General features: G+C 35.2%; 5 protein-coding genes across 7 annotated transcripts; 3 read left to right on the top strand and 2 right to left on the bottom strand.

Moving 5' to 3' along the window:
- Positions 1–11406: 11406 nt before the first annotated feature.
- On the top strand, positions 11407–20309 carry LOC133181903 (uncharacterized). Of its 2 annotated transcripts, none has more exons than XM_061316556.1 (3): positions 11407–11681; positions 19289–19435; positions 19786–20309. In XM_061316556.1, exons 1-3 carry the CDS (start codon positions 11432–11434, stop codon positions 19929–19931), a joined length of 543 nt encoding a protein of 180 aa, XP_061172540.1. In that variant the 5' UTR covers positions 11407–11431; the 3' UTR covers positions 19932–20309. The 2 variants fall into 2 exon arrangements, with proteins under 2 accessions (XP_061172540.1, XP_061172542.1); XM_061316558.1 differs by lacking the exon at positions 11407–11681 and adding an exon at positions 15726–16491.
- LOC133181898 (serine/threonine-protein kinase Nek9-like) lies at positions 20307–37774 on the bottom strand. 2 transcript variants are annotated; one of them, XM_061316549.1, is made up of 24 exons: positions 37628–37774; positions 34947–35124; positions 33517–33578; positions 33321–33391; positions 31541–31646; positions 31364–31413; positions 30519–30600; positions 30132–30416; positions 29240–29314; positions 28931–28993; positions 28685–28823; positions 28346–28540; positions 28129–28175; positions 27639–27800; positions 27442–27547; positions 27123–27281; positions 26772–26945; positions 25999–26049; positions 24600–24623; positions 22548–22690; positions 22339–22458; positions 22070–22252; positions 21174–21245; positions 20307–20733 (listed from the first exon to the last, which is right to left on the bottom strand). In XM_061316549.1, exons 1-24 carry the CDS (start codon positions 37766–37768, stop codon positions 20650–20652), a joined length of 2772 nt encoding a protein of 923 aa, XP_061172533.1. In that variant the 5' UTR covers positions 37769–37774; the 3' UTR covers positions 20307–20649. The 2 variants fall into 2 exon arrangements, with proteins under 2 accessions (XP_061172533.1, XP_061172534.1); XM_061316550.1 differs by lacking the exon at positions 24600–24623.
- A 12606-nt stretch (positions 37775–50380) lies between these two features.
- LOC133181888 (DNA polymerase eta-like) lies at positions 50381–65183 on the top strand. Its single transcript, XM_061316539.1, has 10 exons — positions 50381–50533; positions 51035–51169; positions 51286–51485; positions 52242–52411; positions 54499–54602; positions 55753–55872; positions 59832–59955; positions 60278–60343; positions 63196–63368; positions 64118–65183. Exons 1-10 carry the CDS (start codon positions 50409–50411, stop codon positions 65163–65165), a joined length of 2265 nt encoding a protein of 754 aa, XP_061172523.1. The 5' UTR covers positions 50381–50408; the 3' UTR covers positions 65166–65183.
- Positions 65184–72762: 7579 nt separating this feature from the next.
- On the top strand, positions 72763–89478 carry LOC133182470 (zonadhesin-like). Its single transcript, XM_061317317.1, has 34 exons — positions 72763–73152; positions 73286–73568; positions 73682–73711; positions 73833–74273; positions 74423–74473; positions 74600–74733; positions 74829–74961; positions 75172–75276; positions 75381–75625; positions 76399–76709; positions 76847–77139; positions 77418–77623; positions 78967–79162; positions 79253–79369; positions 79462–79706; positions 80100–80410; positions 80606–80898; positions 82384–82589; positions 82829–83024; positions 83163–83267; positions 83459–83703; positions 83860–84170; positions 84267–84565; positions 84782–84984; positions 85490–85682; positions 85780–85884; positions 86319–86560; positions 86656–86966; positions 87109–87401; positions 87740–87939; positions 88277–88469; positions 88554–88613; positions 88906–89214; positions 89471–89478. The coding sequence occupies exons 1-34, from the start codon at positions 72763–72765 to the stop codon at positions 89476–89478; spliced, it is 7263 nt and encodes a 2420-aa protein (XP_061173301.1).
- A 187-nt stretch (positions 89479–89665) lies between these two features.
- LOC133183385 (mitochondrial amidoxime-reducing component 1-like) lies at positions 89666–105584 on the bottom strand. Its single transcript, XM_061318347.1, has 7 exons — positions 105360–105584; positions 103065–103241; positions 102765–102939; positions 100621–100761; positions 100431–100492; positions 92030–92104; positions 89666–89991 (listed from the first exon to the last, which is right to left on the bottom strand). The coding sequence occupies exons 1-7, from the start codon at positions 105572–105574 to the stop codon at positions 89877–89879; spliced, it is 960 nt and encodes a 319-aa protein (XP_061174331.1). The 5' UTR covers positions 105575–105584; the 3' UTR covers positions 89666–89876.
- Between the last annotated feature and the right edge of the window lie 230 nt (positions 105585–105814).

Genomic DNA, 105814 nt, shown 5'->3' with positions numbered 1-105814 from the left:
AAATAAGGTACTTGATAAAAATTTTAAGTGTTTTGAAATTCTCATATTTTCTTTCTTCTTTTTATTTTCTTTTTAAAGAATGCATTCAAACGTGTAAAGTACATTAGACACATTTATCTTGTTACTACATTTAATGAATTAAACACTAGAGTAATGGGCTATATAGTAGTTATCAATTATTGGACTATTATGAATGGGAAATTAAAATTTATTTCTTACAACATATATTATTATTGCGGTAGTGCAAGGAATATTTTTTCCGAATATTCCATTTTTATAGTGAGTGGTAAGGCTTGTAGAATATTTTAGCATTGCACTATTGTTATGCAGAATTTTTTCAAAGCACTATATATAGATTTTAATTTTGCCCAAAATTTTCGTTTGCAAAACACAAAATTAGCCCCGTTTTAAAAAAAACATGAATTCTTCTCTTCTTTTCGCGAATATATATATATATATTCACAGTGAGAAAGAATATCAGTCATATTTTGTCACAGTGTGAAAGACTAGCAAAACTCGATTTTCCTTCCCTTCGCGAAGAGTGTTGTAAAAGATACTCCCTGGCCTGTCATAAGGTAGAAAGAGTAAATAATCCACCCTGACAGAGACTAGAATTGCCAATGTTTCTCCAAGAATTTTGTTGAAATCATGTTTTCAATGTTTTCAATCTCACAATCGTATGGAACGCCAAATTAACATAATGTATTCAAATAATTGCACCTACCCAGTATCATCAAATATTTATACCTATCTTCAAAAGAATTGAAGATAGATACAATTGAATTAAAGATAGGTCTAAATTAATTAATGACAGGTGTAAACAATTTACATCTATTTTAAAATTATTGGACCTAGCTTCAAATGAATTAAACCTATCTTTAATTTCATTATAGAGTAATGGGTAGCGTATTTGGCTATGCCTATCATCACTGAATCTGAGGGGATATTGGAAAATGGACTCTTCCAATAAGCTGAACACCCCTATGGTTGGTAGAATAAGCCAAGTGTATAAAAAGGAGACGCTGGCAGCTTCCTAGCTTGTGAGGACTGAGTTAGTAGAAGTGTTGACTGAGAGAAGAAAGCAGCTGCAGAAGACGAGAGGTAAAGAAAAAGCCCTCTTAAAGAAATATACATAAGAGAGCAAAGGTTGGAATTAAAGCACTAGTGGAAAGAGAGCAGTCTAGAGGAATTGTGTGAGGTACCGGGGCGAAGTAATTCTGAATGAGGGTGAAAGAACCTGGTACTTCACAAAACAATAGGAACTCTGGCTGTTCCAGAAACACAGTGCAGGTTACCTTGCTCTGGAACCACGGCCTACCATTCTAAATTATTTGTACATAGATCCAATCAATTACAATTCAGAAGAGTAAGAGAAACAAGATATGTTTGTGAAACACTGATGCCCCCGTATGGCAACCTATAGCAAAGGTTAAACTTTCTCAATTTCAAATCAAATATGTTGGTACCCAAAGTAAGGTCTTGTCTCGAGGAATATACCTATTAAATATGAGAGCCCTAGCAGCAACCATTGAATAGATATGGAAAAGGTTAAAGTTTTTCAAAGTAAGTCAAACATCAAGGTCAAGGTCAAATGGTAAAAAATAATGGTGCCTAAGGAAAGGCCTTCTCACAAGAAATATACTGGTGAAATATGAAAGCTGAAGCACCAATCGTTCAAAAGTTATCACCAAGGTTTAAGTTTTCCAAAAGTAGGTCAAACTCCAAGGTCAAGGTCAATGGATTACAGTTGTTGGTATCCAAAGGAAGAGATTAAATATGTGAAGTATGAAATCCCTAGCACCAACGGTTCACAAGTTATGGCCAAGATTAAAGTTTTTCAAAAGTAGGTCAAACTCCAAGGTCAAGGTCAAAGGGTCAAAGTTGTTGGTATCCAAAGGAAGGTCATGTCACAAAGATTACATATGTGAAGTATGAAAGCCCTAGCACCAACTGTTCACAAGTAATGGCCAAGGTTAAAGTTGGGTAAAATTTTGTAAAACTAGGTCAAACTCCAAGGTCAAGGTCAAAAGGTCAAATATGGTAGTACCCAAAGAAAGGTTTTGGCACAAGGAATACACATGTGAAATATGAAAGCCATAGCTCCAACCAATCAAAAGTTATGGGCAATGTTAAAGTTTTTGCGGACAAACAGACAGACAGACGGACGGACAGGGCAAAAACTATATACCCCCGAATCTTCGATACGGGGCATAAAAATATACAGAGAACCCTTGTCCCTTGTAGAACCCAGTAGTTTTACACGTTACAGTAGGTACATGTAGGTTCGATTCAATTACAGATAGGCTTATTTGAATTCTACCAGTCTTTAAGTCATTTTAAGATAGGTATACACTTGATTAAAAGATAGATACAGTTAAAAACCTATACAAATGATCAAATGATTTGAAGATAGGTGCAAATCAATTATACCTAGGTTCAATTCAATTGCATTTATCTTCAAATTAATTACACTTATTTTTAATTCTTGGTACTTGTACCTTTTTTTTCAATTTAACAATATCCATCTTCAAATCCATTGTACATATCTCTAGTTGATAGATACAATCGAGGTAGCTGTAGAACTGTAGTCGTTATAGTTAAATGTTTGTCGCCCGCATGGCGCAGTGGCTAGAGTTCGCTCTAGAGTCGAGGAGTAAGGAGTTGATCCTTACGTCGCGGGTTCGAATCCCACTGTGGGAGGTGGAGACCGGTCCTTCGGATGAGACCGTATAAACCGAGGTCCCGTGTCGCAATTCGTGCTGGCATGAAGAGCCCTCACTTCTCAATGGCCCTGAGTGCCAAGTAAAGGTCAAAACTTGCAGCTCTCCACCGGCAAGTGGTGGCGTCTCCATATGAGTGAAAAATTCTCGAGAGGGACGTTAAACAGTACACAAACAAACAAATATATTAGTCTTTGACCATATGGCCAAAGACTAAAATGTAAAACCATAACGCTAAAGTTCCACAACTACAATCAGGGACCTATGTAGTAAATAGGTCTCTGATATAATTGAATTAAACCTATTTTCAATTTATTTGGAGATAGGTAAAATTGATGTGAAGACAGGTACAAATATTTAAAAAATAGGTACAAATGTTTGAATATATAATTATTAATTTGGCGTTCCATACAATCGCTTAGCTACATGTACGGTTTATTCCCCGAACGTCTACTCGCTAAAACAACTATTTAATTATCACACTCAATTAAGAGACCCTCTAAGGGGTCCAGGTAGAGTTTACCTGTGTTACCTTGATTTAACAAAGTAGTAAAAATCACAGGTACTTGTGGACAGGACCCCCCCCCCCCCCGCCCCCGAATATACCCCACAGGTCAAAAAATATTTTTATGTATTTTTTCATAAATTACTCTTCTAGTACACATTTACAATGTATTCCATAAGAAAAATCCAAAAAATAACTCAGTATTAACGTTTTACTAAAAAATCATACTCGCGGTATTATAAAATACCGCGGGGGGAGGTCCTGTCCACAAGTATCCGTGGAAATTATCAAAGAAATCTGTCCCACTTCCACTCTTGAAATAAATTCCATATCCAACTACAAAACATTGAATATCCTTATTTATTTATTAATGTCTGTATTTAATTATTTGATTCTGGCGCAGTGGTTAATTAGAGCGTCTGCTCTAGAGTCGCGGAGTAAGGAGTTGATCCTTACTTCGCGGGTTTAAATCCCACTGTGGGACGTGGAGGCCGGTCCTTCGGATGAGACCGTATAAACCGAGGTCCCATGTTGCAGTAGATGCTGGCACGAAAAAGATCCCTCACTGCTCAATGGCCCTGAGTGCCGAGTATAGGTCAAAATTTGTAGCCCTCCGCCGGCAGGTGGTGGCGTCTCCATATGAGTGAAAAATTCTCGAGAGGGACGTTAAACAACAAACAAACAAACAAAAATTATTTGATTCTACTGAATAAATGTATAATATGATGATCTATTGATAAAGCCTATGTGGTAGTATGTACAATGTATAACTTTGAAATGATGTCTCCGTATTTTTTTCTTCTGTCCAATATATTGTAATGGTTTGGACCATGGATATCGGCCTGGGTAGCTCAGTCGGTATAGTAAACTGACTCTGACTAGTGATCCATGGGTTCCGGGTTCGATTCCCGGTCCAGCCAAACATTTTCTCCTTTTCTGTTACATAATTTGGTGCCGTTGACTACCCCTGGACTAGCAGGTGAAAGTCCTTCCAGGGGCAATAAGAACTTGGGTTGTGTCTTCGGGGGCGAAGAGAATTTAAGGAGGGAGGAATGTAATGGTTTGGGCCGTGGATATTGGCCTTGGTAGCTCGGTGGGTAGAGCACCTGACTAGTGAGGCAGGGGTCCCGGGTTCGATTCCCGGTCCATCCATACATTTTCTCATTTCCTGATACATATCATTCACAGCTGTAAATATAACATAAAAAATAATTCGTCGTTCACAGAATCAGTTTGTGCGTTAACACTTCATCACTGACTGCAGTGTTACTGTTTGTTGTTTGGTTTTTTTTTTTATAAAAACATTAATTGAAATCATGTGTCTTAAGCATGTACAGCAATAGCAAATATTCCAAAAAAAAAAACGCTAGTGGTCTGAATAGATGTGCAAAAAACCGTTGACAGGAAACGATTTGGGAATGTGTTAATGTCATTTCTCTCTAACAGTGGCTTTTGTACATGTATACATGTAATGGAGATAGCCAAAGTATGCCTGGGTTAGGCAGCATTGTTTTAAAGAAAAAAAGACATGCGTACTTAACATCCCATGTTTGTAGCAGATGTTGAAACCTCGATAGATCACACCAACCAAACAAATCAATTTCTGCCCTGGAATCCCTATTTATTATAATCTCAGCCACTTTGAAGTCTGGCTGTGTCATCACGGGGTATTGTCAGCCTCTATACATCTCTCTTCCTCTCTCTAATGTGAGGAACCATGCTGTACCACTGGCGCACGGCCTCCACGAATCTAAAGCTTGCTTTGGTCTCTCTGACCCTCGCCATATTTTTGTTCATTATCGGATTTAGTTCCATTTACTGGTTGCAGATAGATATTCCCGAGAAGAATTACCTGGATAGCTATGGACTATGGATACATTACAGGTGTGAGTACCCCAGGGGCTGTCATGAGGATCCACTGAACTCTGTTTACCTGGCTAATAGTGGCTGGACAGGTGAGATGCTTTAAGAAACTAGGTATACTAAAATAGGAATATCCTTAGTTGCACAGAATGCGCAATAAAAGTACACTTTATAACATTTCATTATTTAATGCATGATTATACTGGGTTACAATTTATCGCATCTGTTTTACAATTATTAGAAAATTGTTTGTATTTAATGATTCTGCTAAACTTTATATGCAAATGGAAAGGAACAGAAATACATTTTATCTGAAGAACTGAATTCATGCTGGCTTCATCCTATGATTCTGATACATTTCTTCTCTCAATGATATCTTGACCGGCCGATGTCTGATACATTATATCTTGACCGGCCGATGTCTGATACAGTTCTTCTCTCAATGATATCTTGACCAGCCGATGTCTGATACATTTCTTCTCTCAATGATATCTTGACCAGCCGATCTCTGATACATTTCTTCTCTCAATGATATCTTGACCAGCCGAAGTCTGCATGATACATTTCTTCTCTTATTGATATCTTGACCAGTCGATGTCTGATATATTTCTTCTCTCATTGATATCTTGACCAGCCGATGTCTGATACATTTCTTCTCTCAATGATATCTTGACCAGCCGATGTCTGATATATTTCTTCTCTCAATGATATCTTGACCAGCCGATGTCTAATACATTTCTTTTCTCAATGATATCTTGACCAGCCGATGTCTGATACATTTCTTTTCTCAATGATATCTTGACCAGCTGATGTCTGATACATTTCTTCTCTCAATGATATCTTGACCAGCCGATGTCTGATACATTTCTTCTCTCATTGATATCTTGACCAGCCGATGTCTGCATGATACATTTCTTCTCTCATTGATATCTTGACCAGCCGATGTCTGATAAATTTCTTCTCTCATTGATATCTTGACCAGCCGATGTTTGATACATTTCTTCTCTCAATGATATCTTGACCAGTCGATGTCTGTTACTTTTTTCTCTTAATGATATTTTGGACAATCGAAGTCTGATCCATCTCTTCTCTTACCGATATCTTGACCAGTCGGTGTTTAATACATTTCTTAACTCTTTGATATCTTGACTAGTCGATGTCTGATATATTTCTTCTCTCATTGATATCTTGACCAGCCGATGTCTGATACATTTCTTCTCTCAATGATATCTTGACCAGCCGATGTCTGATATATTTCTTCTCTCAATGATATCTTGACCAGCCGATGTCTAATACATTTCTTTTCTCAATGATATCTTGACCAGCCGATGTCTGATACATTTCTTTTCTCAATGATATCTTGACCAGCTGATGTCTGATACATTTCTTCTCTCAATGATATCTTGACCAGCCGATGTCTGATACATTTCTTCTCTCATTGATATCTTGACCAGCCGATGTCTGCATGATACATTTCTTCTCTCATTGATATCTTGACCAGCCGATGTCTGATAAATTTCTTCTCTCATTGATATCTTGACCAGCCGATGTTTGATACATTTCTTCTCTCAATGATATCTTGACCAGTCGATGTCTGTTACTTTTTTCTCTTAATGATATTTTGGACAATCGAAGTCTGATCCATCTCTTCTCTTACCGATATCTTGACCAGTCGGTGTTTAATACATTTCTTAACTCTTTGATATCTTGACTAGTCGATGTCTGATGAATTTCTTCTTTCATTGATAACGTGGCCATTCGATGTCTGATACATTTTACAACAGATCACTCAAATAGAGCCATTAATCTTAGATAATTTGTCTGAATTCCATATGCCCCATTTTCAGTAATTTCATATTAAGTCCGACAAAACAAATCAAGTAACCTTTGAAGATACTTCTTAAAAAAGAAATAAGCAAATTGTTTTGAAAAGCATCTGCTAATTTCACTTACTCAGATATATCAAACAAAACTTGAATTGTAGATCAAAAAATGCCTGTCTGTTGTGATTATAATGTTAATTTCTTTAAATTAGAGGTTAACACTACCCGCTGTGTTTTATAACTGTGCTTCAGTGCAGCGCAGCTTGGTGGTTTTATACCCAGGCAATGACTATTCCGCGTCAGATTTATCCCTAATAATTTACTGTGTACATACAAGTGTGTCAAAGCAGGATTTCATTAGTTTATAGGTTAGAGGGAAAATCATTTATTTACAATCTCACCGCACGGTGACAGCGGACCGTGTAATTTATAAAGAATTCTTTTTAAATTAATTTCTGGTATTGTGTGAGCATAGAGTTTACATCCATTCTCCTGTTTCGATTACAGCTATAGGTTGCTGAGGGGGGTGGGGGTGGGGCAATATAAAATAAACAGCCAAACTTATTAGAAATACTAATACATTAATTATACCTTTATTAATGAAAACTGTGGACCTCATTCAACACAAGAAGTATTCTTGTGTTGAATTAATATGGTTTTGATACGACGATGGATGTAAATAAACTCAAATAATTGAAAAAAAAAAACGGTAGTGAACGTCCAGCACTATTAAATCCTGTCATTATTGATTTTCCCATGATTTTCCCTCATTGTTGATAACACTGTAATTGAACCTTGAAATTCATAATTCAGTAGCGTGTACAACGCAGTTAACATGGGCGGATACAGGATTTGTGATTAGGGGGGGCGTGGATAACTTCGTTCAGGCAGGGGGTCTGGGGGGCCACCTTAAGGCCCCCAGTGGGTCCAGGGCGAAGCCCTGGTGGGAGCACAGGGGGCGAAGCCCCCGGAAGCTCCTGGGTTTTCGTGTATTTTAAGAGTAAAACCAGGCACAATAATAGTGGTATTGGTTAGTTTATATGTACCAAAGTTTGGCATTATTAATACTAGTCATATCATACTTTGAATAGAGGGGGGCCCAGGGGACGAAGCCCCCGGAAGCTCCTGGGTTTTCGTGTATTTTAAGAGTAAAACCAGGCACAAAAATAGTGGTATTGGTTAGTTATATACTTAAGTATGGCATTATTAATATTAGTCTTATCATAGTTTGAAAATTTTAGGGGGGGGGGGCGTGCGCCCCCCACGCCCCCCCTGAAATCCGCCAGTGGTTAATGACAACAGTTAATTGAATGTAGAATTTCAGGAAATGGCTTGTGACAGATAGTCATGTTTGTCGTAAAACTTAATCCTAAATTCCCTTTCTTTCTTTTTAATCCTCATAAAAGTTGCTTGACCACGATCATTCATTTCTATAACTTTGAAGTTGAAAGGTATTTTTTTTTTGAAAAAGTGTATTTTTGACATTGGTATTTCTTATAATCAAGACTACCTGTATACACCCCTGCAATACAAAAAAAGATCAATAAATTGTAAGGATTTATGGTAGAACATTTATAAATAAAAATGACTGAAGCGACGAAAATAGTACCAAGTCAATGATCACAAAGGAGCCAATTCATTCAATGCTTCAAACAACTAAAAAGTCATAATGTGCATACATGTATAACAAGAGGCCCATGGGCCACATCGCTCACCTGAGTAACTTTGGCCATGCTGTTCTTTACCAAATTCCCCCCCCCCCCTTGTAATACCTATTGTGGCCCCGCCCTACCCCCAGGGGGTCCTGTTTGAACAATTTAGAATCTACACTAACCAAGGATGCTTCCACATAAGTTTCAGCTTTTCTGGCCCAGAGGTTCTTGAGAAGAAGATTTTTTAAGATTTTTCCTATATATTTCAATGTAAAACTTGGATTCCCTATTGTGGCCCCGCCTATCCCCCGGGGTCATGATTTTAACAATTTAGAATCTACACTACCCAAGGATGCTTCCAAATAAGTTTCAGCTTTTCTGGCCCAGTGGTTCTTGAGAAAGAGATTTTTTAAAATTTTTCCTATATATTTCAATGTAAAACTTGGATTCCCTATTGTGGCCCCGTCCTACCCCCGGGGGTCATGATTTTAACAATTTAGATTCTACACTACCCAAGGATGCTTCCACATAAGTTTCAGCTTTTCTGGCCAAGTGGTTCTTGAGAAGAAGATTTTTTAAGATTTTTCCTATATATTTCAATGTAAAACTTGGATTCCCTATTGTGGCCCCGCCTATCCCCCGGGGTCATGATTTTAACAATTTAGAATCTACACTACCCAAGGATGCTTCCACATAAGTTTCAGCTTTTCTGGCCCAGTGGTTCTTGAGAAAGAGATTTTTTAAAGTTTTTCCTATATATTTCAATGTAAAACTTGGATTCCCTATTGTGGCTCCGCCCTACCCCCGGGGGTCATGATTTTAACAATTTAGATTCTACACTACCCAAGGATGCTTCCACATAAGTTTCAGCTTTTCTGGCCCAGTGGTTCTTGAGAAGATTTTTTAAAATTTTTCCTATATATTTCAATGTAAAACTTGGATTCCCTATTGTGGCCCCGTCCTACCCCCGGGGGTCATGATTTTAACAATTTAGATTCTACACTACCCAAGGATGCTTCCACATAAGTTTCAGCTTTTCTGGCCAAGTGGTTCTTGAGAAGAAGATTTTTTAAGATTTTTCCTATATATTTCAATGTAAAACTTGGATTCCCTATTGTGGCCCCGCCTATCCCCCGGGGTCATGATTTTAACAATTTAGAATCTACACTACCCAAGGATGCTTCCACATAAGTTTCAGCTTTTCTGGCCCAGTGGTTCTTGAGAAAGAGATTTTTTAAAGTTTTTCCTATATATTTCAATGTAAAACTTGGATTCCCTATTGTGGCTCCGCCCTACCCCCGGGGGTCATGATTTTAACAATTTAGATTCTACACTACCCAAGGATGCTTCCACATAAGTTTCAGCTTTTCTGGCCAAGTGGTTCTTGAGAAAGAGATTTTTTAAAATTTTTCCTATATATTTCAATGTAAAACTTGGATTCCCTAATGTGGCCCCGCCCTACCCCCGGGGGTCATGATTTTAACAATTTAGAATCTACACTACCCAAGGATGCTTCCACTTAAGTTTCAGCTTTTGTGGCCCAGTGGTTCTTGAGAAGAAGATTTTTAAAGAATTTTCCTATATATTTCAATGTAAAACTTGAATTCCCTATTGTGGCCCTGCCCTACCCCCGGGGGTCATGATTTTAACAATTTAGATTCTACACTACCCAAGGATGCTTCCAAATAAGTTTCAGCTTTTCTGGCCCAGTGGTTCTTCAGAAGAAGATTTTTAAAGAATTTTCCTATATATTGCAGTGTAAAACTTGGATTCCCTATTGTGGCTCCGCCCTACCCCCAGGGGTCATGATTTTAACAATTTAGAATCTACATTATCCCAGGATGCTTCCATGTAAGTTTCAGCTTTTCTGGCCCAGTGGTTCTTCAGAAGAAGATTTTTAAAGATTTATTCCTCTATATGTCAATGTAAAACTTGGATTCCCTATTGTGGCCCCGCCCTACACCCGGGGGTCATGATTTTAACAATTTAGAATCTACACTATCCCAGGATGCTTCCATATAAGTTTCAGCTTTTCTGGCCCAGTGGTTCTTGAGAAGAAGTTTTTTAAGATTTTTCCTATATATTTCAATGTAAAACTTGGATTCCCTATTGTGGCCCCGCCCTACCCCCGGGGGTCATGATTTTAACAATTTAGAATCTACACTACCCAAGGATGCTTCCACATAAGTTTCAGCTTTTCTGGCCCAGTGGTTCTTGAGAAGAAGATTTTTAAAGATTTTTCCTATAAATTTCAATGTAAAACTTGGATTCCCTATTGTGGCCCCGCCCTACCCCCGGGGGTCATGATTTTAACAATTTAGAATCTACACTACCCAAGGATGCTTCCACATAAGTTTCAGCTTTTCTGGCCCAGTGGTTCTTGAGAAGAAGATTTTTTAATGACCCCACCCTATTTTTGTCTTTTCTTGATTATCTCCCCTTGTAAGGGGACTTGGCCCTTTATTTTTACAATTTAAACTCCCCTTCACCTAGGGATACTTTGTACCAAGTTTGGTTAAAATTGGCCCAGTGGTTCTTGAGAAGAAGTTGAAAATGTGAAAAGTTTACAGACGGACGGACGGACGGACGGACGACGGACAACGGGTGATCAGAAAAGCTCACTTGAGCTTTCAGCTCAGGTGAGCTAAAAATACCAAGCTGTCTAGAACTACCAAGGTAATTTGAGGGGCTAAATAACGTCTGTCGTGCAATTCTTGTCGCTCGGCCTGCTCAAAAGAAATCAGAATACGTACGTAAACGGAATACGCATGTTTAAGCTTATTTAATAACGTCATGTTTATGATGATTTGATATATACACAATTTAGTTGCTACCATCCTGCTGCTTTAAAAAAATCTGGCATTCTCAATGTGCACTGCTCACTCAAATAGACTTCTTGTTGTGGGATGTACGCTCCTTGCCATCAGTTTCACTTCCGCCCTAGTCGGCATTATGACTTCCGTTTGGGCAGTACACAAGTACTCAGATGGACACGGTTTCTCCAGATCTGTCTCCTACGGGCTATGGTATTTTCGGCGGTGCGGGGGATTCCGGATTAACGAGGAGTGCACCAAAGGCAAACTTTTGCAGAAGGATATCGAATATTTTGGTCCTGAAGGTGGTATATTTTATTTTCATGCAGTAGTCAAGTAATTTTGAGCATGAGTGATTACGTCTTGACATTTTCTGTATTTGCTTCTATTTCTGGAACTGTTTTCGACACGTGAATGACTCATGCAATCAATAACAATAAGCTCTGTACTCACTTGTAATCCGCCTCTATTATTACGCGACAGGATTGCACCAATTCTGTCTGATAATGTGACAATAATGAAGGCTCGAAATTTAATACAGTTTAATGTGAAAGATTTCGTCATCAGTTAAAGATCTCTGACATTCCTTTACAGCGAGATACTTACTTAGTCATCACAGCATATCCATAGAGCTAAAAATAATCCAACAATCTGCAGTCTTAAATTTTATCGCTTCTCATGAGCTTTTCTGGTATTTCGATTTATTATATTTACTATACACCAAAGTTTATTTGTAACTTAATAACACCATTAACTTACCTGGTAAAATAAACGTAATCTGAATTTGAACTAGGGCCATTCCAAGTTTTTTCTATGTTAAGCGCCCGCGTGCGCCTTGGTTTTTGATACCCCATATCAGAAAAAAAAAACAAATTCAGGAGTCCTGAAATTGTTTATTCTGGTCGAAATCACTGAATTCTGTCAATTTCTCTAAGTATTTGTCTACAATATGTCCTATTTGGAATATTGTAAGCATTCAATACCTTGATTTTGCTGAAAAATAGATATTTCTACAAGAAAAATAGATTAATGGAATCAAATCCTTTTAATGACATCATTTTTATGACTATAAAGACTTGTGTTTTACTTTTTGGGTTGTGTGTTTTTTGCGAATAGGTAGGTAGGTATTTGAAAGATGGGTGGACGCTAAACATAGAAAAAACTTGTAATGGCCCAGTACAGTTTCAAAACAAAGCATTTAAACATTTATCGTAAACTTTTAAGTCGTGATTGAATGTGAGGAAAACAGACCGGGTATATAAATTTATAAATTCTTTACATGAAATTGACCTTTATAGTGATTCAAATCAAATAGATGATTTCACCTCCTCGAATATGTGATATCACCAATTCAACATCTGAATAGGTGATATAACCTATTCAACATCTGAATAGGTAATATCACCAATTCGAAAAGGTGATATCAACTATATACATATATAAAAGAATGTAAAAGAATGCAATAATGTATATAAAAAGAAATTAGATTTAAACCCCAATATAGACGTCGGAAAGCGATTTTTTAAAACTGACATTCAAAAGCCATACTTTTTTGAAAAAAAAATATTTTATTTCAAAAGGTAAGTATACAGCTTTCAGAACTGAATCACTCGAGTATGTCTCCTTCACCATAACCGGACATTTGAAGCTCTGAATCAATATATCGAATTGGTAATATCACCTATTTGATTTGAAATGGTGATGTCACCTATTCGAATAAGTGATATCACCTATTCATTTTGAATATGTGATATCACTTATTCGAATATGGATATCACCTATTCAAATTATGAAATAACAAATGCTCCCAAGACTAGATCTCTCTCTCTCTCTCTCTCTCTCTCTCTCTCTCTCTCTCTCTCTCTCTCTCTCTATATATATATATATATATATATGTACTGTATACATTTACTCTATACAAGAAGTAAACATTTCATGCAGTCTCTTCATAATAATAATGAAAAGAATGTAACCAAAAATATAGCAAAAATGTCTGCAATTGAAATATTTATAACTTTATAGAAATCGATAAAAAATGGTATACTAAATTGTCTCAGTCTATGACACGGGGGAAAGGGCAGTCCGAAACTACTAGGGTTGATCAAAATCTATTATTTTAATATGTAGAATTGAGTTGTCCTGTGTACTCTTTTTGTATATACATATAATATATCAATAGCCCCCTCCCTGATTGTTAAAAAGGAGACTTACAGTGAATTTTAGATTATCTGATCAATGCAATGCCAAAATAGAAGAGAAAGTGGTTCAAATTAAGTTCGACAAGTCAAGAGAATCTTTTCTGATCTTTTTTAAAATAATGTTTAAGAGAAACGAAATCAAAATAATCAATTTTGAATCATTGCTAAGAAAATAAAATTGTTCTTCGAAACACTTTTAAAATTTTATCACTTACTTTGCAATGAAGCTAGATTGTCTTGAAGAAGCGACCATTCATTATTAAATGTTGTATGAAAAGCAAATAGGAGATATCAGTCGTTCGAATAAGTGATATCACCAATTCAAAACGAATTAATCAATGCAAATTATTCACATCGAATAAGTAATATCACAGTTAAAAAAGGTTATATCACCTTTTCGAATAAGTGAGTTTCCAATTCGAAACAAATTCATTATGCAAATTATTTGAATAGGTTATATCACCAATTTCACCAATTTAAAAAGGCGATTTCACCTATTCGAACAAGTGATATCATTCATTCGAATAAAGTGATATCACCTATTCAATTTGAATGAGTGATATAACCTTTTCCAATTATTCAGATTCTACTGTATTGATATTCTGTACAGGGGGTTAGGTTATTCAGATTCTACTGTATTGATATTCTGTACAGGGGGTTTGGTTATTCAGATTCTACTGTATTGATATTCTGTACAGGGGGTAAGTTATTCAGATTCTACTGTATTGATATTCTGTACAGGGGGTTAGGTTATTCAGATTCTACTGTATTGATATTCTGTACAGGGGGTTCGGTTATTCAGATTATTCTGTATTGATATTCTATACAGGGTTTTAAGTTATTCAAATTCTATAGTATTGATATTTTGTACAGGGAGTTTAGTTACTCAGTTCTACAGTATTGATGTGGGTTAAGTTATTAAAATTCTACGATATTGATATTCTGTTCAGGGGTTAAGTTATTTAGATTCTGCTGTATTGATATTCTGTAAAAGGGGTAAAATAGTCAGATTCTACTGTATTGATATTCAGTACAGGGGGTTTGGTTATTCAATTATTCTGTATTGATATTCTGTACAGGGGTCTAAGTTATTCAAATTCTATAGTATTGATATTTTGTACAGGAAGTTTAGGTACTTGTTCTACAGTATTGATGTACTATACAGGGGGTTAAGTTATTAAGATTCTACTGTATTTTTTGATATTCTGTACAGGGGGTTATGTTATTCGGATTTTATATTATTTAAATTCTGTACAGGGGCTAAGTTAGTCAGATTCTGATATTCTGAACTTCTTTGAAGAGGAGACAAGCTAATTATTTGTATGCTTATAAAAATTTGATAATAAGCTCCCTAACACAATTGAAATAGAGGACGCATATAGTGAAAATACAGTATATATTGAAACAAGAAAACTTTGATGTTGCCATCAATTGTCGCTCGGGAAATAAATGAAGTAAAATCTTGATCATAAAACCGCTTCGATTTGTATGATAAAGGCATGCGTCTGAATGATCGAGACTGTTTTAAAAAAGTAACTGTTGGCTTCATAAAATATTAATCAGAATCAGACACATGTATCACCTATCATCAAAAATATATTTGACTTAATGAATACAAAACACAAACTGTGTAACGTACGTTTTTATGCGATAAGTAAAATTTAATGTTCTAAAAAAAAAAGGACCTGTTGCTTTGCCGATAGTAGATGATAAGCAACTTTGTATATTACATATGAAAAACATATATATTTTTCAGATATACTTCATGGAAGTAAATATATTGAGGGCTTTTTCTTGTATGACCTACAGTTGGCTTGTCATAATAACCAGGTGAGCGTCGAGGATTAAGGGCCTCATGGTTTTGGATAACCACTGATTCTGTAGTGAGCTAGATTTAAACACAGTCGACTACCTCTTAGGCAATAGCAAGAGACAGAGAAAGTTGGCAAAGATAAAGTGTATACAGATCAAAAATAAATTACGCTACTGGCAAAAGCTTTTACACAAAAGTTAATGCTTTCTGGGGTGCTCTCTTCTGAAAGAATGGGAAATAACAACAGGAGATTCCCCACTGCAGGGCCTCCTTGAAGAAGATAATTGACGTGTGCATATGGAAGGGAAAGAGAAGGTAGATGTAATTAATGCCTCTGTGAGAAATCAGGAATAGGGAGGATAATCCGAGAACACGAAGCTGAAAATTTTCTCTTCTCAAATATTTAATTGAAATTGCTTCCGATGTGAGAGCGTGGCGAACCGAATGAGAATGAAGCGCTAAATTAACTTCACACCTGCCCCTAGTTTGCCGATTGTTTATGTTCTTAGTTTATAATCCAGAAGATGCACACCTTTATACAGAAATCAAACCTGATGATATATGATGTGGATTCCTAGCTCGGGAATGGAAAACATTTGTTTCCGAAGATAAAAATACTATCGAAGTATAGTTCTTTAAATTTGTAGAATTCAGACTGTCGGAGTTTGAAAAAAAAATCCTCTTGCTGAAATGTGAATTTTTTTTTCTTCATTCGCTGTTGACTGTCATTTTTAAAAACATTTCTTTTTATTTTTACACAAATTGCGTTTTGGTTTTGTAAGGTAGCCGGTTAGACTGGCGAAGTTTCAGATTTGTTTTTATTGGAGCTAAGTGATTTTGTACTATTTCTAGACGCGATGTTTTCCAGGTGGAGAGAGGCTACAATCTATATGAGACTAGCTTTCATCAGTTTTGTTCTGGGTTTTATTTTGTATGTTATTGGATTTTCTACCATATACTGGGAGTATTTCCAAACCACAGAAACTTCAACCAAAGTCATAGGGCTATGGAAATACTTGCTGGAGTATAAATACACCAATAACGTCCAGGAAGCCAGAGATTATCTCAGTAGTGCACAAATACCCAAATATTTCTTTAACTCTGGTAAGTTAAGTTTCGATTTGCAAGGAATTAAAAATGATACGAAAAAAGCTTTCTCTTAAGTTTCGACATTTATTGTACATATGGATTTCATTTCATATTTGCTGGAGATTTCAGAAACAACAAAAAAATATTGTTGAAAACTAAAAATTAACATTGACAGGTATATTTGAATACCGCGATATCTCCAGCGTTTGAAAGTTACTGCTTTTTATGCTCTAAGCATGCACATGGCAACGGAAAGAACAGACTCCAAGCAGAGCTTATATAAATTCTTTGATTTTATCAAACTTGATAAAGTTTTATTAAAGAGGAAAAAGTATTCTTAATTCAGAGATAAGAAAATGACCCTGTAGCGAAGTACAGTGTTTTCGCGTAACCAAAGATTGCTTCAAAGTGGTAAATATAGAAATGAATCGAGAGGGAACAGAATGCTTTTGCATGGAGAATTGTAATTGACGTTTATTTATGTCAGTGACTAAGAGAAATAGCTCCTTCTGTTAATCCAAGTATCACGGCACTGTTGTTCTATACAACAGTTTGTATGTTAGAACGTTGTTGGCGCTATAAGTTGAGTGAAGTGGTTGTCAGTGAAATTTTGCAGGAAGTGCAAAATCAGAGGTGTTCATTCTTGAAATTGTTTTCCTTCTATGAAAAATTTCAAATTTTATTATTTTTAAAAAGAATTACGATGATGATGATAATTATCATTATGTTGATTAATAAAATCGAAGGAAATACACACTTACATGATATCCATACAAGTATAATGACGCTTTTCTGGTTATTCACTATTTTAGGCATTCATTGCGGTCATCACTGATTCGACAGCTAATATGGAGGATATTCCGTATTAGATCGTTCAATGATTGGTTAATCAGAGAACCGATTACAGGAAAAGAGAAAAATGGAACAGGATAACCAACAATACTATCGTCTCTTTCCATACAAGAAAGAAACTCTTAGTCAGAACTTGTACTGTCCTAACAATTAAATCGATGAAGATTCCGGGGAAAGTTACAAAGAAATTCTTGCAAACGACGTTACAAAATCGTTTTGTCGTTTATCAACAGAAGCCGATTCGAATTTTATTTGTATCTCGGAAATTGCTTTTTTGGCGAGCATCGCTTTCCACTTGAGAAAATCCAAAAATACGCCTTGTTAGCACGCGCTGATGAGTTCTCCATAGGCTTCACAGTAGGGGTTGTCTTCGGGCTTTACCGATTCCTTAGTTTTTCATTCAAGAAAAAGACGTTTGAAAGCTCAGTATAGTAAAGACTGCAAAATGTAGAATTGTGTACTTTGACTTTGAAATATTTATTTCTGATTTTCCTTCCAAAGAAACTCTAATGAATGATACTTCCCCTAATTTATGTGCAGTGGGAAATAGTTACAATTGTGCTCACTGATTCATCTGGCACTGTCAAATTCTAGAGGAAGCTATAACCCCACATATGAGTTGCATCACATCGTGATAAACACAGCAGTGTTCTCCTGGGCATTTGTTTAGGGATCAAAACCTGTCAGCGGAATTATTAACACTGGCCCTGCTTACAGGTAGTTGCTTGCAGTGACGTAAGCTTTGGAATTCATGGAACGTAGAAAGCTTTGGTTAACTTTTACATTCTGAGCAAATTAAAGAAAACATCTAATAATAGTGTAAACAAATACATGCGTAATGACGAAGATTTTTTGTCCGATTAATGCTATGTTTGCTTGTCGATTTATGATCAAAAATTCCATCATTATATACTGTAAGACCTCTCTTTACATTTAGCATGTTTAGGGTCAGTGCTTTCCGTAGTTTTATACTACGTGTATTGACAGTGGACACTGTGCATACCTATTCAACTCGATTTTTTATTCATAATCATAAAATTTCTTCCAAACTAATATAAAAAAATTTCCTGTTTCGGTAATCTTGGAAGAATCCGCCTCACAATGTCTAAAGGCATCTCGATCTTATCTCAGGATAAAACTTAGAGCCGAGTATTTCATTAGTATCTGCTCTTTCTGGTAATTTAACCTCACTTTACAACTTATGAGAATACTTGATGGTTTGATGATCGAACCATTTTCTTTTATACTGATATTCATGTTGGTTCCGTTTGACACAAGCTGTGGAATGCCTCGGTCTGATATGTAATGGTTATATTTCACAGGATGGTTCCGTTTGACACACTGTAAAATGCCTCGGTCTGATATGTAATGGTTATATTTTACAGGCTGGTTCCGTTTGGCACACTGTGGAGTGCCTCGGTCTGATATGTAATGGTTATATTTTACAGGCTGGTTCCGTTTGACACACGCTGTGGAGTGCCTCGGTCTGATATGTATGGTTTTATTTTACAGGCTGGTTCCGTTTGACACAAGCTGTGGAATGCCTCGGTCTGATATGTATGGTTTTATTTTACAGGCTGATTCCGTTTGACACAAGCTGTGGAATGCCTCGGTCTGATATGTATGGTTTCATTTTACAGGCTGGTTCCGTTTGACACAAGCTGTGGAATGCCTCGGTCCGATATGTATGGTTTCATTTTACAGGCTGGTTCCGTTTGACACAAGCTGTGGAATGCCTTAGTCTGATATGTATGGTTTCATTTTACAGGCTGGTTCCGTTTGACACAAGCTGTTGAATGCCTCGGTCTGATATGTATGGTTTTATTTTACAGGCTGGTTCCGTTTGACACAAGCTGTTGAATGCCTCGGTCCGATATGTATGGTTTTATTTTACAGGCTGGTTCCGTTTGACACAAGCTGTGGAATGCCTCGGTCTGATATGTATGGTTTTATTTTGCAGGCTGGTTCCGTTTGACACAAGCTGTGGAATGCCTCGGTCTGATATGTATGGTTGTAGCCCTTTTGATACTACTGTTGTACTTCTTTGTGTCCTCGTGTAAACAGAGGAAAGCTCTCTACGCCATTATCTTATTCACATTTCTGTCAGGTGAGAAACATCATTAGCATCTTAGAAATGCATGTCTCTTAGTGCATTTAAACTTTACGGTTATTCAATAAGTCGTTCCAATTTATTTTCCGGAGTGAACTTGAAAATATTTCAATATTCGAATTGATCTCACTATCATTACAACATGTACATATCTACACGCGTATTTAGGCCAGAATTTTATTTGTATACATTTGATGCGATTGCAATGAGAAAAAATATTGCGTGCACCAATTTGAAGATTAATATATCTACACCAATTTGAAGATTAATATATCTCAACAAGTGCATGGAAGTTTTTGTTTAAATATTTTTGAATTTATACAGAATTACGTTTATTTTTTTTTCAGTTTTATTTATCGTTATTGGCATCGCTGTTTTTGGTGGGAAGATGGATCAGATGGGCTACTCTGTCGGATGGTCAATGGGACTCGCCATTGCTGGCGCCTTGTTGGCATTTTTTGCAGGGATAATGGAGGTTCTAGAACTTCGATAGCTTTTTTTCTTTCAACGATTTTTGTGCCAAACTATGGAGAAGGGAGGACAAAAGGCTCTTTATGAGAAATCGGATCCATAGCATCCATTAAAGATTTTGCAGACGTCTGTCGAGTCTATCATTACCAGCGAAACTTATTTGAATAATTATTTTCTTTAAAACTTCATTTTGCATTTGAATATAAGTATGTGTATTGTGCATGTATGTGTTTTGTATGTTGTAAAACTCGAGTTTTGCGATAATTTATTAATTATATGTATATAAAATATATTAAAGCAATATATTTACAACAACAAAAAATCATGTACCCAATTCTTCGCATTTTCTTTTAGCCAATGGCCAAAACAGTAGCGTTGGAATAAAACAAACAACATCGTAGATTTATTTTTTATTTTCATCACACATAATTTACCTGTGGACTCAACATGAGTGAACAAATGAACTGGAGTCAATAAACTGGGTCCTTAATTTCAATGAACCATTTATTAGTGGAAAAAATGAAAACTATATCATGCTTTGAATATTTAGTCTTTAATTTCACAACCATGTATGGTATCTCAGTCATTTACTGCATATGAAGACTAGGGTGGTTGTAGATGACGCTTGATTGATGACTTGTTGGAAACTTGAAAAGCTTCTACTTGTTAAATAATCAGACTTCAGTTGTGTATGTCAGGAGGTCAGCTGTTCAGCAGCTGATCATGACATCAGCTGTTTGTCAGCTGCCTTTCTTTTCGTCCAAAGCTCGTCTCATCTCTAAGGACTTGATCTTCAGATCCTGGAGCTGCACAACTTCTTTCAGCTACAAAAGACGACATAAGTTTAAGTTATAAAATGTTAGCAGCCTGCCATTGCCTCCATGAATTAATATCATTATTTAATGAAATGAAGACTTCAAAAGTTAAACTGTGGAATAATACCGCAACAGAAAATACTTAAACCAATAATATATCATATTACGCTTTAAAAAGTCACTGGCATTAACGTCAAATCGGCATTCAGCGTTAAGAATTCCATAAACCAATGAGAAAAGAATCATTTGATGAAATTTTCAAGGCTTTTTTAAGTACAAGTTAATGGAAACAAAATACAACTGTGATATCATCTTCCTCAGTCACATCCATTACACATGCATCCATCACCACGTGGCATCTGGTGTCACGCCAGTAGGCATACAAGCAATGTATTAGGTCTTCTGTTTTTATTAATCAGATTGCTATGAATAGTATTGACTTTTATTACCATTTTGTTCTCTGCCTCCAGGAGATGAATTCTTTCATTCAGGTTCTTGATTATGCTATCTTGACTTCCGTTCTACAATAGGAAACAAACATCACTTTAAATCCGACAATATTTGACATACATCATCCCTTTGAGCCATAAAGAAGATTAAACTGTCACAGAAATCGTCAAATTCGGATTGAACCTTGTTTATTATTGAACAATAAATGGTAAATCAATCTGATTGAACCTTGTTTATTATGGACTTTGCTGCATAGTTTAACAAATGGTAAATCAAAAAGCGGCAATGAAAACAGGTGCTTGAAATCTCATTGAATTGTGGCATCGGTGCTATCTGTTGTTGATAGCTTACGGATTCCACAGGAGATTGGCTATAACTTGGGATATCTCTATGCCACTTAATGGTAATAAATAATTACATTTCAAGTTCTTATGTTCATAATTTAAAAGTTTTTATGAGAAACTGTTGGTACCTTATAAAGTGTGACTTGCAGTGAGTTTTAATCGAGAGAAGGGGATTCCGTTCTTCTTAAATCACGATAAATCACGATATTTTTCTGATTACTCATTACCTTTATTCAATGATAATTAACACAATAACCCAATACCTTTCTTCCATGATAATTAACACGATAACTCATTACCTTTCTTCCATGATAATTAACACAATAACTCATTACCTTTTTTTCAATGATGATTAACACGATAACTCATTACCTTCCTTCAATGATAATTAACACACAACTCATTATCTTTCTTCAATGATTATTTTTAAACACGATAACTCATTACATTGCTTAGATAATTTTAAAATAGTAATACTATAATTCATTACCTTTCTTCAGTTATAATTACTACAATAACTAATTATTACTAGTAATACGATAACTCATTACCTTTCTCAGATGAGCGTTTGGTGTATTGGACGGAGACCTGGACACCTCTTCCCCTGGTATTGGACGGGCTATACTCGGTACAGGAGGGGACAGTAAAGGTCCAACCAAGGGGGTAGGACTAAGCAGAGCCGGGGCATTGGGTTGACTACTCCCCGGCATTGGGATAAAATCGTCATCGAGCTCCTGAAACATGAATCAAATATGGAGATAATAAAACAAATCTAAAAGGTGTATGCTTATTCCATCTGATGAAAAAACATGATGCTCACCGCTCTAAGCCAGTCCGGGACTTGTGTATCTTCTTCAGGAATTGTCGCACTTCTACCACCTGATCTTGGTCTGTCACCAGAACGCGGCCTATCGGAAGATTCAGCAGAACTTGGTCGATCCTGACAAAATTTAACCCCCCAAAAATTAATAATTCAAATTTTATAATGTAATATTGGAAACTAATGAAATTAGAAAAACTAAGTCTCACCGCTGTATCTGGAGTTTGTGGATTTCCGGAATCACTCATTCCGTCCGACTCCGACACCGGTTCACTAGAAGAGATATCCTCACTTCCGATTCCGTCCGAGACAAACGCACTGTCCTCTTCCTGGACCGGTTGTGGAATCACCACTGAATAGAAGAGGTCAAAGAAACGTCCATATCAGCAACAGAAAAAATTAAACCAAACTACAACCATTGTTCATATTCATCAAAACAATTATTGTTTTCAACTCTAGTGTCACTCGTTCAAGACATAAATTCCGTGTCAACAGTTAGAGTCCATTTCATATCAACATCAAAAATACTTTCTGTGCGGATAGAATCTTTATTTGGAGGATTTAATTTGATTCTCTTCTTTAAATACAAACAACAGATCACCGGTTGCCACCTTACACAAACACGAGGATACATTATCATGTAAATATCAGTTTCTGATTAATTGTTGATTGGTTTTGGTACCGTTTCATAAATTAATAAAAAAAAATTGATGGGAGAAACAAGGGTAACAAATTTACATTATTTGGTTCGTATGACAGGCCGATTAGTTGAATGATCAAAGAATTACATGTTTTCAACAGATAAAAAGGCTAGTACAAACTTCTTGGCATTTTAAGATTGCAAATTACATGTATTTTAGATCTAATAATTCGTAAAAATGTGCATTCTGATATTAGTTTAATGCACAGTACAGCAAAACTGATATAATTTTCGCTCAATTAATCTGGCATACTAAAGGATATTGGATGTGTCTAGTGACCATAGAAAACGATAACGATCAGCCACGATTTGATTATATTATTTCCATCACTGTAAAAACTGGCTAATGCTTATATTCTTTACTTTTTTTAATTCAACTTTAACTTTGAAAATCTGTAATTCTGTTCCGTATAAATTTCTACAAGATGAATACGGAGAAAATGTCCCCTTCGTTTTCAAAATTTAAAAAGACGGTATTGTTGGAAAACTCAAAATAAAAGATGCAAAACAAAGGATAACATTTCGTATCTTTGTTTCTAAGGGAGAAAAAAAGTTTTCCCGCTTAAAATTTGATATTCACAAAGGTCCAAGGTTTTGAAGTTAAAATCAACATACAGTATTTAAAACGACATTTTTTCAATCGAACACATAAATGTCTCAAGAAGTTCGTGATCCGGGGTCTTGGACTCGTTAATGTTGAGCTTGATCACCATCAACCAGTAATGGTTATGCTATTTTTTTAAGGGGGGGGGGGGGGAGGGGCACAACAGATAAGGTTTTCAATAACTTGAAAGATCCCGTGACAATCGGTGAAATTGACGCTGTCTACCGGTGCATTTTACCTCTTTTGCACATTGCTTTCACTTTTCTAAGCTCGCCGCTTGCAGAAAGTGCGCACTCTCAGTAAAATCGTTCTCTATAGAATGCAAGCGTTTAGTTTCTATTTAATATAATTATGTGAATATATACACTTGTAATATATTAAATTAACATGTATGTATCTTCAACCTTTTTCATGGATTAAATTTTACCCACTGTGTCACTTTTATTCTCTGTATAATAAGCATCAAATGGCTTTTTTGTATATGCTATCATTCATTTTGACGTTTTCTTTTTCACGTGTTTAGTGCATGATTCTGTTCGTACGTAAACTGTAAATTTTATATGATCATAAAAAAAAATCATACATGCTTTTATAGATAGATAGATAGATAGATATAATCAGTTTAGACCTGCTTTTCGTCCACATATATTAGACACGGGTTTCAGGAAGAGGATTTAATTGATAATTTTTTTCAGTTTCATGAAGATGTTCAAAATAAAATGAAAACTTTTCAAAGATTTATTCCCCGTACCCCTGATGATACTAATGACAATAAAAATGTGCACATTAAAGGTCATAGGTGACAACAAACAAATAATATAGTAAAAAGTCATTAGATGAACTTATATCACCTAACAGATTATGGATGGGTCTCACTACTATGTGAAATGGTGAATACATGTATTGATATAAACAACAACACAATACTTGAATTAAATAACAGAGCAAGATACAGACCTTTAAGTGGAGGATTTTCTCTAGCTGTTAGAATGAGAAAGTGAAAGTTAAAATGACTACAAGTAGAGAAAGGTGTACACTAGCTATAGACTGCTAATTAGTCTAACACTAACGGATTGTTACTGTCTAGTCTATAGAGAGTATAATATAATATAATTTGGAATCAACTACAAAAAATGAATGAAGATTTTTATACACAACAAAGCTTTCAGTTTAAAAGAGTCAAAATGCATTAGAATTGAAAATCCAACCATAAGATGTAGTCATTAAACTTGGAATATGTCCATAGGTCCCATCCAATCATTCCTATATAATAAAGCTTGGGGGAAATACTTGGGAATATAACATATAATGATCATGATATGTGTATTAATTTAGTAGACATCGGTCTTCTTATGTTTGACTCCAGTTCAGATATGTTTTACTCATCAACTAGTGACAACTCTTCTCTCAGATTTTAAATTATCCAGGTTAAGTAAATAAGTCTTTTTTACCTTGGGGCAATTTCATCAAATACTGGCTTAATTTGAAAAAAAAAATCTTCTTTTACAATATTCCAGACAAAAAGTTACACAGAAAATCTGAAATTGTCAGTTCAAGGTCAAGGAAAAGTCAAGGTCATCAGCAAAATGTCAGTGTTAAAAGGAAGATGGAAGTAACCAACACACTTATGTTTAAAATTTAACAAAGAAAAGTAGAAATTTTAGATCAACATTTCAACTTCAATGAATACTCTAATCTACAACAATATCAAAGAAGATAAATTAAAATCAAAGGCAGCTGACTTTATAAAAATTTTCATTCCATGACCAAATTTCATCCAACCTTATAAAATTGTTTATCATGTGATTAATTTTTTTTAATATCAAGTGCCTGTGATTAAAATATAGTGAAACTTGCTTATCCAGAATCTAAGAGACCCATGTATTTAGTTCCTGAAGCTGAGATTCCCTATATCCACATAAGAGAGGTCTGTTAACAATAATAAGTTTGAATATACAAATATATAATGTATTATTACAAAATATTACAGAGTGCTTTTTTTAGAGCAGGTATTGATGATGTTAAGCACTTTAGAGAAAACCAGATACTTAAGACATACAAAAATGAATTATTAATTATAGTAATCTTACCAGTTTAGTACAAGAAGAATTTATTCTACAAAACTAATAGTGGGGTAATTTTCACTTCCTTGTAACCAGAATTTACATATATTAACTTCTTTCCCTCTCATCATTTTTTTCTTCTACATAGACAAAATTATAAAGGGAATTTTAAATGACTTCTCAATTTCTAATAAGCAAGTTTCAATAAAATTACACCTAACACCTTAAAATCTACAGATCTAACAGACAGAAATACTATACTTTATAATTAACCCTCACAATATGACACTTACATTTTGGGGATGAAACTCTTGATCTTAAAGTCTTTTGATTCAAAATTTTCTCTGAAAAAAGTAAAGTTTTCTGATTATATATTAAACAGATGGGAAATCAATGATAAATATGTACTTATATGTAAATGTTTACAAAATTTGAAAGAACAGAGTTGAAAATGGTGTTATTTTAGACTTCTAAATATCTAATAAAACTTTCAAGAGAGACAAACTAAGAATACAATAATTATATACTATAAACTAAGTTATCTAATGTCATTGATGGCACTACACTTACATGCACCACCATTAACTATATCATGTACAGTGATGGTACTACACTTACCAGCTATAACTATGTTAATTTATGATTGGACTATATTTACCACTTATTTCTATGACTAGGGCAAAGGTGGAATTCAACTTACAATTTGTATACTTGAGATGGTAATACACATGTACCTGCTGATTATGAACTGGCTAGTTTTAACTCCTGTTTGCTAGTGATGGAATTTAATTGTACAGAAATAGCTAAAATACATCTATGAAGGGATAAACTCTTCAGCTATGAATTATACTTAGCAGCTTAGGCTGTAATACATCAGTGATTGGACTAAACTTACCAGCTATAACTATGTTGATCAGACTAAACTTACCAGGTATATGTTGATCAGACTAAACTTACCAGCTATAACTATGTTGATCAGACTAAACTTACCAGCTATAACTATGTTTATCAGCCTAAACTTACCAGCTATTAACTACATTGATATCAGTTGTAGGATTATAATTACCAGCTATGACTATGGTATGCCAGTGGTGAGATGATAAATTGGACACACTGTACAATGAACCAAATATAGGCCTTGGAAGACAACTGGACTTGTTGTTTGGCCCCTTTAATTTGTCAGAGAACACAGCTCCCAGTCTTCCATTGTCACCATTCCCCCAAGAAAACACCTGGTTCTCTGTACAACGTTAAATGTGAGATATTTGAAGTCCTCTAGGAAATTGGGATGGGAATATTTTGAGTGTATAGAGAGAAATGAAAATAAAATTTAAGTCAAACTGATATCTTTAAAATCTGATATCAATTCCATGCAAAAATTGATACAGCTGTTAAATATGTAAGAGGTGATTCTTACCATTAATGGCTACTGTGAATCCATCACCACAGGCAACTTTATCTACCACCTTCCCCGTCAACCCCCCACCCACCCTACAGATCCCACGGTGTCTCCTAAAATCCCCCGTCCCTAGCTGTCCATACTTGTTAGATCCAAAAGTGTACAAATGTCCATACACTGTAACAACAGCAAATTCTACATACATCACAGAACAAGAATGTAGATTTCAGTGTTGTGAATGACTTTCATGGTTAATTTATGGCTTCGTGCAAACGTTATTAAAATACATGTATATACACTTTGTTTTTGTTTTTGTTTTGTTTATAATGATCCTTACAATCAACAGCAGCAGAGTGATCCTTCCCAGCAGCCACCTGGGCAATGAGGAATCTAGTCAAAGGCTTCACGGTGCTGAATGTGTATTTACACGGAATGTCATAAACCTGTACATATAGTTAATGTCCTTGTTATACATTGCTATGAAGAGTGAAACCAGTTCCTCATATAACAGAGATATTTATTTGTAGTCCATACCTTGACTTTACTTTTTCTAAGCCCAGAAGTCTCAGAATTAAATCCCAGTTTGTTGTGTTCATTACTGCCTGCTGCTAACACTCGACCATTCATAGTGATCAAGAATGTTCCATCACAACCACAAACAACATGTTTAAACAGGTGCTTCCCTGGTGTAGCAACCTTGAATGAAAAAAAGATTTGTCTGAGAGGCCAAATGTTATTTATTAGTAACAATTTCCTGTTTATCCTGCCCAAGTAATAAAACTGTACATAAAGGTTATGTTCAAAGTAAGAAATTAAGTAAAAATCATCATAAAAGAATTGACCAAAGTAAAAATTAAGGCTGACAGATAAAAAAAACAGACACCAAAAACAAAACGTGTGAAAATCTTCAATTTTGCAGTGCAAAAACATACATTGACCTAATCCACATTTTTTATTTGTGTAAAACATTTCCATTTCCCTCTCGGAATACTGTAAGATTCTGATTAAACAAATCATTTCATACCTTCTGGGGAGCTGAAAAGTCATCTTCTGAACCAAGACCAAGTCTCCCTGAAGCAGACAATCATATAAGCAATCAGAATTCTAACTTTTATTTCCAAAATCAAAGCCTACTTGCTGGTATAGATAGAGTGTATATTCAATAGACATAATTTGGTAAATTTTGACTGGCCAGACATAGAAACCAAAAAAAAAAAGAAGGAAATTCTTTGAAATCTTACCAAACTCGCCACACCCCCAGGTGTATACATCCCCATCCTTAGTGAGAGCTGCCACGTGGTTCTCCCCACAGGAAACTTCATCCACAGGGTTAGAAGAGAAAAATGGCACTAGTAAAGGGGAGAGAACTTCATCTTCATCCTCAACCCCAAGACAGCCATAGTAATTAGACCCAAAGGCATGAACCTTACCCTCATCTGCATAAAAAAAAATTTCATAAATAGATAACATGTAACACTTTTGGAAAACCCATCACTAAAAATGTATCTTATCAAACATAGGACAATGCTAGTTTTTTTTATGCTTGTTTATCTTTATAAGGGAATTTCGAGTATCTAGACCTGAGACACAGAGGGTGAAGTCCTCTCCACATGACACTTGTATAACGTCTTCTAAACCCTCCACTTTTTTGGGAGCTTTGTATGCCGATGTGTTCCCATGACCAAGTTGTCCGACTATTTCTGTACCACCTTGTACATTCTGTGATTATAAAGAATCAATGGAAATTTACACTATGTTTAAATCTTAAGTGATTAAAACCAGAAAAGTCCATTCACGACAAGTACAGAATAACTCCATCTACTTACTGCCCATGTATAGAGTTCTTTTTCCATGGTAACCACAGCAAAATGAGAGTGACCAGCAGCCACCTGAATAAGGACAAGAGAATTATTAAAAAACAGAAAAGATCTATAAATATTTTTAGACTCTATCAAACACAAAATTGTTTTTATGGAACAAGTTGTGTGTCCTTCAGGTGTTCATTTTTGTAAAATTATGAGTCAGACAGACACATCACAAAACAACTGGAGAGACATAATTCTAGATTCTTTGCAGGATTTGCATTTTTTTCCCTTGACAAATAAGTCCTGTTCTTGTGGCTTTAATTTGATTACCTGTATTGCACTTTTTCCCTTGACAAATATGTCCTGTTTTTGTGGCGTTAATTTCCCACCTCCCCATTGATAAACCTGTAATTAGATCACAAAGAAATTACTTGTATATCTAAACAAAATATCCATGGTCAGTGAGGCCACAAGGTTATAGATCACAGGGTGCATTACATTACTGCTACGTTTTCAAAATAGTCATTACCACTTCATACTTATTACTGCTACAAAATAGTATACATTATCGCTACATTTATAAGTATACATTACCGCTACAATGCCTCTTCTGTTAGCCAGGGCCTTATGCATACATGTACAGATGTAAAGTAGTACAACATCTATATGCATAAGACCTGTTTCCCCTGCTCGCAACGACGAGGTGAATGTAAAACTTTGAGCAAGACTGGTTTTTCATTTCATTATTTAAAATCCTTAGCCATTTAATTTCTAAAATACACTGTTTTGCAGTTTTTTTTCTACACATCTCCACACTTTAAAATTTAATTTTGAAAGTCTTATTGTATTTCGATTACAGGCTGAATAAATTATATTGAATAGAACTCATATTGAATTGTACTTCGACTTCCACTACATTGTGAGTGAATTATATTGAATATATTCTGTGCCATTGCATGCAGATTTGTGTATGTAGCGGTAAGGAGTGATATTCACCGATCGTCTTATTGATAAGATGCAGTGGTAATGAGCACCCAAAATTTAGATGAAAAGTAGTGGTAATGAGCTGGAATTTTTTTGCAATATAGTGGTTATGCTAACTCCCAGATCACAATGTTGTTTTACTATTATAAAATGTTAATCAAGTAAGTAATTGCTTTATTTTAGTGACATGTGCCTTAAATTTTTTGCTATTTTATAGTAATCAATCATGATGATTTACCTCTGTGATTTTAGATTTAATGATAGGAATAGTTTCCATGGAGACAGATGAGAGCTGCCTTAGTTTCCGTGACAACGTGTTGAGTTCCCATACTCTCTTCTCCATTTCTTGGACATCAGCAATCTCTGTGAACTTTGAACTGGTCAGTAATTCCTCTGCAGAGGGTCTATCTTTGGCATTTTTCTGAAGCATCCAGCTGACCAGGTGCTGAATGTTCTCCGAGTACTGAGGATCTATATCCCCCCGTTCACCCTTAACAATCTCATAAGCCAATCGCAGCTGATTCTAAATCATATAAAATGGAAAGTAGTTTGACTGTTAGTAACTCTATACAAATTTATTGCATAATAAGCATAAAAATTGTGTGGTAAAGTAGTTAAACCTTACGGTGGCATGGAAAGTCTTCTTCAAGGTCAACAACTCATACACAACACAACCAAGGGCCCACATGTCCACCTTGTGATCATAACTAAACAAAAATAAAGTTATAACACAATATGCCAGTGTTTGTTTCAAATTTCAAAACAAGATGTGTTTATGAAACACTGATGCCCCTGTATGAAAGCTGAAGGCCAAGGTTTAAGTATTTCAAATGTAGCTCAAACTCTAAGGTCAAGGTCATGAAGTCAAAAATGTAGGTACCAAAAAAAGGTCTTGTCATAGGGAATTAACATGTGAAATAAGAAAGCCTTAGCACCAACCATTTGGAAATTATGGCTGAGGTTGAAGTTTTTCACAAGTAGGTCATACTCCAAGGTTATGAGGTCAAAATATTGGTGGCAAAGAAATTTGTCTAGTCACAAGGAATACATAAGTAAAAAATAAAAGCCACAGTGCCAACAGTTCAAAAGTTATAGGCAGGGTTAAAGTTTTTCAAATGTAGGTCAAACTCCAAGGTCAAGATCATGAGGTCAAATAAGTTGGTACTAAAGAAAGTCTTGTTACAAGGAATGCACATGTGAAATATGAAAGCCTTAGCACCAATTGTTCAAAAGTTATGGCCAAGGTTAATGTTTTTTGTGGACCAACAGACAGACAAACAAACAGGCACATGGATCAAAACCATATGCCCCCAAATCTTTGATTACAGGGGCATAATAAGAATTTATCATTCATGTTACAAAATATTCTAGCAGACATTTATTTCTTTATTCATGCATGATTTATATACAAATTCTGAAAGCATTCAAGTGACAACTTTTACACATTGAAGACCTGTCTCTTAGAATTACCTGTCTCCTTTAATGATCTCTGGGGCCATATAATATGGAGTTCCCACAACCTTCAAATATACAGACGGCCATACACAGATTTTAATATCATAATTACATACCAATAACTGATATCAGCATCACCGATTCACCTATTCTTATAAAAATGGTTAATACAATCTGATCTTAAATTCTTACCGTTTCAGCCATTTGACTCTTGCTCTCAAGAATTCTGGATATTCCAAAGTCCCCCAGTTTGATTAAGTCTGTCTTTGTGAGAAAAATGTTCATGGTTTTAATGTCCCTAAAATATAATAATATATTGTCAAATTCAAATCTAAAGTCAATACATTGAATCAAAATTATTGATTAATGTACCGTGAAACACGCTTATAGCGAACACACATATAATGAATTGACGCTTTTAGCGAAGTGATTTTCTTTCACTGTGGCTTGAAACTAAATTGTACATTAACGAATATACCAAAATACATTTATAACAAAGTAAAATCATCTGTCCCTGGCTCTTTGTTGTAAGTGTGTTTTATTGAATAACACAATTATGTTTATGTTTAAGAATTGCATATTACATGTATTTTTGAATCAACAAAACTTTGCAAACTTACTTCAATGTATAAATTAAATACCTAATATCTAGTACTTTGGGTTATGAACACCTGTAAATTGGAATGAAGGAATACATATGGTATATATACAGAGGTATGAAGCAATGCACACAGGAACATTGAAATGCACAAAATATATTATTTCTTACAATTTGCTGTCTGGTATATATAACATGAACTGCACAAATATGCCTTACCCCACCCCACCTCTTTCTGAACAATCTTCAAGTGGAGCATAATTACATAAAATATGATCTGATGAGATAAACTGTTTTCTTCAATTGCTACATTTACATATTCTCTCAAAAAAGACTCCTTAAGAGGATCAGCTTTTGTGCACCTCTACATTCAAGAAAGCAAGAAACAATGGGTTAAATAAATCTAGAATACTAGTATTTATAAAATGCCCTGTTAATTTCTCCATTTATGGTCTTCTTGACAAATGTGAAAGAAGCAAGACAAAAGAATCATTAAAATACCTAATATGTTTTAAAATATTTTTCAAAATTTTTAAAATCCTGCCAAAATAAGTACATATTATTACACATACAAGAAATTTGGACCAGACGCCAGAGGTTTGTCATATAATACTGATAGATAAGATTGTATTCAGGAGATATACCAATAAAACCTGGGGAATTATTTTTTTCAGACAAATATTCCCAAAGGTCACTTGATTTTTTTCCCCAAATACAATAAAAAATTTCTTTAACTAGAAATTTCTTATCGTCATTTTTTTTCCCAAAAATTGAGATAAATACAACAAACAAATTAGGTATTCAGTACTCAATGTTTTACCAAGATATCTTAAAGTGAAACGATGAATGGACAGAGCAGACACAAAGCGTACACATGTTATGACGGTGTTAAGGACTGAGGTTTATTTATAGATACAAAGTAAACATGCATGGTTAAAAAGATTAAAAGAGGAATCAATAAAAGAATACAAGACAGAAAATAAAACCTGAGAGACACAGTGGATGTGTTCATCGAGAAATAGCAAGAGGTGCCCTGTATGAAAATATTCTGAAGATGAAAAATATCAAAAGAATCAGTGTTTGATACCATGTGAGGTAAAATGAAATGAGAAGAAATGCATAATTGTTAAACATCCAATCACAGAGAAAATTTATGTTTAAGCAATTTAAAATTGTTACAGGAGCGATGATTTGTGACACAAACTCAACCTTCAATTCACAATATCAGTAAACAAACATTTCTAAAAAAAAAAAAAAAAATCTGAGTTTTGTTTTGCTTGATGGAATGTTTAAATTAGATCACTCTAGGCTATGGTATCAACATGTCTTATAGGTAGAACATGTGATAGAATTTAGGATCTTGTAATTACAAACCTGTGAATAATGCCAAATTGGTGGATATATTGTAATGCTGAGGCTGTCTGGTAGAGATACCACTTTACCTGCTATAAAATAACAGACAGAAGTATTGTAAAGCTTTGGACGAGTTTGAGAGACTATCAGATTTCCTTAATTTATTCTTTTTAAAATGCCCATGTTAGATAACAAAAAGATTATAATATAATTTTACCTCCTCCGCTATAAGATCATTACTCTCACAGTGTTGAGCAATTTTCATGGCCAGATTTCCTCCTAAAATGAAACAAGCACTATTCTTCTATGCTATTCTGACTGTGGATTACTCCACTCATCTGATCAGTACAAAGGACTTGCAGTGGGTCTGAATGGTCAACAGGGGATGCTTTCTCCTCCTAGGCACCTGATCACACTTCTAGTGTTTCCAGAGGTGTGTGTTTTTTGCTCTGTTTGTATCCTTTACTGGATTTATGAAAGGATGACTGCACTTAACGCCTGTTTTTGGGTCTTTTCGGTTGATTCTGTTGCTTTTATATCTAAACCTTATTTCACTTTTGTATGTTTATGAAAGAATGCTGTCAATTTGGAACCAAATTTAAATCTTAAAATGATTTTAGACTGTGATACAATAAAATGGTTCAATGTTTTTTGTCCTTACTGCTTTCCAAATATAGTGAATTTACACTTACCTGCCCTTGATTGAACATTAGATATTCATGAGAGGTGGAGCTAACATTGTAAGAATGGGTCTAAAATTAGACTTGATAAATAACAATGTCATGTTTGGAAAAAAGAATGTGATCACTCTTTCCAATCTCCCTCTCCATTCTGTATGGCACAAATATACTTCTGACAAAGGTTTCAAAACGAAATTAACAATAGGAGCACGTCAATGTAATTCAAGCAGAATTTATATCAATGCGAGATGACTTAACGTGTTCAAACACAATGTCCTAGTTAGCACAAAACATGCTACCTTACAAGTCACATGACGGAATTTAGTACTCACAAAGTTACCTGAGGTAAGAAATCATGTGGTGAATTATAATATTCAACATGTCACAATCCTTGGTTACAACACAGAGATTGAATGTAAGAAGAAGCAGTTTTTTCTCTTTTTAACCATGAGCGCATGTTTGTCCACCGGTATTAATCTGATTTAATGACCCCTGCCTTTGAAAACAGATTCAAACTTCATAAATACACACTTGTATTAAATGTAATTACATAAAGTTGTAGATTGGATGTTGACCATTCTTGCAATGAAAAGAAAAATGCTTGTTTTTGAAAGTTTATTTTGTCGCAAATTTCACATGTCCTTAAGCACAGTCATCCTTTATCAATGTTTGTTATCTTCACCTTTAACATTAGTTTAGTCTTAATGCAATTCCAAGATAAACATACTAGTATCATATTGAGATTCAAGGGGCTTAAGGATGATATTTCATGATATATTATTTTGGGCAAGCACATCTTCTCAAAAGTAATTCATGTTAATTCAAAAGTACAAGCAAAGAAGTTGTATATAGTGTCTTTGAACAAAACTTCATTCAGGTGCAAAACTCTTCATAATTATAATAAGCTTAATAAAATATCCCTTTGGTGTCATTAAGCTTACTTTTGGGATTAAGATTTACAACCTACCGTTGGCATATTCAACTTCTATCATAAGAGTCCCTTCATCCAGGAAGTGGTTGTAGTATGTGATAATGTTAGCATGGTTTAACATGGAGAGAATATCCACTTCTCCCAGGGCATCCTTCTTCTCCCTCTCTGACAATCGAGAGAGATTTATCTCCTTCCATACCACTAAACTGTTATCCTAAAAATAAGAAAAAAAATTGATTAAGCAATAGGAATTGAGTTCATTCAACCAGAAGTCTCTGATGAGACAGTGGCTCTGCTAGAATTCTTAATACCTCAATAGTCAACCTGTGTACCACGCAACACTTTTCAAAACCAAAGAACATATTAATGAAAATACATATATCTTAATGTAAATTATTTGTGTACAGGCACCTGAAGATTATCAATAATTTGCAAAATACAGCCCTGTGTCTAAAATTACCATCCTCTGTATTTACAATCAGCTTAATTTTCTTGATGAAATCCATTGGAAATCTACAACGTTCAACACTGTATGACACACATGAAAGCTTTTCACTGCACGGTAGAATATACAGTAGGAAAAATATTAATTTTCAATACTCTAGGAACACCAAAATGTATATTGCTTCTGTTCAATTTGATTAAAAACAATTACCCTTATAAAATATTGTAAAAATATAACAATTGTTCGTTTAGAATTAATTTGGGTTTTTTTCCCCTTGCAATTCTTGAGGCAATAACTTTTAACCACCAGAAAATGGGTCCCCAGTTGGGCATCAAATGTAACAGAGACAGGTTTTGTCTCCATCTGGAATTCAACCAGGGACCTCTGGTGTGCCAGTTCAGTGTTATAGATACTGAGCACAGGCACTTGTTTCTGTAATAAATTTTTGACACATAGTTTAATAATAACACAAGGTATCCAACTCCGTATTACACGGAGTACCCCCCTCCCTCAGAATCGCACGCATTTACAATTTCAGAGGACATGCACTGGCAAACTGTTCATACCTATGTCTTCTATGATAATTTATCTACACAACCATATATGGCATGCATGTCTTCATTTTCTTTTATCCCTGTAAACAGCGTCATAACTCTGCTCGCCAAGTTGAACTCAACCATGAAATGGTATGTGCTAATCCCGGGCACAGATTTTGATTGGCTGAAAATCTGTTTTTAAAATTAGATCGTAAAAATATCGTAATGCTTTAATGGAAAATGAGAGGTAAACAAATTTTATTTATTCACTGCAATATTTAAACACTGGAATTGAATTTTTAAACTCACTCATTTTTTAAATTTTGCTCAGTATCACAGGCACTTCATAATAAATAAAGACGCGCATGCCATATATGGTTGTGTAGATAAATTATCGTAGAAGACACAGGTATAAGCAGTTTGCCAGTGCATGTCCTCTGAAATTGTAAATGAGTGCAATTCTGAGGAAGGGGGTACTCTGTGTAATTTGGAGTTGGATACCTTGTGTTATTATTATCCCATGGGTCAAAAATTTATTACAGAAACAAGTGTCTGTGATACTGAGCTAAAGAGTTAACCCACTTGCTGAAGCTAGTAGGAAGCAGTGCATTACTGTGTTATACACACTATCATGCTAATACTGTACAGTAGGAAGAAAAATATTTTAAAAGAATTTCACTGATAAATTTATTTTTAGCTATCATCACCATTAATCATAAATTATAAACCAATATCATACAAAGAATTATTTTTGAATAAAAGTGTAGATTTATAGATTTGAAATATTATTTAGAAACAATAGGCATCTTTCAAATGCACAAACTCTTCTGGCTCAGATCTCTCTAAAAATTTAAATTTTGGTAGTCAGAGACATGCCACTGATACCATTGTAATGTAGTAGTGTGTGAATAGCTTAGTGGCTATTCCAACACAGCCATACTTAACCCCAATACAATCAACTACAAGAACAAGAGGGCACAGTCTTCGCTACCAAATTCCATAATCCAGAGTGCAGAATCACCAACAGTCCTTCTTCCCTTCCTCAATCTGCCTATGAAACAACCTACCAGTCATCGTTGTCCATGCTCCAACTTTGGAGGGATTTAAGGAGCAGCTGCACTAACTCAATCCATATACCATCTAGAGTAGTGCTGTGTTTTTTAACTGTACATATGGACTTTTATCTTTTAACTTGTGAATGTTTTGATTTTAACAGCACACTTCTGCTGGGCATGCGGAGCAAATAAAGTCTCTGATAATACTCCAGAGGAGGTTTGCAGTTACTTGGAAGAAGAAGAATGTATAGTACTCTGTACACAGAGGTGAGTTCATCTGGTACCATGCGTTTTACACACGTCCTGTGCCATCTGCTTCCGAAGAGAGAGAAGTGATGTGCTTGATTGACAGGTGCAGGTGTAGGTACTGCAGGAGTGATTGGACTTTAAATATTGTAAATCTTGTATGTTGATAGACTGAATACAAACACTTGACAAATATAAACGTTTCTTCTTCGTTTACCAGTGTTGTCAGTTTATACGTACAATACTTCAATTACCTCGGCTGAGATTCTGCTCTCTCGATATTTGGATTGAAACCTTTTAGTTTGAAATACGATCCAAACATTGAACTATACATAATCTCAGTCAAGATTAATTAACTAGTAGAGCTTTCACTGTTTAAAAAAATACAGATCACTGCATAATCGTCGCCAACTGCAGCAGCCTGAGATGGCTTACCTCTGTTTTCCGATAGAGAACAGCTTCCCCAAACGCTCCTCTCCCTAAAACTTTGACAAATAAGTAAGAAGCTTCGTGAACTGACTCTGTGGTAGAAAGAACATGCACTAAGTCCTCCGAACCGTCATTCTCGGTCGCCATTTGTAAACAAACTTACATAGGTAAAGGGGGTTAACTCTAAATCTGAAAAAGTGCCATTCGGATAAAAACGTAAAAAAAAAATTCTTGGCCTCCTCCGTATTATGGAATACACCGCCAGTTTTGTGTGTGGCATGATTAAAAATTAAGTGAAGTTGAAAGATGGCTTTGAAATATGCTGAGTTGACCTAATTGAGGTAGCTGAACACCTGAGGTTTTTTTCCTTTTATCCCCTGCGATATTACAAAAAAATCAAACATTTGATCATTAATTACAGTTCTACATTGATTGTATGTCCTTTGCGATTTTCAAATCATCAGAGAAAATTAAGTATGAATGATTACATCCATTCCGCTATATATCAACAATGTATTTTCTATTTTAGAATAGAACAGAAATATTCAGAAAGCAATTACTAAGGGTGGATCTAGTAATTTCATCCAGGTGAGGGGAATATGAGTCCAGGCTTTTACCTGACCCAATTCTCAAAGTTCAAATCCAAAATCACCATATTCTTTATCTTTCTTTCAACATAGTGCCATATGTGTCTGTTAAAATTGTCAAAATTCTATGAAAATCAAATTTTATCTACATGTCTTCAATATATATCTTTTAACAAGTATAATTACAAAACACTCTTTCAAGAATATTTGAAATGATTTCCACGTGCAATTCCCATAGTTTCTCTGGTTTCCTGTGGAGAACAAATACACGCTATATATTTTTTTTATTTATCTATAAGGTTTTAACTTGTTACAGAACTATTGAGTTGTCTTTTTTTTCTTGATGTTATATCGGCAGTTTTTTGCACTGGAAAATTCTAGACTCAATAATTAATGATGAATTCATTGTTTTAAAGTCGATCTTTTTTTTAAAGTATCGTTTACATCAATAATGATCCGATGGAATTGTTTTTCTTTTTTTTTTAATTGTTACACCAGATTCTGCTATGAAATATAAATGTAGTAACGGGTGGCCAAGTTCATTCAAATAATTTGAAGGCGTCTGATGAGTAAGACTCTCTGGGCAAAATACACACATCATATCCGAATACAAATTCTCGTTTTCTGCATCACCACATACTCACAAAAGCTTGTGGAATGACTGAAGCCTGAACTGGACTTATCAGCAAGTAAAACCAGCACGATAGATTTTCTCACAGGGTACACGATATGCCGTGAACGCAAAATCGAAAGCGCTTCATTATAGGCCTCTAAATGAGGAATTATAGCGTGACCAAGAAAAGAGATGGAGGACATCTTAATTAGAGTATAATAAAGGTCAATCAATGTTAGACAGGCAGACCTCTCAATCAAAGAGGACATAGACTTGAGAGAGAGAGAGGAATATTCTGCCTCTCTCCCATTATAGAGAACTTTTCAACTTATTAATCATTTTCTTTTAAACCCTCGATATAATTGTACATGTACACAAATTGCTTGTATAAATTAAATAATTTATATGGCATTTATATCATGCACGGATTAGGGATTTTTTCCGAAGGGGAAAGGGGAGTCTACACCCACTGAAAAATTTTAATAATAATCAAAAAAAAAAGAAAGGAAGAAAAAGAAAAGAAAAAAGAAAGAAAGAAAGGTAAACAACCTTCAGACTCGAAAAACCTATTTCGTGTGTGTGTTTGTGTGTGGCGGCAATCTAATTAAAATTAGATGTTCCGAATCCGCTACCGCTTCTCAAACATCGTTTGAGAAGCGGTAGCGGATTCGGAACATCTAATTTTAATTAGATTGGGGGGGGGGGGGAGGAGTAGAAGGATAAGTCGCTTATATATGATCCTCTTTACCAAGGATTCGGTTTTCTAGGGGGTTTCTTAGTCATTTTTGGTTACGTTACTACATAGATTAAGTAAAAGAATATTCACACGTAATACAATAGATATTATTCAAATTTCATGCCTTTTACTGGTATTCATTATTTTCTAATATACTTGGCCCTCAGGCGCGTAGCCAGAATTGAAATGATGTGTACGCAGAGAAGGGCAGGGGGTTGGGTGGGGGTCTTGAACCCCCCCTCCCCCCCCCAGTGTTTAAGGGCTCTGGTCAGGCACGTAATATAGTTTTTGCCAGCCAGGAAAAAATTACAACTTTAAAAATTTTGACAAGCAAGGACGAAGAAAAGGAAGATTGTCAAAATTCGAAGTCCTATTTCTTGTGTGTTTGTTTGGGAGGGGGGGGTCCAACTTTCAAAAACCAAATTTCTACAACAGACAGTGGGGGCCCACCCTTTCAATGTACATTTTCAATAGTAAAAGGTTAGGTTTTGGGAATAAGTTGGGGGGGGGGGGGCTCCCCTGATACTACGTGCCTGCTGAAGCTCCGGAGTTTTACCAAATATTTCATTCATTTTCTTGAAATATAAAAAATATGCCATTTAGTTTTTGTTTAGGAAATGAAAGACATAGTAATATTTATTGTTTTAACGAAAATTAATATTCCATGGAAACTTATTGCACATATAATTGAGGCTAAAAATTTAACCGATATATTAATTGGTATTATATAATCTTTCTTAACGTTTAAAAACACGTATACAAAATTTTAATTATGAACAAAAAAAATGTCGTATTGTAAATCAGACTAGTAGATCATAGCATTGAACGATGTGGCTGAACTTTAATTTTTCAAAGAGATTTAAAAAAGATATCAATGTATGATAGAACAATGACAAAATAATGATTGATTTATTTGGATTTTGCAGTTATTTCATAAAAGATTTCAAATTTTATCATACAGTCATGATAATATAAAATTTAAATCGACACAGTGTGACACATCTAGTTTGAAACCCGAATATTTGTTGGATGGTATTGAGATTTTTTCTCTCCGAATAATTCTCTCTTTTTTTTCTTTTCTTTTTTTTCTGAGAATGATGTGTACGCACTCGCGTATTTGCGTATAGACAGCTACGCGCCTGGCCCTTCTCACAAACACGGATATGTCAAATACTAGACTAGGAATATATTGTATCGATGGTCTCTCCGTATCATGAAATCAATTTTCATATTCGAACATTGGAATCTGTGGATATTTTTTCCTCAGTCTCGAACTATCGATAAAGAGATTTGACTGCGAGTGATTTTTTTTCAGTTTGATAATCAACATACATACGAGTATGTTGAATTTTCAAGAGGAAAAAGTAGATTAATTTCTTCGTCAATGTATTTTTGTTTGTACTCCAGCAATTTAATTGATGACGTGCAATATTGTCACACTGTAAATTTTACTGCATGGGTGATTGTTAATACAAAATGTATCTGAAATCAACTATAAATATTTAAAACATGATTAATTAATATGTGGACAAAAGGTTCATTTTAGCAGAAGTTGGTGGTAGACGCCATTGATTGCATTCTACATCGTGATCAGGGATGAATAATTAATCATGTTAAATTGTATGTTGAATCAGATAAAGGCCGTCCACTCTGAAATAGATGGAAACACTTCAATATGTTTATCAGAATCATCGCAGAACGACAAATCAATTAAACAGCTGAATTTAATTGTAAACATGTGCACGTTAATTTTTGATTTCTGACAGACAACTTTTATTGAACATCTTTATAAAGTTTCAGTGGTCAGATATATTTGAAAAAGTTTTTTTAATTGCTTTTGTCTATGGAAAGCCAAAGGGTTAGAATTCTTATGTATGCACGTAAAGCTTGATTTGGAGATTGTTAATTGCAGACTGTAAATATTCTATCACATGGCCGTAGGAACCCGGGGGGGGGGGGCACGGTGCCCCCCCCCCCAATAATTCTGCCGAATACTATACTATACTGGATTACTATAGAAAACATAGCTGCTATATGCTTTTGCTCCCCCACCCCCAATAAAAACGTCAGATGACCTTTTTTTTTCCTTCCTACTGAAATTGCTTCCTACGGGCCTGTATCACATTTTTTAAATTTTATTTCTAATTCCATTTTTTTTTAATTTGTTTTTTTCCCTGTGCAATTTAATTGTAGTCTTTTGATCGCCAGCGTGAAATGTAAATTATTCTCTGCTTTATCTTTATAGGGTATAGACTTCATAAGATTTAAGGTTAACAAAGACCCGAAAGGTATCCGCTTCTCGAATCCTCCAAAGATTATGTATACGCATATTATGGAAATTTGTATATGTCCAAATGAAAATAAGTATATGTGAGGTTTGTGATTTCTTTTCTATTGTTGATTTTACAAATAATCAGTAGTTTCCCTTATGCACTCCCTAAAAGTAAACACAAAACAAACGAAAACAATATATTCTCTCTCTCTCGAGGGCAGGGGTGTTCCAGTGATCAAACAAAATTAATACAAGAGATAAGGGAATACACATGCCTTCAAATGATACTTTACCTTAGGCAGTTTTCGTATACTTAAAAGGGGGGGGGGGGTCTTAGCTTTTTGACATTTACACTACTTTAAATAATGTAGAATAAATAAAACAGAATTATAAATGGGTCTATCCACTTAGCATCCCTAGAAATAAATACGAAAATTTGTAGTAGCAGAAATGTGTTGTTTGATTATTATTGGGTTTTTTGTTGTTGTTTTTTTTTTTAGCAATGCTTGGAAAGTATACTGACTTTGTTCTTTTCCATAAACTTGTGGATAAAAAGGTGTACACAAATTATAAGGGGGGGGGGGGGGGCGGTAGCAGGACTTGGCACACCTCGACCGATTCGTTCATCATCTAAGGTTAGGTGACGGTATCATCCGAGGTTTGCCGAACTGGGAGAGCAGTTCAATCTACGGACGCCAGCATCCATGGCACCTGGTATTTTCGTGTAATTCAGCATGTCAAGAAAAAATACGCATTAGGGTTAATACGGGAAGAAGCTGGACGGAATAATTTACAAATAACAAGCCACAAAATAAGTTTAACATACATGCGTATTTTTACAGCTAGATTTCTCTGCTTTGCCCGGCGCTATAAATTCATCATGCACCTGTTAAACTACAACTAATTAATAAAGGTGAAAATAACGAACAGATATCGATCTTCAAAAAAAAAAACTATAAACAATCTGTGAACAGAGCATAACACACGGACCCCTAGAAATTCCATAGTTTGGATCAGGTGCCTATGAGGAATAAGATATACACGTAGATATACTTCCATCAACATTATTTTCCTCAAAACTTTAATAAAATCTGGAGGTAAATCTGGGACACGTCACAACTTCTCTCTGTGGTGCATTTTTAGCACTGGTTGTTGCTAGGAAACTGATTAGCCGTTTATGAAATGACACTCACAAAAGGAAAATAAATTATAAAAATATACTTGTACAGTATTTAATTACAGACACGTGCAGAATTTACATTTTATGAATACATCTACACAATTTAGATAATTTTGAGTAAAACATAGCGTTTTATAGTGCTAGTATTTATAAAGCTGTTTGGACACCTCACGTGGTAATGGCGATGCGACTCGCGATGACGGTCGACTGGAACTCTTGCCTGTGACAATGAGCGGGGTGGTAGAGGCAGTGAGCGTTTGAGATTTCGTCTGTTGCAGCAGAGACGCCTCCAAAAGATTAGACTTCTTGTTACGATCTACACTTTTGCTATGTAGACACCCTTCAGATTTGCTGTAAGTGTTTAATAAATTTCCGGGTGTCAGAACAATGATGTCCTTACCGTCAATAGACCGACGTTCGAGAACCGGAGACGGAATTTCCAAGCTGTTAGAACTTCCTGACCGCGAATTACTCTCCAGATATGGTGGCGGAGATTGCTGGCGTTTTGTCCAAGGTGGGGGTTTCTCTTCACATTTTTGCACAGTTATGTGAGGAAACATAGGCTTAGTTTTGCCCGTTATTGTGTGAGACGAAACATCCTCAGTAGGTTCAGCGTCCACGGCATATTTCATCGGGGCGGGGGAACACAAAAGCTGACGCAGTTCTTCCCCATCGTCCTCTTTCTGTTTCTGAGCGCGTAGTTCTAATAGTTTTCCTGGATTTTTACTATATACTTTTGAATCTGTTTTGGAAGTTTTATTTAGCAGTGATATTCTTTCCACTCTTGGGCTTAAATCCAATTCCACCAGTTTTTCGGCCATATTTTAAAGCTGTACTGAAACAGTCATTCTAATACACTCATGAATGTCTTTTTAAAAAATTGCTGGCCTCTAATTAAAGTCTTCCCGGAATGGTCGATTTTTCTTTTTATAAAAATGTTACACTTTAGTTCAAACCTCTCATGAAACGAATCAAGAGCCAAAGGTTTATTTTTAACATCCTTGAATGTTTATTAACCCTTTCTTAAGTTTGAACAAGACTTTACATCAAAGGAACGTTAATTCCTCCAGTAAAAGATCTATACATTTCTATTATGCATGCAAGGTCCATGCATTTTATTTTGCAACTTTTGCGTCCTAGGCTTGGACACAGGGCCACTACTTCACTGTCCGTTTGTTTTATGCCAGAATTGCGTGTACAAACATCCCTAGTACTAGTTTATGTATCTCCCCAATAACAGGTATGATGAAGATCGATGCCTTCCACAGCTCCAAACTATTGAGGAAAAAATCGATCAAGTTCGTCTATTTACTCAAATCGCTTGCCCTGGAATATAGCTGCTGATTGCTCTAGGAGAACATGCCGGGGAAATTTATCAGAGATTTTTCCTTTCTCTTTCAAATGTTCTTGTCGTGCGCTCGACGTTTAATGGTTTTCAGATGACTGTCAATTGCATCATTTAGCCATTTGACTTATTTGAGTGTCAGTTGACGAGATTTCGCTCGTTAACCCGGGGAATAAGTTGGAAATGTTTCAACGAAAAGAATCCCAGGCCTCTGCATCTTTTTGACAGTAATTAATTTTAAAGTAAAATGATTTTCTAAGACATAGGTCGATGATCTCTTGAACAATGTTGAAGCTTTCAGAGGCTTTCAGAGAAAACCTCTAATTCATGTTTTTGTTTCCAGTTTCTGGTTTACTAATAAAACTGTAACTTGGTGGCCTTTTTCTATATTTCAAAGCTGCTATAAAAATCTTTTATTTAACTTAATCAAAATTTTAAAGCATTAATCAGTGTTAATTTTGTTACTTATTTTAATATTTAACACTGTGTGTGCGACAATATTATAGAAGGTTCAAATGCAATTTCAAGTAAGTTAATCGTTGCACAGATCTTGACGACTGGCCAGCTTGTGAAGTAATTTAGGCAGATAAAGATGCGGGCATTGAAAAGGACCACCAGGATTTTCCAAATCCGATTAGACTTTTGCAAATTTATTATAATACCATCCACTTCAAATGACATTCTCTATCCAGAGTTGTCTCTCTGTGGGAGCGTAGCGGGAACGACAACTCTGGATAGAGACCCCCTGAAATCCGTTTAATCAGCAATTAACTTTTTACTCATTTTGGAATTGTGTTCTTTTTCCGCGGCAAATTACGTAAACAAATTTTGCGAAAGAAAAATATGCACTGTACACAGTTCTGAGTACAGTTTGTACAAAATTATGAGGTAGGTTAGTTAGCAATATATGTGGAATTATTATGGTATAGATAATGGCTGTTGATATTCGCTTACTGGATCCTAAAGCTGCATAGGTACTGTGCCTTATTTAACATCGTAACAGTTTAACGGTAACATATGATGATGATGAACTGTAATTTGTGCCATGCAGTTCATGATAACGTGATGACTCTGGAAGATGTGTCTCCTTCAGCATGTTCAGCGCAATATTCCAGTTAAGGTTCTAAAAGTTTTGGGGCTATATTCAAATTAATAAATAATATGTGACCAAACAGTTACTTCTTGGATGAAATACATGCAACAAGGAAAACCAGTTCTGGTTAACATGACAATCGATTGGTAATTCAATTCATCACAATATGAACAGGTCCAGCACACTTAATTTAGTTATATAATGAAGCCCTCCATCAGTATATGGTGACTTCTCCATATGAGTGAAAAATACTCGAATCGGAATGGGATGTAAAACATACAATCAATCAATCACATGTATGGCACGCCAATTTCACAAAAATTAGCGAAACTTAGTTTCACAGTTGATAAACTAGGTTTATCGACTGTAAACTATAGTTTACAAACCGTGAACTATAGTTAACGATTCGTTAACTATAGTTTTCATCTGTAAAACTATATTTAACGGTTGTTAACTATAGTTTATGAATGCTAATCTAAGTTTATCTGTCTGTAATTAAGAGCCATTCTCTGTAACGACTTGAACTTTTATATAGGAGCTGTGGCACGCATAGTCTCAGAATTTCTCCAAACTATCTACGATAAAAGTCTTTGATACCGTAAACTCAAATCAGGCAGAAATTGGTTGCTACGTGTCATGGTTACCATGGCAACATGTCTTAAAGTTTGAAAAATGGCATTTTTCAACATGTTCAGAGTCCCCCAGTTAACGTTTGCAGTAAAGCAAACAAGTGGCAATGATTGTTTCTGAAAGTTGAAGGCCTGATGTCTTAAATGCATGATAAACATGTTTGGTAAATCAACTATTAAATACGTTACTATGGAAACAAAGTATTCAAAAGTAATAATTTTGCTCATCTAATTTTATATAATCATACACTTAAGAATAAAAAAAAAAATTAGGTTGAAATGCAAGCAAATAATAGACAAAAGATCCTTGTAACATATACCAAGGAAGAAATATGATATTTCTTATAGGTTGGCAATGGTTGCCATGGTTTTAATACCAAGAAGAGATTGTACATTTACTCTCTTAGTGTATAAATCTAATCCTATCTTTTTAAAAAGCATATTTCTATATAACTAATAATCAATTTTTAAAGATGTTCATATGACCCTAATTTTCACATTTCAAAAAATTCAAATTCAATTCTTTAAATAGAGCGTTGCTATGGAAATAAGCTGAAAAAATATGCATAAAAATCTGAAAAATATTCTGTTTCCCTGGATACGTACCCTTGTATGTAGATTCCCAAAACTTTTATGACTGATAATTATGAACAACTAACCTGACTTTCAATTTTGACTGCCACCCAATCTCTAACTGGATGCAAAAAGCTGGCACATAGGGTTTAATATTGGTATAAAATTAACAAAATCTAACATTATCCCTTCTTGGTTACCATAGCAACAGTGTTGTATTTTTCAACAAACTTGATCAATATATGATATTCAACTTTAGTTCTACCAGATAAGTACTATTTAAGGTGCGTCAAATAATATGTTTCTTGAATAAAAGGTAAGTAAATTCCTAAGGCAGCAAAAAATATCACTTTAAACAACTGGTACATTGTTTCCATGGTTACACTGCAAAGTAACAATTAATCCAAATTTTTCTTATGTTGTTGGTGTTGCAAGGTCCTAAGGATGTATATGTGCCAGTCATGAAATTTATTGTTTTTCCTGACGATAGTAGCATTAACCCAATCTTAGCAACACATTTTGCATGGTAACACTGTGTTACCATGGCAACCATGAAAATTATTTTTAGAATAATATTGCCAATACCTAATTACTTAAGGTCAAATATTTATATTGTTTTTTCTTAGGTTGTTGATTGAGTTTGATCATTTAACATCTATCATTAGTGAATATTGAGCGTTTTTCTGCATTTTTCAGCATCTAAAATGTATTCCAAATGTACCCATGGTTACCACTTACTTAGAGATAAATTCTAAATAGTTCCTTTATAGCATAAGTGGCAACAAGGTGTCAGGTTTTTGTGAGAATTGTTTGTTTGTTATTCTTAGTCTTTATTAAGGCTTAATAAAGATTCAAAGTAGCTGAAAATCTCAATTTTTCAAACTTTTCTGGCTGTTACCATGGCAACCAAGACACATAGCAACGAAATTTTATTTGATATATGTTTCTGGTGTCAAGTTGCAATAATGGGCAAAGTTTCATCAAAATCGGTGACCATGCGTGGCAAAGAAGTTTAAGTGGTTACAGAGAATCGCTATTAAACGTTAACAATAGATTTTGTTGATAAACATAGATTCACATCTGTAAACTATAATTTACAATCGTGAACTATAGTTAAGAGTTGTTAATCATAGTTTCACAAATCGTGAAACTATATTTATCAGATAGACTATGTTTTACATTTGTTAACCATAGATTTCGGTTGTAAACTATAGTTAACTGTCATTTATACTCTCAAACTATATATTTAACAGACGTAAACTATACTTATCGATCGTAAACTATAGTTTTGAGAGCTAAACTATGATTCACATTTGCCAATCATAGTTTATCGTAATAAACTATAATTCACACTCGTAAACTATAGTTAAGAGTTGTTAAATATAGTTTATGAATCTAAACACCTGTTAACGATAGTTTTCAATTCGAAATTTCGCGGCACCAATCGCGAGAAGCAATAATGGGGTATAGGTTTTATCAGTGCGGGGAATATTAAGGACACGTGTTGGACATTATCTTAAGCAAAGACCGAGTTATATATAATCAATATTACTTTCTCTATTTAAACAGGATTAATTGTATTTGTTTTAAAATGTCGTGTATATATACATTTCCTATGGGGAAATTTTTAGAAATATGATAAAATTTTAAATTTTTAAAAGACAGAATATTAAGAGATTTTTGCTCAAGCAGAGGAGGGTGAAGCGCGTTTTACAATGTGCCAAGCATTTTCCCGCCACATCTCATCACCAAAACAAAGAAACTGAAAGAGAGGAAATGCAGTGGCGGATATAGATAGGGTTGTGGGGGTTTCAACGTCCTCCTTTGAATTTAAGAGAGAGAGAATGAGAGAGAAGTCCCAAATATTTGTTGTGCTGGTTCCGTGAAAGGCCACTTTTATTTATGTATGAAGAAAATTCGGTTGTTGAAAAATAAATTCCGCGCCTGCAATGTTACATGTACTGTGTTATGTCTTTATTTACAGATGAATATAAGATATACATGTATTTTATTAATGACAGATCACGCATTTCGGTCTCTATTTTTCTCTTTTAAATCAAAAAAATAAAATTTTAATCAATAATTTTCCAGTCATTTTTCTTTTTATTTCCAACTAGATTTGCTTTAAAATAATAGAACATTTACTTATAACGCCAACAAGAAATATACATGCATATATATTTAACAACAATTGTCGTTACATAGCAAAATCTTATAATGCTGTAACTAGGATTAGCCGATCTATAATTTACAAAAAAAAACTATTGTTAACTATAGTTTTGATAGTAAACTATGGTTTAGAGTCGCGAAATCTAGTTTCACAGAAAATTGTGCATCTCCGATACAAAATAAGAGATTCTGTTCCTAAACTGTGTTTCTCAAGTGTAAAACTATGTTTATCGCATTTTTGTGAATTTGGCGCTTTGTATGTCTGTAAAGTATACTTTACAAAGCCTAAACTATAATTTACATTTGTTAAGTATAGTTTAGAGTTGTAAATCATAGTTTACAAATCGTGAAACTATATTATCAGATAAACTATATTTTGCAGTAGCAAATGATTGTTTTCCGTGTTAATTATAGTTTACGCTTGTGAAACATAGATTATCGTGTAAACTATAGTTTACATATGTGAAATGTAGATTATCATCGTTAACTATAGTTTACGTCTGTAAACTATAGTTTACAGTCGATAAACCTAGTTTATCAACTGTGAAACTATGATTAGCTCATTTTCGTGAATTTGGCGTGCCATACATATGCTATTTTGTGTGCAGTGAGGCATGGATAAGTATGTGGTGAGGCATGGATAAGTGTATGATTGCTTTTCATTGTGCTGAATTATTACCAATCAATTATCTTGCTGACCATACCTGACCTCCTTTATAATTTCATTCAAGAAGTAACTGTTTGGCCCAAATCATTTGCTTTATATAGCCCCAAAAAATTTAGAACTTTGAGTACAAAGTCAATTTGATGAGTGATTTTTATTTGCATTGTTTTCAGAAGAGTTCAATGTTTAATATTATCACTGCACCAAGGTGTGACTTTTTGTACATGCTAAAAAAATCATGCTAAAAAAATCAAATTTAAGATAAAAGTTTAATAAAATAGCTCTATCAAGATATTCTGAATAACTTAATAGATCTATATAGCTAAATCAAGCTATTTAGCTAAATCAAGAGATTGTGCTGGACATAATGAAGTAATCATGCAAATGATACCCATGCTTTACCACACGCAGTGTGGTGTACAGATATTCAAACATGGAAATACATCTTTAGCTTAAAAGTGTTCAAAACCAGTGATGTTTAAACCATCTTTGCTTTGGGCATCCTCACAATGTCAAGGATCCTGAGCCAACACTTTGTCGTTAGACCCCTGACAAAGATCATATTAAGTTTTTTTCTGGTTTGCTTCTCTCATTGAGAAGCACCAATCAAACTGAAGCTTTCATAAGTAGAAAGATATGTAAACAAAAAGGAATCAGTTGTCACCTCAAACACTTACCTGCCATTCTAGTGTACTCTAGAGATGAAGCTAAAGGGTTAACCCATTATCCCAAGCTAGTAGGAAGCCATATATCAACACTACCAAAATATCATCATATTGTTTTCAGTTTAAAAAAACCCAAATGTGATGTAACTAGAAACCCAGACTCTGCTGTTTGACTGTAATCAGCATTATGTTATGTTAATATAACTTCCTGCGTTTTGTTGTTTTATTTCAGTTGAAGTGGACTCCAGATAGGGAAAAATTATGGAGCGGGTAATTGCCTTGGTTGACATGGATTGTTTTTATGTCCAAGTGGAACAGCGACAACACCCAGAGACAAAAGGTCTTCCCTGTGCTGTTGTGCAGTACAAAAAATGGAAAGGAGGAGGGTATGTGTCTTACTGCCAACATTTCAGAATCTCAGTATGTTATTTATCCTCGTAATGTCAGGGGTCTGAGTCCACTCGTGGGACCCCAGACAAACTTTATTTGCTATTTTACAGGATGACTGTAGAGATGTCTTTTGGGGAAATTATAGATCTTGATTGTTTTTCTTGCTCAACCAATCATATTAAGCCTTTCAGTGACAAACAATCTGTCAATTGATTATTTTTTGTGAACTTTTTGACTATGAATGTTATTACAAACAGGTAAATAAAGCTAAATAAGTAACTTCAATTAATGGCACTGAAGTTGGGCAGTCCTGTCCATCATTTTTGAAGAAGTTTTAATTTCATTTTAAATCATGTTGCAAGCAGTCTTACTGGAAAAAAAAATTATGTTTCCTCAATCTTGTTATTTCAGTAAGCTGAGGTCATAGGAAAGGAAACATGTATGTCTCTCAGATTACATTTTACACAGGGCCCTTTCATTATTTCTCTCTTTTCCAGCATTATTGCTGTTGGATATGAGGCTAGAGCGAAGGGAGTTACAAGAAATATGTGGGGAGATGATGCCAAAGCAAAATGTCCAAACATTCACTTCTTCCGTGTCCCAGAGGTCAGGGGCAAGGCTGACCTTACCAAGTAAACCATTATCCTTCAGTAATAATTTGTAATATTTTATGACTGTTGTCTGATTCTAGAAGGAAAAAGCCCAGTTTTAATGTTTTATCTTATAATTGGACTGCTTATGTTTACAGATTCCGGGAGGCGGGGGCTGAGGTGATAGCTGTACTGAGTAAGTTCAGTGACTGTGTAGAGCGTGCCAGTATTGATGAGGCCTACATTGATCTGACAGAGGAAGTGAAGAAAAGAATGGCATCTACTAAAACTCAGGATGTCTCAATGGAGCAGCTTCCCAACACATTTATTGTGGGCTGGGGTGATGACAAGGACGGATGTTAGTGTACTGTATATAATAAATGCTTTTTGGTTTTGCAGAATCCATATGTTTGCAGATAAATTGTCACTAGGTTGGAAAAAATTCCTTTGTCTATGATGCTTCAGTCTCTGCCTACTTTACTAGTCAGAATTTTAAGAGCTTTGATTTTTCCATGTAAAATACTGTAAAGTTTTTCATTCATTAGTGAAAGGAACAACTGTGCACTATACTGTATTTCTTGTTAACTTTTACACCCCATCCTATCTCTCACCCCACTTGCATTGGGGGGGGGGGGGGGGTTACTGTTATAGAAGAATCACTTTTCCACTCCATCTCACATGTTTCATAATAAAAAGAACATTAAAAGTCCAAACTTGGCAGAAAGGTACAATGAAACTTCTGACAGGAGGATCTGACTTGACCTTGATTGATCTTTTGAGGGAAGTTAAGGTTACAGGATAATTAGTAAAAATAATTTTTTTTAAAAATTGTATCTGTTGTATATCTCTGTTATGGAGAGACATAAAGTTTTTAAATAAGATGTTATTGACCCAAAATGACTGATATCTATCAAGCTTGTATCGTTGCTTTGAATCAATATCAAGGCCATTGGAAGGTCTCAAAAATTGAAAGTAAAAAAAATATTTTTATGTTGAACATTTGTGTGCTATTTCTCAAATTTTCAATCTTGTTAGTATGCCATAAATAGTAGGACAGGACTAATTTGACTTGAAATAAATGTTGTTATTTTTATTTATTATCATAAAATTTTAGCTAAAAGAAAGCAAGGAGTGGATGACTGGATTAAATTGTTACCATATAACAGCAGTAATGACAGTTCAGATCAGAAGTTACTGATTGGAGCACTCATAGCAGAGGAAATGCGGGCTGCAGTGTACAAGGAAACTGGCTTTAGATGTTCAGCAGGAATAGCACATAACAAGGTACATATATAAAGCAGGAATACCACATAACACGGTACATATATATAGCAGTAATAGCACATAACAAGGTACTTATATAAAGCAGGAATAGCACATAACAAGGTACATATATAAAGCAGGAATAACACGGTACATATATAAAGCAGGAATAGCACATAACAAGCTACATATATAAAGCAGGAATAGCACATAAGGTACATATGTAAAGCAGGAATGGCACATAACAAGGTACATATATATACCAGGAATAGCACATAACAAGGTACATATATATATATAGCAGGAATAGCACATGACAAGGTACATATATAAAGCAGGAATAGCACATAACAAGGTACATATATATAGCAGCACATAACAAGGTACATATATATATATATAGCAGGAATAGCACATGACAAGGTACATATATAAAGCAGGAATAGCACATAACAAGGTACATAAATATAGCAGCACATAACAAGGTACATATATATATATATATATATATATATATATATATATATATATATATATATATATATATATATATATATATATATATATATATAGCAGGAATAGCACATAACAAGGTACATATATAAAGGAGGAATAGCACATAACAAGGTACATATATAAAGGAGGAATAGTACATAACAAGGTACATATTGTAAACCAACTTTTACTTCTGTGCAAGAAATATACGTGAGTTTCGCCACCTATATTAACTCATGAATATTAAAGGGTTTTTATCACGTATCTAAATTTCTTAAAAATGAAACACTATTATATTCTTGAAACATATTATTATCGTTTAATTATGAAATAATGTTGAAAATAGCCGTAATTAGACGATAAAACGCCCGTAATATATGGTCCTCGAAGTAAATATCTCCACTAATTAGATAGGGGTCACGTGGTACTGAAACGTCATAGGTGTCAATGGTCAATAGAACTCGTAAAGCTTATCGTAAGAAAAAAAATAATGAATAGATTTTTACGCTAAATAAATAGAATACACAGTATGGCCGGTTGAAATTTTGACATAGACTATATTCCTTTGGTTATGGACTGTCAATCTTTTAGGTATGAACGTCCAGCAGAGAGAAATAACCCGAAAATAAGCCGACAATTGGAGAGAGGTCACCGAAGACAAAGCCGTTGACAACTCGGGACTTCAACTAAATAGAACGAATTACTAAAGTTTAACTTCGTAAACATTTATAAATGTGGGAATTTTAAATTCCTCTTCATTATTATTTTGATTAATTATAAATAAATAAATCCTGTATATCTTTTATCTGTTCTAGCAGTGCATATCATGTACTAGAAATGACACTTCTTCAATGGCGCCGTACGCCATTACGAAGTTCACAACATTCCTACTAGATTCTGTGCGACTTTTAAAAAATGCGTGTTTGTCATTTATTATTTTTTTAAAAAAAAAGGATCTTTCCTTAAAATATTTTATAGGACAGAAAAAAAATTGTGATCGATCGGGCATAAACGATTGTTCTGAATGGAGATAAACTCCATCGCATTTGCAGAGAAAGGCCCCCCTTTTATCTCTCGACCAAGTCCAGGAAATGTTGGGAAAAAATTCTTCCTGAAACCTTTCTTGTGCACATTTGTGCACCATAAAACCATAAATTATTCCTTACAAGTTGTCAATTATTCATTATCACTTAATTATTTTCTAACGGGTTTAAAAGACACAACAAATGAGCCCTTTTGTATACACAATAAGTACTTCGCTTGACCAGGATTGACACCTATGACGTCAGAGCAATGGCGCGTAACATCGGCGATCAAAATATGCATATTGAGAAATTCAAACTTTGAATCGCTGAAACATCAAAAATATTAATTTTCTAGCAAAGATTTTTAAATATATGATTTTAATAGCATGCAAACTTTGTCATATCAAAAAATTTTGAAATGTGATAAAAACCCTTTAATATATAATAAAGTATAATGCATAACCTATGTTTGGAACATGAAATTGATTAACCATTATAAAACAGGCTAAAGGATATTTAACAGATCAATTAAAGAATTACCTCTTCCAGTAGATTTTTTAATTGGATATTCTGTTTTATCATAACTAGATGTTGGCCAAGCTGGTGTGTGGACTCCATAAACCCAACAAGCAGACAATTCTACCCCAGAGTTCGGTTCAACAACTGTTTGACACATTACCCATTAATAAAATGTAAGTGTACTGTTTGAGACATTACCCCTCTATATAATGTAAGTGTACTGTTTGACACATTACCCCTCTAAAAAATGTGAGTCTACTGTTTGACACATTACCCCTCTATATAATGTAAGTGTACTGTTTGACACATTACTGTTTGACACATTACCCCTCTATATAATGTAAGTGTACTGTTTGAGACATTACCCCTCTATATAATGTAAGTGTACTGTTTGACACATTACCCCTCAATAAAATGTAAGTGTACTGTTTGACACATTACCCCTCTATATAATGTAAGTGTACTGTTTGAGACATTACCCCTCTATATAATGTAAGTGTACTGTTTGACACATTACCCCTCTATATAATGTAAGTGTACTGTTTGACACATTACCCCTCAGTAAAATGTAAGTGTACTGTTTGACACATTACCCCTCTATATATTTGTAAGTGTACTGTTTGACACATTACCCCTCAGTAAAATGTAAGTGTACTATTTGACACATTACCCCTCTATAAAATGTAATTCTAATAACTTCACTTGTAGTATGTATGAATCATTAATAACTTTTAATGATTTGTGAAGGTCAGATAGTTTTGTTTATGTTTGGTAAGTCAGTTTTGATACCATATTAAACATTGAAAAAAAAAACTTGTTCCACAAAATAAATGGCAGTATTTTGTTTAATTTGAATGACATTGAAGAGATTTCATTGTCTGAGAACCAGATTAGATATTTTAGAAGACCTATTGAATTCCTCACATATGTAATTTATATTGAAATGAATTTAGAAAATCCAGGGAAATGTTGCAAAAATGTCTAAATTTTCTTTATTATTAAATCTACCAGTTTCTGAAATCAGAAGATTAAGAATTCCATACATGTTGTTATGTTGTTGACATTATCTATTGTTGACTTTATCTGTCGTTGACATTATCTATTGTTGACATTATCTGTTATTGATTTCTGTTGTTGACATTATCTGTTGTTGACATCTGTTGTTGACATTATCTGTTATTGACATTATCTGTTGAAGACTTTATCTGTTTTTGACATTATCTATTGTTGACATTATGTGTTTTTGATTTTATCTGTTGTTGACATTATCAGTTGTTGACATTATCTGTCATTGACTTTATCTGTTGTTGACATTATCTATAGACGAAATCTTGGTGGTAAACTGGGCCAGTCGGTGATGGAGCAGCTGAGTATAGAGAAGATGGGAGAGTTGTGTCAATTTGAGCTCCATACTCTACAACAAAACTTTGGTGACAAAACTGGGTAAGATTTTTTATTTACAGCTATTAAATTGGATTCTTTTTAGCTCACCTGAGCTGAAAGCTCAAGTGAGCTTTTCTGATCACCCGTTGTCCGTCGTCCGTCCGTCTGTCTGTCCGTCTGTAAACTTTTCACATTTTCAACTTCTTCTCAAGAACCACTGGGCCAATTTTAACCAAACTTGGTACAAAGTATCCTTGGGGGAAGGGGAGTTTAAATTGTTAAAAGAAAGGGCCAAATCCCCTTACAAGGGGAGATAATCAAGAAAAGACAAAAATATGGTGGGGTCATAAAAAAATCTTCTTCTCAAGAACCACTGGGCCAGAAAAGCTGAAACTTATATGGAAGCATCCTGGGTTAGAGTAGATTCTAAATTGTTAAAATCATGACCCCGGGGGTAGGGCGGGGCCACAATAGGGAATCCAAGTTTTACATTGAAATATATAGGAAAAATCTTTAAAAATCTTCTTCTCAAGAACCACTGGGCCAGAAAAGCTGAAACTTATGTGGAAGCATCCTGGGGTAGTGTAGATTCTAATTTGTTCAAATCATGACCCCCGGGGGTAGGGCGGGGCCACAATAGGAAATACAAGTTTTACATTGAAATATATAGGAGAAATCTTTAAAAATCTTCTTCTCAAGAACCACTGAGCCAGAAAAGCTGAAACTTATGTGGATACATCCTGGGGTAATGTAGATTCTAAATTGTTCAAATCATGACCCCTGGGGGTAGGGCGGGGCCACAGTAGGGAATACAAGTTTTACATTGAAATATATAGGAGAAATCTTTAAAAATCTTCTTCTCAAGAACCACTGAGCCAGAAAAGCTGAAACTTATATGGAAGCATCCTGGGGTAGTGTAGATTCTAAATTGTTCAAATCATGACCCCCGGGGGTAGGGCGGGGCCACAATAGGGAATACAAGTTTTACATTGAAATATATAGGAAAAATCTTTAAAAATCTTCTTCTCAAGAACCACTGAGCCAGAAAAGCTGAAACTTATATGGAAGCATCCTGGATTAGAGTAGATTCTAAATTGTTAAAATCATGACCCCCGGGGGTAGGGCGGGGCCACAATAGGGAATCCAAGTTTTACATTGAAATATATAGGAAAAATCTTTAAAAATCTTCTTCTCAAGAACCACTAGGCCAGAAAAGCTGAAACTTATGTGGAAGCATCCTGGGGTAGTGTAGATTGTAAATTGTTCAAATCATGACCCCTGGGGGTAGGGCGGGGCCACAATAGGAAATACAAGTTTTACATTGAAATATATAGGAGAAATCTTTAAAAATCTTCTTCTCAAGAACCACTGAGCCAGAAAAGCTGAAACTTATGTGGATACATCCTGGGGTAATGTAGATTCTAAATTGTTCAAATCATGACCCCTGGGGGTAGGGCGGGGCCACAGTAGGGAATACAAGTTTTACATTGAAATATATAGGAGAAATCTTTAAAAATCTTCTTCTCAAGAACCACTGAGCCAGAAAAGCTGAAACTTATATGGAAGCATCCTGGGGTAGTGTAGATTCTAAGTTGTTCAAATCATGACCCCCGGGGGTAGGGCGGGGCCACAATAGGGAATACAAGTTTTACATTGAAATATATAGGAAAAATCTTTAAAAATCTTCTTCTCAAGAACCACTGAGCCAGAAAAGCTGAAACTTATATGGAAGCATCCTGGATTAGAGTAGATTGTAAATTGTTAAAATCATGACCCCCGGGGGTAGGGCGGGGCCACAATAGGGAATCCAAGTTTTACATTGAAATATATAGGAAAAATCTTTAAAAATCTTCTTCTCAAGAACCACTAGGCCAGAAAAGCTGAAACTTATGTGGAAGCATCCTGGGGTAGTGTAGATTGTAAATTGTTCAAATCATGACCCCTGGGGGTAGGGCGGGGCCACAATAGGAAATACAAGTTTTACATTGAAATATATAGGAGAAATCTTTAAAAATCTTCTTCTCAAGAACCACTGAGCCAGAAAAGCTGAAACTTATGTGGATACATCCTGGGGTAATGTAGATTCTAAATTGTTCAAATCATGACCCCTGGGGGTAGGGCGGGGCTACAGTAGGGAATACAAGTTTTACATTGAAATATATAGGAAAAATCTTGAAAAATCTTCTTCTCAAGAACCACTGAGCCAGAAAAGCTGAAACTTATGTGGAAGCATCCTGGGGTAGTGTAGATTCTAAATTGTTCAAATCATGACCCCTGGGGGTAGGGCGGGGCCACAATAGGGAATACAAGTTTTACATTGGAATATATAGGGAAAATCTTTTAAAATCTTCTTCTCAAGAACCACTGAGCCAGAAAAGCTGAAACTTATATGGAAGCATCCTGGTGTAGTGTAGATTCTAAATTGTTCAAATCATGACCCCCTGGGGTAGGGCGGGGCCACAATAGGGAATCCAAGTTTTACATTGAAATATATAGGAAAAATCTTTAAAAATCTTCTTCTCAAGAACCACTGAGCCAGAAAAGCTGAAACTTATGTGGAAGCATCCTGGGGTAGTGTAGATTCTAAATTGTTCAAATCATGACCCCTGGGGGTAGGGCGGGGCCACAATAGGGAATACAAGTTTTACATTGGAATATATAGGGAAAATCTTTTAAAATCTTCTTCTCAAGAACCACTGAGCCAGAAAAGCTGAAACTTATGTGGAAGCATCCTGGGGTAGTGTAGATTCTAATTTGTGCAAATCATGACCCCTGGGGGTAGGGCGGGGCCACAATAGGGAATCCAAGTTTTACATTGAAATATATAGGAGAAATCTTTAAAAATCTTCTTCTCAAGAACCACTGAGCCAGAAAAGCTGAAACTTATGTGGAAGCATCCTGGGGTAGTGTAGATTCTAAATTGTTCAAATCATGACCCCTGGGGGTAGGGCGGGGCCACAATAGGGAATCCAAGTTTTACATTGAAATATATAGGAAAAATCTTGAAAAATCTTCTTCTCAGGAACCACTGAGCCAGAAAAGCTGAAACTTATGTGGAAGCATCCTCAAGTAATGTACACTCTAAATTGTTCAAATCACGACCCCAGGGATGGGGGGGGGGGGGGGGGCACAATAGGGAATCCAAGTTTTACATTGAAATATATAGGAAAAATCTTTAAAAATCTTCTCAAGAACCACTGGACCAGAAAAACTGAAACTTATGTGGAAGCATCCTGGGGTAGTGTAGATTCTAAATTGTTCAAATCATGGCCCCCGGGGTAGGGCGGGGCCACAATAGGTATTACAAGGGGGGAAGTCTGGTAATGAAGAGCATGGCCAAAGTTACTCAGGTGAGCGATGTGGCCCATGGGCCTCTTGTTGTTTGTATTAAATTAAAGGAGCATGGTTACACTTTCATTGTTGTTTTGTTTACAGTTTTGATTTTTTATTTTTTTTTTTGAAAATTTGCTCCATTGTAATGACTTAAAATTACCTGAAAATTCTTTATACTCAATGACAACTGCATTTTTTATAACCTTACACCAAACACATGTGTTTGAAAACTTTTGACCAAGCTCTGTTATCATTAATGTCAACTGTTTTACTGGGGTTGTTTGATTTGCTGACATTGTTCACTTCACTGACCATAAACTGACAACACTCGTGTGTTGGTTTTGCTTTCTTGCAATATGTAAGTCATGAAATTCTGCTGAAAATTTTGACAATTTCATGCATTAACTTTGAATCTCTGTCTATGCCCCATTAAGAATTATAATTGGCTACACTATTTGATGTTTAAAAAAAAAAATTGACAAAGATGGGAAAACAAAATGTGGCTTATAAAAGTTCCTGTAAAGCCCTACCATACACTCCATTATGAATATATATTACTGCTTGTAAAGAGAACTCATTAATGAACCAGATATAGTAATCATGTAAAGGTGCATTTAAAATATGTATATTTAATGTTCCCTTCCTGGAAATGTGACATAGTGGAAATGTGAGGTTGAATTCTACAGGGCCTGGTTGTATGAAGTTTGTCGAGGAGTTGAACATGAACCAGTGTCAGCCAGACAGCTGCCAAAGTCCATTGGATGCAGCAAGAACTTCCCAGGAAAAACATGTCTGGACACGAAAGATAAAGTATACAGCCTGCTCTCTTTAGATAATTTAAAAGATGTATTTTATTTTTGTCAGTTTATGTGTGGTAAAGGTAATTTACAAATTGTTGGTAATTGGCAAACCTGTTATGTTTTATACAATTGATGCAGTAGTATGGTCTTAATTGTACGGAGTGCATGTATTATATAACAGTTTAGAATTATTTTAAGTAGGAAAATAGACCTGCTTTTTCTTAGGGAGTCAGAAAGCCCTACTTCAAACTAACCATCAACAGAGTTGATAGGTTATAGAAGAATTTATTTCTCCATTAGGAGATGCATAGAAAACTTTTATTTTTGTTCAGGTAAAATTCTGGTTATTAGAACTCTCCAAAGAAGTGGAAGAAAGGCTGATCAAAGACAAAGAATTGGTAACTCAAGATTGCTTTTTTAGCTCACCTGAGCCGAAGGCTCAAGTGAGCTTTTCTGATCACATTTTGTCCGTCGTCCGTCCGTCCGTCTGTCCGTCTGTCTGTCCGTCTGTCTGTCCGTCCGTCTGTAAACTTTTCACATTTTTGACTTCTTCTCAAGAACCACTGGGCCAATTTTGACCAAACTTGGTACAAAGCATCCTTGGGTGAAGGGAAATTTAAATTGTTAAAATGAAGGGCCAAGTCCCCTCACAAGGGGAGATAATCAAGAGAAGACAAAAATAGGGTGGGGTCATTAAAAAATCTTCTTCTCAAGAACCACTGGGCCAGAAAAGCTGAAACTTATATGAAAGCATCCTGGGGTAGTGTAGATTATAAATTGTTCAAATCATGACCCCCGGGGGTAGGGCGGGGCCACAATTGGGAATACAAGTTTTACATTGAAATATATAGGAAAAATCTTAAAAAATCTTCTTCTCAAGAACCACTGGGCCAGAAATACTGAAACTTATATGGCAGCATCCTGGGGTAGTGTAGAATCTAAATTGTTCAAATCATGACCCCCGGGGGTAGGACGGGGCCACAGTAGGGAATCCAAGTTTTACACTGAAATATATAAGAAAAATCTTTACAAATCTTCTTCTCAAGAACCACTGGGTCAGAAATATTGAAACTTATATGGAAGCATCCTGGGGTAGTGTAGAATCTAAATTGTTCAAATCATGACCCCGGGGGTAGGGCGGGGCCACAGTAGGGAATCCAAGTTTTACATTGAAATATATATGAAAAATCTTTACAAATCTTCTTCTCAAGAACCACTGGGTCAGAAATATTGAAACTTATATGGAAGCATCCTGGGGTAGTGTAGAATATAAATTGTTCAAATCATGACCCCGGGGGTAGGGCGGGGCCACAATAGGGAATCCAAGTTTTACATTGAAATACATAAGAAAAATTTTTACAAATCTTCTTCTCAAGAACCACTGGGCCAGAAAAACTGAAACTTATATGGAAGCATCCTGGGGTAGTGTAGATTATAAATTGTTCAAATCATGACCCCCGGGGTAGGGCGGGGCCATAATAGGGAATCCAAGTTTTACATTGAAATACATAAGAAAAATCTTTACAAATCTTCTTCTCAAGAACCACTGGGCCAGAAAAGCTGAAACTTATATGGAAGCATCCTGGAGTAGTGTAGATTATAAATTATTCAAATCATGACCCCCGGGGGTAGGGCGGGGCCACAGTAGGGAATCCAAGTTTTACATTGAAATATATAAGAAAAATCTTTACAAATCTTCTTCTCAAGAACCACTGGACCAATAAAGCTGAAACTTATTTGGAAGCATCCTGAGGTAGTGTAGATTCTAAATTGTTCAAATCATGACCCCCGGGGGTAGGGCGGGGCCACAATAGGTATATTAAAAGGGTGGAAATCTGGTAAAGAACAGCATGGCCAAAGTTACTCAGGTGAGCGATGTGGCCCATGGGCCTCTTGTTTATACACTTTATATCTTAAGATTGGATGTATTATGGTATGGTGTTCATGTCCATCCATCTGTCTGTCTGCTAGCTTTTTCATGTCCGGCTCATAGCTAAAATATTACGAGGCCTAGAATAATTAAACTGTGTATGCTGATACATCTTGAGAAGAAAGTATGTTGCACATTAGAAATAGGTCACTGTGACCTTTAATTTAGAAAATATGGCCAAATATGACAAAACCCTGTCTGGCTAATACCTGGAAAACTATTAGACATACAATTATCATACTAATGCACCCTAGGTAGAGGGTTTGTCACACCCTACATTAAGGTCACTGTGACCTTTAAGGTGATATTTTTAAAAAAAATATGTGTTTAAGAGACATAATCCTTACAGATATAAGAGTATTGGAGTAACCTTATTTGAAAATGATAAATCAAGAAAATACATGATACATGTATACTCTACAGACATATATAACAAATATAATATTTAGGGTGAGTTAACCATGCATCAGACACCCTCATACTGGAACAAGTTCTAGAAATATCCCTACCAACTAAATATTATGCTATTTGATGAGAAAATATCATCAAGAAATGAATTTTTTGGAATGAGCCATTCACCATGGATAGGACAATGTTCACCATGTTTTAAGATGTTTCAAGAATTATTGAATTCAGTATAAGAAAACTAGAAGGCTAGATTTGAGTTCTGATTCACCATTGACACCTATGGTGTTTCAGTACCATGTGACCTGCTATCTAGCTAGTGGAGATTTTTACTGCAGAGACTCTATATTACAGGCAATTAATCACCAAATTATGGCTGTTTTCAAGCAAATGGCTTTGTTCATCATTGATGAACAAAGCTGCAGATGGGCATTTGTGTAACTCCAGCACAGCCAGCTGAGAAATATATTATGTACTATTTGTTCTAATTAATAACTACAGCATAGGAGATGCAAATCAAACATTTATAGGAATGTAAAAAACCATTGAAATCTTTGTATCAAGAATGATATTTTCTTCCATGCTGACAGATGATAATTAATATTTGATAGGTGTATCATATGCCGTGGCAATGCACTTTATTAGTCCCCTACCGGTGAAACCGGAGGGGACTATAGGTTTTTTACATTTGTATCTAATGCAAAGTATAGTTGTTTTCAAATGTCAAATTTATTTGTCAAAACAATATTTTCGAGCATTGCGTATTGATCATGTTGTACATATACTTTGAGATATCAGAGAGAAAACAAATTCAAAGTGAATATAAATCCTTTAATAATACCTAAGAACTATCGTTGTCTATAGTCATTATTCACACTGTTGTAAATCTTACGTCAAATTTACATGACCTTTCAGAATAATCGTGTGGCCAAGTCTATGACTGTCAGTGTGCGATACATGAGTAACCCTTCCCCCATCGTAGCCAGTAGAGCCTGCGCTGTGACTAAATATGATGCCGAGAAGTTTGCCAATGATGCCTATGCCTTGATTCTGAAACTTAATCATGCTCCAGCTCATCAGAGTGCGTGGTATGTATGATGGTATTAGAGGAAAACAGGATAAGGATTTAATAACCATGTAGGAACATTTTGAAGTATTTCTCCCTACAAGCTTTTTATTAGTCCCCTACCGGTGAAACTGGAGGGGACTATAGGTTTCCTCTGAGTCTGTCCGTCCATTCTGTCTGTCCGTCTGTCTGTCTAGCTGTCTGTCTGTCTGTCCCTCTATCAGTCTGTCCCACTTGGTTTTCCGCACTTTTTTCCTAAACGCTTGCAGATATTGAGCTGATTTTTGGTATGTGAGTGTATCTTGATGAGTTACAGATCAAGTTTGCATTTCATTCCGCTTCATTGATTTTTGACGGAATTACGACCTTTTCAATTTTTAGGGGTTTTCCGCAATTTTCTTCTAAACGCTTGCAGATATTGAGCTGATTTTTGGTATGTGACTTTACCTTGATTAGTTATAGATCAAGTTTGCATTTCATCCCGCTTCATTGATTTTTGACGGAATTATAGCATTTTCAATTTTTACGGGAACCAGATTACACTTGCCGGTAGGGGACTAGTATTGCTAATGCAATACTCTCAGAATGCTTGTTAATTTTTATTTCCATCTAATATATACTGGATTGAAATCATGCTACATATTGAAAATGCTGGTATATTCAACTGTGTAATGCAAGAGAATATTAAAAGAAAAATCATGCTAGAGTAAAAAAACATAAACTTATTTAAACATCAATTACCAGTATTTACAATGTATGTATAATTTTCAGGTCACCACCTATTCTTTGCTTAGGAGTGTCAGCCACAAAGTTTCTTGACGAGAGTAACAACCAATCAACACTGTCTTTCTTTGTGGGACAGAAGACATTAGGCTCTATCTCAGCAAGTCAGTCAGAAGCCACACCTCCAAAATCAGAGACTAAAACCATCGCTAGCTTCTTCAGGAGAGGAAAGGACTGCTCAGTGATAACTTCCAGTCAGAATGACAGTACTAGAGATCAACAGAACTCTATAACACATGAACAGGGGGATTCCTCTTCAAAGTCCACTCACCCCAAAAAGCAATCCCAAGAAAATAAAAATTTTGATGAAGGGAATGTTTTAGATTTACCTGAGAAAGATTTAACTCTCAAAAAATCAGATGTTACATCTGAACAATTGATTGACAATGAGAAGAATCATAGTCCTCACAGATTTTTTGCAACAAGAAAATTAAAGAATGATTTAGTTCATAATTTACCAAAAGATTCAACTCCTGTTGGAACGCAAGACAGGAAACGGTCAAACTTTGAACATATGAGTGAAATGAACAGTGTTGAAGATGCTAGTATAGACAATAAAATTTCCCAGAATTCAGTGGATCCTGACTTTATAGCAGCACTTCCTCCTGAGATCAGAGAGGAAGTTTTGAGTCAAGTGAGTTCTGTGCCCGCTCCACCTGTAGATAACCAATGTAAGGAATATCTAGTTCAAAAACAGAAAGACAGAACTAGTCTTGAAAAATTCCTGAACAAGCAAGATTCTTCTGTCTCTAATTTAGAAAATTCAGAAGAAGCAGGAAAGAACCTGGCCATTTGTGAGAAGTGCAATAAACAGATTGAGAAATCTGAGATGACAGAGCACCTAGACTATCATTTTGCCAAGGAACTTCAAAAAGAACTGTCTTGGACCTCTGATAAAAACAGTGGACAGTCAGCTCAAAGCAGTGGACAGAGGAAAAGGTCATTAGGATGTAGTGGTAAATCACCAAAAAAAGTAATGAAAAAGTTAAAAAATAATGCAGGACTTACACAAACGATATCTCATTTTTTCAAATAAAAACTCTGTTTGACTTTATGTTCTGTTGTTTTTGTCATCTTTTGCTTACAAAGACCAGGGGTCCCAGTGAGATTTATTATCATGCAAGATATTGGGACATATGGAATTATCTAGAATCAATTGTTAAAAATCAAAATTTAAGTGGTGATATTCTAAATATTCTGATATTCTAATGAAAAATTCATGGGCAGGTCCTCATCCAGTGAAATCAAGAAAAAACAGGCTTACCCTTCACCTGTCTATCTCCAGAAGTTATTATACCCTCTGCTTGAAAAGCAGGGGGTGTATATATAGTGATGGGGGTGTCCGTCCATTTGTTATGCTTTGAGGTACCCATTACTTATCCGCAACTCCTCTTATACTAATGAATAAAATTTAATGAGACTTTCACAGAATCTTTGTTACATAGAGCCATTGTGTATATCCTTATTTACTTTTTGATTGGACACATATTTCGGGTTTCCAATAGCAAAACATAGACACTGCCATTCTTTCTATAATATTGAATGGGTACCCGTCTCTTATCCGCAACTCCTCCTATACCACTGAATAAAATTTAATGATACTTTCACAGAATCTTTATTATATAGTACTATTGTGACCTCCTATTTTACTTTTTGATCTGACTGTGAAGTTCTAGGGGTTTATCCGAACAATAGCTCTAAGAACCAGTCCTTAAGAAGTGACTATTCACAAGGTCCCTCACAAAATATTGTGGATCCTGTGTTCAAGTTAGGAACTATAGATCTTTATAGATCTAATTAAAAAAAAAACAACAGCAGAGTTTTGATTCAACGAATATAATAATATCCAATCACAGTTTACAAACCAAGTACAAGCTATATGTTTTGTTCACTATCTCTCTCTCCTTATATATACTCTGTCTAACACCTAACGTCATTAGAGCACCCTTTAGGGCATTAGGCTCCATAGTTAGGGCACCTGTTAGGGCGTTAGGCTCCATGATTAGGGCACCTGTTAGGGCTTTAGGTTCCATGATTTGGGCACCTGTTAAGGCATTAGGCTCTAAGTATTAGGGCCGCTGCACCATTGTTAGGTGTCAAGACACCTAATACATTTAGAACATCTGTTAGGCGCCATGATTAGGGCGCTAATTAGGCTCCAAGATTAGGGCACTAATCAGACTCCATGGTTAGGGCCTTTCACACAACAAAAATTCAATTCATCTTTTATTTATAACAGTAACGTATTTACATATTAAAAAACAAAAACATTACAGAATATCTAGGTCAAGTTTTGTTTTGGGTAGGATCGAGCAATTTTTGACAGATTTATGCCCCTTGGACTAAGAAAAATTCCAATTATTTGCAGTTTCCGTTTATTTTCTTTGCAGAGGTTGCACATACTGAAATGAAATTTGGAATACATATTTATCATAAGAATATCTAGGTAAAGTTTTGTTTTGGGTACGATCGAGCAATTTTTGACAGAGTTATGCCCCTTGGACTTAGAAAAATTCCAATTATTTGCCTTCCGTTCATTATCTCTGCGAAGGTTGAACAAATGAATTACTGATACATCATGAGAAACATGTTTTTGCGAAAGATGTGATGTAGAAGACTATTTCTGGTTGATTGCTAAAATGTAATTTGAAAATAGGCTAGATGATTCATTTGGTACAAAATTTCACATTTTTAAGCACGTTTTTCTAAAAATTTGCTACCTCTGGGTCATTTCTCCATGATTTTCAAATGTAATTTGTATGCATTCTAATTCAAAGAAATAATCATTTGTTTAAAAAAAAAAAAATGGAGAGAAGACCCCGGCAGAGACCATAAAAAATGAGCTCCCCCCCCCCCCCCAAAATTCAATGTGTAAATGCGGTGCTTCATTATCGTTTTAAATTCCAAGTTGTATGCGTAGCGATGATAGCTCAGTAGCTACCGTTCAGTGCAATGGAGTCGAAATTTTTTTAGTTCGACCCTCGCATGGAGCGTTAATAATTTTTTTTTAATGCAAACAATCAATTCTTTTGTCACTTTAATTTTTTTTTTGTACTGATTTATTTTAAAAAGGATAAAATCTGGTTCTGTTGCATCGAATGCGAAAGCAATTCTTCCAAGCTACTGATACTTAAATGTACACATGTACGTGTGATTGCATAAATTTATTAACTATACCCTTACTATCTCGGAGGTATTTATTATTTATGTGAAGCATTACTATGTTGTAGTTTGATTATTAAGATAAGCAGACCTAAATATTAAAATTTGACATGTTATTTCCAGGTATCCCAGACTACCTTAAACTATAAATGTTTCATACACATGAATCCTGCAGATCACACGCCAAATACGACCATCTTTTTTTCGGAATTCGAGTGACTTAACTTACAATAATTCATTTTTTCTATTTTTTGCGAAATAAAACATATTTCTCCTCGCCTAAGGAGGTAGTATTTTATATTTAGATGCCCAAAAGGCCCAGAAGGAATTGATGTATTCATCCAAGTTTTGTTTACAATATTCAGGAATCTGAAGTAAGGGTTACAGGGCCCCGTTTTACAAAAGAACCTTTACGCCTAAGATAAAAATGTAACTTTGTGAATAACTTTCTTTATTACATTTATTTAAAATTGGTTATAATATTTTTAAAAAGAATTTAGAGCGACAATCTTATGCCAGCAATTTTGAACATAGTCTCGTTCAACCAGACACTCGGCTGTCTCCCTAAACCCCGACGAGTAGAGTCTGATAAAAGACTGTAACGCCAAAACGAGGTTTACCGAAATTCTGATAAAGTTCTTGATTGGCTGAAAAGAACACCTCCAAAATTGAATCAAATACATGTAAATCGGCAGAAAAACTTAAGATTTAAAAGTTAAATATCTACAAGTTATAGCAGTTAGAAAGGGATTATTTGCGGTGTTCCCCACCGGTTATGGGTGAGTGTGTTATACACTGATATGCAAAAATTATTGTCAGAAGCAAAAGTGAAAGTAGTGTACCATACCGGCGTAGAACATATTTCATCGATTGTTATTATTATTTCTCCTTTGATAACCCTAATGAAGGATCAGTTTATTAATATAAAATCACAATCTAACAGAAGAAACATTTAAATAACATTCATTTTCAAATGGGTCATCAAAATGAAAACAAGGTAACGCCCTCTGTCGGTTACAAACGCTATCTAAGTCTTTACCAGACTCTCTGCTCCTCGGAGGTTACGGAGACAGCCGAGTGACCTGGTTGAACGAAACTATTTTGAACAGAAACATTTTATTTTGCAAGATTATACAATCAACTAAAGTTTTTGGTCTTAGTCGTAAGTTCTTTTGTAAAACGGGCCCCAGTACAATATAGGGTCAATTGTAGCCATGGAAAAAAACTGAAACTGGTTAAATTCAAAACTGTTTAATGCGTAACTAGTACATTGATAAAATCACATGGGCCCCAATGCGTTCATTTATGAATATTTATTCTGCACTTTACTTATGCTTTTGACTCTCTCGTTCTTTCATTTGTGTTATTTTTTATTGTAAAGAAATTTACAAGTAGAAAGTTTTTTTTCACATAAAAAAAATAGTACGTGAGAATTAGCTACAGATCGGTAGCTCGCTGGTCTGAAAAAAAAATGGGATGCACGACCATCCATCCAAATTTATTCAGACCAGCGAGCTTCAGTTCTACAGCTATGTGAGAACAAGAGCAATTTTGATCTTGACCTTCGAGAAAACAATACGAATATCTCTTCTTCTTTTTTTTTTTCTTTCTTTCTTTTCTTTTTTTTTTTTTTTTTTTAGCTATTTTTAGGTCACCTGAGTCACTCAGTTGACCTATTGCTATCTGTTTTCGTCTGTCGTCAAACAGCGTACACAATTGTGATAAGTGAAGCAAATGAGAATTACTCCTTTTTCCTAAATGTTGTTAATCAAGGATTCCTTGTATATAATTTATAATTAACAGGTGATTTGATTGAATGAGAATGCAAGAAAGAATGTTATATATATATAGAAACAAAATAAAAATGAATTTTTGGTTTAAATGAGCAAAGTATGCTCAAAGTCAGATTCTTGCATGGAAAGCAGTATAAAAGATTGACAAAGATTATTTAGATATATTTAGCAAAAGTTGTAATTGTACACAGTATGTTTACACTGTGGTGATCTAAGATACTGTCACTGGTAGAAGAGTCAAGGTTGACAAGAGACTGGATATCGCTGTTTTATACTTTATCAAACAAAGAATCGGAGAGAGCCAGGGTGACTTATTGTAATTTGTGACAAGTGGCAAATAGCCAAGTTGTGTACCCAAGTCCGTGTGTACTTAATTGTAGCACTATGCAAGTGACAAAAATCTATCATTCTGTATATATTGAATACCTTACACAATAGGCAAGTGTCCATTGTGTTTGTATATTTTGCATTCATTATCATCCCTGTAAGACTTGGAAAACCAAGTATGATCCCAAGGAGATCACTCGGGTCTAGCACGTTACAATAAGCAAGGATATTTTTACCAGATTTTTGAAATTCTTGGGCAACATTGCTTCGTTTATCAGTTAATTTTGTTTTATACTTCTATGGATCCTTTACAGTGTTGTATTATACTCAGGTGACCGTTAAGGCCCCTAGGCCTCTTGTTAACTTTAGGTTTTAAAATGCATGAAATACTACATTACCCAAATATGAAATAGCAATATTATTAATCTAGTCGACACTTTCCACTTTGACTCTTGTTCTGGAGAGACAAAATCTATCAATCTTTTATCTCTATTACATAACAGGTTTGTAAATCACATTAGTCATATAAACTCACCTTATTTTCTTGATTAGTAATCATTCTAATAAAGTGGTTCATTCTTATTTTGTCGGGACACATTATTTCGAACGACATCTTTCTCGGCTCTCGAAAGAAGGTAATATATTTTCAGTAAGTATGGGAATCCTGAAGTTTGAGCCGTGTGTGTTATTTACTGACTGAGAAGTATAAATGTTGATCAGTATAAGGCTCTTCTGAGGCACTGCTTTCCTGCATAGTGAAACATTTTTTAAAAAACCTAAAGTTAAATCTTAGTTCTTAAGGTGAAACGACCATCTGGTTAGAGAGATAACTTCCCAGGAAATAAGCCCAATCTATCCCAATGTTGGTCTTACCAGAACTTAATAATGGAGACCATTCTCTAGTGAGTCCATTCAATGTAAGACGCAAACATTGACTTCTATTTTCTTAAGCTAATATTTTTGATAGTTATTGATAACATTTGACCTAAAACAATTCTTTAACTGCTACAAATTTATATATTTCTATCTCTTTATAAACACATTTAAAAACTATAGTAATTTGTCACGCAAGATACATGTATGTATAATTTTTTCATTATTAGTACTTTTTTACATAAAAAATATTTTAAAGAAAGAAAAAAGTTTGCTGATGAATGTGTTTTTTTTATGCAAGCACAGATAACAAAGTGATAAACAGAGCTTCATTATGTTTTCTGATGAGAATTTAATATTTATGGACCTAAGTATTTTCATATATACCTTATATTTTCAATTTATGTTGCGATAATAGATTATTGTTCTTTCTATTCACTGTGTCAAATTTTCTTCATACTTTATACCCATTTTCATTTGAATCTAGTGCTATTGTTGTTGACGAAAATCGAAAGAAGGGAATTGGGAATTTTAAATTTTTGGGGGATAAAATTTAGAGCAGTGGGTTGTTACCCCTCAATGCATAGGTGTAATTACACATACATTATGAACGGTTATTGAAGAGAAAATTTTAAGTTTCCTTTTTTTTAAAAAAAAATCACCTTAAATAGAAGTTTTGTTTTCTTAGAATCTTCTGAGTGCAATGTAGCAAATTGACTTTGTATAGTATGTCAAATCTAATAAAGCTAACAACAGTGATTGATCGATTCAGCTTCGGATACTTTAAATTACGCACTCTTCGCCCATTTGTGACTATGTCGTTTTGTCTTCTAACAGCTGCTTGTATTTGCCATTAATTAATCAACATAAAAGAACCTCAAAATATGTTTATTTTCTACAATTCTTCAAAAGATCAGAGAATGTCACAATGAAGTATCCATCTTTTTGTTGGGTTTGTTTATTCTAACACCCCAGATGCTGATGGCGAGAAAAGTATCAAATTATTCAGGGGTGAATGCAGGTTAGAATTAATAAACTTATACAAGCTTAATTATTTTCCTTTAAAATAAATGGAATATACTCTTTTTTCAATTATACTCCAAAAGTAAAGTTGGGAAAATTAAACTATAACATTTACTTTAACACCACTTTCTTTGATGAACTGTTTTTCTACTCGAACATATGTTTGCATCATAAGGTCCCCGTCGGACACTCTTTGTTGCAGGGTTATATAAGAGTTGTCTGACCCCAAGGCTGATCAGCCGTTAGATGTCGCAACAAAATGAGGCTCTACATTATTCTTCTCCTCCTCACGGTCCTGATTATAGTAGCTGAAGTAGAAGGTAAATTAGTACTTATCTCCTTTGTTTTTTAAACACCACGGAATTTATTTATCAAATTTTGTAAGGTAGCCATTAGGGATGGGTATCACCAAAAATTTCGTATTGCGATATATCACGATTTCCCCCTAAAATATCACGATAATATCATGATATTTTTACAAGCAATTTTACAATGATTTTAGATGAATATTCGTAATTTTTCCCGAAAAATATGCTAGAAAAAACATAACTTCAACTTTTTGGACACTAGGACAATTTTAGATACTAGGATGTCTTTCTTTGTCGCGTTCGTTTTCAACATTCTTTACACTTCCTGAAATTGTAATTTGAAAGATTGAACAAATAATAAATATTTTCTGGAATTTTTAACAATGTACCTAAATACCGGTAGTTTTATCTCCGTATCATGATGCGTATCACACAATTAAAAATCACGATATACCGGTTTACCGATAAAATCGCACATCCCTAGTAGGCATATGTATTTTAGCACAAACTTTTCTCAAAATTCCAGGGAAGAAAAAGAGGGGGAAAGGAGGAAAACCTAAACAAAGCGGAGGGAAAGTGCAAAAAGACGATGGGAAACGTAAAGAACCAGATGTAAACAGAAAAGAAATTGGATCAAAATTGGATAATAAAGTAATAAGAACTAAACTAGATAGCTGGAAAAGTAACATAAAGAAAAGAATAGAAAAAGCACGGAAAATTGACAAAAAAGGAGGGAAAAGTAAAGAGAGCGGTGGGAAAAGTAACATAAAAAGGAGAAAAAGAAAAGAAAAGGAAGGGGAAAACAAAGAAAACATACTAAAAAAGGGAGGAAAAAGCCAAGGAAAAAGTGAAGAAAGGGGAAGGAAAAGCAGAGGAAAAAGCAGGAGGAAAAGTGAAGAAAGGGAAGGGAAAAGCAGAGGGAAAAGCGGAGGGAAAAGTGTTGAAAGCATAGGAAAAAGCGGAGGGAAAAGCGATAAAAGCGGAGGAAAAAGTAACATAAAGAAAAGAATAGAAAAAGCACGGAAAATTGACAAAAAAGGAGGGAAAAGTAAAGAGAGCGGTGGGAAAAGTGACATAAAAAGGAGAAAAAGAAAAGAAAAGGAAGGGGAAAACAAAGAAAACATACTAAAAAAGGGAGGAAAAGGCCATGGAAAAAGTGAAGAAAGGGGAAGAAAAAGCAGAGGAAAAAGCAGGAGGAAAAGTGAAGAAAGGGAAGGGAAAAGCAGAGGGAAAAGCGGGGGGAAAAGTGATGAAAGCAGAGGAAAAAGCGGAGGGAAAAGCGATAAAAGCGGAGGAAAAAGCCGAGGAAAAAGTGAAGGGAGGGGAGGGAAAAGCAGAGGAAAAAGCGGAGGGAAAAGTCATGAAAGCAGAGGAAAAAACGGAGGGAAAAGTGATAAAAGCAGAGGAAAAAGCGGAGGGAAAAGTGATAAAAGCAGAGGAAAAAGCGGAGGGGAAAGTGATAAAAGCGGAGGGGAAAGCCGTGAAAGTAGAGGAAAAAGTCAAGAAAGCATTGTCCGAAAAATTAAAGAAATTCGGAGTAAGAATGAGACAAACTTGTATGAATGGAACATTATAATGAATTGAATCAATTTGAGTATTCTCTCCTGAATTGAATTAGTAATCTAGAATAAGCAACGTAAGATACTACTCTCTGATTCTGTTCTTAAATTTCAGGTTCAACAAAACTCATTGTCTGCGAACGTTCAAAAAGAAAAATATCCTGTCCCAAAGGATCACGTTTGAGAATACTCGCAGCAAACTACGGGAGATCCAGTAGATCAATTTGTAGAGGCAAAATTCGAACTCTGAGATGCGCATCTAAGAATGCTCTTGCAAAAGTAAGGGGTCACTGCGATGGAAAACAGTCCTGTGAACTATATGCCTCCAATACCGTGTTTGGAGACCCGTGCAAGGGGACATTTAAGTATCTTGATTTCACTTACAGTTGCCAAGGTAAGAAGCCATATATCTTCAAAAAATATTAATTTTTTTATGTGTATGTTATAGATTTATTGATAAGTTTGTTTCCTATTGTTGTACTTGACATTATTTAATTTTCTTTTCAGCAACACCATCCAAACCTCTAAGGACATCAGGTGAGATTAGTTTTAAATACTATATAGTACGTATTCCACGTTCTATAGAATTTTATACAAAGAAGTCGAATAAAAACGGAAGAATCTCACTCGTTTTTAAACCGAAATTTTCATTCCATAGTTCCAAAAACTGTCACAGTGAAGACACCCAACAGTTATAACTATCAATTTCTGACTAAGTATGGTATCACCGCAAAAGACAGAACCTGTTTCCAGTTTGAGGTATTGTCGTGTAACGACGCCCACATTGCAATCATGGACTCGACAAAACAGACCAAAAACTTTTACGAGATTGTAATTGGCGGTTGGAGAAACAGTAAATCTGTGATACGGAACACAAAGCAAGGTCCCCCAAGGGCGTCCTTCAGAAGTGGGTTATTGAGTTGTAAGGAATTTAGACCGTTTTGGATCACCTGGGTCAGAGGTGAAATCAAGGTAGGTCGCGGAGGAATATGTGAACAACAGGTCCTCATGAGATGGAAGGACCCCCGTCCATACAAAACTAACGTCATCGGAATATCCACTGGATTTGGCGCTTTTGGAATTTGGCGATTTAAACCTGGTAAATGTCTAAATGTTTGTCAGCCAATTTGCATTTTAGACTAGGATGAATAACAAATTCATCAAGACAATGTAAAACGCATATTATAGATAGTATGATGAAATGTAATACCGGTATGATCGAACACATAAGGGAATCTCTATTTCCAGGGAAGCCTCCAGTGTTGCAAGAGGAACCTCAAATACAGAGACCTTCAAAAGGTACAAGCCAATTCAGAACACACCGTAATTTTATCACCACACAAAAAACTATGGTGCTTTAACTTACAATACTACTTAATGCATGTTTTTATAAAACTAGTTTAGTTTTCCCGTTCTCTTTTGTAGATGTTTACCTCGGTTGTTATGAAGATCGTCGACTTCGTCTTCTGGATCAAACGTTTATCAGAATGACTAAATTAACAATATCTTCTTGTAAGGAACTTTGTAGAAAACGAGGGAAAAAGTACGCTGGAGTACAGGTAACTGTCAGAAAAAAATCAAACATTTATGCAACAAAAATAACATGACTTTTTCAAAATATTTCTACAATACCCATACCTGTATTCTTTTTCAGCACCGTAATGAGTGTTTCTGTGGTAATACTATGAGGAGATACCCGAAGAAAGCTGACAGAGAATGTTCCTATCCTTGTAGTGGGAATTCCAAAGAAAAATGTGGAGCTGCGTGGAGGATGAACGTGTATCAGTGTATGTATATTCTAAAATCTGATCCTTAAAGCAATTTTTATCCTGTGTACTGCAATGTACTAGGGGGCAGATCATTAATGCACGTTCAAGTAAACATCATCTTCATAAAGAGAATGATGACAAATTATCGATGCTTTCTGATTTATTTTGAATATATTCGAAAGTAGCAATCACTAAGACAACTCTACATGTATCTTAATATTATTAAAGTGAATACACCGACTTGTGGAAAATGTGATAAGAATGCCAACTGCCTGAAAGGGAAATGTGTGTGCAAGAGAGGTTACCACGGGGATGGCGTCAATTCATGTCAAAGTAGGTATATTTAATTTTGACAGCATAATTCAAGTAAGTTTCTTTCTTCAAAACATCTCTATAAATAACCCTTTTTGCAAATCATATTCTCGATTGTATTTTAGAATCATGTTTCTGCATGGCATCTGGAGATCCTCACTATAAAACCTTTGACGGAGAAATGATCCACTTCATGGGAACGTGCAAGTACACTTTGACGAAATCAGTGACTAAAGGTGATAAATGTGGGTTTCATATCTCAGTGAAAAATGAACATCGTAACGGGAAAACCCATGTGGCTTATACTCGTCAGGTCGACATTGATACTCTCGGGAAGCGAGTCAGTCTACGACTGAAAGGAGATGTACTGGTAGGCTATCCTGACGGTTACTAGCTACTTTTGGTTTTAGCTCACTTGAACCAGAAGCTCAAGTGTTCTTTCCTGCTTAAGAATTGTCTTGTATATATGTGTGAATAGTAACACAAGTATATATGTGTGAATAGTAACACAAGTATTTAGTCATATTAATCAGGAATTCATGAAATGTAGACTCATGTTTGTTTACATCATGCTTCCAAACTTAGGGTGACATAGCTTCACATATATAGAAATATAGGGACAAATCTTTAAAAATGCAGTCTTGAGGAAAAACATGACGACAATTATCTTTATGTAGGCCAGGGGATCAAAGAAATTATTAATCAAATTGTAACATACATGTACATGTATTTGAATATGTACTATGTTAAATATTCAAAAATATTCTTCGAAAGAACTGCAGAAGTAAGTTATCTATTAGAGTGAACAACCAATCCATATGAAGTGTTCAGCAAGTATAATATATGTGTATGTATTATAGTACAATATTCACGGAATAAGTTTACAAATCTCTCCAGTCTAACTCAAAAAATATCAATTTCTTTAAAAACAAGGTTACAAATTGCAAAACTTTCATGAAAGCTCAGTAAACTTTACATAAAATTGATGAAAATGTAATTGACTTGAAACGAATTGCTAAAATATGGCGTTTTATTGATGTGCAAAAGAAATGACAGCGGTGGGCGTTGTGGGTCTCTTGTTTTTACATTATCATCACCCTGTTGAGCTGAAGACTTTAACGACATAAAACCAACCATTTGCAGATTGATGGAGAGAAGAAATTCTTACCTATCAGTGAACTTGGCGGTAATTTGAAGGTGTTCAGAAGTGGACGATTTGTTCAGGTTTGGACATCGTGTGGAGTAAAGGTAAACTTTGATGGTGTACATGCTGTGTCGGTAACGGTGCCAGGTAAATATCGGGGAAAGCTTTCTGGTCTATGTGGAGATTGTAACGGTAAACGTGACGACATGAGAACTAGTACAGGGCGTGACGTCAGGAGGGAGAAGTTGAGGTACTCGCTGATCGGAAACAGCTACCAGGTGAAAGATGACACAAATATTGGAGAAGAGAAGTACTTCACATTGTATTTCAGTCTTTTAGGAATAATTAAAAGATACACCAAAATGCACTACATTTTCAATAATTAATTGTTCTATTCAGAAAATATTAATAACATTTTTATAACAAACATTATCATAATGTTTTAAGGTGTAAAACATTTGAGGAAGACCCAAACACTTTTACATGTAACAAAAAGATGAGTACTCTGATGGCCACAGATAAGTATTGTGGTTGGATTCAAAACAAGAAAGGGCCATTTGCGGAATGTATAGCTAAGTTTCCAGAAATGTCAAAGGAGTACTTTGAGTCGTGTCGGATTGATGTATGTTCGTTGGAGGGAACTAATCTAGAGGTGGCCAAATGTGAGGCTGTGGAGGCGTTTGCGGAGGACTGCGCAGATAACGGAATCACTGTCAAATGGAGGACAACAGCATTTTGTCGTAAGTGTATTTTTTTTAAATCATTTTATTAGAATTAATGTGTTTTAAGTCATGAAATCAAAGAATGAAAACGAACTTAAATATATACATATAAGGTAGTTTACTGATATTAAGTAAAGTTTGCAAACACAGAAAACGTCCAGGGATGGACAAATTGATATTGGTTTAACTATTATTCAAGGTACATCTTATAAAATGAAAAAGTCAGCAGGGTACAGCTATATATCTTTTTTTCTATATACACTTAACTCTTACAGGAGGATTTATTTTGTTTTCAGCACTAAAATGTACAGACAAAAATTCTGAGTACAAAGCTAGTGGTCCGGGATGTCCAGCCACGTGTTTGAATCCTAATGCTGAGGACACGTGTGAGCTGGAACCACAAGAAGGATGCTTCTGCAAAGCCGGGTATCTGATGAGTGATGGAGCTTGCGTTCCGCAGAAGCTGTGTGGATGTAAAACAAAAGCTGGCGACTATTACCCGGTAACTGATCATTTTCATAAACTTGCCTCACTTTCAAATATTGAAAAATGTAGAACATACTATAAATGATCGTTTCCTCAATTTTACGTGTAGCAACGATCATCATTAAACATCAAATTTGCAGTGCTTCTTCAAGATGGCCATTTATGCTTTAATTATAAAAGAGACAAGAGATATTTTACATTGTATATACTTCATGAATGACATTATATCTTTTTCAACCGTCACAGTAGCACAGTCATTAGAGCGCTCGCTCAGTGATCGAAAGGTGAAAGGTTCAAGGTCTGGCGGCAACAGACCAAAGTCGAATAAACTTCAGTAAAAAAAAAATAGTTCCTTTGCTAAGCTTTCGGCACTTCGACGTGAGAGTTGCGGTTCTTTTTGGATGAGACATCAAATATTGAGGCCCCATACTGTAGAATCATTAAAATTCGTGGGGGCCAATTTTCGTGGATTGCTTATATCTTACAGGTTAATGGGGATGTAATTTCGTGTTTTCCATTATACCTACAAAAGGAAATATGATTTTATAATCCTAATTTATTAATTCGTGGAGGATGTTAATTCGTGGATGAGAGATACGCACGAATTCCACGAAAATTGAGCCACCATGAAATATAATGATTCCACAGTATCACTACATGCGTTGAAACGATAAAGATCCCTCGCTGCTCAATGACTTTAAGTTCCGAGTTAAGGTCTAATACCTGGGTCACATTTAAGCCGATGGTCGGGCGATCAAATTTTTCTCTATGTTTAGCTGAAAAAAACATGATCGGCCGACACTAATATCGGGCATTGTGGAACAGTCACATTAATTCCTAGGAACACCGATGATTTTAAAAGTTTAAATATTCATATGTCGACCAACCGTCGCCCTATCAGCAAGCGCTGAAAACGCAGTTTGATTTTCGCCGCTGGTCGACATTTACGAAAACCCAATACCTAAATATCGACCGACCGACTAAACAAACTGCCTGCCGATGGTTGGCTGATGATCGAGGGTTAGTCGACGAACTATTCAATGACTACTTCAATTAAAAAAAATCGGCCACAGACGCAGAAAAAATTATTATAAGTGGGACCGACAGACACAAAATTGGTCGTCTAACGAAAAAATAGGTCAAAATCGGGCAAGACAACGGCCGATGAAGTGCCGACTGTCACCCGAGGAATCCCATTTTTTGCCTCAAAAACCGTCGGCCGATGGTCGTTTTTTGAAATGTGACTGGGGTTTAAATTTGGAGCCCTTAACTGACATTCAATGACGTCTCACATGTCTGAAATAATCTTTCAAGGGACGTAAAGCAAAAACAATCAATGAACTAATTATATTTTTTCAGGTTGGAACCAAGTTGCAGAGCTCTAACTGTGGATCCACCTATGTATGTAGAAATTCTCGAGGAGTGTCATCTTTTACTAGAGTATCCAGAAGACTGAGGTGTCATAAAAACGCCAAATGTGGTCTGAACAAAGAAGGCGAGAGAACGTGTGTTTGTAACAAAGGATTTACCGGGGATGGATTCCGGTCCTGCAGACGTACGTTTGCGGTATAATTGTGGACATAAAACTTTAAAGTGATTTTTTCTGAGAGTAAAAGGGGTGAATTCTTTATTCCATTCTTTGCAGCAAAATTGAGAATTTCAAGTTGCGGAGGAAGGCAATGCTCCAGGAATGCATCATGCCGTAAAGGAAAATGCAGGTGCAATCGAGGTTTTCATGGTGACGGTTACAACACTTGTACAAGTAAGTAATTTAAGTGTGATCAAAAGCTACAATAACACTTAACTAATTGAAAGTATCCATAATTATCATTCATATACTTCTCACATTGTTAGAGTCGTGTTTCTGTATGGCGTCCGGGGACCCTCACTATAAAACGTATGACGGTGAAATGATTCACTTCATGGGTACATGCAAGTACACTCTGACGAAATCACTGACACCAAATGATGCGTGCGGCTTCCAGGTCACCGTGAAAAATGAACACAGAAACAAGAATACACGAGTTTCCTTCACTCGGAGAGTAGATGTGGACATCTTAGGAAAGAGAATCAGTTTACGTCTAAAGGGTTTAGCAGTGGTAACTTTTTTGCATGGATAATATGTCCAGTTTACAGTATGTTATCTATAATGCTGCCTCCCCATACAAGGGGGTATTTTTTGTAATTTTCTGTCCGTTTATCTATCACGTCATTTTGTCTGGGTTTTTACTCTTGATCAGTTGATTGTAATGCACTTTATCAACAACTGGAATGTGTTTCTTGACTTTAACGCAAAAGAGGGAGACATAAGTTTTTGTTTAACAAAAGCTACGTCTAATTCGTACTGTTTATAAAAATATTTTATAAAAGCACTTTTGAGACTATAGAAATTGAGATTGAAATTCAGGATTCATACCCTAGAACCAAATAAATCCTTACAACGATTCTGATGACTAATTTGCACGTGGTCCATTCATTAAATATCTTTGTAGATTGACGGAGAAAAGAAGTTTTTACCAGTAAGCGAACTCGATGGAAGACTGAAGGTGTTCAGAAGTGGACGTTTTGTCCAGATTTGGACTTCGTGTGGAGTAAAGGTTAACTTTGACGGTGTACATGCTGTGTCGGTAACAGTTCCCGGTAAGTACCGGGGGAAGCTAACTGGTCTGTGTGGTGATTGTAACGGTAAACGTGACGACATGAGAACCAGTACAGGACGTGACGTCAGAAGGGAGAAATTAAGGTACTCTCTCATCGGAAACAGCTATGAGGTGGATGACGACACAAATATTGGAGAAGAGAAGTACTTCACATAATATTTTAGTCCTCTTGCAACGTTATAATGAACAATAGCTTTTAAATATTGCTCAGAAATTTTCATATAGCACTCCTTTTGAAATCTGTAACTATATTTATGTCGTGCACGAAATGAATAGTGGCTTATTTAAATTTGTAAATGTCAGTAAAATTAACATTAAATTCATAATTACTTGTTTAGATGTAAGACTGAGCAGGACACACCATATGCGTTTACGTGCGATGCAAAAATGAGTAACCTGTTGGCCACTGACAAATATTGTGGTTGGATCCAGAACAAGAAGGGACCATTCGCAGAATGTATTGCCAAGTTTCCAGAAATGGCAAAGGAGTACTTTGAATCGTGTCGGATTGATGTGTGTTCATTGGAGGGAACTAATCTAGAGGTGGCCAAATGTGAGGCAGTGGAGGCGTTTGCGGAGGACTGCGCAGATAACGGAATCACGATCAAATGGAGGACAACAGCATTTTGTCGTAAATTTACTTTTGATAGCTTTTTCGCAGAAAAGTAATTAATTTCGGGGGGAGGGAGTTTAAGCTATTTTCGGAAATTCCCATTGGTACCTTATCAAAGGTTCTTGAATTCTCACAAATAGTTATCAAGTTATCAATGTTACATATGGACACTGAAGTTATAAAATACCCAATGTTTTTATCAACAACTTCATAGCAACCGTACTTGAAAGATATAATATGAAGTAACGAAAAGTAATTAAGGTCAAAAGTTCATTGGGACAATACAAATTGGGAGCAGAGTAACACGGGCCTCTAAAAACATCAGAGATGGGATTAGATGTTCACTCCTCCATGGCACCTGATCCCACCTCTGATGTTTTAGAGGTCCGTGTTTACTCTGCTCCAAAATTTATATTGTTTAATGGACTTTTGAGCTTGAATACTGTTCGTTAACTCCATATATTGCATGCCATGATTTATTTCGGCAAGGAAAATTATGAATGTTAACATATGTAATTCTTCTAAATATCTTCTTTAAAAGTTTATAGGAAGAAGAATTATAGGAACCTGGTGATTAAATGCACAAAACGTTATTTGCCTTAAAGGTGCTTGGACACAGATTTGAAGTTAATATTTTCTCAAATTTTCTGTATAATTTCATGACTTATATGTTGCTATAGCACTTCATACTAAAATATAATAAAAATCTTATTTCATCTCCAAGTTATTAAAACTTCGAATTTCTGGACGCGTTGGATTGACACATCCTTGCGCTTTGACATATTTTAATTTTATTCTTAATACTAGTACTTGAGAAAAGTGGCAATTTTGTTGTGTATTAATGAAAATAGTAAAACTATAACCCAGAAATTTCATAGTATAAATGTTCGAAAGCAAAACCCACTCACAGTATTTTATAAGTCCGTGCTCAGTGGTTTGTGCAGAGTTTAACAATTGAACACACCCGGTGAATCGTAAACATTAACAATAACAGAGCTCGTGCCCTGTTTACAAAAACAGTTTACGTTTCACGGGTGTGTTCAATTTGTTAAACTCTGTACACATCACAGAGCACGGACTGACAATACTGGTGATTTGGTTTTGCTTTTGAACATTTCTACTCTGAATTTTCTGGATTACAGATGTAATATTTTTCATTAATACATAACAAAATCGCTTCTTTTCTTAAATATTAAGGATAAAGTTAAAATTTGTGTAAGTGCAAAGAGGTGTTAATCAAACGCGTCCCGGAATTCGTAGTTCCAATAATTTCCAGATAAACTAAGTTTTTAATTATATTTTCGTGTGAAATGCTATTGCAATATATAAGTCGTGATATTATACAGAAAATTTGAGAAAATATTAAGTTCAAATCTGTGTCTAAGCACCTTTAAATTTGACTGGGTACTTTAATCTGCTATTTCAATTAATTTGGATAACATGCATATATAGCATTTAATCTTTTATTCCATTATCGGAAAAATAAATCTCCCTATTTTGCAGCCTTTAAATGTGAGGACAAGAATGCGGAATACAGAAGCAGTGGCCCAGGCTGTCCAGCCACCTGTCTGGACCCAAAGGCTGAGGACTCGTGCACTATAGAACCAACAGAAGGCTGTTTCTGTCGGGAGGGATTTGTGCTAAGTGACGGAGTTTGCGTAAAACAAGAGCAGTGTGGGTGCAGAAATGACAAAGGGGATTACTTCCCGGTAACTAACGGTTATACTTCGTAATAAAGATAGAGAAAAAAAATCTCAAAGGAGCCAGTTTACCTACTTTTAACTTGACATATTTTTGATTTTCAACAAAACACAATTTGTGAATATTTGAATTTTTACGAGTTTAGGGCCATCACAACAAGTAATAAACAACAAATACTTAACAAACGCTGGAAACTGCTTCAGCATTAACTGGTGAAACAATTTTGCCATTCTATTTTCTAATTCAGATTGGAAGCAAAATTCGTGCCACCAACTGTGCAGAAGTATTTGAATGTAAGAAGGTTCGTGGCAAAGCTGTGTTAGTGAAAACTTCCTCGGGCGTCAGATGTCACCGGAGAGGCCAATGTCGTCTGGATGAGAATGGTGAAAGAAGTTGCGAGTGTAAAAAAGGGTACTACGGGGATGGATACAAAACCTGCCAGCGTAAGTCATATTTCCAAAAAATCTTGAGGTTTGTATCGATGCTCATTGCTTAGTAGTATGTCGCCCTTGACATTTGCTTGATCATTTATTAATTTAAAAAAAATACTGTAGTACATATATATATGATCTACCTTGCAGCTTTGTGTGGTGGTAAATATCGGTGCCACAAGAAAGCCACTTGTAAGAAGGGCAGGTGTCAGTGTAGGCGTGGATTATTTGGTGATGGGGAGAACAGCTGTGAAAGTATGAATTCTTTTAGAGTTCTATTGTTTCTCTCTTATAACCAATGAAACAATTGTTTCAAAAACTGATTTTTACATAAGAATTATTGAACCATTTCAATTTTACACTTTGTAAATACAAATCCGTAACCGTTTATCCTTGTAAACTTTTAACATTTTATGTTTGACTGCCTCGATGTCTCTCATTTGTAGAGATGTGTACCTGTAGTGCAAGCGGTGACCCTCATTACAGAACATATGACGGTCAGATGATTCACTTTATGGGCATCTGTAAATATACGATGACCAGATCTCTGAAAAGAAATGACCCGTGTGCGTTCAGCGTAGAGGTTAAAAATGAACACAGAGGGCGAAACAGACGTGTAGCATATACCAGAAGCGTTTATGTTAAAATATATGGCAAAGTCGTACGATTAGCTCCAAATCATAAAGTTTATGTACGTTTATGAATCTCTGCATTTACAAATAAAGATTGTTTTAACATTTGAACATTATTAATAATTCATTGCATTTTTGTAAATACGAGGAACATTAATAATAAATCGGTGAAAAAATGATTTCACTTTGTCGAATATACTTATGCGTCATTTCAGATAAATGGAGAAAAGAAGTTCCTCCCCGTCTCAGAGAACAACGGGGACTTGAAGATAATGATGAGTGGAAGATTTGTCCAACTGGTCACAAAATGTAACGTCATGGTAAATTGGGATGGAAAATCGGTAGTTCAAGTTGGTGTACCAAGGTCCTACAGCAAGAAGATGGAAGGAATATGCGGAAATTGTGATGGTAAGAAGAACGATTATCGCACCCAAGACGGTGCAGATGTTTCTTGGAAGAGCAACAAATACGTTCTGATTGGTAAAAGTTATGAAGTGTACGACAACACGGAAAAACCATCCACTGTGTAAGTAAACAAACATCTCCACGATCAAAAAATCCTTAACGAAATTTTAGTGTTGCATTATTTTGTTGTGTAAAAAATTGATGTTTTTGTTAATAGATGTAAAACTCTAGAAGATGATGTGCAGTGCTCAAAAGAAATGCTTGCAATAGCTACAGACAAAAGTCACTGCGGAATACTGAATCCCAAGACAAGGAGAAGCTCCCCGTTTAATATTTGCTTGGCTTACAAACCCACTTTGGCCTCACAGATGTATGAATCTTGTATCTACGACGTCTGCTCCTACTTTGATGATGTAACCAAAAGAAAGGAGGCTTCTTGTAGGGCAGCAGAAGGACTGGAGGCCGTTTGTGAAACTAGTGGTTTTATGGTGCAGTGGAGATCATCTGCTTTCTGTCGTAAGATAAATAAAATCTGATGTAACACAATAGGAGAAAAGATGTTTCCACATACCCTCTTTTTTTCAAAAATTGAGCAAAAGAATTGGGTGTCTAATTGATATATTCAGTCTCAAGACACCTATATAAAATGAAACCCAAATGTCCTTAATTGCTTTTATGATGATCTTTATCATTAAAACACGTTAAATCTACCGTATTTTTATTTTGCATTAGCAATTAAATGTGGAGGTAATCAGCGATACAGTACCTCTGTCAGCGGTTGCCCTGCCACATGTACATCACCAAATGCGCCTAATAAATGTCCCCTTCCCAACACGGAGGGATGCGAGTGTCTTCCAGGGTTTGTCCTGAGTGGAACAAGCTGTGTTCGAGAGAATGAATGTGGATGTCAGACTGCTAACGGGGATTATATTCCAGTACGTTCCGTCTACTCAGTAGCGAAATATGAAGATAACGATCAGTAATCAAGTTCAAAAGTCCATTGAAAAAATAGAAATTTTGAGCAGAGCAAACACGGACCTTTTAAAACATTAGAGGTGGGATCAGGTGTCATGGAGGAGTACTCTGTCGACCGGTCACATGCTCCTTTTCATGATAAAAACGGAAAAATCTGTAGACAATTCAGTGTGAAAAATAATGGCCTAACAGTTTGTATGAAAAACGTCCATAAACATTCACTTTAACGATTGATTGTATTTGCTAACAAGGTCATTGTATCGACCATAGAATTTGCGAAATTAAACGAGATTATATTTATTATATTTGTCAATAGCTTGCCTCGTTTTAGAAATTATCTTAAGCTTCCAATTAACGATTTTTTTCCTATTCTTTATATAAAGTTCTACGTTTGATACAGAATACTAACGTATGTATTTGTGGCAGTCCTGATGAATTCATTAAGAAACGGAAATTTGATTTTAGTTAAATGCCGTCATTGTATCAGATGACTGTACTACGACAAAGAAGTGCATCAGAAGGGATGGGGAGGCAGTTTTGCAGGTTCTTGGTACCAATGAGCGCTGTCATTCTGATGGTTTGTGTGGCCTGAAGGACGGTGTTCGACAATGTGTCTGTAAGGAGGGTTATATGGGAGATGGAGTCAATGAGTGTAAAAGTAGGTCCAACACGTAATTAAATTCATTTATCTGCTTGCTTATCATACGGTATATGCTACTTGATTATATCGAATCATTCTTTCCTTTAATTTACAGAACTGTGTGGTGGAAAACACCTTTGTCACGAGAATGCCAGGTGTGATAATGGAATATGTCAGTGTAACAGAGGATTATTTGGAGATGGAATCTCCTCTTGTCAAGGTGAAATCAATTAACAACATTTATCACATAAATATAGAGAATTTCACTTTGTGACTTGTAATTGTTAGATGCAAACCTATGATTTTATGTTTGGGGATCAGATTTGAAAGTAATGGCGTCTAGAAGACTTTTTAGACCCCTACACCATCTCATGTACTTCAATTTTTAATTTAGGGGAGGAGGCGCAACATTGAAAGAAAACAATTTTGTAAATTCATTTATAGTTTAAAGGACGTCCAATGTACATCAAGTTGTAGCAAAGGATTGAAACCTTTGAATTGTAATTGTGCGTCCTAAGCCCTCGGAAGCTTGTTGTATTCTGCATTAAAATACATATATGTATTAGTAAATAAAATATATTACATGTTACTTCTATCAAAAGAATAGAGAGAGGGAGAGAATTCATAAATCATCAAACGAATTTTCTTATTTAGAGTCTTGCACTTGCATGGCGTCCGGCGATCCCCACTACCGGACCTTTGACGGACAAATGATCCATTTCATGGGTGAATGTAAGTACACTCTGTCCAAATTCAATTCCAAGGACAAGTGCTCATTCAACGTAGAGGTTAAAAATGTAAGACGTCATCAGAATGCCAAGGTGTCCTTCACACGACTAGTTGATGTTAAAGTGCCCGGATATAATATACGTTTGCTTCAGAAGAACCAATTAACAGTAAGATACACTTGAATAAGAATTTAAACGAATTATAACTTTATTCACAAGTAGGATTTTGAATGTTGTTCATTAGTCATTAATTTCGTTAACAGATTAATGGTATAAAAATGTTTGCACCATGGACATCCTTTAACGGTTTTTATAAAGTGACGACGAAGGGACGTTTCCTCACAGTCAGCACAACGTGTGGAGTTGTCGTTAGTTTTGATGGCGTACATTCAGTTTCTTTATCTATACCAAAACAATATAGCGACCATGTAACAGGCATCTGTGGCAACTGTAATGGCAAAAAGGATGACCTGCGAACAAAGACTGGTGATGACGTATCCACGAGACCCAACAAGTACTCACTAATTGGAGAAAGTTACCAAGTGTTCGACGATGTCGCAAAGTCCGCAGAAAAGTAAAACGCTAAATTGTACAAACAGCAGATACAAGCATGAAGCTCTAAGTCTGTATCTTTAAAGTACTTTAAAACCATTAAGTAAACAGAAAAAAACAAAATACAAATTAAAAACAATAAAATAATCAATTGCATGTTTTAGGTGTGTCACCACTGACTCTGATTTCAAGTGTTCATCTCTTTGGTCCAAGCGAGCAGCATCAAATGAGTTCTGTGGTGTTTTGTTGGATAAATCGGGACCATTTGCAAGATGCATCAAAGCGGATGAGAACTTGGCTAAGGAACTGTACCAGTCATGTATGGACGATGTTTGTTCTTATGAAGACAAACCTGCTTTTGCCATGAAGACAGCCTGCATGGCAGGAGAATCGCTCGCAGAAATGTGTCTTATCAAAGGATTTGGAAAAGTAGTGTGGAGAAAGACCGACTTTTGTCGTAAGATCTTTATACTATATTCTTTTTCACTTTTCGGTTCAATCACCATGATTACATGGAATGAAGAGTATTAACGCTGCAATGCTTGCTTCATTGTAAAAATCATTTCAGCTCTGACCTGCTCTAGGAGAGCTGTGTATAAACCTGCTTTTGTTTTCAGCTCTGACCTCCTCGGAGAAGACTGTTTTCAGCGCTGACCTGCTTCTAGAGTACTGTGTATAACCCTGCTGTTGTTTTCAGCTCTGACCTGCTCTGAGAATACTGTGTATAATCCTGCTATTGTTTTTAGCACTGACCTGCTCCTAGAGTACTGTGTATAACCCTGCTATTGTTTTCAGCTCTGGCATGTTCTGAGAATGCTGTATACAACCCAGCCATTGTTGGATGTCCACGCACCTGTTCAGATCCTGAAGGGGAGTCTAAATGTGATCTTGTTCCACAGGAAGGTTGTGTGTGTAAAGAGGGATACATTCTGAGTGGAGAGAAGTGTGTTCTAGAGGACGAATGTGGATGCTTTTTCAATGATCAATACTATCCTGTAAGTGTCAGCAACAGTAATACAGCATTGCTACACCAGTAAAAGAATCATGTAAGCCGAGCAATCGGCACAAAATATTAGCTTAATTTTTTTTAAATTAAAAGCTTAGATTACTTTTCAATGAAACTAAAAAAAAATTTAAAATCTAGTTGTTCATCGTTGCAAACCAAGGTCAAAATGTACGATCCTCTCAGAGAGAGCTATACGCGGACTCCGGACCGTGGCTTGAGACGATGCTAGTTGTTATGCACGTAATTAAGTTTGGTCTTGTTTGTCATTGAAATTGTATTTTCTTTTAGTTCTGACAGCGTGTTTACATTTTAAGCTTTCTTTGTAGCTGAATTCCCATGGACCTCTTACAAACTGTGAAATCATCCAGACGTGTGTAAGAAGTGGAGGCATCAACAAGATGGCGCTGACCACTCGTCACATGACCTGCCATAAGAATGCGCGGTGTAGAAACGTTCTGGGTGACTTTGTATGTAGATGTAATCGCGGCTTTGATGGAGACGGTGTGAAGGAATGTACAAGTGAGTACAGCAAACACTCAGCTTGAAAATCAATTACTCTTCATAGTTTACAAATGACACAGTGGGTGATATATATTTCTGTAGGAACTGATGAACCTATAGAAGACTTCCCATTGATTTCAGAGGACCCAACTGGTACACCTGGTGAGTTCTCATGTGTTAACTTTATTACTTGAAAAAAAAAACTCAAGTTTAATTCGTGCTGTTTAGATTTTATTACAAGCTAACCATCTAGAGTTTGAGTTAGATTTTATCCTACGTCCTCAGTTAAGTTTATAAGTTACGTAAGTTCACAATCAGTGTTACTGTAAATTCATAAATGTCTTCTTGGTGGTGAGAAGCATTTCAGAACGAGCAGTGAAATAAGTTCTGTTTTGATCAAGAAAAGCATTTATTCTGAAGTGAGAATTCATTTTTTAAAAATTTTTTTAATCAGGTGAAAGATGCAGAACACAAATAACTTACAGCACTTGTGGATCAACCATTCAACTTAGCGGAGACTGCGAATATGAATCTGACATATTGGCACAATGTCAGTACAAGGTAGAAACGGCAACTTCTGATGGTCAAATACAAGCAGTACTCGCTACGAGAGGCAGACGATCTCTTGTGTCACGTGGTAAAACGGTGGAGGAATGCATAAAGGTTACAAACGACGGAAATTTCATCACCATACATGATGACGTGTGTCAGAGATGTACAACAGATTACCTCAGGAACCTCATCCCAAATCAAACATGCAAAGGTATTCATAATGAAAAAATTATTTTTGTTTTATTTAATAATTTTCATAGCTCAATACAAGTGATTTTAAATGAAATTTCCGTTTCTTAAAATTTCTAAAATTTTCAAGAAAGTTAGAATATGAGTAAACACATATATAGTGGCAAGAAAAATTATGTACATTAAGTATTATAAAAATAATATCATATTCAAGCATTTGTTCTTTCAATTATAAAATTGCAATTTTATTACATTTTCTTTTTTTTTTTGTTTTTCAGCACCCTGAATTTTCTTATCCTTTCAAATAAAAAAAAAATGGTGTATCATAAATGTATATGAACAAAATAAAAAACATAGAATTTGCAATATTTCTGTTTGTATTTGAATATCATGCCCCTTTTCTGTGCTTTAATAGAATATATAAAACATAAACTAGTCATAAACATTTGTTAAACAGAATTTTACATACAAAAGTAACCAAACCATTTGACAGAAAAAGAGAAAAAAAAAAGAGGATCACCTATATGTGCTTTAAAGTATAATGCTTAAAATAAATTTTAAAATATTTATATTTTTTTTTTAGAAAAAGTACAAATTGAAATTATGCCAATATTGCACCGTTGTATTTATTGGAGTACAGAAATTTGTGTATGTATTTAAGTATGAAGATCTGTTGGTGGGGAGTTACTTGTATTTGACAAAAACCTCATCCCCTACTCTGACCCCACCCAGAGAATCGGGGGCCAGGCAGATCCCCATCACAGGTTTAGGGCCATAACGGTCCGGTCGACAACGAAACCTACAAAAGACAATTTTTTTTATCACCTTACATGATCTGCTTCATAAAGAACATTCCAGTGTAAGCATGCTGTCGATCTGTAGTGTCGTTTATAAGCATGCTGTCGATCTGTAGTGTCGTTTATAAGCATGCTGTCGATCTGTAGTGTCGTTTATAAGCTTTTTCGATGTCATCTTCTGACTCGCTGAGCAAATCTTAACCAAACTTGCAACAAATAATTTTTGGATTAAGGTTCATAAACCCTCTGCTCACTCATATAAAATGTTTCTTTAACTCTTATGATTTTCCGAAAGAAATGTATCTGTTAAGTAAAATGCAAACAATAATAGCATAGCTTGCGGGGCAAAATTGGACAAAAAAGACACTTGACAAATTTATAAAGGAATAATAGATATTTATATCATTAAGAGTTATCTCTCCTAGAGTATCGATGAACCTTAAGGGGGTTTGTTCAAATAAAGGATCATGCCCATTCCCAAATTTTCCTTATTTTAAAATAACAAGATTGGTTAGGATTATTTTTTTTTCCTAAAGAACCACTTTGGGTACCAGAAAAATACATATGCGAAAGCTTCACTTTCTTATGTAGATTAAAATTCGTTCAAATCCTGACATCGGGATTAAGACATGGCCATCAAAGGAATTTACGTGAAAATGAAATATTCAGAATTATTTGCAAGCACTTTCAAGTATGTCACATTCATGCTTGTGAACAAAAATAAGATAATACGTTAAATCAAAATCGTTGAGAATAAATATAAGATAATATGTTAAATTAAAATTGTTGACATTTAAGGCCTTTAATTAGTAGTCTTATTGCACATTTGTTTGGCGTGACGTTAGAATGATGACACAAGTGAGCTTTATGAACCATAGTAGAAATATTTTGCATTTGTTTTATGGGGCAAAGCTCTTTGTAAAAATTAACTATTGTTGCTACTATGAGGGTTGTCCCAAAAAGTCGTAGACAATGTTTATAACTTGGTAAACATTCAACCAGTACTAACCAAATTTTGCATAGCCATAATTCATTTATTCAATGTTCCTTAAGATAGTGAAATCTTAAATAAATATCTTTTATGGTAATAATATTATACAATTTATAGGAAGGCTGATATGATATGTTGGCGCACAAACAAAATCGGGAATAATTTACATATGTAATTACATGTATTCCAATTTGTTTCTCTGGTAAACTATGTAAAACACAAAACTCAAATTTATATCAGTGAAACCAAAAGCAAAATCTTTCTAATATATCAAATTTTCACATAAATGGCATCAGTGATAGTTGTCGTAATTTTCAAAGCGTTGTTGGAATTGAGTTTGCTACAAATGGCGTCGTCAATCGCGTGAGCAGCGCACGGGGATTCAAATGTGGTTTGGCTTCAGAGACGGAAAAAGATACAGAAGTGACATTACACACTAGAAAGTTAGTAGAGAAGTTGTTTTTAAATGGCATAAGAGATTCAAGGACTGTCACCTCCGTACCGAAAATAGTTAGTTCTATAAGTAGAGTACTCTTTCTTAAATTCACGATTCAAATTGAGGAACGTTATGGGTCAAGTTCGACCAAAATTTGTGTATTCTCTGCTTCCTACAATGTAAGGCGACCTTTCGAGGACTGAAGTTTGAATCTGATAAAAATAAAACTATGGACAGTTGTGAATTTTAATTAATTGATTTTAATTAATTAGCCCCTCAGTCAAGAGTGGTTTGCCAGTTTAAAAAATCAATGAGATGCTTCAGAGACGCGTGTTGAGCACAGGGATAGTACTAAAAAGCAATGAACATGATATTATAAGACATGTAAACTACGCTTGCTTTCGTGCGCCGATATTCACTTATATGCTTTCTTCATGTTCACATTATTTTCTTATTAAAGGTTTTATCATGAAACTTGAAATTCATGATCATAAAATGTTGATTTTTCACTATGACAGACAAGAAATTTAATTTCACAAAGAGAAACTAAATTGTTTTCTTTGTTTACACATTTTGGGACGACCATCGTATATAGTCTAGACAAAATACGTACGTTCTTAATGTCTTTAATGGTTCCTCTTCCTTTGATTTTTCCCCTGTATAAGGATCAACGGTAGTCAGGAGACACCTGAAGTAAACAATGGGGGAACACATCTTACATTGGGGCGATCCTTAAACCTTTATCATAGCATTTTGTTTTGCCCGGTGTCGCATAATATTTGGTCCGCCTCGTTTAAAGGTCCGGGGGGACCTAATACGATAACATATAAGGTCCGCCTTTTATAAGAAAAGGTCCGGCCCGTATAAGAAAAGGTCCGCCTAAGTTTAAAGGTCCGGGTGGTGCAAAATGTTTTAATCTTGACTTAAACACATAAAATTAAAGAGAGTTTGTTTACATCATATGAAGAAAGATTAAGGATTTACCCTAGCTGTTGTGTTTATTTTTTTGTACAATATATATCTCTTAGGGCAGGAATTGCTACTCCATGTTTAGTGTGCTTTTAGCAATACCGTTTAGGGCAATGATTTTAAAAAATGTCGCAGTGTTTGTTTTTCCCCAGCATTTGCTTTGTGTAAATTAGGACGATTAAAGGTGTGAAATCTGCCGGTGTGTATAGGCAATAAAACAATGGGGGTGTGAAGTATTCGTATACCTGACAGGTACCCGCAGGTAGAGCCCGCGGCAGATAGCAATGACAATGTAATGGTCATGTGTTTGCTTTAAATCAATAGATATGAATTCTCTATTTTAATAAATTATGCTGAAGAACAAATTATAATACTATTATGATATTCATGCGTACACATCAAAATTGTGATATAATTATATAATTATATATAGTCTATTTTTATTACAATATTTAAAGAAATTTCTTATTCCAAGTGTAGAGTTTAATACTTAGACCGATAAAAAATAAAAGTATGTATATGCTTCCCTTTAGTTTTAACAATTAACTTGTTTTCAGTTTATAATAATATTTTGCCCTTTATTTGTGGATAGGGTAATATATAGCCTAATGTTGTATTCTATCTGTATTTACTGCAGAAACAAAATACATGTAATGTTAAAGCTTAAAACAGGTAATTCAATATTGAAAACATATACATCAGATTTAAAGTATAATCATGGTTTGGATTTAATTCTTTCTTATAAAAACATCACTCTTTCTCGTTATAATGAACTATATATGAAATAATATTTCATTTTTGTATTTTTTTGGGGGGGGGGGCCAAAAGAAAAAGAAATTACACATTTTACTGTGACTATAATAGACAGACTGTGGGATAATCTAGCAGGCTGTATTGCATGACCGATTAAAATTTGAAATCATTATTGTAAAATATTTTCTTTTATTACCGACATGAAGCATTTTGAGCAAAGTTGAATGTCCAGTTCTATATACAAGTCATTTATGTATCTCACGTCTGTATGAACGGGGGAAGGCGAGGGAACATCAGTTGATCCTCTTCCTTTTTTTTGCGTATCAAGGAATTTCTATTTTCTACATTAATTTGTGCTATAACCCCCCCCCCCCAAATGCACCCAGAAATATACTGACTGATTGTTTCTGGGGACGTTGTCAAGCGTGCATCATATTTCCCATTTCAAGCTTCATGATATGTACATTTTCGTGATGTCGACTAGAAGCGTTTCAGTCTAATTTTAAATCAAAAATATATTTCTTTTATAAAACGCTGATTATTTATTTTATTCATTTATGGAAAGTGGCAACTCACGGTTATCCGGAGAAAAAAGGTAATTCATGGGGTTTTCCATCATGAGAGTCCAAGCTGCAGACAGCTCAGTATTACGTTACGCTACAACTCCATACCAAGTAGTCCCGGAGAATTGACACTGTATGGAGTATGACTGAGAGTCATACTCCATACTCTCCGGGAACTACTTTCCCTACGAATAATGATATGGAGTAATACTGAGCTGTCTGGAGCTTGATTGAGAGTGATCTCCCGTGTAGAATTTTCTACGCGGTGAAAACCAATAAAGTGTATTGTTTAGTACCACTACACCTGCTCAAGAGTTTTTGAAAAATTCTTTACGAAAGCTAGGAACTTTGCCAATCTCCTTAAATTATCCTTTTCGAAGTCCTCAGTCATTCTCCGTGGTAACCATGGAGGAAATAATACAATCGGTCTCATGTAGTCATGACAGAATTTTTGAAGTTCGATTTTCATAAATGCTATACATTGCACATATGTTGTTTCGGATATTACCTAACAATTTTGAATAATGATTATACAGGCGCGGATCAAGAATTTTTCCAGGGGGGGGGGGCATCCCAGTAAAAAAAATTAGTAACCCAAAAATTTCTTGACAAGGAAGAAAAAAAACGTAAAATCCAATTCCATTTCCAAAACGTGAAAAACACCTATTTCGTGGTGGTGATGGTAGGGTCCACGTTTTCTAAGGGGGCCCAAAGTCATTTTTTATTTACTTCAGTATATACTTTTAATAACTCTGCAAATTCCAGATGGGGGAGGGGGGGTCCCCCGACTCCCCCCCCCCAGATCTGCGCATGTTATATGAATAATTTCGGTAGTGGCTGGAGGAATTTTCGGTAATACATTGCATCTCAGGTGAGGAAGAGGGGGAGGGGTGGCAATAACACCTTCTTTAAATTTCCATCTGCTCCTTGCGTATCAAGTACGTAGAAAATAAACACCATCTGGTGTATTACAGATTTCTTTTTACTTGTCACACAAGGCATTTACCACATACATTATGTACGTAGTGTTGATGAACCCCTTTCTTATTTTTAAGGTGATTATTTTCCCAATTCATTGTATGAATACAGAAACAAATACTCCCTCTTTTTCATGCTATATGAATCAAAGTCTATAGATACGGATACAGTACAACTAATGATCATTCTAACATAACATTTTTGTGATATACATGGATAATAAATCTGAACATATCTTTTGATTGTATGTGGTGAATATATTCTAGGTAAATATACATTGTACTACCATTATACATTCAGATTCGTCACTGCCTTTTATAAAAGAATCGTCCTACGATTTTCCAAGACCTTGACATAAAATAAGAGGCCCATGGGCCACAACGCTCACCAATAAGGCCCTGCTGTTTTTCATCAGCAAATTTATTCTAACATATCTTCCAGTGTAAAACATTAATCACTATTATGACCCCACCCTACCCCAGGTGTCATGATTTTTATAGATATAGCGCTAGCCCCACCCTACCCCTCGGGGTCATGATTTAAACAAACTTGAATTTACACTACCTCAAGATACTTCTATATCAATGTGACTAAATATGGCTTTGTTGTTCCTGAAAAAAAGGTTTTAGAATTTTTTTTCCTATACATTCACATGCTAAACCCTAATAGTGCATTGTGGCCCATCCTACCCCTAGGGGGTCATGGTTTGATTGATTAGGGTTTAACGCCGAGTCGGCTATATTTCAGCCATATTCTGGCGGAAAATTAATTTTATATGACCTGTTATCATGGTTTAAACAAATTTGAATCCACAATACCTGAGGATGTTTCCATATCAATCTGACTAAAGATGGCTTTGCTGTTCTTGTGGAGAAGATTTTTCGATATATATATCCTATGTAAAACTTTGATCCCCCCTTGTGACCCCACCCTACCCCGGGGGTCATGATTTGAACAAACGTACATCTACACTAACTGATGATGCTTCCATATTAATATGACTAATCATGACATTGTTGTTCTTAAGAAGAAGATTTTTGAAGACTTTTTCCTAGATATTCCTATGTAAAACCTTAATCCCCCGTTTTGATCTATCTATTACAAAGAGAAAGAGTTTTTTTCTGTAGCATGAAAAATAGAGAAAGGGGCAGGGCGGACCTTAAAACGCAGTATAATAAAAGCCCCGCCTTCTGTATTTCAGATATCGTACTATTACAGGGCGAAAACTTTGAACAGGTTTATTTTCGTAGCATAAAAACTAGATAAAGAGGCAGGGCGGACCTTAAAACGCAGTAAAATAAAAGGTCCGCCCTCTGTTTTTCAGATATTTTACCATTAGAAAGCAAACATTTTGGACAGGGTTTATTTCCCTAACATAAAAACTAGTCAAAATGACAGGGCGGACCTTAAAACGCAGTATAATAAAAGGTCCGCCCTCTGTTTTTCAGATATCGTACTGTTAGAAGGCGAAAAATTTTGAAAAGGGTTTATTTTCGTAGCATACAAACTAGAGAAAGAGACAGGGCGGACCTTAAAACGCAGTATAATAAAAGGTCCGTCCTCTATATTTCAGATATCTTACTATTACAAGGCGAAAATTTTGAACGGGGTTTATTTTCGTAGCATAAAAATTAGAGAAAGATGCAGGGCGGACCTTAAAACGCAGTATATTTAAAGGTCCGACCTCTATAATTTAGATGTCTTACTGTTAGAAAGCAAACATTTTGGACAGGGTTTATTTCCGTAACATAAAAACTAGTCAAAATGACAGGGCGGACCTTAAAACGCAGTATAATAAAAGGTCCGCACTCTGTTTTTCAGATATCGTACTGATACAAGGCCAAAAATTTTGAAAAGGGTTTATTTTCGTAGCATACAAACTAGAGAAAGAGACAGGGCGGACCTTAAAACGCAGTATAATAAAAGGTCCGCCCTCTATATTTCAGATATCTTACTATTACGAGGCGAAAATTTTGAACAGGGTTTATTTTCGTAGCATAAAAACTAGAGAAAGAAGCAGGGCGGACCTTAAAACGCAGTATAATAAAAGGTCCGCCCTCTATAATTTAGATGTCTTACTGTTAGAAAGCAAACATTTTGGACAGGGTTTATTTCCGTAACATAAAAACTAGTCAAAATGACAGGGCGGACCTTAAAACGCAGTATAATAAAAGGTCCGCCCTCTGTTTTTTCAGATATGGTACTGTTACAAGGCCAAAAATTTTGAACAGGGTTTATTTTCGTAGCATACAAACTAGAGAAAGAGACAGGGCGGACCTTAAAACGCAGTATAATAAAAGGTCCGCCCTCTATATTTCAATTATCTTAATATTACGAGGCGAAAATTTTGAACGGGGTTTATTTTCGTAGCATAAAAATTAGAGAAAGAGACAGGGCGGACCTTAAAACGCAATATAATAAAAGGTCCTCCCTCTATATTTCAGATATCTTACTATTACAAGGCAAAAATTTTGAACGGGGTTTATTTTGTAGCATACAAATTAGAGAAAGAGACAGGGCGGACCTTAAAACGCAGTATAATAAAAGGTCCGCCCTCTATATTTCAGATATCTTACTATTACAAGGCGAAAATTTTGAACAGGGTTTATTTTCGTAGCATACAAACTAGAGAAAGAGACAGGGCGGACCTTAAAACGCAGTATAATAAAAGGTCCGCCCTCTATATTTCAGATATCTTACTATTACAAGGCGAAAATTTTGAACAGGGTTTATTTTCGTAGCATAAAAATTAGAGAAAGAGACAGGGCGGACCTTAAAACGCAGTATAATAAAAGGTCCGCCCTCCATATTTCAGATATCTTACTATTACGAGGCGAAAATTTTGAACAGGGTTTATTTTCGTAGCATAAAAACTAGAGAAAGAGGCAGGGCGGACCTTAAAACGCAGTATAATAAAAGGTCCGCCCTCTATATTTCAGATATCTTACTATTACAAGGCGAATATTTTGAACAGAGTTTATTATAAGTTATCGTAGCGTAAAAAAAAAAAACTCGTTAAAATGGCAGGGCGGACCTTAAAAAGCAGTATAATAAAAGTCCGCCCTCTGTTTTTCTTTTTCCCCACATACATGTATCTCATTTACAAAGCAAAGATTATGGAAATGCTGTAAGTTCCTATTGTTTTTTTTTTCTTTGTTGGTTCGTGTGTTTTTCCAGGGTAAAAAGATAATAAGGTTTTTAAATTTAGGATGGACGCTTAATTAACTTAGAAAACTCTTGGAATGGCCTAATTGTGCATAAGAATTGCATGTATACTATATGTAGTAGTGTTCTTTTTTCATTTAATATGCTGACAAAAAGACAAAACTTTAATGTCAATTAATTATCCACTCTATGTACGTTTGCAGGAGATGTGTCTACTGTATTGTATATCTATATGCAACCATAAACATCTTTCTGAAGGGACCAAGGATATATATTATTATTTAATTTGTAATGTTGATGACGTGCAACAAGAGAACTATAACCCCCCCCCCCCCCCCCATCACACACACATAAATAAAAAAGAAATAGCCGCTTAAAGTCGTAGAAAATCTTATTTAAACCAAAATCAAAATAAATATAAAAAAAATATTAACAAAAGAACACGACTTGGTGGTGTTTTATGAATTTTTATATCAGTCACGATCTCAACAGACACTTTCCTTTTTATTTTAGGGGGAAATACATGTCAAGTTGCTCTGTAAAACTCCTCTGTAAATAGTATGGGTGGATAAGATTCTCCCTAGTAAGAAGGTGGAAAAGGAGAAAATTCTGTACTGAAGCGTACTGAGTATTTCCTATGGTGCATAATAAAGCCGGGGTTGTTTCTTCCGAGCTCGCTGCATGTCGTTTCCGAAATTTTGCATTGCATTTCCGACATTTTTTGTTTTCATTTTACAATACAATCAACACTAAGTCTAGTAAAAATACAAAGTTTAGTAATAAAATGCAATAATTTCAATAATAAAACATGCAATTTTTGATCACCAAATTTTAATGCCCACTGAATTATATGTGTTTGAAAGCACCGAAAAACAGAATCTCCTCTACTTTGATTACTTTATTCCGTCAAACATAGTTTCTGTATGTCTTAAATTCTATCTAAACCTTTCTGATCTCAAATTCAGTCTGATTATCTTGATTTGAAAAGATGAACAAAAATTCACAACTTACACTTACATGTGTCCGAGGATAAAATCGTCATAAGATTCTTTTAAATATAAGCAGAACTTATCATTTGGAAATCAATGAATTATTCTTGATTTATTCTTTAATTTTTTTATAAGGGAAATTTCAATTTTGTTTTTATTGCCGGAAAAGTACTTTATGGTGATAAATGTCAGAGATGAAAATTTTAAAACGTCAGAAATGAAAACTACAAAATGTAGGGAATGAAATAAACAATATTTAAAAAAAAAATTCCGGAAATAAAATCCTATGCTAGGCTCATTTTCCAAAAGGGGAGGGGTCTTTAAACCCAAGCTCGTTTTTCCGGGAAAAAATATTAATGCGGGAGGAAAGTCTACAACATCAGTACTTTTTAAACTATTTGACATGTATCAGCATAATTTTGCTATACCCCACCCACCAAAAATACAAAACACCATTTATAATCTTTTCCTTTTTGGGGGGAGGGGGTGTTTTATTGCTTAAAATGTTCAACTCGATTGACTTTGGTTTGATTTTGCCAGTTAATGCACATCTTCCTTAACCAGTGTTAACCCCGGGGTAATATCAAGTAGAATGAAATAATCGTTAGTCTTTAACTGGATAAGAAACGATGGTTATAAAGACACGGGGGATATGCGACTTCAAGTTTCGTCAGGTGAGACAATAGGCCTACCCCCCAAAGCATAGACATGTTGTTTTAACAACAACGGGATAGGCTAGTACACCGTAACACAAGTCCCTGTCAAAGTGACCCTCCAATTATTTTATAGTTAGGTACAATATGAATCGTAAGAATTATGCATAAATATTATTAATGATATAATGAAATATCTTTCGAAAGATATGAAAAAATTCTTTTTGGGAAGTGGAAGTCGAACGTTGTTAGGAAAGAGACTGTAATGAAATGATCATTGTTGGACTTACGAACACCTTATACTGAACAATGTGCCAGTGAAGGTATGCGTATTATATATATGTATTTTTTTTTATTTTGCAATGATAATATTGATATTACTTAAACTATAAAAGACACATGTCGTACATGATTTTTCCATAAGGTAACTCGATCAACAGATCTTTGCATCTTTATATTTTTTGTTTTGTGCACTACCTGGGAGGTATGTACTACGATAAGGAGCTAACAGTTAATCGGTGCTAACATTAAATTTTGAATAATTTTTTGATAGATAATTTGAGGTTTTGTACCGAGATATATCAAAGTATTAGAAATATTATTAATTAAAATAGGCTAACGAAATCCAGCAACTAGCGAGATATCGCAAGACTTGATCCTTTTAGTATATATACAATGTATATACATGTACGTCCCTGGAACTCCATTTTGCTGAGAGGGACACTTTTATAACAACTATACCTTAAATAATTTAAAAAGATTAATAAAGCAAATTAATTTCCAATCAATAAAGGAGAAAAATCTGCATATTAAACCGAAGGCGGACCTTTTATTATAGAGGCAGGTCGGACCTTATATGTTATCGTATTAGGTCCCCCCGGACCTTTAAACGAGGCGGACCAAATATTATGCGACACCTGTCGGACACAGGAAAGTAAACCGACCTTGTACAATCGTCAATATTCCTAAATTTGACATTGCCGATTTTCACCTCACTCCAATGTTCCTACAATAGTAAAATTTGTGTATGATGATGCAATATTATTGCTATTAATATATAATTAATATTGTTGCAGATTAATTCATTATGTGTATGTTTAATTAGATATATTAAGGGCTAATTAACCCCTTTACCTCATCAAATGCCTCACACCCCTCCACGACGAAGTTTGGTCGGAAGTTGAGGATGTACACCGGTTTTTTGAGTTTGCTATTGAGGACATCCATAGATTTTGCAGACATCAACATATAACTTGAATAATCCGAGAAAGCCAGCTATGAAAAAGATCATGAGTTGGAATTATATATATATATATATATAGCTATAACCAATTTATACCGTATAAACTGTTCCAACCCAGTTTATACTGCATAAATAGGGTAGCTATTAATTTCAATCCTTATAATTTGATTTTCATTCAATTAGCCTGAATAAATAAGATGATTGATCAATAAATAAGATGATTGATCAATAAATAGGATCAAATGGCGCATTACAAGAAAGAAAGAAAGAAAGAAAGAAAGATAGATAGATAGATAGATAGATAGATAGATAGATAGATAGATAGATAGATAGATAGATAGATAATCTACAGAAACAGAGGACGAGTATTGATAATCTACAGAATCAGAGGACGAGTATTGATAATCTACAGAAACAGAGGACGAGTATTGATAATCTACAGAATCAGAGGACGAGTATTGATATTCTACAGAAACAACGGCGAGTACTTATTGATAATCTACAGAAACAGAGGATGAGTATCGATAATCTACAGAAACAGACGGCAAGTATTGATAATCTACAGAAACAGATGGTGAGTATTGATGAAACAAAGGACAAGTACTGATAATCTACAGAAACAGAGGACAAGTATTGATAATCTACAGAAACAGACGGCAAGTATTGATAATCTACAGAAATAGACGGCGAGTATTGATAAAACAGAGGGCGAATATTGATAATATACAGAAACAGACGGTGAGTATTGATAATCTACAGAAACAGAGGATGAGTATTGATAATCTACAGAAACAGAGGGCGAGTATTAATAATCTACAGAAACAGAGGGCGAGTATTGATAATCTATAGAAACAGAGGACGAGTATTGATAATCTACAGAAACAGAGGACGATTATTGATAAACCAGAGGACGAGTACTGATAAAACAGAAGACGTTTATTGATAATATACAGAAACAGTGGACGAGCATTGATAATCTACAAAAAAGAGGTTAAGATTTGATAATCTACAGAAACAGTGGTCGAGTATTGATTTTCTGGAGAAACTGAAGTAGGATGAGTCTTTATAATGTACAGAAAGCCAGCTGTGGAACAGAGGATGATTATTGATTATCTAGAAAGTCTACTGTGGAACTGAAGGGGTTTAGGTTGGTATACAGCATGCTTCAGGCCCATAATAAACAATTTCAGTTTTGGGGGACACAAGCAAACATTTTCAGTTGGGGGCACTACCAAAAATTCAAAAATTCTTTAACAAGCAAAAAAAGTCATCAGCTGTTATTATTGAGGGGGCACAAGCATATAGTAGCTATGTTTTCTATAATATTCTATATATCGGCAAAATTATTAGGGGGAGGGCAGGGTCCCCTCAAGCCCCCCCCCCCCCACACACACACACACGGTTCCTACGGCCATGTGCTTATATGCTTGGTAACAGATAGACAATCTTACAGCATCTTTATCCAAGACAAGAGTAAGACATCTTTTAATATAGGCATAACATAATTCGCTCGCTTCGTGATCGGGAGGCCCGGGTTCGATTTTCGTTCGCCGCGCCGCGTTAAACCTAAGACGTAAACATAGATAGTGACTGTTCCTTCGCGAAGCGCCCGGCACTAGAAGTGAAAGTCGTGGGTCTTTCGGATGAGACCTAAAAACCGAGGGCCCGGTTCACAGTAGGCGTTGGCACGATAAAGAACCCTCACGGCTCAATGGCCCTCAGCGCCGAGTATAGGTCTAAATTTGGAGCCCTTCACCGGCATACGGTGACGTCTCTATATGAGTGAAATATTCTCGAATGGGACGTTAAACAACATACAATCAATCAATTATAATTTGCCCCTTTAACATACAAATAAAAAAATATACACATTGCATTTTAATGAAATATCAAAACATACCTTTTTATTTTTTTTTCTTTTCAACTTACTAGTAACTTTGGTTCATTTATAATAGAAATGGTAAACTTCACTGCAGTAGGCATCTTTGATTCTTCAAAGCCTACTTAGTAGTTACAGGTTTTTTTCTTTACTTACCATGTCGCCTTTTTTGGCATTATGCTTCCACAGCTTCTCTGCTGTTATGGCGTCCCTCTTGTGAAGGTCTGGCGCGGAGAAGCCAATTTTCAGCCCCTGTCGTCCAAGATATTTGTTTATCCAGGTGGCAGACTTCTCCCCGCAGTCCAAAAACTCAGTAGTGTCCACTTTAATTCTAAATGCATAAATATATTTATTAAAGAAATCAGCCTCAAAAAAATTGGATATGAGGAGAAATTGAACTTCCACGGTGAGCTAAAAAGAACAGCCAATGCCCTTTGATTTCATTTATACTCTTACTTAACATTGCCGACTTGCGATCTAATAGTCTGTGGTTTGGTGGGCAGCTCTAATGTCGGCATTCCAGGAGCTTCCAAGATTAGAATGTTGCCTTGGAGACGGATCTTGATGAGAGCCATCTTTGGTTCCTGTCTCTGAGTGACGTAGCCGCCATCTGGTGAGACGATGACCCAAGTCCTAAACGGACACAATTAACAGAAACATGAACTTATCCCAGGATTAATTCAGTTTTTATTTACAATACACAGTCACTTTCCAGTTCTAAAGTTAGTAACACAATATTCAAGGTAATCGGCCCATAAAAACTAACAGTCTTACATACTTTAAACCATATCTATGACTGGTTTAAGGTTGAATGTCTTAATGCAATATCACTCAAATGTAAACTGTGTTGTGAATATTTTGGTTTGTTTTCTTTTACATAAATTAAAGAATTAATTAATCTTTAAAAAATAAGAACTGGAGCGTTATTAATGTTACTCCAAGAAGGAAAAGTATCCCTCTTTTTGAACATTTAAAGATTGAAATGTAGAAAAAACTCAAGATGAAATTCAGTAAATATATAATGGGAGGATCAAAAACTTCTACAAATAAAAAAATCTATTCTGAACTGGGAAGGTATCCATTATTTTGTGACATTTATGTACTGGTATAGACTAGGAAACACATCTACCTACTAGAGACAGCTGTCAATGGTCTAACACCATTAATTAGTATTCCAGTATGCTATTTTATAATGAAAAACTACATATTAATTTGTCCCTTTGCAAAAAATTAAGTGAAAACAAATTTAATTGTACCTTTAAAAAGCAATTACGTAGTACTTTCTTAAAGATATACACGCTATAACTTGCGCTAGTTAAAAATAAAGTTGGAAATTTATTTATTTGTTTACCAAATAAAGTTACGAAAATATTTGTAAATTACACAATTGGAAATGAACGCATTATAAAGATCTCAAATTATAATTATTTATTATCCTACTAGGAAAGTAATGCTATATTTAAATTCATGCATCATGTGACACCGTTGCTACTTTTAGATTGATAAACAAAAATGGCGTCAAGAAAACGAGGTAGGCCGTTTGGTATACAAAATAGCTTTTGACATGGATGGCATACGTTTTATGTTTAAAGGTACTTATCTTTGAAAACAACCTTTATTAACCATCTACTCTGTAATGACAGATATAAACTTTTATTCAAAATAGTAGTCAAAATGCAACGTACCTCGTTGTCTTTGATTTCCCGCGGATATGCGTGTCTATATACTATTTACGCACTTCCTTCATCAATATTCATGAATAGGCTGAATTCTTAATTGCAGATCTTGCTTAATTGTTTTGTAATTACAACGACTTATTTAGTAAAACTTTGTGGAAAGTAATTATTTTTTATTACACATCATGTTTCTCAAATCATTTAATCATTTTGTTTCACATAAAAAATCGCGTTTATAAAGCGTGTATATCTTTAAAATTTTAATAAGATATCCGTACCAGCTCTTTACAAGGATTTGGAAAATTAAGTACATAAAACTTTTCCAAATAAAAGTACTGTTAAAGAATTTTGACCTGTTTACATGGATTATGTCAAATGAAGATTCTGAGTTTGCTGTTTTATTATGCCAACATTTAAGTGAGAACTTCCATATAAGAAAAAAACATACATGCACAATATATAGGTATACATGTATATTTAGTTTGCTAGTAAATTACTGCAACAAATTCAATATAAATATACTATTTGTATATATAATTCATATATTGTTAGAATTGACAGCGAAGTCTCTGTTCATTACACAATGCAATTTTTTTTTATTTTGTTATTTATTCCTATGATTTTAGACATGGTACATCATGATGCTCCACTGTAGGCTCAAATCAGTTGAATAAATATTCCATTATTTTACTCGCAAAATGAGCTGGTCACGATTAATTCTTATATAGCTCTGATGGAATCGCATCACTATTTTAAAAAATGTTAATTGGTATATTAATTCAACATATTTATCTTGTTGATTAGAGAGAAAGAGGATCGATTTAATTTATTTATAAATTTATCTTTTATATAATTATTTAGTGATCTTACAAACGCCTTATACCATAACCATTATCCTTTCATCAATATAAAGAGTTTCTTGTGTTTGGATAGAATATACATCTAACTGTTACAGAATAGTACTAGCAGCAGCTTATAAATTGTAGACCGTGCTTCCATAGTATTATAAAATGAATCAACATGTTGAATCACGTGTTGTCAGGTACGCTGATCAGCAGTGAAGGTAAAAACCTACCTGTCGCCGATTCCACCATAAAACAGCCCTGTATGTTCACATTGTCCTTTGTCTACTTTTAACCCTCCACATGATTTCACTGGCCATACGTGCAGCTCAGAGATTTTACCAACGTACACGAAGTCTTTGCTAGCTATGTAGGCAGCACTCAGATGCTTAATAAGCGCACCTGCCGCGAGGGTACCAAGAACTGTCGCAGGGGAGAGGTCCGACATAGCTGTATTTTATCTACCTGACGTGATGCTTAATGTCCTAAAACTTCGGTTCACAGATGATCAATTTTTGATTTACCACTATTTACGTATGGTGGGTTAGAATCGTCATAACACTTAATTTATAGGCATGACGCAGAGACTCGATCCATCTTATTACACTGTCTTACATCGGTGTAAACAAACCAAAAACAGAACAAAAATATAAATCGTGAAATGTTGATATTTTTATCATGATAAAAA

Source organism: Saccostrea echinata, unplaced genomic scaffold (genome assembly GCF_033153115.1).
Source record: "Saccostrea echinata isolate AGI-Se365-2 ecotype Australia unplaced genomic scaffold, CSIRO_AGI_Sech_v1 ptg000009l, whole genome shotgun sequence".
Classification (NCBI taxonomy): Eukaryota; Metazoa; Mollusca; class Bivalvia; order Ostreida; family Ostreidae; genus Saccostrea; species Saccostrea echinata.
This window is presented reverse-complemented; position numbering and strand designations above follow the sequence as displayed.

What these genes read in the sequence shown, in the direction of transcription:
- LOC133181903 (XM_061316556.1), top strand. Translation starts at nt 11,432, where the DNA reads ATGTGCACTGCTCACTCAAATAGACTTCTTGTTGTGGGATGTACGCTC. An exon ending in CGAATATTTTGGTCCTGAAG is followed by an intron (nt 11,682 to 19,288) that starts GTGGTATATTTT and finishes TTTATTTTGCAG; the next exon opens with GCTGGTTCCGTTTGACACAA. An exon ending in CTTATTCACATTTCTGTCAG is followed by an intron (nt 19,436 to 19,785) that starts GTGAGAAACATC and finishes TTTTTTTTTCAG; the next exon opens with TTTTATTTATCGTTATTGGC.
- LOC133181898 (XM_061316549.1), bottom strand. Translation starts at nt 37,768, where the DNA reads ATGGCGACCGAGAATGACGGTTCGGAGGACTTAGTGCATGTTCTTTCT. An exon ending in AGGGAAAAAGTGCAATACAG is followed by an intron (nt 28,994 to 29,239) that starts GTAATCAAATTA and finishes GTCCTTATTCAG; the next exon opens with GTGGCTGCTGGTCACTCTCA. An exon ending in AGAAAATCCTCCACTTAAAG is followed by an intron (nt 22,691 to 24,599) that starts GTCTGTATCTTG and finishes TCTTCTATTCAG; the next exon opens with TGGTGATTCCACAACCGGTC.
- LOC133181888 (XM_061316539.1), top strand. Translation starts at nt 50,409, where the DNA reads ATGGAGCGGGTAATTGCCTTGGTTGACATGGATTGTTTTTATGTCCAA. An exon ending in GGCAAGGCTGACCTTACCAA is followed by an intron (nt 51,170 to 51,285) that starts GTAAACCATTAT and finishes TTATGTTTACAG; the next exon opens with ATTCCGGGAGGCGGGGGCTG. An exon ending in AACTTTGGTGACAAAACTGG is followed by an intron (nt 55,873 to 59,831) that starts GTAAGATTTTTT and finishes TGAATTCTACAG; the next exon opens with GGCCTGGTTGTATGAAGTTT.
- LOC133182470 (XM_061317317.1), top strand. Translation starts at nt 72,763, where the DNA reads ATGGAAAAAGTGAAGAAAGGGGAAGAAAAAGCAGAGGAAAAAGCAGGA. An exon ending in TGGATACAAAACCTGCCAGC is followed by an intron (nt 83,025 to 83,162) that starts GTAAGTCATATT and finishes TCTACCTTGCAG; the next exon opens with CTTTGTGTGGTGGTAAATAT. An exon ending in GAGATCATCTGCTTTCTGTC is followed by an intron (nt 84,566 to 84,781) that starts GTAAGATAAATA and finishes ATTTTGCATTAG; the next exon opens with CAATTAAATGTGGAGGTAAT.
- LOC133183385 (XM_061318347.1), bottom strand. Translation starts at nt 105,574, where the DNA reads ATGTCGGACCTCTCCCCTGCGACAGTTCTTGGTACCCTCGCGGCAGGT. An exon ending in TCGCAAGTCGGCAATGTTAA is followed by an intron (nt 102,940 to 103,064) that starts GTAAGAGTATAA and finishes TTATGCATTTAG; the next exon opens with AATTAAAGTGGACACTACTG. An exon ending in ATGCCAAAAAAGGCGACATG is followed by an intron (nt 100,762 to 102,764) that starts GTAAGTAAAGAA and finishes TCTTTTTCATAG; the next exon opens with CTGGCTTTCTCGGATTATTC.